The sequence below is a fragment of the Pelecanus crispus genome, chromosome 3 (genome assembly GCF_030463565.1).
Source record: "Pelecanus crispus isolate bPelCri1 chromosome 3, bPelCri1.pri, whole genome shotgun sequence".
Classification (NCBI taxonomy): domain Eukaryota; kingdom Metazoa; phylum Chordata; class Aves; order Pelecaniformes; family Pelecanidae; genus Pelecanus; species Pelecanus crispus.
In genome coordinates this window covers 82,611,028-82,755,206 of record NC_134645.1, presented here as the reverse complement: position 1 = coordinate 82,755,206, position 144,179 = coordinate 82,611,028, and the positions used below count along the sequence as shown (strand labels likewise).

At 42.5% G+C, this 144,179-nt stretch overlaps 1 protein-coding gene across 1 annotated transcript; it reads left to right on the top strand.

The window, feature by feature from the left end:
• Nucleotides 1–34,289: 34,289 nt before the first annotated feature.
• LIN28B (lin-28 RNA binding posttranscriptional regulator B) lies at nucleotides 34,290–123,797 on the top strand. The gene is made up of 4 exons (XM_075708180.1): nucleotides 34,290–34,323; nucleotides 41,148–41,335; nucleotides 83,302–83,486; nucleotides 123,428–123,797. Exons 1-4 carry the CDS (start codon nucleotides 34,290–34,292, stop codon nucleotides 123,795–123,797), a joined length of 777 nt encoding a protein of 258 aa, XP_075564295.1.
• Nucleotides 123,798–144,179: the final 20,382 nt, after the last annotated feature.

The window sequence follows — 144,179 nt, the reverse complement described above, 5'->3', positions numbered from 1 at the left end:
TATTTTTTGTCAGTTTTCTATTTATAGCAAGGGCATTGGATAATGAGCAGAATATACTTCCTTGTGAGTAAGGGAATCAGAATCCAGCCATAAAGGAATTAATATCTTTCTATTAACATATAAATTATACCCTTACATAAATATTTAAATAGAGCATTAGGGAGATATCTATCCCCATGCAAGGCCAGATTTGTATATGGGTATGTATGTTAAAAATTCTTTAATGTGTTATTAAGCAAAATCTGATTTCTGGATATGCTAACTTTGCAGCACTTGTGTACTCCAATGGTTTAATGCCTGTATCTAATCCTTAAACCAGAGGAAATCCTCCTCTCCCCTCTGCAATCACCTGATCTTGATTCCTGGATTACCTTATAAATACTTAATTGCTTATTAACATGAATCATCTCCTTCTTTAAATATATATCCTATATAAATAGGGCGTATCTTTCATTTTCTCAATCCTAAGCATTGCTCTCTTATGCTACTATGTCTCCTAGGTCTTCTAGATGTACTGTGTAAGGAAACAGCTGGACTCATCTAATTTCTGAACATTTTTCTCCTGCTCCAAATACAGAGCAAATACAATGTCACAGATCTGGGAGGACCTGCACCCATGCACACTGCTGTGCCGATATTACCCACCCCTGAGCTTCTGTCTGTATGAGTGAGTCAGTGCCTGGGACTGTTGCTGGGCACTGGAACTGAAGTGTCTGTACTGCTAAATTGCTGAAGGAGTCCTTGGAAGAGTTTTGCCCAGGCATGCCTCTCCCAAGCAATTTCCAGTCATAGCTTGGGAATTGGCCAAGGCCAGGGACCATTTCCAACAGGGCATGCATAAGAAACAAGGGCCAACATCAGCTGATTTTGTCAGCCCCAGAGAGCTACTAGTTTGTTTAATTAATTGACTAGTGAGCCCATTACTTCATGGATGAAATGTGAGTTCATCTTATTTTGAAGGCTGACGATGGCTCCTAAAAAAAGTCCCACACTAAGTCTGGTAGAAGGAATCCCAAGCCTCCCACAAGGCATGATCTCCACGCAGGCACCATCTCTTCCAAGGGCAGGCAGCAATGATGCTCCGTGGTATTTGCGTGGGAGAACGACCCATTATCATGGGGAAATCGACAGAGGAGAAAGAACAAATAGAAAACGTCACTGCACCACTGAATACTGTGGACAGTTCTGGCCCCTCACCCAGCTCAGAAAGGATATAAAAGGATGTCGGGGATGGTTGAAGTTATGAAACTCCTCCCATCTGACAAGTTTCTAAATACTCAAAGACAAAGCTGGGAGTGAGGAGGAAGTTATAATAGAGCTCTGTAAAGTCAGGAATAGCGCAGAAAAGGTGCACACAAACTGACTATGGAACATCAGGTGACATTTCCAGGCAGCAAGCTGAATATGAACAAAAGGAAGGATTATTTCATACAGCACATAGGAAACTGGAACTAATTGCCACGGGACATTGTGGTAGCCCAAAGTGTAGATGGGTTCAAAAAGCAACTAGAGAAGTTCCTAGAAGAAAGGGTATCAAAAGCTGTTAAACACAGCAGTCCTGGATAAAAACTCTGGCTCTAAAATGCCAGTGGGCAAGACCAGGAGAATATGCTGATCAGGAGAATATCACTACATGCTTTAACATGCTTTAATGAATCATCCTGCTCATTGCTGGAGATTAGAATATTGGGCTTTACGTTTAAATTAGTAAAATCATTCTTATTTTCTATTCCCCAACAGAGTTAGTTACTTAGTTAATTACAGAGTTAATTGTTAATTACTGCCAGGCCATAATTTGCATTGCCCATTTTTCCACTGGCAGTTTCATAAACTGTCGGTCTGGTTTAATGTGTGTTAATTAATGCAATTACAAATTATAGTGCAAACACTATTTACATATTTGTCCCATGATTCAAGCATTTGCTTCTTAAACATGGTTAATCAAAAATGTATGTGTCCGGTCTATAATATAATCATCTTAGTCAATGTTCATTAACTAGAGCTTAAACACAAATGAAAATTCATGTTGGCCTTGTCCAAAAAAAATCTTTGGTTTGGGTCTTTGCCTTATTTAAACTACTAGATAACTTTGAGGAAGAATGATAGCACCCCATCAGATACTAGCCTGTCAGATATCCAAGATGTGCAATTGAATACGTGCTAGGGACAGTTTTAAAAGAACAGAGTAAAGCTTCCATGCCTGTTGTTAAAGGGATATATCATCATTACTGTAGCTCAGAGCTGGATTAACTTTGGATATACAAAAGTAGCTTCAGCGGCTGTGTAAGGTGAGTTTTGACTTTGGAGATTAGTGTTTCACAGGAAGAAAAGATATTCTAACGAAGTCTCTACTCACAACCACGTCTCAGGAATTAATAGTTCTGAAGTCAACTAAGGCCAACTAAGCTGATGAATCACTTCAGTAACAACACTGAAAAAGCTTGACTTTATGTAGCTCTGGACCCTATTTCTGCTAAATTAGACCCTTAGTGAGCGAGTTACAGAAGAATGGGTATCAACGTAGCAAGTTCTGGGCAGTCACACAAAGTTTGTTTATTTAATATCCTGACAGACCTATAAGCTGAGCAATGGGAACAAGTTTGCCCTATTTCTTTCCATCTGTTCATCATACATATATTTTTCTTTTTTCATATTTTTCCTTCCTTCCTTCAAACTCTGGCAGATCCTATATGTTACTGAGTCTGACAGGAAAAGCACTACACTATCTAAAACTATACAAGGCAAAGGAGTTGTTTTTACTTTGTAACCACCTGAGAGCTTGGCCAATAAGCTTGAGCAGATCTGTACTTTTTAAGTATTTTCCCCTCTGTAGGATATAAGTTTAAAGTTTTTGAAGCTCTAAGTAATATTGCTGTCAGCACAACCTTGGACTTAGTTAAAGGTCTACACCAGCTCTCAGTCAGCTAGGCTTTACTGTCTCAACTTTCTTTTAAACAAATCTGTGCAATTACTGAATCCTCAGCCCACAGTGGAATAGCCCGGGATGTGTGCATAGAGTTGTTATAATGTGTATTAATGGAAGATACCTTGATGGAAGAAGTAATCTCCTGGTTAAAGGGAAAAAGAGCATCTTAAAAGTAGTCCTATAAGATTTTGGTTTCCAAATATGGCACTAAAAGAGTTCCTAGTAATGCTGTCCTAGAAATGAGTCCTACAGTTCATTCCATTCTGGAGCTCATTTGTATATTAATATCTTAAATAATCATATCACAAAAATATGTATTTGCCAAATTATGTGCCCACAGGTGCTGAGGGCAATGCAGTTTACCATCATTGAGGTGGAAATGCTGGCTAATTCAGAGGTGGAGGGAAAACAGTGGAACTGGCAGAATTGCCTGAGAGGGCAACTAGCATAGAATTACAGGAGGGTAGCAAGACAAGCACCGTGTCTTGTAAACATTTGCAGACCTCCAAGCATATTGCCTTGACATCCTAAAGGCATTAAGCTTTTAATTCCCCTGCATCTCCCTAGAGCGCATGCTGTTTTCTCCTCCATTCATGTTCCATGGGGCATAAATCAGTAGCCATCCCTAAGTGCTTATGTATTGGGTTTGCGTGGCAAGGTTTTGGTAGCAGGGTGTCTAAAGGGGTGGCTTCTGTGAGAAGCTGCCAGAAGCTTCTCCTGTGTCCGATAGAGGCCAATGCCAGCCGGCTCCAAGAGAGAGGGACCTGCTGCTGGCCAAGGCTGAGACAATCAGCAACAGTGGTAGCACCTCTGGGATAAAAAAAAAAAAAACAAAACACTGGGACACAAAGTGCAGCTGGAATGAGGAGTGAGAATATGTGAGAGGAATGACTCTGCAGACACCAAGGTCAGTGAAGAAGGAGGGGGAGGAGGTACTCCAGGCCCCGGAGCAGAGATTCCCCTGCAGCCCGTGGTGAAGACCATGGTGAGGCAGGCTGTCCCCCTGCAGCCCATGGAGGTCCATGGTGCAGCAGATATCCACCTGCAGCCCGGGGAGGACCCCACGCTGGAGCAGGTGGATGTGCCCGAAGGAGGCTGTGACCCTGTGGGAAGACCACGCTGGAGCAGGCTCCTGGGAGGAGCTGTGGACCCATGGAGAGAGGAGCCCAGGCTGGAGCAGGTTTGCTGGCAGGACTTGTGACCCCGTGGGGGACCCACGCTGGAGCAGTCTGCTCCTGAAGGACTGCACCCCATGGAAGGCACCCACATTGGAGCAGTTCATGAAGAACTGTAGCCCGTGGGAAGGACACACATTGGAGAAGTTCATGGAGGACTGTCTCCCGTGGGAAGGACCCCACAGTGGAGCAGGGGAAGAGGGTGAAGAGTCCCTCCCCCTGAAGAGGAAGGAGCGGCAGAGACAACATGTGATGAACTGACTGCAACCCCTATTCCCTGTCCCCCTGTACCACTGAGGGGGAGGAGGCAGAGAAAATCGGGAGTGAAGTTGAGCCTGGGAAGAAGGGAGGGATGGGGGGAAGGTGTTTTAAGATTTGGGTTTATTTCTCATTACTATGTTTTGATTGGTAATAAATTAAATTGATTTTCCCCAAGTTGAGTTTGTTTTGCCCGTGATGGTAATTGCTGAGTTATCTCTCCCTGTCCTTATCTCGACCCACGAGCTTTTCGTTATATTTTCTGTCCCCTGACCAATTGAGAAGGGGAGTGATAGAGCAGCTTTGGTGGGCACTTGGCATGCAGCCAGGGTCAGCCCACCACAGCTTGTGTGTACATGAGTCTGTGCAGGTGGTGTGCTCAACAGCACAACTGAATCTTCTCAAATATGCGGTCAGGGAAGAGCTGTCTGTGAATAATTTTTCATATCCTTTTTGTATATCAAAGGCCAAAGTAAGAAGCCTTCCAGGTGGCACCTTGTAGACATACGAGTTTCGTTGAGGGGACTGAGATGAGACACAGTTTAGCTGAGGAAGAAAACTCCTCCTACACTTAGTATTTAAGTTATATGTTTTTCAACACTTTCCCACCTAAGTCCAGATAATTGACAGGCTTAAGTGCAGACATAATACAAGTTGAAATATTTTTTGTTTTTCTGGCTGATTTTATGGGCTTACCTTTCAGCCAGGTCCATTAATGAAAGTTTCACTGGCTAACTGTACAAGCATAGACACTGGTGTAATGCAGAAGATGTAAGTAGGAAACTTAGGAGTTTTGCTAATGTGAATTTGAAAGTCACTTTCCACATAAAATTAAAGAAAAAGGAGAATTATCAGTAAATTTCACCAAACCCCCAACCTCATCTTGTAAGTTCAAAAAAATTTTGAGGAGGGGTTTTCTGTTTGTTTTTTATGAAGGAGAGCTGATGACCAGCTTCAAGAGCATGCAAAAATCTGACACTACAGAAAGGGCAAGAAAGCAATTTCGTAGTTATGAAACATATTACTGTTCACCAATTTCTTTCCTTTTGAAATTTGGTAGTTGGAAAACCTAATTCCTGTAGTATTTTATTGATAGGTGAAACAGTTATCAGGCAACAGCAGAACAAAAAGTTCTTTAACACTCCCTTTGTAGAAAAAAATAATTGAAGTTAGCATTGATCAGTGTCACAAACAATGGAAAGATGTCTTTAAAAGAGAAGGGTTGGTGGCATTTCCTACTCCGGATCGTCCTCTTCTCCAGAAGTTTGCTCTACTCTGTATCTCTTTGACAGAGAAAGTTTTGTCTCCAGCCCTTCCCTACTTCAACCAGAGCTTTGAATTGTCCAAGAGGAGCGCAGCTGTGGTGATACTTCAAAGGTCAGGACATAATCTGTAATGTAGGTCATATTTGATAGATGAATTGGCTCAGAAGTCAGCGATACAATGGCACTTTACTCCATGAAAGTTTGCCTCTAAGTACTTTGGTGACTTTCATACACAGAGCAAATTGTCCTGAGTTTCATTTACTTCATGCTCTGTTGTGGTTTTGTTTGAGGTTCCAAGAGGACAGGAGAGTAGGTCTGCCTGCTAAACCCCTCCTGGGTAGGTACAGTTTTCTGGACAAAAGTGAATTGATTAGCGACCATTACATAGTTTGCACATTGCTTGCGTGTTGGCCTGCTGGTTTTTCAAAGAACAGACTTACTTGGTGAGTACCAGTGAAAGTCAGTAGAAAGAGTGTCCAATTTCATTTAACACAAAATGTAAGTAGGAAAGGGATAAAAGATCATTTAATTTCTTCAAATGTATTGAAGAAAGGCTCTTCACTTGCCTTGCGAGTCCTGGGGTAGACATATTGGAAGGCTGAGACAATAGCAGCATTGTTCGATGGAGTCCCTGGAGGGAAGGGACAATTAGCTTTACACAAAATTTGGAGCATGTCAGGAGTGCCTTGGGGGAGGAAGGGGGAATGAGAGAGCAGCTTCATTTCAAAGAGTTTGATTTGCTCCCAGGCTCCTTTCTTCTGTGTCAGCAGGGATTCAGCAGGAGCGTTCATGCAGGAGAGAGCAGGTGACAGGACTGCTGGCTCTGGGAGAGGGCGGTACTGTCACATCGCTGACCGCCATTCCACATACTGCTCCCCACTGAACTCAATTTGTGGTGATGAGGCCATTTGTTAGTAAGATGCCAGTTCCCCTCTCAGGTCAGGCTCTACTTTGCCTATTTGTTAAAAAAAAAAAAAAAACCCCAAAAAAAAACCAAACCAAACTTTGTGATTCTTCCCATGCTGTTTCTTACACTCAGTAGGAGCTCCCTATTGCAAGGCCATTTCATTATCCTTTTTCAGATAGGCCCCTTACACTTATTCCGTAACACTTGCAGAAAATATGGTAACAGATTACTGTTGTGCCATGATCACCATTCTCATTGTCTCCTGATACCTTCTTATCAATCTTCATTCTTATTTTGAATTGTAAACTCTTTACTGAAGATACTGTCTTTTTTTCTCTCTATTTGCGTGAGCCCTTACACTAATAGACCTGACACTTAACATGTCAGGTAGGAAAAAACCAAACAAGAAAAAGAATTCACCCCACATAATCTAATTCACCTGTTCTCTGCCTGCTCCACTCACTTTTTAAGCTCTAGGTCCCCTTGAATAAAAGAAAGTTGTAGAAGACTTGCATGGCTACAGTTCAGTTTTCATGAACAGAGCCTGAAGGATGAATCAGGGCAGGAGGATGCAGGCTCAGTTGAAAATCTCTTCTGTTTCAAACAGACTCCTTTTTTTTTCCGACCGTAGAGATAATGAAGGGATAAAGCCCTTATCTCCCCCTTTCCGTATTTTTGCTATTTCCCTCTCATAGTTGCTGACTGGTTAGTTAAACAAAAGAAAAAAGGCATCCTTTTTTCTTCAGACTTCCAGCTGTGTTAGCATATGTATTATTTAGATGTTCCCAGGTCTGGCACAGCACAACAGGATGGCTCTGCAGAGCTCTGTGAGACTTGTCTCCCCTTATTAAGTGCCAGTTTATGGTTGAATGGCAGAGGAATTTATAAGCAGAGTTAGATATCCAGACCTGGGAAGGGCTGTATTGAAGGGTAGGAAGTGTTCTGTATCTATATCTATGAAGGAGTTACAGAAGACTCCTCATTGTGGTTTGGTTTCCATTTAATTTTCCTCTGAGTGTTCCACTATTAGCTGTTAAGCAGCATATGCAGCATGTCACCAAGCCGACGTATGTGAATCCCAGTATTTGTCACCTATACTAAGAAAACAGCGTGCTGAGGGAGACAGTTCTCTAGGCTTTCTTGACTCTTCCTCAGATTGGTAATTATTTTTTTAGAAAGGCAGTGGGAGTTGTGGCTAACAAACTTTGTGAAAAATTCTTTTCTCTTTCATTAAGGGATGTTTTTATTCTTGTGCTATAAAAAGGGAACAGTGAGGGAATCCAATTCCCATGGGAGAGAGAATTTTTAACAGGCAGAATGGATTCCCCAAATTCCATTTGGTTCTCCATTTAATATTGTCAGTGATTCACTGAGTGATACTGTAAAATTTATTCTTTTATGTCTTAATTTCTGTATCCCTAGAGTGAGGCTAATATCTTTTGTAAGTACCAAAAGTAACTCACTAGAAGGATGCTAAGTGTCAAGTAGCACTACCACATAGTGTAGCACATACAATTAGGAGAACACTGATCCTACCTGATTACCATCTTAGAGCAGTAACCAATAAATAAAAAAGAACTTTGTAAGCCATCAAAAAAATTCTTCAGTCACTCAAGGACTCTTGAACTACTCTCATGAGGCACTCCAAATGAACACTTACTCCAGTGAATTTACTTACTTTTAGTGAAGTAAGGTAGTGAATTTACTTACCTTTAGTAAGTAAAAGTAAGTGTATCTATTATGTTACACCTAATCTATAACTTTGGAATACTTTCGCTTTTTAAAATTGACATTTTTCTTCAACACTGGTCAAATATTCACCCCAATTTTCTTGATGTAGGATATTTATTTCATGTCATTACAGTGGTGTTCAGTCCTGTTCATTTAAGGCATCTTGTGTTCAGTATGTTTGTGTTTAGTGCACTGTAAATTTTACATTTTTTTAAATGTATATCATACTGTTGGGGGGTTTACCTCAAATCAGATAATAACCTGATGTTACAATATCCCTATAGAGAACCCAAAGAACTAGCATATGATGACTTAGTAAATCAGGGGTGTAGAAGTTATAACAAAATGTGTAAATGTATGTGCACGTATGTTTTTTTTTTAACTGAAAGGTGATGAAAGCTGCAGAAGCTTGGGCTTATTTTATCAGGTCAGATGTGCAAGTCCCCTTGGCTTAATGCAAAACTGAACACTTTCTTAAATGTAAAATTCTACACATGATGTGCTCAGATATTCTCTCAGAGCAGCATTCAAAACTGATGTTTTATTTATTCAGATCTCTGTGATCTATAGTAAATCTTTAAACGTCCAGTTGTTTCAGCTTTGCTAATGACCTAATTAACCTCTAAACTTGTATAATCAAATGTAATTTGCTTAACTTTTTAAGGATTTACGTTATAAGAAAGCCTAATGTATAGGCTACTAGGCTAAAAATTAAGTGATAGTAGTTCACTTTCCAGCTCAGGCATATAGCCATCAGCAACAAGAAGAAAACACTTTTTTTTTTTTTTTTTTTAGTTTATATCTCCTATCGTTAAAATTAGAAAAATACATCTTTTACTTTCATGGCTGTTGTAAGAAATAAAATCTATTAATGGCTATGAGGCATTCAGATGCTGTGATGAGGAACATATGGATACACATACAGTAGTAAACTAAACAGTGCCGAAAGATGGGTCTGAACACAGGAACTTACTCATCTACACAAACGCTGAACAAATTAGCTCCTTCCTCAGCAATTTTAGGGCATAGCTCAGGAGTTAGCGGGGAGGAGGGGGACACCATTCCCAATTATGAGGTTGTATCTGGCCACTGGTTGAAATCTAGAGAGTGTAATAATACAGACCCTTAGCTTGGCTACCCCAAGCCAAGGGGCAGAGAAAGGTGTTCATCCATGAGAAGACATGGAGCCTATTGGTCCTGACATTGTTTTCTCTGTTCCGATAGGGCTTAAATGATGAATATATTTCCTGGTGACAAAATTAGATCTACATACCACAATATATTGTATGTCACTGTTTCTGTGAGCAGATTTGAGGAAACAGTTTCCCATTCTATGACAATCAATTTTTTGAAAGCGCTCTGCTCTGCACTGTGCAGAAAACAAAGGACTTTCCAATTGTCCTTTATTTTTTTAATTGAAAGAGATAGCCACAGTGGTTGCCTCTGCTCCCAACAATATGTGGGCATGGTGGTGTTGGGTTGATGATTGGACTGATGATCTTAGAGGTCCTTTCCAATCGTAATGATTCCTAGTGTTTACTTTCATTATAAATAATCCAGCCACCAAGCCAGGAAACATGAAATTTGTACTATACCCTTAATTGGTTTAGTGGTGGACTTGGTAATGTTAGGTTAATGGTTGGACTGGATGATCTTAAAGGTCTTTTCCATCCTAAACAATTCTATGATTCTATGTTTGAGAGACCAGTTTAAAACCATGGTCTGAATTCAGCAGACAATTTCTTATTTACTTGATCAGCTCCAATTTGCACAATGCACTTTAACTGCAGTAACTCTATATCATATTCCACTATTACAAACTCTACTCGGACAGTGTGGAGTTACCCAAGTGACTTGGCCAGATGAGTTCTTAACCTAAGTTAAGGAGAACTTAAGTTTTCCTCACTTTTCTTAATTTTGACACAGCCTTACCTGAGCACTGACCTTTCAGGCTCTTCCACTGAGATGAGCCCATGCAGCTACATACAGCTCCAGCTAAGCTGCAGATATCTGCCCTCAGGGCAGAATTTGGGTTTATGTTTCATTTTTAATGTTGAATGATTTATACCATTTATGCTGGCTCTGATTATGTTTGTGCTTAGCTCCATTTTCTAGGTTGCAATTCACTCCTTGCTTATGTATTATTTCCAGGGCTAAAACCAGTCTGTAATAGAGCTTCCTTTAGCAAAATGCTCTGTTTCTGCATCAAGCCTCTTCCTTGCCAGCTGCGTGTTTATGCTTGGATTTTGTTTCTGTGAAAGTGCCTGGAGACCTGTGGAAGACAGGCACCATCTGTGTTAAGTACTTTTGTTACTATTTCATTATTATTAAACTCTTACCTTGTGTTGATTATTATGTATTTCTGGTTTTGTAACATACATTCTTCTGCTGTCCATCCTCTGCAGAACCCCTTTATTTAGTGTTTATTAAACCCCATGTCTGTTACAGAATGGTCTCATTTCTACTACATTGCCCCACTAGTTGTTTCCACCTTGATACATTTCCCTCTTTCCCTCCATTTGCTAACATTTTCCTTTCCTTTCTCTTTAACGTTAAATTAACCCATGAATCTTTTCAGAGTCAAACAGATTTCTTTTAAATCCTGTCTTTCACTTAGGCTAGCATTTTTACCGTAACTACTGTGATGTCTTGTACACAGCTTGCCTCATCTCATAGGTCACAGAATCACAGAATCACTGAGGTGGGAAGGGACCTCTGGAGATTATCTGGTCCAGCTCCTCTGCTCAAAACAAGGTCACCTGCAGCAGAGTGTTCAGGGCTGGGTCCAGTCAAAGTTTGATGATGGAGACTCCACAACCACGCTGGGCAACCTGTGCCAGCATTTGATCATCTTCAAAGTGCGTTTAAATGGAATTTCCAGTATTTCTGCTTGTGCCCATCACCTCTTGTCCTTTCACTGAGCACCACTGAAAAAAGCCTGTCTCGGTCTTCTCTCCTTCTCCCCATCAGGTATTTATACTCATTGATCAGATCTCCTTGAGCCTTCTCTTCTGCAGGCTGAACAGTCCCAGCTCTCTCAGCCTCTCCTCGTATGACAGATGCTCCAATCCCTTAATCGTCTTTGTGGCCCTTTGCTGGACTCACTCCAGCATGTCTCTCTTGTACTGGGAAGCCCAGAACTGGACTCAGCACTCCAGTTGCTCTTCCTAATGCAGCCCAGGATACTGTTGCCCCTCTTTGCCACAAGGGCACATTACTGACTCATGTTCAATGAGTCCACCAGGACCCCAGCTCATTTTCTGCCAAGCTGCTTTCCAGCTAGTCAGCCCCCAGCATGTGCTGGTGCATGGGGTTGTTCCTTCCCAGGTGCAGGACTTGTCACTTCTCTTTGTGGAACTTAGAGGGTGCCTCAGCCCATTTCTCCAGCCCGTCCTTTGAATGGCAGTGTAACTATCTGATCTATCAGCCGCTCCTCCCAGTTTTGCACTAAGAGCAAAAAAAAAGCTCTTATAACACTCTTGTATCTGAAATTCATCTTTTCAAAGCCTCTCATTTCTCTAAGACACTTTTTAGCCTTTGTGCAGGCTCTTTCTGGGGTTTATCTCATAGAAAGCATAGAGCAACCCATGTCGCTCCCTGTGAAAACCCGTATCAAAGCTAGCATGACTTTTAAGGAGAAAAGGGGTAGATGTTTTTGTTGTTTTTACTTTATATCTGTCCCTTTTTGTAGAATGCATCTCAAGTTTACAACTCAAGTCAATCCTGGGATACACTCCTAGAATGACCTGTTTTTCAAACAAGATTGTTGCAAGCTATAAATCTGCCTTAAAGGGTCTTTCATTGCACAGAGGAGCTAACTGATGCCAGGAAATAAAGTCTTTTCTCTTAGTAACTCTCCTTTCAAAAGTAAAACTGAGTCTTTGATAAAATCCTGCAGGTTCAAAGGAACTTGGTAGAGACCAAGATCTTGGAAGAGATATTTGCAGTGGTTTTTAGGTTTTCCTAGAAACAATCAGTGTTTGAAGAGAAGCTGGAAAAGGCAATACCCTAGTTAACTTCTATATATGGCAGGTTCTGAAGCAACAAAGGTTATCAGTACATTTGAAAAGGTAAGAAGTGCTCTGCAAGCTGCTAAACAATGTCACATATTTGAAGTATGCACTTAGACCAGGTGATTGTCACCTGGAGAAGTCATATGTTTCTAAGCAGTACTTGTCAGCTGTGACTGTTCACTGTGATGTTATAGTCCAGTATATCTATATAAGTTGAGCAGGTCCAGCAAAAGGTCACTAAGTCGATTAAGGGATTGTAGCACCTATCATACAGGGAGAGGCTGAGAGCTGGGGTTGTTTAGCTTGGAGAAGGCTCTTCTCAGTGGTATCCAGTGACAAGACAAGAAGCAATGAGTTTTTACTGTGAGGGTGGTTGAACACTGGCACAGGTTGCCTGGTGAGGCTGCAGAGTTTCCGTCCTTGGAGATATCAAAACCTGACTGGACATGGCCCTGGGCACCCTGCTCTAGGTGACCCTGCTTTGAGCAGAGGAGCTCAAAGGTGATCTCCAGAGGTCCCTTCCAAACTCAACCATTCTGTGATCCTGCTTGGGGACTGTTTTCTTGAATGAGCACTGAAGCATAGTTTTAAGGTATCCTAAAGGCCTCTTCTCTTTAAGTTACAGAGCTACACTGTCTTACTTGAAAGGGAAACTGAGTAGAAGCTGCACCATGACAGAATGAAGTAAGAGATCTGCGACACTCTCTCACCCAAGTCTTTGTCTCATCATGCCGTTGTCACAGCTCAGAGCCTACTATGTCCACAGCAGCCTTCGATAGTTCTGTTCCTGCCTTATGAACATGGCAAGTCAGGGACTAAATCAGACATGACAGGTGGGGTTGTTTTCCCCCTCTTCCCACCCAGCTCACTCTCGTTCACTTGCACAGTGAACCACAACCATGGGATTTATCTAGCTGAAAAAATCACCTCTCTGTAAAAAGCATCTAGCTGAAAAAAAAATTTACTTCAGCCATGCCCATTACTCAGGCCAGTTCCCAGTGAGGGAAGGCACCATTTGTGCCAGAATCAGCTTGAGGCAGAATACTTTTTTTAGTGGCCTTTCCAGCTTAGTGAATGGCTCAAACTATGATGCATGAAAAGGTATCCCTATGACAAGAGGCCAGGCCTGGAAAAAGAACAAAGACCAACCTCTGAGATGGGTATCATGTCATCTAGACTACACTCTCTTCCAAAATTGTACTCTTATTTGTGAAAACAGACCCTCTAGGTCAGGACCAAAAGATGTTGATGTCTTGCAAGAACCCAGCTACTTCCCATGTTGCAACTACTGTATATCTGATTATCTTTCAGGGGATTGTCAGTGTGTAATCTTTTATTGGTGTTACACTTGATTATGCAAGGAAAAAAAAACAAAGCAAGTACAAACACTATGTGTATCAGCAAATATCTTCTGTTTTTTCCAAGAATGTCTTACCCACTACTTGCTTTGTATCTCTTCACTGTTCCAGGCTGAAGAAAGTTCAGTTTTCATCTCTCATGAATGCTTTATCTCTTTACTTCTTTCCAGGCTTGTTTGTTAGCTTTTCCACTTTCTTCAGAAGAAAGCAAGCTTGATGATAGGTTTTTAATACTGACCAAATCATCTCCTCTACGCTAACTATAACACACGTATAATTAATGATGGAAGCAAAAGGTTGAGTAACCAAAGCCCATGGCAGTTGAGGCTGATTTCATCAGACAGTGTCAGTATGTTATTGTTCCCAATGCAGAAATCTAGGCTTAAAGGGAGATAATGCATTCATGAAACTGGGCCACAGGAAATGATCATTCTTCCATTACTTTTGGGTCACCTGCAACTATTACTTTAATTAGGGTCACAAGCAGCCACTGCTAATAAATAACCTGAAAATTATATATGAATAGAGCTAGGAATGTGCTTTCATCAAAATAATTCACAAATAATTAGATTCTTCCACACTTACTTATGGGGTAAAATTTCCCAGTACGAATAATCAATTGTATAAGGTAAGGGTGGAAAAGTGTCTCCACTGATTTGTGTCACTTCCATTTTCATCTCTTGGTAATAAGAGAGGAATGGGACACTCGTGTCCGTGTGTTTTGATAAATTAAGATAGAGCTAGGATTAGGAAGGGATACTTTCTCACATGAAAACTGAAGCATGGTACTTAAAGAAATACACAAAAAGAGCAGCTTTCAGCTCCTTAGATGAAGGATGTGTTGCTGAAGTACAGGCAAACTGCTTGGGGAAAAGGACAGGGTTTAAAGCTACAAGTTACACACTTGGCTACTTAAACACACATCAGTCTATATAAATTGCAGTACTGGTGGTATAGAATAATTTCTTTGATACTTCCATTGCCTGAAGTGGGGTTTTTCTAGCAATGGATTTAGCTCTGCACTTTAGTAGCCTGTATTACTAAGCCTAATAACTTCAGAGTATTGATCAGAGGATGCCAGTGCTCTGTTCCTGAGAGAGAAAAATGCCAGACACCTGGATGTTTTTTATATATTCACAGTTCATCACCCAGCTTTCCAGCTGTTGAGTGTCATCCCTGCCTCCCTTCCCCCATGTCCACCTGGCTCTGCAATGGAGTCTTCTCTTCAGTGGCTTCATTAACCAGCCAAATATTGCCAGTACTCACACTACGCGGTCCTTCAGTGACTGTCAGATTTTTGACGCTCCAGTTTCTCTGCCCTCCTTTTCATCATCAGTAATTGTCCTCTGATTGCACAGAGAATTTTTGCCTCCATCGCCATTCTGTAGCTAACTGACTTGTTCGCTTATTTTGAGCCTCAGACATGCCTTTGTTATTTATACTCCAGAATCTGTTGGAAAAAGTCCCAAGATCTTTCTGTTCCCACAGCAAGCTGATCCTCCACTTCCTAGCTCAGCTTTTACTTTGGCCAAGGAGCACCTCTTTTTCTCTTTTCATTCTGTGGTTTTTATTTCTGGCTGTTATCTGTCACTTTTTTGTATATCTAAAAGATTAAATAAGTAGGATTTGCTAAGATCTCCATTCTATGCTTCCTTCCCCACTCACATTTTAACTTGGACTCTGTCTGCCTAATTGTTTTCCAAATGAGTTCTGATAGCAAGTACAATGGGACTTAAACTATACTGACTTTTAAAGAAAGTCAGAAAATAACTCAAAAACTATTAAAACACCATGCTACTATTTCCGTTGTCTTTTTATTTATTTATTTAAAAAGGTATGGGAAATATGAAGGGAAGCTCTCCTGTATGAAAGCAGTCTCCATTTGAATCCACTTAGCCTTCAATCAGTTCACACTTTAGCAATGTGGTTTACTTCTGCAATTAATCTATGAGTGAATTCTGATTGACCCAAACTGAAGTGGCAGAGGTAAGCCAGGAGTAAACCAAAATCTTCTAAGACAATATTTTTGAGCACTTTAAGCCTTGCTTATCAATTAAGGTTTCACTCTTAAAATTCATGATTAACAATAAAAGTGCTGCTGAAAATGAGTGCTTGGAAATTATTATTCTAGTTGCATATTATTCTAGTCCGGTGGAGATGCATGATCCTTCTAAATCATGTTAACTTCTCTACCTGTTTTTTCAATATACAATAGAATAGAGGAATGCTGACCTAAATGACTGTAATTAGTTCTTGTGATTGGAGCAATGGTAGATGAAGAAACAAAGTAAATGTATAAACCAACTGTGGCTTACCACCCACAGACGCATGAGGCAGGCACTTTCTCACTCTACGCCCCCAACTCCAAGTAATCATTTCCTTTCTTCACCACTGTATACTTTAAAAAATGTTCTGTAATTTTTTCCTACCAGCTAACAATTCAATTTTTTGAGGCTGCAGTTCCCTGAGGAAACTAGTTCAAACTCCTTAAATCAAGCTGCTATAAGGAGCCAGACAGTTTGAGCTGATGAAAACTGCATACAGTGTAATGCAATACAACCCACAGACCAGTCTCGGTCATAACAAAATAAAATTTATTCCTAATGTTAAGCTAACATTTTCTTATAGTTGTTATTCTTAAGGGCTATACATATTGATTTTAAAAGCATTAAAATGTTAATGGCTAACCAAGTATATGTCACTAAAAGAGTATTTGAACATGACTGTGGTCCTTTTGAAATAATTGTTTAAGTCTGAAGATCTTGTGCACTAAGTCAGCTTTACCATAAATCCCTCATCCTGCACCAGACTCTTTGCTGTTGCTTTTGATGAGCACTAGATGAAAAGCTACATAATATTTTTCCTTTTAAAAAAGTGCCACAACCACCACTCTGATAATTCTTCTGTAGAAGAGCATGCTCAAATGTTTCTTTTTGAACTGGGCCGAACAGCAGTCAGCATCCTGGGATCAGAAGTAGAATAAACATTTAAAAACTTGGCCACAAACCACCACTTCGGGTAGTTGGCTGGACACAAGGAGACCTGAGCTCTTATTCCCTCCCTACTATCTTTTTTTTCTTCAGTGGTGGTGCAATGTAAAATATAGAAGCAATTCAGACCCGCAGCCACTCAATTATTAGTCTCTTTTTGGAGCTGGCTTTTACAAAAGGGGTCCTCTTAGTAGAGACCCCACCCTTCCTCTCCTCCCACCAACCTCATCATGGGGTCAAGACGCAAAGCTTATGTCTATACTGTTAAATAAAACAGTACAGGGCTCATTTTCTGACACTGTGGCCAGCTAGCCTGGCACATCTCACAACCATACAAGGGTTTAAACCAGTTATCCCTGCAACCAGGCCAAAAGCAATCTGCATATTAGGGCTTGGCTTTGGCCCATGCTAGTTCCCCAAGCACAGCCTGGCACCAATTGTTTTGGCGAGGCCTGGTTGGCACAGAACCACTTCATGGACTGTGCACAACCAGTGCTCTGGCGTTTGCCCTGGCCCTACTCATTTTGCTAATTCAGATGTGGGCAAAGAGACTTTATATCCCTGAACGAGCAAATCAGCGGTGAGGACCCAGGCACAGGGTTTTCCATCCACGAAACAAAACATGATGGGGGGAACAGACAGGTCGAAAGCAGGAGTCCAGTATACTCCATGTTGTCAGGAGCAAAATATTTGTCTTTTTCCTTGATGTAAAACTAATACCTGTGTGACACACACGTGGCGCACTCATTCACATTAATAGGAAAGCCCGAGCCAACAACACTTTTTCTGGAGTTGCGCGTGTGGCCTTGCTCTAGAATGCAGAAAGCAGGATCTGCGCTGACTGAGGGGGTCCACTTTGGTTTGGTTTTCTCTTTGGTTTGGTCTTCCTGATCAACCCGTCACCAGTTGATGCCATGGCAAGTTTCTAGACGCGCACAACTCAGTTTCTGCACCAGCTTAAACAAGAAGCATAACCTCAGCTTTCATTCGTATTAGCATATCTGAGCCACTGAACAAGGACAGAAATGATCACACACGCGAAGAAGGCAAAATAGCACTGGTTTGGAACTAAATGTTTAGAAAAGGTGTGGAGAAGTCAACAGGTGAGGCTTGGCAGAGTGCTTTTAGTGTGCCTGTAATAAAGGCTTAACTGAAATGCAATTGACTTGGCTGCAACTAAATAAATGTCTAAAAAGGCATTTGTGATAAAATGCTTTTCTCTGATTACCATATTGAAAGTTCATGTGCTTAGATATCTGTCTAGGCTTGCAAACGGAACGTTCTTGAGAATCTTACATTAATATGTAAAGCTTTATAACATGCTGCATGATTTTCACAAGGCCACAAAATAAAGCTGAACAGCATATTTATGCACAGCTTTTTCAAACTAACTTAAAAAAAAAATCACTTCCTTTCTTTGGCCCCACTGGCAAAGCAAATAAAATAGGAGGAAGACAGAAGAAAAATAGGAAACCTCTCTGTTACTAACATTTTCACTGGGTCATTAAAAAATTAGAACAATCCCAAAGGCAAAGGAGGCTGATGGCTAAAAGGAGAATAAAATAAAGTTCTATAACTGCATACAGCTAAGAAACAGAGCACAGTCTAGACCTTCATGAGGTATGAGCAGTTCTGGAGGAAAGAAAACAGGAAACAGAAAACAAGACCCTCACCAGGGTCCTTCTAAGGCACATTTTATATCAGTTTTGCTGCCAGCGTGCAGGGAACACTTAGCTTTGCAACTGCAGTAATTTTCCTTTTACAGTACACTTGATGTGCTTTTTAAAAAATAAATTAAAAGAGGGTTAAATGGATATATGGTAGTCATACAATTTATCACCAGGCTTGAGACCATTAGGGTATATACCTGGTATACACGTTCCACAGCTGTAGGAGCAATCCTGAACGTTACTGCTCCCGAGACCGCTGGTGGAAAGTGAAGCTGTAGGAGAAGGTCCACAGCAAGTCCGCAGTGCCGGGGGCAGCGAGGGGAGGCTGCTCCTCAGGGGAAGGGGAGCCGGGAGCCATGGGTGACGGCAGGGCCAGCGGGGCAGGGTCTCACTGACAAGGGTGCAGAGCAGGTCTGGGGGTGGCAACCAAGGCCAGCCAAGAGTGCAGACGGCCAGACAAGCCCACGGGTATGAGGGAGGTCCAAAGTCAACCCTGTCACCAGTCAGGGTCCAGATCAACAGGCATGGGCATGGCTGCAGTGCAGCTGCAATGGAGCTTAAGCCAGCAACAAGAGTAAGAGCCTCAGCTTAAAAACAGCTCCTCAGCAGGCCCTCACTGAGGTTTCTTCCAGCTCTTTCTTTCAAGGCTACCAGCTACACGATCTCTTATCTGGCCCTGAGCCCAGGCAGCCACACACCCAGAAGGGGGGGTGCACACAGGACCCCCACACACCAGCTGTGTGTACTGTTTCCACTCTCAAGTTTTTTCCATGTTTCTGTCCTGCCTTCACCTACCACAGTTCCTATCAAACCTATTTCCATACTCTTGTAATCCCCATTTTGCAAACAAGCATCTAAATACTTTTTTTCTTTCTCCACTGCATTCCCAGACCCTTTTTCTCTTCCTTCTTTCAGTGTATCCTACTCGCCCACTAACTTCCCACGCTTCCCTCATGGTTTTGTAGTCAGTCTCCCCCATGCACACTTCCGGTCCCTGCCCCTCACAAAAAATAGGAGAGATGCTGCTACTTCCCACAGATACATAGGGCAGGTCTTCCAGCCGACAGTAACCCTGTTGGTCTTCATTAACTCATACTTCACATACGGTGGATTACTCTGTGCTGGCAAATAAACACGCTGATATGAGGTGAAATGCTTTTGGGCAGCGAGTCTCTGCCTCCGCTCCCCAGTTTCTATACTTAGCTTTTTGCCCCTTGAACAGTCCTGATCTCAAGAGACTCTTCCTCTTAATCTATTTTGTTTTTCCTCATCCCGCCTGGCATTTGTCTTTTTTCCATTTGACTCAGACAGCTTCTTCCTTCATGCTTCCAGGGTGTTAGCAGTAGGGTCACTAAAAGGACAAGAGAGAGAAATTCCTTGTTCTTAGTTCCCAAACAAGAACCTGTTTGGGAAAAGGAGCAGCTAAAAGCATCCACGGAAGGTTCTCCCTGAGATTCTGTAGCCTGGGCAAGGAAGGGGAGTGTGTATGTGAACTGCACCTATTCGCTGTAGAAGGCCCGGTGCACAGAGGCTGCTCGGCGTTCAGTGTTGGAAGTGACTTGGGTTTTCGTTGGACCCAAGGCTTTGCAGATTTTAGCTGTTAAGAAACTCTCTCGGTGTGCGCAAACTGCGGCTTGGCAAGGGGTTACAGCTCATGCAGATCTGGACAGAGTACCCACACAAACAACAAAAGGCATTTTCCTGTCATCACACCAGATCTGAAGTGCCTGCTCCAAATGTTGGGACCGCTAGATCATTTTGAAGAAAAGAATACCTTAACGTGAACCAAATATATATTTTTTAATCTTCTTCCTGGAAATGACTGGGAAAAAATGTAAACAGCCTGTAACAGGAAGCATGAAACATTTCATACCAAAGAGCTAGCTTGCCAAAGATACAAGCAACTGGAAAACTGTCTTATAATGGGAAATTTTTAGACATTTTTAGTAATAACTGACACAAACACACCCACTTATAACAAATAACAGTTCATAGAAATATTGCAGATAAACCTATACACAATCTCCAGAAGTGCCTACTCAGACCCTGATTAAGCTGGCATAAAGCAAGACTAATGAAGGGGCTGGCATTTGGGAGCTGATACCGTCAGGAAAGAAAACATAGCATGATCAAAACAGAATGCCAAGAGGATAGATAAATGTGGAAGGATGGGAAACTTGAGGCAGCACAAAGCTGTGGGAGCAGAAGACTCTGCAGCATAAAATGAGTAAATGTACTCTCTGGTCTAAGTAGCAGTGGGGGTGGAATAGGAGCCACTGCTCTTGGTCTAAAACCTCTGGCTTTGGACTGGTTTCTGAAACCCAGGAATGTGGTGGAGAAGGTGCTACCTGGAACCTCAGGAATTCCCTCCCCACAATCAACATCTCAGCTCCTTCTTTTCAAAGGTTCAATGGATATTTCCCACAGTTGGAGACACCATTACAGAATGGAAAACAGTGCTATTTACTGAATGTTTTTCTTTTTTTTTTTTTTTTTGCTGAAGTGAAAAAACTTTAGTAGACCTCACTAGAAAAATATTCTATATAATGATTTTATGACGTACTTTCATGAACTATTCCAGAAACTATTTTTGATAGCAGCACAACACAAATAGACTACATGTTTTGTTTTGCTTTGGGTGGAACATATAGCATAAAAAATTAGAAGTGCTTTTTCAAGCACTATTTTTTTTGCAAAGTATCTTCAGTGCTTTTTCTTTTTCACCAGGGATGGCAGGTCACTTTAACAGGTCACCTTAGGAAAAAAATCTTGTACCTCACAAAAATGCCTAGAACTGTTTAATTTGCATAGGAAGAAACAAATTTTTCACCAAGTTCTCAGTGGAAACCCTAGGAACAAGCCCAGTGAAAAAAAGCTGAGAAATGGCAAGTAATAGAAAAGAATGTGCAGAGTTCACAGCCTTTCAAACTGTTCGCAGTTCAGTTATTTATTGGAAGAATTCAATTCTGCTTATGTTCTGTATATAACTTGTTTTATACAACTTTGTATATAAAATTAGATTATGTCATATGCTGAGGGTACAAAAACAAAGCAGGTGGGTAGGTTTCTTTTTCTGCAAAAATATCTCAGCACAAATACCAGGGACCAGGAGGGAACTCTTCCTCATCTGTTAGAAATAAATAAAAAAATTAAGTGAGAAATCAAGTTCTGACCGTGGTTTGGTTTTGTTTGTTTGTTTTTCAGAAAAGATCATGCATTCTCAAACTACTAGCAAAATATAGCTAGAGCTGTGTTAGGGTAATATATAGCTACATACTGGGCTAGATTTTTATATATATATATATATACACACACACAGAGTGCACGCTAAATTTTAGGTAAGAAGAGTGAAATATTAGGAGTACTAGCAAAATGTGGCTACTTAAATCTCATCTGGGAAACATGAACGAACCAACTTTCTAGGGCTGTGCCTAGATAAGTCTAAACAGAACAGTGTCATCTGGTGACTCGCTGCACAAGACTTTCTCCTGAACCTTGAAAGTATTTCTCTGCCCAATGCAAAATGTATCTCAGCTAAGTAAGGCACAGTATTTGAAGGCTCGAGAGGCTCCATAGCTTCTTTAATCACAGACTAAGATCACATAGCAAAACTCTGTGTAAAGCTTTTTTTGTGAAGAAGAAGTTACAAAGCTATGCACTGTAAGTATTTGAGCACTGACAGGTCCCTCAATTGCACTCAAAAAGTGCCGATAAATTCTTGAAAGTCTTACTGGAGCCTCAAAAATTAAATCCGCAAAGGAAAGCCCAAGAATGGGAAGTTGTGATTAAGGCAGGTATACTAATGCCTAATGATAGAAACCTACGTCAACTGGGCTCACTGCAGAGTAGAAATTGAGCGCTTAAAAAAGCCATCCTTTCCACATGCCACATTTTTATCTTGGTCTCTTAAGAAAATGCAATTGCATTCACTATCCATCTCTTTGCGCCCAAACAACTTTTGAACGCTTTTTACAATTTCAGCCAAATTCAACATAAAGGATCCAAAAATACTAAGTATCATGAAAATCAGAGGTCAGATAAAAGAGACTGCTCATCAGTGTGCCCACCAGAGGAAAGATGGTGTAACTTCCCCAGCTCCCTACCGCTTGACTTACCCGTTGGCTAATGCTGAGCGCAAGCGCCTGGTGAGCCGGTCAGCGTACACACTGCTGGCAACCATCTCCGTGTTGCTGGTGCACGTGGGAAGTGGGGCCTACTGGAGCCTGTGTAGAGGGGATGGGTAGAAAAAGGATGTGGAACGTTAATCCATAGGTAACCACGCTTTGTTAACCCTGCTATTTCTAGAAAAATATACTGTATATACTATATACGCTTGGGTGAAGTGTGTTCGTGGCGGTGTGCGAACTACCATTGGGGTATTCTTATTCCGTGGGTTAAGTCAGAAACAGCCAGAAAAGTTAAATTTTGGGATTACTAAGGTCTCATGTGCCAGGAAAAGAACCCCACCGTGGTGCAAGTCAACCGGGGACCGACAAGCTCTGGGCGAGCCAGTTGCAGAGCCAGCAAAGCCTGCTTTGGGGACGCGGATGGCGCACAGCGAGCCCCCCCAGCAGCAGGTGGCGGCGGGAGCGGGATAAGATGCTGCTGTGCAAGACCCCCCCACGCGAGAGCCAAGCCCCACCTGCCAGCGGCAGCGCTGGGGGCGGGCAGCGGCGCAAGTGGACCGGACGCCCCGCAGCCGGGGGGCCCCCGCTCCGCGGGGCGGTGGAGCCCGATTGCGATCGCAGGAGCCAAATGGCCTCGGCGATCCGCAGCCGTGAGGCGAGGAGGTGCCCTCGAGCGGCGGGGGGGTGCTGCGGGCGGGGCCCTGCGGGCTGGCTCCCGCAGGAAGAGGCCCTCTGCGAGCGGGAGGCCGAGGCGCCGCGGGGTGCCCCGGGCCCAGGCTGTACCGGCACGGCGGGAGGGGGTCGGGCAGAGGCCTGCGGAAAGACACAGCCCGGACAGCTCCGCCCGGGCCCGGCGGCACCGGCGGGGCGCGGCGGGCGGCTCCCCGGGGGGGGGGATCCGGTGCGGGCGGCCCCGCCCCGCCCGGCCCGCCGGCTCGCGCTGCCCTCGAGCGCCCCCGCGCGCAGCCGCCTGCCGCCCGCCCGCCCGCAGGGAGGGCGGCGGGCAGGTGCGCGGCGGCGGCGGCGGCGTGAGCCGGCGTTGGGGCCGTGTCTGCCCGCCACCGCCGCCCCTCCTCGCTGGCTGCCGCCGCCGCCTTCCCGGCGTCAGCACCGCTTCCCTCCTGCCGCTGCGGCTCGCTTCTTCCTCCTCCTCCTCCGTTCCGTCCTCCCAGCGGCTCGGGAAGGCAAAGCCCCCGGGGGTTGCCCGTCGGTGGGTGCGGTGCCCCCAGCCCCTGCGCTCGCCTCCCCACCGCGGCAGCCGCAGGCGCAGCCCCGCTTAGCCCGGCCACCATGGCGCGCGGGAGGTAAGCGAGCTCCCTTCACCTCTCCTTCGCGGCGGGGGCCGCCGCCGGCTCTCGCCCTCCCACCGGCGCCGCACCTGCCGGGGCGCAAGCGGGTCCGCCTCCCGCCCGGCGGCCCCGGGGAGGGGGGCGGCAAGGCGGGTTTTTCCGGTGCCGGAGGAAAAGTTGCGCTCGGCGGAGGCGAAGTGGCCCCGCATTGTTGCGTGTGGGCGCGGGTGTTTCCCTGCGGGCGGCGGCGTGGCGGGTGTACTTCCGGGTTCGCACCTTTTTTTCCCCTTCGCCGCCGCTCTGCGCCCCCTACTCCGCCGGCTGCCGCTGCCTTCGAGCGGAGCCGCGGCCGCCGCCGGCTCGGCTGCCGGCACCTGAGCCGCCGCTCCCCCCCGCCCCAGGACGGGGGGAAGGGGGCGCCGGGCCGCTCCGCCCGTCAAACACGAAGGACGAGAGCGGTCGTAGTAGAGGAAGGGCGAAGGGACGGAGCCTCCCCCCGCCGCCGAGCGGGGCGCGGGGCGCAGCGCCCCGCCGAGAGCCGCCGGCTCCGCGGCGGCGGCCGGGGCCGAGGTAACGGCCGGGCAGCGGCCGCGGGGACGGTGCGGCAGCCCGACGCCAGGGGGCGGCCCGCGCCCCGCCGGCGGATGGCGGTGAGCGCCCGGCGAGGCGCTGCGGCCGGGGGCGGGGGGGGGGGGCGGGGAGCGGAGCAGCCGGCGGCCCCGCCGGCCGGGGCGGAAGGGGAGGCCGGGGCGGAAAGTGGACGGGCGGCGCGTCCGCCGTGAGGCGGCCGGCTAGCGGAGGATGGGGGCCGCGGCGGTGCGCCCCGAAGGGCGCGGGGTTTGGCCGCCCTGCGGTCGCTACCGGCGGGGCGGGGGGGGGGGGTGTGGGGGTGTGAGGGGCCGGGGCGGGCGCCGCTGCCGGCTGTCACGCGCGGCGCCGTGCGCGCGGTGCGGGGGGTTTAAACGTGAGCGGCGGCGGCGGGGCCGCCATCTTGAATGGTTGCCTGCCGCGGCGCAGGGAGCGCGGGGTCGCAGCCGGCCGCTGCCCGCCCTCGGCGGCCGCCGCCCCGCGGGGCTGCGGGGAGAGGGCCGGGGCGGTGCGGGGGTGCGGGCGGGCTTTCCAGGGCACGGTCCCTTCGAGCCTCGGGGCTGGCTCTGCGGCGGAGTTGCCGGTGCCGACGGGACGCGGCGCGAAGGGAGAACAAATAAAGTGCAGAAGTGCCTCCAAAGCGCCTCGTTTCTCCTTGTCTGGTTTCACGCCCCGGGGTGGCGGGGGGGCAGAGGCGGCGGGGTCGTTTTGGGCGGGTAGGGAGGCGGCGGGGCCGGGGCCGGGGCCGCGGCCGCGCCTCCCGCGGGGGCTCCGCGGCGGGGGCGTCCGTGGCCGAGCGCCGGCGGCTTCGTTGGGCTGCAGCGATGAGACCGTAGTAAATGGTGCCGGCAGTCGGATAAACAGCTGGTAAATTAGTCAATGCATTTAAAAACAAGCCAGCGTCTCGACAGCGGCGCGTGTGTTTTGGCCAAGCCAGTACAAAGTAGAAAATCGGCGTCCCTCAATAAAGCTGAAAACGCTAGGTTCATTTTAAGTCTCTTTTTGCTTTAACGCGAGGGAATTACCCATTTTGATCTGATACACATATTACCCGAAGAGATTTGATTCATTTGTTTCTCGCTTACCAGTTGTTAGCTTGTTAGTGGTCGTGGGTAAATGATGTATGGCGTTCTTACAGTGATGGGACAAAATAGTAGTACGCTCTACCAATTTGCTTACAGATTTTATGCTTTTTCCTTACGTAACTGATCTTGTTCTTTTTAAATAGGCCGTACGCAGGGCTGGGGTGGGTTCGCCATCTATTAGTTTTGGAATTTCACGTGCTGCATGGAAATGTTATTGATAATTGCAAGTACAGAGAAATGTCCTGTCTTGAATGAGTCACCAGATACTAAGAAAATAATTACAGTTAAATTTGGTTGTAGTTCATTTAAATATGGTTGTGTATAGTTTCAGTGGTATACATCTGGATATAATGTTGTACTAGAATGCAATAGTGCGTGTTTACTGTTACACTGATGCCTTTATCCTTTGCTTTACAAAAGTACAGGTCATTTATTTTTTAAAACGTGCTAAAAAAACCCTTGAAACTTCAGAGACAACGCTGACAAGCTTGTTTGGAAGACTGTTTGTGAGATATGCAACTAAGCCGTAGTTCTTTAGAGGATGATGATGTTTTTTTCCCCTTGGTATAGAGTAGTAAGAATCAATATTGAATTAAATTATGCCCTTAATTATTAATACACCAGGAAGCCTAGTTTCCTTTGCTGTAGTGAAATGAATCGCGTATGTAATGGCAAAAGTAGTGATTACGGATCACGTAGCCCCGCGCAGTAGTTAGAAAAATGCAGCTGTAGTAAAAACTCTGCCTCCGTGTGTGCGTATGTCAAAAAGAGCTGTCTTCTCCTCTGTCTCTAAAATACATTTCCGTAAAGGGCATGTGCCGCCACGTCAGCTCTATCGAGACTTCTTTTTTAAATGGGAAGAGGTATTAGCTGGCACGTATTACGAATGTATGAAGAGGAGGGAAGCTGGTGGTAAGCGAGGGCGGGCGGAAGCCCCGCGCCCGCTGCCGCCCGGGCCTTGGCGGCTGGAGCCAGGTCGCAAGCAGCGCTCCCCATCGCGTCCCCAGGCGCAGCGAGGAATGCTGGAGCCCCGGCGCTCGGAACGCTGGTTCCTCCTCTGGTGTCTCCTCTTCCGTCACTCCGTGGTTCTGTGGGAAGGGCAGCTGCACGCCGCGCTGCGCGGCGCGGTGGCCGGGCCGGCCGGCCAGGCCCCGAGGGGCGCTCCCGGGGCGGGCGCTGCTCTCCGAAGGAACCATTTTTCCCTCGGTGAGGGGCCGGAGCGCCCCGCCTTGGCAGGCAGAGCGGCGGCGGCCTCGGCGGGGGCCCCCCCCGGTCGCCGAGCGCGGTGCCCCGCTGGGCGGGGGCCGGGCGCTGCCCCGGGGCGGGGCGGGGCGGGGCGGGGCGGGCGGCAGCCCCTCCCCCGCCCGCGCGCCGCTGGCCGCGGTGCTGAAGCGCGCGCCGCCAGCCATGTTGGCGCCGGCCGCCGCCGCGGGCGGGGCGGTGTCGCGGGCAGGGCCGCAGGCCGCGCGTTCGGCGTGTGTTCCCCTCCGGTGTGTTTGCGGCGTTGGCGAGGGGTCACGGCGGGGGAGCGCTTTCGCCGAAAGCCTCTCTGCAGGACGCTGGAGCACTCGGGTGTCGAGCGCTGGCAGGAGCGGCAGCGGCAGAAATAACTCCAGCGCGCTCTCGTGCAGAAAAGGAGCCCTTCCAGCAAGGAAGATTTGTTGTTTGGTTGGTTGGGTTTTTTTTGTCGACAACTTGCGAAGCATAATGTTACCTGTATAAAACGGAAGTGCAGCTCAAACCGACGGCTAGGCAGGAACTTGGCCGTTGGCTATTTTTAACCACAGGTTGGGTTTATGAAAGGACACTGGGAAAGCTAATATCGAAAGAGCGTGTCAGCGCTGAGAGCAAAATAACCCCTCGTACTATGGGGAAGGTCCAAGAAAAAACAGGTATCTGTTAGCAGCAACGCAAGCACAGACATGAGCTTTTTTCCCTTTCTTCCTCTCTTTAAGAAAAGACAGTTAAATTTCAAAAGGCGTGCAATCTAGAAGATATTCCCCCCCCCCCCCCCCCAAATTCACTTTAGTATGCTTCGGCATCTCTAGTACATTAAAAAAAATAAAAGAGCTTTTTTCACCACAGAGACAAGCGTTCATTTTCTGTAATTGCACACTGGGTGCTTCAAATGCAGTTGCACAATAAAAAGCAAATATGCCACTCTGGTTTGATGTGCAGAGGCTAAAAAAAGACAAAAACAACCTGACGTGTTTCATATGGGAGGATAACAGTTTTAAAAATGCACAGGCTTCTTAACATTCTGCTTCTAAAAATAGAATGAATTGATATGCAGGGTCTTCAAATTAAAGGTCAGAGGTGACAAACAGGGACAAAGGTCATGCAGCTCATTTTCAAGCAATCAGTTTCTAGTTTTTTCATGGTTGAACAAAAGCTTAATTATACAGAAAAGCGAGGACTGTAATATTTAACTGGTCAATTTTAACAGAGAAGTAGAGGTAGTTTTGCACAATTCCCGCTTTTCTTGAATGTGGCTGTAATACGGAATTGTTTGTGCTGCTGTTACTGTATAAAAACAGGTCTGTCTACATTTGAACATTTAAATACATTTCTTAATTTAACATTTAATAATCTACAATCTGTATTTAGTATTTGTACTTGAGAACTAAAATAAGAGTGTGTAGCCTTTTTCTGCTTTTCCAGGGATCTTAGCAAAAAAAAAGGGGTCTATCTTGATGATACTATGATTTCAATAAAGTTAAATTGCAGGTCCACGCATTTTGGCATTTGTGCACATACTTATTATTTCTAGCAAAGCATTTCCTTCCCAAAAGTCCTGCTTCCAGTCTGCAGTGTTCTGTATGTCACTGTGCAGTAATTACACAGACGTAAAACTGACTGCTTAACTAGTGTGTGCGTGTGATTATCATTTTATTACAGGCAGCGTAGTATTCTTTCACTAGTTAAGATTCAGGGTTCTTAACAATTTGAAGGAACTGTTTCAATGTTTATATTAATAATATCACATTTATACTAAAACATGTTTTCATAAATATTCTAAAGGTATTTAATAAATATTCCATAGGTAACATTTGATATATATTTAGACTACATGCAGTATTGCAACACCTAAAGATAATGCCCACAAATTATGCTCTTAAAATTTGTACGCTCGCTAGTACTTTTGTATCGCATAGTAGGTTTTTGCTTTTCTCTCACACCCTGTGTCTCCTGTACCTGCTTCAAATACTGATGTGTGCACCAATTTTAAAGATTTTCATCTTTGATTTTAGAGATCGTGAATTTTTAGTTATATATAACTGATGTTCCTGAGTACTTTTTTCTGGTTTGAATTAATGACCTACCTGCACTAAAGTTTATAGAAAGCTACTATTGCATTACATTATTTGTTCAGTTGTTTTAAAACAGTGACTCAGTCAGAAAGTATGACATGCAGGACTGCTGTCCACTCCAGTTAAAATGACAAAAATGTCATACACCCTGTACTATCCATCCTTCTAGAAAAGTGAATATTGGTGTTTAAAATACAGACACTCATCTGTTGTTTTACTTTTGTAGCCTTTGGTTTGATTGTTTTAATCCACAATATCCATAGCAGTTTTTGGTGAGCATGTTATCAAATATGAATGATAAAAAAATTTCCATCTTCATTAACGCTCTCAAGTAATAATTCAGTGATTTAAAAAAAAGCCCAAAACCAAGAAAGAAGATTCTGTGTTTTGTAAACGGCATGTACAAATCAAACAAAAATTCTGTGCAAAGGAAAGGATATGTGAAAGATGTGTAAATTCCATGAAAACAAACATTAATGTAAAACATCTCAGAAAGGAGGTCTGAACAAACCATACTAAAGTTGTTATAAAAATAAATAAAAAAACTATAGAATATATTTTTAAAAATAAAACTTCTTGTAGTGCCATCACTTCTGAAGGGATGATGTTATAGTCTTAATTGATTAGAGTGTTTTTAGAACCTAAACGAAAGTTCTAAGTTACACCGTTTGTTTATAGAACACATTTAATCTTGGCTTAATAATGGTTTTGCATTGAGGAAAAAGCATGTACATTTCTGGATTTAACATGTAACATCTCTACATTGAATGTGAACAATACACATTCATTTTAATGTAATCAGGGAGAATGGAAAAAAAACGCATTTTTCTTTAAACTAAAAAGTTAAATATTGAATTCACCTTGCTGCCATAATGGCTCTTTCTTAATTTGGCCTTCAACATGTATCTTTTCAGGGCTTCATTTGGCATTGTTTTGTTTGCAAATAGTTTTCAAGTGGGGAAATAAAATCTTACTCTCTCTATATATAGATTCTCATAGAAATAACTAACTACAAAATAAATCAGTGATCAAGCTCTGAAAAATATGTTGATCTATCTATGTATGATTTGAGAATTGTGGCTTTTAAAGGTTTTTTCTTTACAAAGTACTGATACTAATTAATTTAAAAAATACAAAGAAAAATCCGTCTGAAAACAAATGTAGTAAGATCACAAGGTAGTTTTCTCGTCGTTTCATTTGCTGTATAGCAAATCAATGTGTGGCAATTTCAATATGCCTGTGAGAACAGTAAACTGGGAACAAAATACTTCAAATATGAAGGAAGTAGAAAAACAGTAGTAGTAGAGGGTGATGTGTTTTATTTTTAAATTGTGTATTTAAAAAAAAATAATCTTTGAACCTTACAAAATATTGTTTGAAACATACTTATTTTACGCTGCTTTTTATTAAATAATTATCACAGTTGCTTAATGTATATACATTCAACTGCAGACTGTATGAAATTGCAGATTATACGAAATCAAATACACTAAATATGAGAATTCTGTATAGCTAATTTCACTACTTAAAACAAAAATAATAGTGTTCAGCGTGTTCCTTTAGTACCTATTACTAAGGTTTTAACCTAAATAAATCCTAAATAGTTTTTAATGATAAAATAATTGTCAATATTAATATAATAATGTTTTTTTCATTTGGAAGAGAAACTTTGATTCTGTTTAAATAGTTGGCAGGCTTTCATTGGCTCCAATTCTGACACGGTGGGTTTTATTATGCCTTTTTATTGCCCAAAAGAATCAGATCCGTAACAACGGTGGAAGCACATTTTACCTTTCTCTGTTCCTGTTCTCACTGTAGTCAAATGACATTCTTACAAGTAGTTAAAAGGTGCATAACTGGATGTTTGACCTTCACAAATGTGTACTTAATTTCTTAAAAACTAAGATATGCTTATCCTCTTTTTATATCTGAGAAAAGCATACCTGGACTATTGCCAAGCAGTTTTATTTACTTCAAACTGTAATTACCCTCCCCCAGATCACTGACAAAATTGGGTGAAATTAGTAAATAGAGACTAAATTTTAATTTGCTAGTTGTTCAATTAATTTTCTTGAATCAGCATTTTTTAAATGTTTCAGCATCTCATGTGCGCTTGCTTTTATCTTCACACACTAGAAAAATATTGTAATGCTGTAAGAAGAAAAGTATGGAAGAAAAGCAAAGAAAATTATGGCTAGACTAAAAATAAAAGTGTGAGAGCTTTCAACTTTTTTTCACCCCTCTAATTCCATAAGGACATTGACACTTGAGTGTACATTTTCAGAAAATTTTAATTTTTCTTGTTTAGGTATTTCAAACTAACTATATCTTACTGAATGAAACGAAAAGAAAAAGAGATTTAAGGCAATGGAAACATCTCAGGAGGAAATCCATTATTTAGAATTGTACCTTAAGGAATCTGTGTACACACTCTTAAAACAAGTTAATTCAGCGTATAAGACAACACTCATTTGTGATGTTTGAAATCAAAATACTGTGTGCATAAGTGCTTCTACCAGCAGTCAAGAACTGTAAATGAGAATAAAGTGTTAGTTAATTTTTACTGACTGGTTCAAAAGGTGCATGGCAAAGTTTGTTAATTACAAAATGCGTTTTCTAAGTTAATATATCTGACCAATGTCTGTCTCTCTGTGTGTGTATATATTTAAAAAGCTGATGTTCTATGCTTTTTCTATGCTTGGGTTCTGTACACAGAGTTTTAAAATTTTGTACATACTTTGCAGCATTCATCCATTTAAGTCTTCGCTCCTGATGAGTTAACTAAAAGAGCTCCTTTAACATCGGGATGTTTTTCCCTATTCCTTTGCATCCCTAGCATACTTGTTTGTTATAAAATAAACTATTGGTGGGTTTTGTTTTCTAGTTCTTCTGCACTCTGATCGTAGTTGTAGTATCCAGCATTCTTTCAAAAAAATACTGCTGGCTTTACTCTCTGGAAGAAAACTGTCCTCTGGCTACCAATGACTGTGAAAGAAACAGGTTTAACACCTGAATTTTTCTTTTCAACTAATTTTTGGAGGAAAGCATATAACTTATTTAAATGGGGTAACAATGTAAGTCAGCTTTACTTTCATCCAAGCAAATTACGTTTCTTGAATCTTTCGGCAGCAAACTTGCCTTAGCTAAGGAATTTAAAACAATGCTTATCAAAGACAATTCTTTTCTTTTTAAATAGGTATAAACTTACTATTATTTTCCACTGACCAGTAAGTTCTCCAAAAAAATAAACTATATAAGCTGTTAAGTAAGTTGAATTACAGAATGTGCTACCTGTAAGGAAAGGTGGATTTCCTTTGTTGGATGTCTGTCAGTGTGTCTTTAACTCTTTTCATTGTATTTCTTATCCTGCAATAATTCCATATGGTGTTCTGTTGCATTATTTTTTGTGCTTACTGTTACAGTATCCTTCCACATGCTGTGAGTGCATAGTTAAAACAAGGACTGCTTTCAAAAAAAAGAAAAAGTAACTTTTTTTCTATAAAACCATCTTGCTGTCAAGTACGTAATTCCTAAACAGCATTTACTTCGTTATTTGCAGTTACAAAGTTCATGTAAATGGCAAGATAGTTTCAGAACTAAAATGCCAAAGTATTTTTCTGTTTTGTACAGCATAAGGAGGCATAGGAGAATTCACCATGAGCCATTTCGGAGCTCAAACCTGCTTCCATTTAAGTCGGGGACTGATTTCTTACAGCTTTCAGTAGGATGCAGTAAAATACATGCTAATTAGTTTCTCATTTAAACTATCTGGTTCACTATCTGGTAAATTGGAATGCCCAGGCTTTTCTACACTCATGTCCCTCGTGCCAGGTTTTGTGTATTGTGTTGGGAAGCTTTTTATAATAACCACTTTATAAAAAAAAAATTACATCTCCTTTTTTCTACTTAATAATCTGATATGTTTATGTGACACTATAAATATGTGGTGCTTACAAATGTGTTACGAAATCGGAGATACTGGAAACAAGAATAACTTGAGCTTGTGCTGTTTTCTGCTACAATTTTTTAAGAACTGTACTTTTCACCTTTGAGTCCCAGCACCACTCCCCCAAATATTTATTTTTAATCCCTTCATAAGCTGAAGCAGACTACGTGCCAAAGCCAAGAACGGATCCTTTACTCTATCCTTGCATATTTCATCATCTTGCATAAATAATGCAAGTAAATCCGAAAGACACAAAAGCCACATAGCCACAGGTTGGCAGAACAAAGAAGCAGACACAAGAGATTGGGCTTCAGTGCTTGAAGGTGTAAAAGCAGAGCTAGGTTTAATACGAGGCAAAAGTCCACACAATTCCAGTGGAAAACGTAGTTACTACAAAAGAAGAGGAACTGAATCAGCTTGCCAGCATTGTTGCACTGAAAAGAAAGATTGTACCATCCCCTTTTCCAATTCCTGGTGTTGGAGAGGACTTGGGATAACTGACTGTAGGGGAAAAGAAGTTAGAGAAATTTGATTCTCATTTGTCTTTAGTCATTCTTCTTCTGGCTTTGCTTGTTCCTAGTGGAATATCCCATTTTTTAGTAAGAGAGCAGCAAAACTGTCAGGATGTGCTCTTACACTGGAAAAAGACAAATCGCGGATTTCTCTGAAAGAGAATTGGGCTTATATCTGAACAGGAGGATAATGCACTTCCTTGTTTGTTTTGGATGGGTTTTAGTTAAAGTAGATTATTCAAAAGACAGTAGAGGGTGGCAAGAGGACAGGCTTGTAGCAGGTGAGTTTGTGCATGCTCCTATCTATTCGTCTTTCATTTATTAAGCAAGCTGGACAGCCTAAGTGACAAGCTTACCCCAAAACCAAGGGCTTTTCCTTCATGCTTCCTACCATCCACGGTACTCGCTTTCTGCGTGATATTATTATTGGCATTATACAAAATTAGCCAGGCCTTGCTCAACTAGATAAAAAGTACACCTTTCACATCGTTTCAATCAAGTCACACATCTGTATTTTTATGACTAATTCGTTTTGTTCAGATCGAGACCTAGAATTTAATATCATTACATATTATGCTCTGCAATTTTATAACTGACATAATTGAAAGCATTTTTCTATTGGTACTCATAAATTGGCATCGAGTTGCAATTTTGACCACGAAAGAATCCCGAAGAATCATTTTTATTGTTTTTTTAAATCATACACAAGGTATGACTGATTGTTTAATTTGTACAATTTAAGTGCAGTAAAGACAACTCACTAGTTCTTAGGTTACCTATTGCAGTTAAATATTGATAAAGGAAACAAACACCGTCCAACATCCTGCAAATCTGTGTCTTTTCCCTCTGTTGTCATCAACTGGGTAGCTTTCCTAAGAGATCAATGAGAGGGGCAATGCCTAAAAAGCAGCGGCTGATTTTTATCTTACGCCTTGGTTATCTCATTGTGGTTCTGATGAGCTAGGTAAGTCTCAAACAGTTAATAAGTTTACAGGTCACTTCACAGAGTCAATGCCCTGGCATTTTATGGCCTTCTAATGAGCCGTTAAACTGGAGAAGAGGTAATTAAATATGGTACTCTGGTACAATGTACACAGTACTGACTCCAGCTCTCTGATTTTAGGTTCCTCAGAAGACGATGAGGTCATTCAAGAAGGTCTCCTCAGGCTCAGGTCAGTCTTCTCTATAGCGTCTTCCATGGCTGACTTTGCATCTATAGAACTGAGGTACCGCAGCACCTGTGCCCACTGACTCAGACGAACTTAACTCCTGGTGGGGGGAGCGCTCCTGAATTTCGTGCGCAAGCAAGAGTTCTTCCTTGATGCAGTCCGAGCGTTCCGTAAGACAAATAAACGGTTGTGTAAGGAAGGCTTATTCACGGTAACCCACCGCCAGGTACCTGCTGTAAACCGCAGGAGCCCGCGTGTCTGCAAGAAGGCTGCGGGACCGCCACCGCAGCGTACGTGCCGGCGGCCACCCACATCTCAACCGCTGGCGAAAATTTAACACCACCCCCCCCCCCCCGCGTTATTTCCACGCCGCTGCCACGCTGCCCCCTCCGACGGCGGCGCCGCCTCGACCGAGCGCAGCCCGGCCGGCAGCGCTGCCCGCCCGCCCCGGCCCGGCCCGGCCCGGCCCGGCCCTTCCCGAGCGCCCGCTGGCGGCGGCGGCGCATGCGCGGGGCGGCGGGCAGGGGGCGCGGGGCTCCCCCGCGGAGCGGCGCTGCGCGCCCGAGGCAGGGAGCCGGGCCCCGCTCCGCCCGCCCCACAGGCGCCTGGAAGCCGCCCCTGCCCCGGCTGCCGTGCGCGGGGAAGGGCTCGCTGCAGCCCGGCGCTGGCGCGGGCAGGGGTCAGGTTTTACCGGTGCGCTGGGACGGGGGGAGCTGCCCCTCTCGCCGCCGGGCTGCCGTGCGGCGGGCGAGAGCGCCCGGGCGGCTGCCTTGCCCCGCCGGGAGGATGCGCGCCCCGCCGGGACGCGCACAGCGAGCCCGGGCCGGCCCGGGCGAGGAGACGGGCTGGGGCGGGAGCGCCTGAGGCGCAGAGCCGCCCGCTCGCCGTCCTGCGCCGGCAGCGCGGGAGGTGAAGCGCTGAGAGCGGGCCGCCGGCGCGGTTCCGTGGGGCGGGCAGCGGCGTGCTGCCGCTGCCTCTGCAAGCGCCGGTCTTCCCCGCCGGCTCGTAGCCCCGTCGGACGGTCCCCCACGACGGCTGGCTAGAGCCTCCTTAAATCCGCCGGGGAAGCGGTCGCGATCGGTTGCGATCGGTTGCAAATCCACAGCTGGGAGACTGTTAATGTACGTGAGACCACATCCTGCAGCAGAGCTCTCCGAGTGGGTGCCTCCCGCGTCCTCCTGCCCTCGGATCCCGCGCGGGATTACAGCAATTGCCGGCATTTTACAACCCCCCCCCTCGCAAGCCGCCGGCGCTGCCGGCAATGACCCGCGGAAGGCAGGGTGGACGGCGCCGGAGGGCTGTGCGGCACCCACAGCCGCCGCGTTTCGTTTCGACAGCAAATGTCAGCAAAGCGCCTGTGTGAAACCACGCTCCGGCCGTCAATTAAAGCAGCGGCGCCCGCCAGCCGCGGCGCGATCCTTCGGCGAGGGCCGCCCCGTCTCGGTAACGGAGGCGGCGGCGGGGAGCCGTGCGGGGCTGAGGAGCGCCGGGGCGGGGGGGGGGAGGCTCCCAAAAGCGTGCTCCAGCGGCAAATGGCGGGCGGCGGGCGAGGGGGGAAAGGCGTGTGGTGCGCCTTCAAACGGCGTTTTCCCGAAAAGAGCCGTCGGTCGGGACGGGCGCGGTGCGAAGGCAGCGTTATAGAGCCGGCGGAGTTCGTAGCTCGCAGATGCACGTCGAGCAGATCCCGTCCCTCATCGTCCCTGGGCAGCGCGCAGCTGGGTCGGAGCGGGGCCAGCCCCGCCGCCTCAGCCGCCGGCGCTGACAGAGCGCGGCCGTTGGGCGACGAACGGCGGGCGAGGAGCGGTTGGAAACGGCCTTAACCGCCCTCCCCCCCCCCCACCTCCCCTCCCCTCGGCTGGCGCCGAGCGAGGCGGCCGCTGCCGAAGGGAAAGCCCGCCGGGCCGGTGGCAACCCCCGCCCTCGACCCGGGCGCTTCAGGGCGGCGGAAAGGGAAGGAGGTTTTTGGCGCCCAAACTGTAGGTGAGAGGGTTTTGGCGGGAAGAGCTTAGCACCGGCAGAGACCCTTGGCCTGGGGGTCGGTGCGGCCCCCTCAGGGGCCGCACCGACCCCCAGGCCAAGGGTCTCTGCCCTGAGGAAGCGTCCAGAAAGCCCCCCGCCCCGTCCCTCCGCGTGAGGAAGCGCCGGTTTCGATAGAAACCGTGTCGGAAACACGACGGGCGGCTTTATTCGGTCAAACATCAAGCGGGAGCGGCCCGCGTGGGCCGGCGCTGTCGTGCGTGGAGGAAGGAGGGGGGGGGCGGCCGCGGCTCAAAGCAACCAACCCCAACAAGTGAAGAAGAAGAAGAAGAAGAAAGGGGGGGGGGGGGGGGGGGGGCAGGAGCTCTCCGGCGCCGTTCCTGCTTTTCCTGCCTGCCCGTCGGCGAGAAATGTTGGCTGTGCTTTGAAATGGGAAGTCGTGACAGCACCCCGAGCTCTGCTTTCAAGTGTAAAACACGCGTTTTGTTTCAAATGCAGGCGGGTCGGTCGTTTGCCTTTTTTTTTTTTCTGTTTTGGTGGGGTTTGGGTTTTTTTTGAGGTGGGGGGGTGTCTTTTTGTTGTTGTTTTGGGGAATAGAAAAAAAAAACAAACCCAGAGTTAAGACTTTAAAAGTTTTAGGAAGGTGACAAAGTGGAAATCCAGCGCCGCTGGTTTTGGTTACGTAGTTTCAAGTGAGCTCTTACTGTGCATTTAGAAAGACAATGATTCCAGCTTCCTATAATTGTCTCTACCAAAATTAGCATCTATTTAGCGAAATGTAAGGATTTTTTTTTAATATGAATTATTTTTATATGTGAACTATTACCATTAAACTAATCTTTCCAGGGACTGGCTTGTTCTGTAGAGCTTTTCCCCCCTTTATCCTTCCCCCCTCCCCCCCAATTCTTTGCGAATGAATTTTGGAGGGGTGTTAGTGGGTTGGGATTCCACCCCCCCCCCCTTTTTTTTTTTTTTCCCGGAGAGTTCCCAGCTGGCAACAGCTCTCTACCTTCCACAAAACTTGAAAGGCTGATGTCCCTTGCAGGAAATGAATGAGTCGATAACATCTGACACCAGTGACCAGTCCAGTGACCCCAACCTTAATTCCACTAATACTGGAGGCCTGAAAATCTCACTAAAGACCCTTTGCAAATCCCCCCCTCCATTTTACAAAATCTGCATTTATTTTGCAATGTCAGAAATACTTTGCAACAAATATCTTTACGTTCGTTTATTTACGTGTTTTTGTAGTCTTTCACTTCTTCATCGAAGAACATATACTGAATTTTCTTTTATCTGAAATTTGCTAACAAGACATTTTTTTCCATTTAATGAACTCGATCAACTCGTTTGTGTCTGTTTAACCAATATTCTACCCTCTAAGGAATTTTTATACCAAATGTCGGTAGAATAAATCAATCTGAAAAAAACAAAGACCTTTAAAACGGTATTAAAGAGAAAACCTTCTGTCTTTTCGAAGGGAGGGACAGGGAGAACTCGTATTTTATAAATGTGCCGTTCTGCTACAAGAAATGTAGTCTCGGGCACTTCAAGTAAGTGGTGTAAGCATCTTTTTTTTTTCTTCCGGTAACCTTAATTTCTTGTTCATAGCTGGGGTTTCGCGTGTGTTAAATTCTCCTACATTTATTGTCTATTAGATACCGTCCCGGTCATAAGATCCAAGCATATAAAATTACTGGTGATTTAATATTGTAAAATAATCGCTATTGTAAAGGGGGAAGGGTGGTTACGAGCAAAAAGAAGTGCTACGTTGCACGAATGCGTAGGGCAGGTCAGTGTAGGAAGTCGACCTCCACTGTTGAAATAACCTATAGGAAATTTACGGTTGAAGACTGCAAAGGAATTTCAGGATTTAAAGCTTCTGCTCCACTTGCCCGGCTGCTTGTATTTGTACACTTTTGCCCACCCTCGCTTTCTTTCTAGCAAATGATCAAACTGAGCACCTTGGTATTTCACACAGAAATGAGGCGCTAGCAGGGGAATGTACGCTTTCCTGAAAGGCAACAAAAGGAGTAAACAGGCCCATCGGGGGCAAAGGCGTCCCCCTTAATTGGGCAGACTGATCGACGCCACTTCCAAAACAACAGCAAGTGCTTTGCAAATGCATAAACCCCTTGTATTCAGGTTCTGCACGGGTCGGTTTGGTGCTTTGGCTTTTGTTTGTGTGTGTCCTTGGGATAAGAGAGGATGCCGGGGGGGGCGGGGAGAGGAAGGGGTTTTAATAAGAAAGTAATTGAGCCCAGGTTTTAACAAGGTATGGGCAACGTTTAAAGGTGATATAACACTGGATGTAAAGTGAGGTTATATGTGAGTATACGTGGTGAGGACAGACAAGGCAAAATCTGCTGGTTTCATACCTTCATCTGTACCTTTGCGCTGAAGGAGATGGGACAGATGGAACAGAAAACGGACCCTCACCTAACGGGGGTGGGTCACGTTTCTAAAAGTACTTTTTAAACAAGCGTTTGGCCGTCAGCGCAGCAATGGCAGGGGCTTGCGAGCACGTTGATAGCTGCGTACCTGCGGGAGCCGAGGTACAGGGGTGCGCTCAGGCTGCTACCATGCCCGTTACACAGAGCACATTTCTTTGCCGAGTTGGATCCCCCCTCCCGCGGGCAGTGAAGGCTTAAACCAGCAGTCCCCGGGCAGCGTTATTCCTCCCCTCTTTGTCTTCTTCCTCCGGCTTTTTTTTTTTTTTTTTTTTTTCCGCCTTCCTCCTCTCCAGCGAATCCTTTTCGCTGTCAGTCCTAGCCCTCGTCCTCCTCTCCTTCTCCCTCTCCCCCGCGCTCCTGGGAAACAATCGCTGCTGATGGAGGTTCACTCCAATACTAGGCTTGAAAACTGGGCTCTTATTTAGGAAGTCATTAATCACATCCCCTCCCCCGGAAAGAGATGGCGGAGAAACCTGTGAAGTACAATTCCTCGCCCCATCCCCCTCCAGAAATGTTTTGAAACGCTAAACCTCCGCACATTGTGGGCCATATTAAGGTGATACCGCGTTTCCGGCGCGCTTTTAATTTGAATGCGAAATTAGTAATGTGCAGCAAAGGCATGAGCGGCGGCGGCCGCCCGGGAGCCGCGGCACACGCACACCCCCCCCACCACACACCACGAGCAGATCCCCCCCGCCCCGGGACCGCCGCTGCGCTGCGGGGGCTTTGGGCGGCTTTTCTTCAGGTGGAACCGGCGATCCGGTTAGACTTCCCCCCCCTTTTTCTTTTTTTGCGCAGCCGGTAACGCAGATGCCTCGCAACATACCTAGCGCATGTCTATACACATGTGTATACCACATCTGTAAGCGTCTGGCATTGGGGGGTGTACGCGTACCCCGCCTAGAGCGGGCACAGGCACCCTAACAATCTCATCTGCGCGTCCGCCTCTGCGTATATTTGTTGTTGTCTGGGCTGTATCTAGAAACACACGGATCTTCCTACGTATTTCTGCATGCACGGGAGTGCAGAAACCCCAGAATAATACGTCATCTCGATTTCCCGTAAAGACGCATGCAGATTAGCTGTCGAAAAAAAAAAAAAAAAAAAAAAAAGACGTGTTGGAAATTTCTTGTTCATTCATAAATTATTTTGGCGTGTCAGCCTAGTTGAAATGGCGATTGGCTACTCCTGCCTCCTGCCAACCCCTTAAGGATCCGATGTGAAATTAGTAGCAAGAAAGCATGTAATTGACCGAGTCACGTGTGCGCAGGGGGCCAGAAACGGAGCGAGAGAGAAGGGGAAAAATCAAAAGAGGGAAAGCACATTAGACCATGCGAGCTAAATTTGCGATCGTTCAAAATCAGGATGTTAGATTAATGCAGAAGACCACTTCGATCCACAGGGAAAGTTTTCATCTCACGAGTTTGGAGCAGAGGGCCCGTGGGGCAACATGGCCGAAGGTTAATTTTCTTTTTCTATTGTTTTACTATGATTTTCGCTCGCTCGCTCGCTCTCTCCCTCTCTCCCCCCCTCTCCCCCCACCCCCCTTTTAACCCAACTATGCATTACCCTTTTTTAGCAGCTCGCGCAAGGGGGCTTTCTCCCAAACCCATTGTTACCCAGCTCAGAAACTGTTCCGTACCGCCCACACCGATTCACAACTTGAAAAGCTTTCAGGGGGCTATTGTTTGAATTGTTCCTGTTTGATTAAGCACAGTTGCAGTGGTGGGATGAGAAAACGGCCGTACACCTGTCCCAACTTTAATCGGAAGTTTATTCCAAGGAGGGATGGATACATGTTGGAAAATAGTGGTTTCGGCGCTGCATGTGCAATAACCAGTTGTGCAATCTACCCAATTTTGCTTATTCTCTCTCCTCCACCCCTCCTCGGCCGGCCTCCCCCCTCGCCCACCGGTCCTGCGCCTTGCGAGGAGAGACTAATTGGGCTGAGAATTTCTCTTGAGAAATGGGATCGGTCTTAAACCAGCAATATTCAAGTAAAGTATCGCGTTCCGTGCTGTAATGTGGCTGAAAGAGTGAGTTAAATGGAAAACACACGTATGTACAGAAACGTGGGCTGCCCTGGGCAAGGAGAGAGGGAGAGCCTCTGTACGCAGTGTTTCCTCTCTGTAACCTCCGGTGATTTTATTTTTTTACGTATTTGGGGGAGAAGGTTGTTTATTTTAGGATTTAGGAAAAAATAAGCTCTTTTCGCCGTTTGCTTTTTGATTTTGTTTTGTTCGCCTTTTTTTTCCCGTTTCTTCTCTACTAACTCCTTTATACAGTGGCACAAGGATGTTACCAGAATTTAACTCTTTGCTTTGCATCTTGTCCCCCCCTTCCTTCTTTTTCTCCCCCCTTCCCCCACCCCCCCCCCCGCCTTGCCCTCTTCCTCAGCAGGGGCGAGTAAAGGTGGAGACGAGCCCGGGAAGTTGCCGGAGCAGGAAGAAGAGGAAGAATCCCAGGTTTTGCACGGAACCGGCCATTGCAAATGGTTCAATGTGAGAATGGGGTTCGGGTTCATCTCCATGAGCAACCGAGAGGGAAGCCCCTTGGAGTCTCCAGTTGATGTCTTTGTACACCAAGTAAGACCCATTTTTTGTCTGCCATCTCAGCCTGCCACATTTGGTTGAGCTCAGTGGGACTCCGGTTTCGTGTGAAGAGAAGTAACCTAGTTTTCCTAGCTATTTAGGTACATCTGGAATTAAAAAGTTGCCTTAGGTAGTAGTTTTGTTGGCAGCGTACTATTGGAGTAAATAAGGTCGTTAGATTGTGCTTAGTCTCTGTGGCCGGAGATTTGTGCAAAGGGATAACGTTGTTTCTTCGTATCTTCCTCCTTGGTTAGAAACTTCTCCTGTCCTTTTTATTTATTTTCAGATGCCACACTTTTGTCTTTAACAAGGTTTATCATCTGGCACCAGACTGATCAGGAGCAGATATGCCTTTCCTTGGAAAGTGATTAAAATTAAGCTCGGAAAAGGATAAATAAATGTTGGTTTTCATTCAGAAAACAGTTGAATACAATTTTAAACGCTTTTCTTGCAAACCTCGGATTGCTTTTTAAAAGCTCATCTGAGATTAGTTACTGAAATTAAGACATAATTACAGTGTTATTTTGCAGTAATTCAGACCTGAGAGCGTCCCTGTGGTGATACACTGAAGCATGCATGTGGCTTGGTTGGTTGATTTTTAAACATCCCTTCCTAGAAAAAAATGTAACGATTAAGGAATCAGACCAAAAGCAGCGTTTCTGTAAGGCTGTTCGGGAGAGAAGGGGTGTGTGGCCGTTGTTTTTATTTTTAAGCACAGCAGCATGAACGGTGTTCGTATTTTGAACGTGGAAGCTGGTAGGAATGCCTTCATGCAGAGGAGTTTCAGATGCAAGATACGTACTAAATGATAAAGTTAAGGGAACTTTTCCCAGGGTCTGTAGCGTGGTTTGTGAAGAAGGAGCGTGTGTAAACCCTCCCCAGTCCTTCTGTTAGTCTCCAGTTGCAACAACGCTATTTTGAATCTCACCCGTCTTCTCTGTGATCAGAGAACAGAAGAGCCGTATCAGGTAAAGAGACCATTTTGGGTTTGGCTAGGGCCATGTTAGGAAGGCCGAAAGGCATCTTAACTTTTTACGTGGTTGTCCATTTTCTATGACGTTTGCAATGACGGTGCAGAGGGGTGTTCCATGATAATACAGTGGTTCGCTTTTAATATTCTATTTGACGGCCCGGCCATATTTTGTGGTAATTTTCATCAGGCTTTTTTAAAGAATACACTTTTCATTAGGTTAATAAAAAGGTGACCGAAACTTAGAGTGCTGCTGCTGTGGCATGTTGCCTTGCTCCTTGCGGTGGCAAAGTGGATTTCTGATCTTGTTGTCTTACATGTACCTTACGCCTAAGGACCTGCACATCAGTATCAGCTGTTTGCATTTGGAATTATGTACAAAGTGTAGAATCCAATAGTGAACTTACTAAATACTTACACTTCCTGCTTTGTACTGGCATGTGAGGTGCCCCCCTCTTCACTGCTGCTTTTTCTTTTTAGAACTGAATGAATGAAATACTTATCAAAGGAGCAGTCTTCCTCCTGTTTTTCCCCCTTTCTTCCCTTCTTTGTACCCTTTTAAGTTCTGAAATTGCTCTTTACAGATCTATAAATTTACTTTATAGATAAAAACCCATTTTCTTCATCTAATTTTGTGTTAATACATGTCATTCTTTTAGCTTCTCAAATAGTAGAAGACAGACATTTGAAGCATAGCAGTGTTGTTAATAAAAAACTCATTTGGAAACAAAGATATTCTTAGAGCTGTGGAAATACAGAAGTGTTGAACTGCATGATAACGTGATACGTTTAAGTAATATTAGACAACGTGTGCTGTTCCATAATGGCAAATAATCATAGAAAATAATAAGAAAAGTATGTGGTAAATTTGGAAGTCACTATTCAGTTGTGTCCCCTAAGGGAGGGGACAAGAAGGAAATGTTAGATGTGTTTGTTTACACTTTAATAATCTACAATTTATTGATATCCTTAGGTTTCTAAAACATATCACAGTGTAAAATGCAGTGAAAAATAGCATGTTTCATTGCACATAAACTGTGCGCCTGAGTCATTTTGAGTATTAAATAAATGTCTTACTGTGTGAATTTATTAGTATTCTGCAATGGATTGCTCTTACAACAAAGAAAATACGTTTCTCACCTTTTTCTTTCTGATGAAATCGAGGATATATATAAACTTCATGGTGACCTGAATCTTCTTTCCATCAGTCAATAGCAGAATTTTTCTGTTTAATGTAATGATGAGAAGCAGTATCTATTTCATTTCACAGTACATTTTAGACAATTTGTATTGCTATGTAGAATGCTTTGTGTTAGCTGACTAGCTGACCAGTGGTAACAGTAGCAGCCAGAGCATAAAAATGTCTTTATATTAGTAATGTTATTTAACAGTACTGCTTGAACAACAGAGTCTGTTGCCTGAACAGCGATTGGACCCTATTCCTATTACTTTCATTAATTTGAAAAATGTAGTCATGTGAAAAGACCTTTTCAAGGCAAAGATGTTAGTTTATTAATCTGTTGAAACAAAATATTGCTGTTCAAAACTGCTTTGAAAACACTTCATTTGTGCACATACTGTTGTATGTGTTCACTTGTTCTGCAATGTTTGTAGCTGCTAGTATAATTTTATAGAATCAGTCTAAGCAGAAGAAAGAAGTTTCTGTCTTGTTTAGTTCAAGTCCTGTCAAAGCTAGCTTGAACCCTGCAACAATATTTTTACTGCCTTATCTTACCTTTTCTTGGTGAGGTTATGCCCAGTTTATGAGGTCTTGCTATGAGCAAAAACTTACTGGACGTCAAGTCAAAATTCCTGTTAATAGTTTAAGCTCATTATACATAGACTTTTGAGCTTGCAAGAAATAATTTTGCTTTCTTCTTGGAGGTCCCCCTTGGTTGTGTGTAGATTATAGTCATGTTTTTCTAAAGTCAGCACTTCACTAATTGTATATATTGATATATTTTTAAAGGATGATGCTTTTCTTTGGACTTCCCTTCCTCTTGACCCAATGAAAGTTCTGTTCATGAAACAGCTGCAGTATTGAGTTTTTAACTCTACCTTTTAAGTCCTTCCTTCAGCACTAATCATTCTGATTGATCTTCTCTGAACTACCTTCACGTTGTTGTTACCCTTCTGGTAATGAGGTACCTAGAGCTAGATGCATTATTTAAGATAGAAACACGTCAGCCATTATGTATGTTCATCTCTGTGTGTGTGTACAACGTAAATAGGGTACACTTACATCTACACTCTTGTCCTTTTTTAGCTTTATTCTGATACAGCTCATATCTTTGTCGTGTGTCTGAGTCATTTAGTGTCATATAAAAATTACAAGTCCTAAAAAGTATTTAATTTTACAAAGAGAAGCCATGTCCAATGCAGCCTAGTCTGCTCCATTTCTTTTACAAAAAAAATGAATAGTAGCAATGTTAGTCCTGTGCACCATACTGAATTTGGCTCAGTATTGTCATTTGGACTTTTAATAGGTTAGCATGGACTGAATAATGTAGCTTGCTTGGCTTTTATGATGTGAATTCTGCACATAGTTACGTGTGAACAGCTCTTGTTAAATTTTAGAAAAAGATCTATTTGTGAAAGGGTAAAACAGACTGGAGAGGTAAAGTGGGTGAAACCTTTTGTGGTGCCCATGAAAAAAGGTCTTCATTGCTAAGAAGAGCTCAAGCTTTCATAAAATCAGAGAAAAGGATGATGTTTGTTAAAATTTTTTTGCATGTTCAAAATTGTACGCACAACTTAGATATGTACAACTTTTTTGGATGTTGGCAGTAAGGCAAAAATGCTGCAGATTCTTCTTTGCACACATTTTGTATGGGCTATGTTAGAAACGTCTATTTTCCTTTGCTTACCATGAAGCCCAGATGTTAAAGATGGTAATGAAGGGTAGGGTGCCAGATGTAAATAGACAAAATTAAATACATGTTTGTTAGTATCAAGGTTTATAATTTTATGTTCTGTTTCTGAGTAATGTGGTCTTTCAGGATGAGATGGATTTTTCAGTTTAGATGATGTTTGTTGGGACTTGGCTCTGTAGTCCAAAATTCTTACCATGTTAAGGGATTGATACAGGATTTCTGAACTGGGACCTTAAACATGATCCTTCTTTGGGATCCTCTTTTATGAGATGGGGAGAGGAAGGAAGGGAGGAGCAGCATGCAGGAGTTGGTGTATTTTGTTTTCTCATTAAAAGGAACATGGTTGGTTTGAAATTTTTCACTTTCATCTGAACTTTCTTAGTGTTGCTTCAAGTTACTGTTATTACAAGATTTGATAAAAATGGAAGAGAGCCTTTTTTCTTTCATTGAGTCCTTCTGCACTGCACTATCATTTATATATTATACATTTTGCTTATTGTTGCAAGTACCTATAACAAAAGGAGAGAAAATTACTGAGACTATGCATTTATGAATGTAAACAGAAGAATAAATGGAAAATTAGACATGTAAGCAGCATGTGAAAAGTCTTCTCCCTTAATTTGACTGACCATCCTTTTTGATGATGAATCAGATGCCTATTCTTTAAATTCCTAGTATTTTAGCCGCAGTTGATCTACTTTTTCTAGGATGAAGTTGGGCATGGCATGATATGCTGAATGCTGACTTCGTAATATTGTGACATATGTGATCCTGTGCTTTTGCAAGGATGCATTCATTCATCTAGCATGTCTTTTCCATTTCTGCGTTATTAGGAGCCTGTAAAAAGCTACTTAATTGCTCAGGATAACTGGAAGTTCTGGGCAAGCAAGTGGGATCAATATTACATTGCTCCTTATTGTTGAATATGACATAGCAGTGCCCCTTTGAAGTACAGAAATCTCCATGCAGAGTATGCTGTTACAAACTTGTCATCTTTGACTTCTGCTGGGGACCAGGCAAGCCCAGTCCTAATCAAAACAAAAGTGGCTAGCAGGATTTAGAGAGGGAAGCTGAGGAAGGAAGCGAATGGGGAGTAAACGTGTGTCTGAAGTGAGCATGTGTATCAGAGATCCGGCAGAGATCAGACCTATGCTAAAGAAGTGGGTGTCAACGTCTGCTCAGCAGCCTCAGTGCGTGTAGAATCTGTAATGGGTAACTGTTGGAGATCTGGAGCCAAGCTTTGGCACTCGCCAGTTGTGTTGGAGCATACAGAGAAAATGGACTTTAAATTATGGGGACCGTGGATTTGTGGTGTGGAGCAGTACAGCCTTGTTTGGGATTTTTTTTTTTTTTTTAATTTATTTTGGCTACTAATTAGGCCCAGTCCTACAATTCAAGTCCTACCTATGGACGCATAGACAGATGGCAAAATACTTCACTGAGAGCTTGATGGTTTAAGATGGTTGTCTGAAGAAACTTATCATTTGGTATTTAAGTTATGGAGCTGCCATCTGTGGAAATGCCTTCCAGATTTCATCTATTTACATCTAAACCCAACATTACAGTGCATTTTTATCGATAGACATATGTAGTATTTAAGTGAATGGCAAGTCCCATTAAACCTAAATGGTGTCGAATCGGATCAGATTTTGCTGAAGAAGTTTAAACATTAAATGTTGACAAGCAAAAATCATAAGCGGCCCAGAGACAGAGGACTGCAATGGGACTATTTTGTCCTCAGAGAGAGTTCCCTCTTTGGCAGAGCAGTAAGTGCACCCTTTTCCAGAGCATGCTATCCTCCTTTTCTCCAAGACTGAGGAAGTTGTGCACAGGAGTTGGGATACTGGAAGGAAGAGGATATTTTGTCTGGGGCACAAACATAAGATATCAAAGCAGATACATGAACCGAAGCTAAAAGGAAATGAATTGTCAAATTGGGAAAAATGTTGTTATTGTTGCTTGTCCTGGTTTGCAACTACATTACTGAGGTAAGTATATCTAGACCCATCCAGAGTTTTGTTTTGGACTCTTTACAAAGTATACTCCCATGTAAATATTGTTTAATTCATCTTCCTTATGTAACCTATCTCATTAAAGGCCTGTCATGTAATTAATGTAATCAGTAATTATCAACAGAAGCAAAATTAGGCCCATCAGTTTCTACAAAGGTGTGTAAAAGTGACCGTAAAAGTATAGTTTAAGTAAGATCCTAGGAACCTAGAAACCGGAGGGTAAAGACCGTTTATGATGTTTCTTAAACAAACACAAAGAAATAAGGCCATACCATTTACATTTTTCATTCCCTGTATTTAAGGGTGCTTTTTTCCCCCCTTTTGTTAAATCAGCTGAAAGTTGTCATGACTGATAGAAAGGTATTATGTGATACTTAGCTCTTTCTAAGGGACAGTACTCAGGACAGGTCTGGACTAGCTTTTACTTGCTGGATATCACTGGTGAAAGCAGTGAATCCTTAAATTGCTTTTACATCAGCAGAGTATCAGTAAACACCTCTGCATGGAAGGTGGGGAAGTGCTTCTGATGGCTTGAGCATTTTTGGTTGGAGAAACTGGTGTCCAGGCCTTTCCTCAGATGGTTGTGGCTGGTCCTGACTTAAAATGGGGGGTTAGCTCCTTGGGAGATGGCTAGAGGGAATTCCAGATCCCCACTCCAGAGATGGCTCAGCTGCTTGCGAAGCAGCTGTGGAAACTGCTGCAAGTTTTACAGTCCGCTGTATTAAGGAAAACTGGCACTGATCTTAATTTTTTTTTCCTAACATGCAAAGCTGTAACATGCAGCAGGTCAGCAGCTGCTCTTCAAGCAGCTGAGTTGGCTTTGCAGTAGCAGTGTGGTGAACAGGTGGAGGTTGAAACTCGTACAGCCACCCTTCTTGGTGGGGGTCCTAGGGCCAAGATTTTACTTTTACATTTGGCAGCAGTGCTGCTGCTTAAGTAAGCTTCAAGAGCTTTTACAGCGCTCTCCCAGTTGGGCTAGCATAAGTGCTTGTGAAGCTGCATGGCAAACCCAGCTGGGGAAATTTTGGGTTTCATATCTGATTTTTATCATTTTTCATATCAGAGAAACCCCATGATCCCCACAAATAAGGGATGGCTGTGTTGGCACCATGGAGGGGCCGCCAGGGATGCAAATAAGCAGCTGCCAGGGTGAGGTGAAGGTATGGGAGGAAAGAGAGCTGGAAGCTACTGTCACAGAAATGTGAATGAAACTGCAGTCTCCTCTGGTGCAAAATAGAATACTGGTGTTAGATTCAGCTGGGGGTGGAGAGACAACGAAAGTGTTTTCATGAAAAGAAAGACTTGAGAGACTTTTCAAGAAAATGGGCACTTGCGGGTATTGGAATGAGGACAAGCATCTGAGCTCTCCTTGGAAGTGCATTGTTCCAGGAATCTTTTTTGGGTCACACTTCAGTCTTACACATTTCTATTTTCTTTTTTTTTTTCTTGTTTTATTGATTACGATTAAGCTGTGGCATTGAAATATATTGCTGTTTTCAAACAGCACTATTTATAAAACAAAACCAAAAAAATTAGGAGGAATTTTCAATTCATGACAATAATGTGTGTTTCTTACTTCTACAGAATAGAAGTAAGTGTATCTACAGGGCGTGTTAGTAATAATTTGGATATAACTTTTTAGCAGGTAAGTGAGAGCTTAGTGAAATTAGTTGATAATCTGAAAAGTATAGCCCCCTAATTATTCCCTATGTATAACCTTGAAAATTAAATACATCAGTACATTTGAGGAGTTATTTGTCTGAGCGTATGTAGAATATCCTTGTTCTATTATCAGTGCAGAAGCCAAGAAAATCACACAGATACTTTCTATTCCAAAACTCTAATCTAGTGATCAAATTACATTTTTTGGAAGGAGGGAGGCTGAAAGGTTTGATTTGGTTTTGTTAGCATCATAGGTTAGTATTTTCACCTTTTGAAGTTGTTTAATAGGTAAAATCTGAGTGAATGCACATATAATCAATATTTGGAGAGTATGAATTTGTCTACAAAATCAAAGTAATATTCCATGGCTACTACAGATCTTATGATGCTCTGTTAGAAAACACTAATATTGTTATTACAATGATAAGTGTGTACTTCTCATGAACATAGCTGATAGTGGCTTTCCCATCAAAGATAATCTGTTCCCAGAGAGGCCCTCTTCTAATTAGTCATGGTAATTTATAGGTACGCAGCATTGAGGGATTTTTTTTTTTTCTAGATTGCTTTTACTATAGTGCCACTTGAGGCTACTTTAACATTTGTGCTATAACTTTCTTTGTTTATGGTCATATAAATATATGCACCAAAATAATCCCTGGGCTGAAATTGAGAGTAAAAGTGATAGCCCTTATGTACTTTAGGTAGACTAGATTAAGCATGAACTTGTATTTTTTCAAAGTACAGGTGTCTTAAAATCGGTTAATACTGCACATGTGCTATAATTTTAAAAATGTTTTATTTCATTTTACAACTGTGTTTTGCAAGCTAGTAATCAAAATCCTGGTTGGTTTTACGGGCTATTTGTAATAATACAATCTTAGTGGAAATACGGGTTTTTAAAAAGCCTCTGCTGACCGTGTGTAGTAATTTCTGAATATTCTTAGACTCGTTATATTGGAAATACAAGAAATATAGAGAAGTTTTACTCTAGAATGTACCTAATAGACCCAAGATGATTCCCGCAGACTTTGGACTAGTTCCCCAACTACTGCCTGTATTTAACAGATATATGTTGCTATCTTACCCTGTTTAATTACCTGGCCTAAGACAGGTAGATGGAACATTGTGAGAATTAGCCATTGTTGACACTGCAGTGGAATAAGATCAAAGAATTATTCACAAACCTGTTTGCTACCCTCTCCCCCAGATATTAAAAACAACAGTACCTCAGGTGAATGGAAATTTGAGAATTATTTCAACAGCAAACAAAAACTTACCATTAACATAACGGAACCATGACATCCCTTCTTTTCTTGTGGATATTACAGACCTGATGCAGCAAATTCTGCTCAGTCTTCCCGTGTAAAGTGGTCCCACTGACCTGTGAAACTTGTTCAATAAAGTGGACAGCATTACGAGTGGATTTTAAGTCTCTTATATTGTTCTTACTGGAAGTATGTAGTTCACGTCCTTTTGTTTTTGTAAGTGCATAAGTGTGCTTTTTGTGCTCAAAAACTTGAAGGCCATATGATGATCTGATTTGTTCCGTGTACAGTACCTAAAATGTAGAGTAGTAGACTAGGGTTTGGGTCAGTGCTATTTAATTAGAAGTTAGCTTAAAATGATACAACTTAACATGATGTGTCTGCATGAACCTGACATTTATATAACTTGTATATACTTTTCACAATATGCTACTTTTTTTGTACTGTGAATGTATAATATTTAATGTCTTACCTAAATTCACCTGACCACTAATCTGCTAGGCTGCTGTGATGCAAAGCTCTTGGGCTGATAATCTTTTTTTTCATCTTACTGTTGAAAAATTACTCAGTCCCAAATCATTCCCTCACCGGAGGAAAGAGTGGTAGAAGTAGCATGTGAAATGGTCCCGAATGTGAAAAAGACTCCTCACCATAGGTGTGCAGGCAGGTTCTGTTGAAGGGGAACGAAGTTCACCCTTGCAGTGAACGCGCCTTGGGATCTTGAACAGCTATTCAGCAGTCTAGAGACAGTTGGGGCCACCTGTACGTTGCCTTTGATTTCTCGCAGGGGTAATAGGATGCGGTGGGTATTGGGAAAACTTCTGAAAAACTTTGTAACGACAGTATTGTGTATCTGCCTTCACAAGGGGAAGGATGGGAATCCTTCTGGCAGAGTTCTTCACGATCTGCCTTTTTCCCGGGCCCCTGTGTTAGGGAAGTAGAGATCCTACCCAGATATAAGGGCGAGCACTGACTTAAGGGGAGGCAGAAGTAGCTGAACCCTCTGTCCGGACAGGAGGAGGTGCACAGTTTGCAGATTTGGAGGCATAAAATGGTCCTCAGTTATTTGTAAATGCAGTTAGTCAAAAAGTTTCCATTTCGCCACAGTGCTTAATAGCTCTTTACTTCATTTAATCAGTGAATAAATTCTCATTTGGCTGTGCCAAGCCTGCTTTGTTTGTCTGCTTGATTGTTTAGTTCGGGGGGGTTTTGTGTGTGTGCGCTAATTAAAGCACGTTACATTTGTAATAGCTGTTTTATATGAATCAAAATCACATTTGTTTAAGGTTTTCATGTAACATGTTTTGCAAAAACTGTTTAATGGATGGGAAATGTAGGGTACAATTTAACCCTGTAAGTAATGCATGGTTTCTTGTATAGGGGTCTGTGTGGCTGTAGCGTGCACGTTGATTTTAACTAACAGGATATTCAGCAGGGCATCCTGTTCGTTGCGTGTGATTCTGGTTTAGAAACTAATGCCACCTAGAAACAAAGATAACAGTAAAATAATTTTTAAAGGGTTTTTGATTAGCTTCAGGAATTAGTGATAATTGTTACAGACAGACATTACTTGTAAGGTGATTGATCTGGGTGTGAAGCAGATGCATGAATATACAATGTCAGAAATTAAGTTTCTTTATAGAGAACTTTGCACGTCACCATTGACTTTAAAGGACCAGTCACAAGGAGAGGACTGTGGGATTGAACTGTAGATGATAAGAGAGCAAAAGATTTTAAAGGTGCATTGGCAAGACGAAAATCATATTCAAGATTTTCAGGCAGAAATATAGTACATCTAAAGATAAAATCTTTGCTTAGACTAATTGGAATAGGGTTTTGTTAGTGTTAATTCATGCATTTGTGAACACTTGATGCAGCAGTAAATACCACATCTTTCACTAAGGAGTCCTTCATTCTCCTGGACTATAGTCTATTATCTACACTAAGAAAGTAGGCTATCAGATTCTCCTCTTAGCAATGCCTTCTTTTCCTCAAGAATTTTAAAAAAAAATCTACTAAACATTCTAAAATCTGATCTGTCAGGTTTGAAAATGTTTAAGACTATTTAAATGCAAAACATTCTGGTTGAGAAGCTTCCTTAAAATTTGATCTATGCCTACATTGTCTTCAGTAGCAATTAGCAAAGACTTGTAAAAAATGCATTTTCCATTTTATATAATGTCTTCGCATTTAATGACTACATAACATTTTTGCAAGACAGCAAATACTTTTCAAAATTAATCTGCAGTCTGCTTTGAGCAACAAAATCTCTTTATGTTTAATAATGTAATTGGTGGATTTGGTTTCTCCGAAGATTTTTTACATTCATCTTCATTAATTTATTTTCATTAAGCAATTACTTTTTTTTTAAATGGCAGATTATTTTATTTTTGTAATATAGTAGTTTCTTTTTTACTGACAACTATTGACAGTTTATTGGAAAGTGATAAGCCCATTCCATGCTTATGTGGGTTAATTGTTCATCTTCTTTACACAGATAGCACTTCTTCCTTGGATGATCATTTCTTTAACTGGTGACAACTGTAAATGGACCAAGATCAGACTGTTAAAATGGCTGCAGCTGAAGCACTACACTTTTGCCAAAGACTGATTATATTTAGTGTTCGTTATTCAATAGCATAATCAATGTTTAGCATTTTCTATGACCTCCTACATATTAATATAGTTTTCTCATATGGGAATCAGTAATTAGTTTTAATAACATATAAAACAATACTATGCTTTTATAGTTATAATTTGTTTTCCTTGTATCCATATGTAATTTAGTATTTATTCTTTATTAATAGTACGTCCATTACAAGGGAGCTAAACTCTCTTGAGAAATATTGAGGTAATTGGCATAAAATGATTGATCTTGTTGTAATATTTCTGGTTTTAGGATGATGAATATAATCTATTTGTTACGTTCTTAAAAACTGATAAACCTTAGCTTAGTTTCTCTTTTCTCCCACCATTTGACATGCATTTTAAAAGTCCAGTATATTTTAGCTACACTTGAAGGACCAAATGTTACTAGGAGATGAAATGTTGAGCCAGGTGAAATCAGTGAAATAGTTGTCAAGAAGTTTCAATAGGTATGCACAATTCTCTCAAGGATTTTTTCCTGATAGTTTCATTTGGGAGCTTACATACTTAAAATAGACAAGTTTGATTAAATAAATGTAGGGGGGGGTTGTGTGTATAAACTATGTTTGTGAGTGCCTCACTACCATTAAAATGCCCCCAAAACTAATTACATAATAGTATTGTTTGTATTAATTTATCATATATGAATTTCCATCTAAATTTATTCCAGTGCGTTCAGCTGTACCATGTACCTTAAGAGAAATGTGACTCCTCTTTATTTACATCCTATGTGGCAGAAAATACTCCATTGGCTTCCTTTGTTCATTTTCACTAGGGTCTTCATTAGTTTAAGCACAGCTTTGCCATTTTGTGGACAAGTTTGAAATTCCTGGCATTTCAAGTCTGAAAGAGGACTAACTTGGCAGATAATTATTTACTGATCATATGTAACAGCATAAAACTGTGTACCCATCTATGGCTTTCTCCACTTAAGTTAACATGTAGAAAGTTTAGTATGGGGGTTTTTGTTGTTGTTTTAATTCCAACAGTTTAACAAAGTTAATCTGAATTTGTGTGTCTTGCTAGCACATTGTTCTTCTGGGCACGCTCGTATCTCATTGCCAATTATTTTAAGATGATGGACAAAAAAAGCAGATTATTTCCTTTTATTAAATCTGTGTGGAAGTAAATTATCAAAAAATAAGGGTACATGCTAAATATATATGAAAGATAGTAATCCTTGCTTCCTTTAAAAATTGGTTTGATTACATGATTTGAAAATAATTTTGACACATTTACTAGACAAAATATTTTCTTGCCAAGAAGATGTGGAGATTTTGAAATGTCTGATTTCCATGAATTTGACTAATTTTATAAAGAGCTTTCTGGTAACAATGTTGCTGTTAAAATGTTACCATTAAAAAGCTACAATCAAGCATTAAGAAATTAGCAAAATTAATTTAGATATTATGTAAAGCCCCCACAATTAAATATTAATTTTGAATTAATACAAGATCTCTTACATACTTGCATACAAGCCTTGTTTTCATCTTCTACAGTGTCCATGCCTATTTTCAGGAAGTAAGTTTCACAATGTAGGTCAGTTTGGATTCTGCTGCATAAAGGAATGGCAGAGACGGATGCTAATTGTCGCTGTGGTTTTTATATTCGTCAGTCCCCTTCTGGGTCAGTACATTGCAAATCCATATAGTTAGTATGTAGAAGGGGCCAAAAGTAAAGATTCTGGGTCTTAATTCTTTCACTTGCCGACAAGATTTGCCAGTCGTCCGTTGACTTCCCTGCTGCACTGCAGTTGGCATGGATGGAGGAAAACCTCTGGTTTTGCAAAGAATGAGCCATGATTTTTCTTGTATAAATGTTGTGTTTATTGTATGGCAATATCCAAGTAGTGCAGGCTGCTTGTAATGTAAAAGTTGTCTTGGACTGCTCTGGTAGTGGAGGCACTGTAGGATAAATGCTGTTAGTACCTCTCCATTTAAAACATGCATGAACGGAATCACTGCAGAATTTTTTTCTTGTTGTTCTTATGCCCGTTTTTATCTAAAATCATCGCTGCGAACATAAACAACAGCAAAACACTACCACTACAGCGAACAGAACAGCTGAAATCCTGTTCTCAGTTACAAGTTTATAAAACGCAGATTAATTGACTGGCTGATGTAAAGACAGATGATTCGATTCTGCTCTTTCTCGCGCCAGTGGCCAAACAGGCGGGAAGACTGTGGGGTTTTCCATTGTTAATGCGGCAGCATACACCCATAACCGGTTTCACGTTAAAGAATCGGGGCAGGTGGATGGAGGCGGCGGCGGTTCGGCGCTGGAGGCGAGGCGGATGGCTCTGGCGGCCTTGGGCTTTTCCGCAGGCCACGCACCTGGGCGCGCGGGAAGGCCGAGGGCCGCGCTGCGGGGCCGCCGCGCCGGCTGGAGCCTCCTTAAGGGCGGCCTCCCCCCGCGGCCGGCGCGGGAGGAATTTGCACCCTCCCGGCTCGGGTTGCAGGCCCTCCGATCAAGCCGGGGAAGCCAGGGTCAGGGCTATTCACTGCCTATCGCTTCCTTGGGCCATTTATAACCCCGTCCTCCCCTGGTAGTTAACTGTGGCCCAAGGAAGTGATTGATGTGCAAGATTCAAAGATGGTCGTTTTATTGCTCTCTTAATACGGTTTAAATTGGTTTTTAAAAGAAAAGTTCATTTAGCACGCAGTGCGGAACTGGAAATGCTGGTTAGTATCTGTGAGAGTCGAAGTAATGATAGATCAAAAATAGCTATCGGAGGGCCTGACTTGTTCGAGGGGGCAGCACTGCCCAAGCTCACGCATTTCATGCCGCGCCGTGTCTTTTCAGCAGTAAAACACGCACTTGCCAACCGCTGGAAGTGCTAGCGCGGGGCCGTGGGGATGATCACCCTCTCCCACGCTGAGGGGCCAATTTACCATCAGCCGCGGAGCAAATTAACCTACAGCAAACGCGAATTAAAGAACGGGCAAACAAACAGCAGCGCCGCTCATGCATACTTCCATTTTTCCTGGAGGTTTGCTGCTATTTGCGCCGGCGCTTAGCGCCATGGAAGCCTATGTTTACACGGGGGGCTGCTGAAGACGTAAACATTTTCAAACGGAGCCGCGGGTAAAGCGAGCACCCAACGCTTTGTTCTTCTCGCGGCATCCCACGCGGGGGGCCCGGCCCGGCCCGGGGCCCAGCCTTCGCCGCCCCAGGCCCCAGGCGGCGCGGCGGCTCCCACCAAGATGGCGGCGGGGTGGACGGCCCGACCCGGCGGAGGCGGCCCGCCTGCGGCCCCGGCGCCTTCAGCCGCAGGCATGGGCTCTCGTTACGATTAGCCGCGGCCCGGGGCCGCTTTTCGGCCCGCAGGCCCCACCCAGGGAGGGCGGCCAGTGCCACCCTTTGTTCTGCGGCCGCGGGGTCCTGCCCCTTCCTCCGCCCCGCAGGCGGAAAGCGCGGCGGCGGCGAGGGCGAGGGTGAGGGGCTGTCACACGTGGGCAGCCCGGGAGGCCTGCTGGCGGCAGCGGCTGTGCCTCGAAGCACGGTGGCTCGCTTGCGCCTTTCGTGGAGCTACTCCAGAGGGGATCTCCCTTCCCACCCCCGCGCTGACCCTCCGCGGCGCGGGGCTTGGCAGAGCCGCTGCCTCTCCCACCGGCTAGTCGGGCACCTCCGGGCTCCCGAGGAGGCCTGGGCAGCGGCCAGCCGCCCACCCAGCCCATTTCCCGGCCTGGGAGCCCGCCCCGCCGGGAACAACGGTGCACGCCTTACAATGGAGGGGTTGCGGAGCTTGGGGATGGGGGGTGGGGGTGTCTCCCCCCTCCCCCCGTCACATTAAAAACGACTTTGGAAACAAATGCAACTTCCTCTTAGGGAGCATATGAAACCCGAGTTAAGTTGCATTTGTTGTTTGCTTTGCTGATGCTTACAGGAGAAAGAATACTGGGTGGAGAATTAAATGTGGGTACGATAGAAAGTTAGACATTTAGTGATTTTCTTAGACCTCTTAGTAAATAGCTAGACTTCCCCTTCATCATCAAGCAAAACATGCTAAGTAACATGCTGTGTTGAAGTAGTCGTATTTACAGAAATATTTGAAATATTAAAGTGAAGGCATTTTTACTAACAATAATTTTTCTTAAACGTATTAGAACTTTTAAGCAGCATTTTACCTGGTGGCTTACAATTTCTTTTTAATTTAACTTCTGAGTGTTGTAATGTGACAACACAAAGAAAGGCTTTGCAAAATATTCAGCAGTTATCTGCTTTTGTTTGTTTTGAAGGAGAACATAGTTCTTCATGCTAACAAGTCATTCAAAAAGATTAATGAGTGTAGGATTCCAATCTTGCAAACACTTGTTCTTTAAAGTAAGAACTATTCATGTAAATAAAGGTTTAAAGATTAGGACCTTAAATATGCGACTTTTATAACTATCCACCCCTTAAAAATGGTCTTCTGCTTTAGTCTGGCCTTGGGCAAAGTTCCACATGGACTTGATGGGAATTATTTTTCCTTGTGTAAGAACTGTGGTTTCACTGCTTACAATATTTTTTTTAATTGAGGACACAATTGATAGTCTGGGTTTTTTTGTTTTCTTTTTAAAAATGAAAAAAAAAACCCAGCAAACTGTACTATATAAGAAATACATATATTTCTTCCACAACAACAGTTCTGCTGCAAAGGAAATGGCTGAATTCTGGCTATGCGGGTGAGTTGTATAAAACTGTCCTACAGGTTCTCTGATTGTAGCTTATAGCACATAATAGAAAATAGATTTTTTTTTTTTTTTTCATTTGAAAATACAAAATGTGCTTTTAGGCTGTGAGTGGTGTGTAACGATTCACTACCCTGGGACAGTCTCCTATGGGATGAGTTTGGCGTAATTCCATTGACTTGGATGCAGTTGTGTCAGTTGCCCCTTCCTCCCCCATCAGCATCCAGCTCACTGGAATCTCCTTGTTTTTTCTGATAACATTTTTACTTGCAAACGATTTTTTTTTATGCATATGTTGTGAAGGGAATTTGTACTAACAGAACCCTAAGCTTGCTTTGGTTGTTTCAAAATAAAATAATGAAGGGATTAAAGTCTACATTACTTACATTGTTAGCTTCAAATAGGTGACACATGCCTTTTTTAAAGTGTTTGTCAAGCAGAAGTATTTCACATTTCAAATACAGATAACTTTGTCTCAGGTTGATTAATTCACATGTGCTGTCTGGCTGTGGATTTTCAATTAAACATAGAATTGTTTATAGAAGGTACAGGTTTTTTACTGTACATGTCAGATAATTGGAAAATTTAGATAATGTTTCCATTGGGGTTGGCAACTTATTTTAACCTTCCTATGTAAAATTCTTTGTCTGTTTTTAAGGTTAATGTTAAATGTGTTTTTACAATCCCAAGTGGTGGTAGAAGTGCTTTTCAAATACCACAAATCTCTGCAAGCCCAAGCATTGTCACTCCCATACACCAGTGCTTTACTGACATTTTGGTTCATACATATCAAACTTTTCATTGCTGTTTTTGTGAGCCCCAGAATTATGCTGCATGGTTATTTTTAAATGAAGTAAGCATCTCTATTAATGTTGAAGAAAAAATTGTTTGCTGAAGATGTGGTACCACTCTCAGTTTCTTGTTTTTTTCTTTCTCTGGACAAAATCCTTGCTTGTTACAACCCTGCAGTTTCATTATTGCCTTAAGACACCCAACTCTAGACTTCTGCTACAAGAGGCAATCCCACCCACGCCTGCCTCCACCCTGGCCACATGTTCCCACCCAGACTCCCATGTCACTTCTGCTACCTTGTAGCTGCAGGAGGAATTACAGTCCCTTGCGGTCTGAGCTGAAAACTAGTCATTTTTTTTGCATGTTTGAATTTCATTTGTATCAGCAAGCTCATAGGACTTTGGTTTTGCTACATGAAAATTGGAGCTAACTTGAGGGAAGCAGTGGAAGCATGCAGCCTGAGGAAATGCAGACTACGACCATTCTGTTTGGTGTCAGGACAGTAGCAGAGTGTAATTTTCGAGGAACTGAGCTAAAATAAAATGGGAGGTCTTGTTCCCTGGACTTTTCTTTGGTCTCATTGATTTAACTTACTAGCTGGGAAAAAACGGCAGAGCGAGACTTTGCACAACTGCATCTCGTAGAACCTCTGTCTTTGTTGGCATATGCTCATCGTGACCGCACTAAAACCAGAAATATTAGGGACTGAGTTTCCCACTGCCATTGGCGACATTCAATTTGTGACTGCTCTGCTGGTTTGTAACTAGCAGGTATCATTGAGCTGTCTCCTTTGCCCAGCACACCTTTTACTTAATATTACAGGAGGATCAATTTAAGCCCCCTTGAAGAGTTCCATGATTTCAAGTTTCTTAGCAGACCCTATGTAATGTGTATTAGCTGAACACAGTGGCTACTGTGGCTAAGGTTCAGGGCCAACCTGTGCTACATCAAATAAGCCACAAATAGCTTCTCTCCTGGTGTCCAAGCTCTGCTTCAAAGCAGGCTGTAGTAGTAATTTTTGTTTCTCTTTTAAGGACACTTGAAAAATATTTTCACATAAATAAACCACTGAAGTGTCTTGAATGAACTGAGAGGTGCTTTTAAAGAAATACTTATTCTTATGCATGTGCATGTGTTTGTCATTCATGGTATTTGTTCAGTGCTGCAAAGCATGGGTTACCTGTGGCATACGTACAGAGTTAAGAAGTCACTTGGACTTTATTGGACTTGGCTGATGATGATCGAAGTCCCAAAAGGAGCTCTGTGCAGGACTCCCTTGCGCTGCAAGTTGGAGCATGGGCGCTTAATTTGTCTGAGAGCAGGTAGGACTGAAGTCCGTCTGTGCGGGGTCAATGAAATTATGCTGGGTGCTGCAATGGATAACCTGGGCAGATTTAGTAGATGCATTGCATATGTTGAGGTCTGGTTGCTGCTAATTTAACATAAAGTCAGAAGGATGCTGTAGTTAATAAAAAGCAGGAGTGATTATCTTGAAATTGTTTATTGACACAAGTTGTGCTGTGGCTGGCTAAGGTGCACCATACTACAGATACAGTATGTTGCTATTGTACATTAGAGTGCACCCCTCTCACCGAGGGGTGTTTGGTGAGGAGGTAATACGAATGTATGTATGAAGGAGCCTTTATTTTTATATTTGTATATATAAAAATATATGTATATATATAAAATTTCTGGTGGGGTGAGTAGCCTCAGGCAGCTGAGGATGGGCAGAGTAAGAGTGTAAGAGATCTGGCAGCTCTTCAGGGCACTGCTGACAGTCTGTGCTGGGCGAGGTCAGTGTGGTTTGGGGGAAGTGGCTGTGTGTGTCTGTTTTCAATTGAGAAAAAAGTACGTCCTGAAATTTTGGGAAATGCTTCTCTTGTACAGATAGATTGCCACCAATGAATGGAGCCTATCCAGTAGCAAAGCTCTGTGTTTAATAGCATTTGATCAGGATCCTCACATTAAAGTTGTCTTTCATATGTAAAATTATATATGGTTTGAATTTGTAGCTGCTTTTCTTGTAAATCCATCTAGGAATTTATTTTAGAAAGAAAACGTCCCAAATGCCACTAAAGAAATGGTGTTTGACTGCAACATGTAACTGTGAGGAAATCGTTACACTTTTCAGAAGACTTCATTTATTGCATAGATTAATGGTTGATTAAAGTAACTTGGTGCTTTCTCTTGCAAACAATAATTTGTGTGCCTTGTGCAGTGATACTATGTACATGCTCTAAGTGGATCATGACAGTACACAGTTGCCTTAATATAAGATGGACCAAAGTAGGTATGTCTCTTCCTGGCACGCAGATAAGAATAAGGAGGATATCAATATTGGGTATATTATAACAAATTGAATTATTTGGCACATTATTCTAGCAAAGACTGAGTTAAGTGAACAAAATACCATTTGTCTTTATTTGTTCTTTGGGTCATTATTGATTTCCAAATTTCAGGTAGTTATAATAAGTTACCACGGTGACATTAACAGTAAGCAATTCATCTTTTCTTCAGTGGTTGGGGGAGGGTATGTTGCAAACAAATGGAGAATTTAATGTAAGAAAGTACAAGCTGCATGTGAGAAAATGTTTTTAAAGGGAGTATTAGCTGTGAAAGTAATGTTTGAAAAACTTAGGACTATAAAATGTAAATTTAATTTCCATTTAAAAGTATTTGCATAGCACAGGATTTTCTTTATTTTACAAAATGAAACAATTTCTACCTTTTCTGAGCAAAAATATACAAATCTCTAACTTCACAAAGAGAAAACTTTATAAACTATTTTCTCTCCTATCAGCTTACCATTTGTGGGTCAGCATTTTATCATAAACTCTTGATTTCTTCACAAATAGGATACAACCTCTGTAGTAAATAAATAATTTCAGAATTGCCCCTGGAAATTTGGGGAGGTTGACCAAGGAAGAGTTTTTCTTTAACACCTTTTTTTAATTCTGAAATAGTGATAATGAAACACTACTTCGGTAGAGCTGAGCAAAATGCAGTGTATGCTGTAGACATTTCTGCTGGCTTTCCTTCATCTTCTGCGGGTGCCCCTCCTCCATTTTGTTTTCCTTTCACAGGTTTTCTGGTTGTGCTCTCTCTTGACCCCACTGTGTGAGCTTGTAGCCACACAGGACACTAGCAAGATCAGAGAATACCACTGTTGGATTAAAACGTGAGTGCACAAGTCAGGAAAAAGACTGCAAAGGCAGCAAAAGGAAAGTGAACATCTACTGTTTTATCTATAAAATAATGCACTAGACTTAAGCCAGAGCTTGAGGTTTTGTACAGATTTTCGACATTTAATATTGAAAGATAGCATGGCTATTTGTAAAAAAACCCTGAATAGATGTTGCTAAGATCTGTTTTTCTATTGTGATTTGTTATCACAATTCAGAAAAAATAAGAATAGTTAAAAGCACTCTCGATCTAAAAAGGCAAGCAAGCTCCAAATAGAATGATCGTTTCCTTTCCAGTTTTCTGTTTCAAACAAGTTTCCCTAAGATAAACCATTGAAAACCATGTGATGCAATTTAAGTATTAATCAGTCCATTTGTAAAATGAATGCCTACTACTTATATTAAGAAATTACATTTCTGATCTGTGCATAAATACACTTTTTCATTCAGAAGTTGACCTTAACTTAGTGTTTTGTAATAGTGACAGTTCAAAACTCTATATTAACATATTTAACATATTCCTTGGCCTTGGTATTCTGGGTTCAGTGTTCTGTAGAACAGTGCATTTGTTTACAGAATATAAGCAGAAAATACTTGTACTTTTGTGATAAAGTATGCTTATGCCTGGCTAGTTGAGTAGACGATGAAGCTATTTAAAAGTGTTTTAGAAAGTGCCTCTTTAGACAGACATAAGAAGCCTACATTTGTATTGTCCTTACGTCTCCAAAGTCACATCCATCTTTAGCTTGATTTTCATCTTCCCTTTGATAGGATTTTAGCGCTATCATTTGTTAACCATGGCATACACACCTGAACACCAGGGAACGTATTCTGCAGTCAGTATTACATTTCCATGTTTATCAGTCATGATTCTCCATGTACAACGAGGGGAGGCATTCACAGGTTTTGTGAAATAGGTGCAGTATCTGATTATAGAATCTCATGAATACTGTGTTCAGCAACTTTAAACAGTCTTTTACGAGAAAATATGTGTTGCATTAGTTTGCTATTTTTCTGTACCTGTGGGTCTGCTTTTTACACATCTGACTATGGATTCAGTTTCTTGGCAACTGCTTGTTGATTATATTAAAAAGTTGTGCAGAGATTTCTGTCAGGATCTAGAGATGAGAGAGCACGGCTGCTGAGCTGTGCTCACAAATACCAGGGTACAGGTTCTTGCTTAAATTACGGCATGGGCCAGCTAAATGTGATTGCTGCAAACACCTGCCTGATGAGGAGCAGAAAGTCTCCCTTATTAACTGAGCCAGTATTACACACTTTGTGGGCTTTAAAACTGCATCTAGTGATAAATAAACCAGGGTGAGGAGCAGGCTGAGGCAGTGGAGTGTGATTCCCCCGTGCTGTGTGAGAGGTCCGTGTCGTTTTTCTCTCCCCACAGCAACTGCTAGTGCATCTGGCACATCTGGCAGAAGGGTGCATGCTGGCTCTGGTCAGGAGTCTGAGCACAGCTACCCTGTCTTTTGAGAATGGGGTGGAGATGGGGAAGGAAAGAATTTTGCCAGATGGATGTTAAATTATGCTGTGCCACCTTGCTTCAGAGCCAGGGAACGATGCCCGAGCTGTTGAATTAGCAACGTGTATGTAGCCTGAGACACCGAGGGATGGAGAGGCAGGAGAGACTTTGAAATGGGTACATATGTGGCTGCCAGCAGCTGTAGTCAGGAGCCCATGAATCACAATGTTTGTGGTAATGGTAAAATTTTTGTAGCCCACACAGTTTTGTTGATTTTATTTATTATTACTCATTTTCTCCTCACCTTTCTGTTTAATAATAACAGATTGCAAGGACAGGTATTTTTGTTCCCTTTCCAAAAGGATTAGGACGTAGTAAATTTTAAAAGATGAGAGGCCGTTATAGTGGGTAGGTAAACCCACACAGGGTTTACCTGGTTAAGGACAGCTTTGCAATAGAACTACCCTGTGCAAGTGGGATAGAGGCATTTGGCAGCCGTGCGGTTTCATGTTGGCTTCAACCACAGGTGAAAGTGTCCTGAGCTGCGTACTATTTAATGTGATTGAGTGAAGTACTTGTGCCATGTGGGAGGTAACAGCAATTCACTAAGCACACGTGCAAATGCCATGTGTGGATGCACTGACTCATGTTAATGTAATTACCTCACTGTAATTGAGTTAAGTACAATTGATTTAACAGTAGTGAAGATGAGCCCACAGTTACAGTCTAAAATGGGAGTTCATATTTGATTGTCAGGGTTACTGATACTTGCAGGAGGCTGAAAATTTTCTTCATAATACAGTGAACAAAGAATGTGCTTAACTGCAGCCACATCCACAGTCCGAGTGGAACTTACCCAGGATGGTAGTTTTCATTTCCTTGCATGCATTTTCCAAATACTGGGTGAGCTATCAATAATACACCTTTTGCAGAGTGGGAGGAATCGGCACGTTGTGCACAGCACTGTTTTATTTGATTAGCTATTCTGTAGGCTGAGTTCCGATACTGAGGGAGAAATATCTTTGCTTAATTGCTTTTTGGGGGGATCTAGTGGCAATAATCTTTAAAGCCCTGTGGTTCACTGCTCCGCAAGCTTGATCTTTTCTCAGAAATGTTTTTCATTCGTGCTTTATATCAGTTCCCAGTTACTAAGAAGCTCAGCTGTTAACCCAGACTTACTCCAACAGTAGCTGCCATCTCTAATTCAGTATGTTAGCATTTACTAATCCATGATTTTGGAGGCAATAGATGTGTGAAGATGACATGAGAAAGGGGTTGAAAAAAAATTATCTTGATTGGCTCATCAGCTAATGAGCTTATCAGATATGAATGGTATAGATTTGGTGTATTTTGTTAATACAAACAGATTTACTTCCCAGTTAAGTGGTTTTTTTCACTTTGAAAATTTTTTCCTTTTTCTGTAGAGGTCTGCACTGGTCCTTGTAGTTATTGACAGAAAGGTTTTGTCACAAATTCCAAATTTTTCATGAAGAGTTCATCTGTGTCCCTCTGAGTTCTGACCATAGCATGTGACTAACGAAATTTCCCACAAAGAAAAATATTTTGAAATTATATTTACTAAACTTCATTTATCTTTTAAATGTTTAGGTGACTGGTACTCTGAGGGTCTGATCTGACATCACAGTGTAGCCAACTTAGGTTAGCTGCATCAGAAGGAGCAGTCTTACCTGCTCTGCTCTTTCTACGCTGGCCCAGGCTCCAGCAGGAGTCAGTGCAGCAAGCTAAACCTGTTCTAAAAACAAAACACACCACCACCCCAAACCCACCTATTTTTTGTACAATTAATTTTGCGCTGGCACTACTACCTAAACTAGTGGTGAATGCCAAACTTGGTACATGGGGTAGAGGAAGGAATCTGCAGCTGCAGCTGGGAAGAGCAGAAGGGAGCTGCTCCCTTTTCCTTAAAAGGCCATCACTTAAATTAAAAATTATGTTAATGACTTTATATGAGTAATTCTAACATTTTAGTTTTGTTGTCATTCCAGAAATACTCGGTTTCTGAAAATAGGATACTCTGTATGTATGTACATAGAGATATCCCTATCCCTGTCTTTGTCTACACATATCCTTCAGGATTTAGTAAGATACTGTATATTCAAGCTGCTCTTTAAAGAGCCAGCTATTTTTATTTCACAAACAGTTCATTTGTAATGTTTTGTTTTGGTTGGTTGGTTTGGTTTGGTTTGGTTTTAAGAAACCAAATGTCATATTTTGTTTAAGAAACAAAATGTCATATTTGGCCAAAAAACTTGCCTGGATAGCTTCTTACATTAACTGAAATGGAGCAGAAAACAACAGGGACAGAACCAAAATATTATATGCAATTGTGAGTCCAGGTTGTGACACAATTAGTATGTGTTATAAATCTAAGCACATTATTAAGCGTATTACCATTTCTTTACTAGAAATTCCAGTTAAGCCCTGAAGTTGAAGCATGATAAGGAAGCTAAAAATATTCCTGATGTTTAGGTCGCGTATGATTGAGTCAGAAGGTTTTCAAGACTTGGGGGCAGGCTGTATCAGAAACAATGCAGTGTTACTGTTTGATGTAGAAAAGGAACACAAAACAGATGCAACAAATGGTTTTATATATAGCAGGTCATTAATAATGCATCGTGGTGGGTGAGAGTTTTCCAAATTTCAGAAAAACACCATTGGTGGCCATCTATCTAGTAGTGATAGTTTAAACTCTGAGACTTGGTGAGTGAAGCTCCTGTTGGCTCAGCTGAGTTCTACCCTGGTTCGAAGCAAGGAGGCATTTTGACCAGCGAAAAAATTAGCTATTCCTATGGAGTCAGGGGATTGGACGCCTGCGGTTGTTCAGACATGTCTGAATCTTTGTATAGACAAAACCAGTGTTTCTGCCTTTATATCTTATTCTCAGGGAGGATGGGGCAGAAGATTCTCAGGGAGGGGGGAGAAAACCAAAGGGGCCAGTGCAAGGATGGGGACTCTGTCTGAAATAAGTGACATTGGCAGTGCAAGGAATCCAGACCTCCAGCAGGCAAGCTCTTTTAACAGTACTCGAAACTCTGTCGTCCTAGCAAAATTTTTGCTCCCAAAACAGGGAAGCATCACATGTTACAAGCACTGAGGCAAGCTGCCTTGCTAGCCTGGGCTGGCCTCTCCAGGGCTGAAGTTTCAACCTAGCTGCCTCCTGGCCCCAAGTCATCCTGTCTCTTGTGAGAGGGTCCTGCGATGCTCCTGCTCAGTGTCAATCCCAGCAAGTGCAACTGGGCTCATAAGCTGCTATTTTATTCCCTTAAGAGCAGTGATGTGGTAATCAGTGACCAGAAATGACCTTCAAACAGAACTATAATTTTTATAGAACAAAAAGCAACAGAGAGAAAAGGATCTTAAAATCCGTAAGGCGGAAAGCATGTGAATGAAGTGCTATGCTATGTAATTTCCTGGGCTAAGTAATGCCCAGTTTCTCTAGACGGCTGTGGTGGAGTCCCTTTGGGCCAGTCCGTGTTTCTAGTTTCTGAGTGGTGACCCTGCCCTTTCCATTGAGAAGGGCCTTTCTAACTCTTCAGTGTTTGTTTTTAATTTCCAAGCTGAGTGTCCATGTTACTTCATCCTGGATCCTAGCATTTGTCCAAGTTGTTGCTTGCTGCTTTGCTGGGCTGTTCTTATGTGGAGTGCTGCTGGAGAGCTTTCTGTCACTGCCCTGGCCATGTGCTTACTTGACTGATCATACATTGCCAGTTCTGTGTCCCTTTTACCAGACAACAAATGACTTTGCTGCTGGTTTTGATTTTATGTGTGATAGGCCTTCATTCTGTATCATATCAGGAAATGAAAAATGGATTGGATAGGTGTGTTACTTCCCGGGAGAGATACCTGTGGTTTAGGTGTCTTTGAGTACGTTCACAGTACATGTTTTCTTTGATGAGAAAGAAAAATTTTTAGATGCCCATTCTCCTTCTGCACCCTTTGGAAGACAGGGCAGACAGAGTGTTAGTTTTTAAAAGCTGCATCCATGGGACAGCAGTCAGCCCCCATTTTTACTCTCTAAAACAGCTTTTTGTTCACTTTAGGTTATGTCATTGGAGAAAAAAACAGGTCTTAAGCTGTGCTGGGTAACCTTTTGGTGGTTTATACTTCTTGAATTCTCTTCTAAATCAACAGCTGAACTGAAAATACAAACATTTTACTGATACAAGACTAGTTTTTGCAGCTGCAGCTGTTCCTAGTTTTAGTTGCTTACAGGAGAGAAGCCTGAGGTCTTGAGTCTGTGGAGAATCATGCATCTCCCAGCTCTGTATCTGTTTTTATGGTGTCTCTTTTCTATGCATTTAAATGTCCTAACTCTACCAGGAGCTGTCCCCTCCCTCTCTTAAGTTTCTCATGCTTGTTGTTAGCCTCGGGGGCTTAATTCTCTGGGAACACCGAGGGTGATTAATCAAGCTAGTTTGTGTTAACTTTAAAAAAACCAAACAATCTGACTTTAATTTTGTGTAGTCTTGACTTTCTATTTTTCTTGTTAACATTTTTTTTTAATTTCTTATCGCAAAAGTATCTTGCCTGTCTACATAACAGACATTTATGCACCTGATTACTCTGAAGACTATTCCTGTGTCTGCAGAACAAAGCCAGCTGTAAGAAATCCCATATGGTATATGAACTGCAGAAATTTCACAGGTGACTAATCATGAATATAATCTTATGCTTTCCTTGCATTCTTAAAATAACTATTCATGTGACATAGTCATGTCTGAGCGGTCTGGGAGGTGTAGAAGTCCTGTGTAGCTATAAAGAAACAAGCTGTTTTACTGATTTGTCCTTAAGATCCATTGAATTGAAGGGGTGTGTGTGTTTAAGAAAGTGAGATAGATTATGTAGGATTGGCCTCAAAATGATTTACATCCGTTCACCTGAACAGATGTAGGAAAGCCTTCTAAGTTCTGTGTTGGTGCTTTTTTCCCCCCAATGTCTCTGTCCACGAGCATGTTTTGCTTATGAGCAGAATGTTTACCGAGCCTAGGTGGTACTGTAGACAATGTTACTTATCTGTATCTTGGAAGAGGCGGTTGTTCATCTGTCTAACTGTCCTATGCAAGTTTTTCTCTGGGGTGTGGAAGCACATTCTGCATACTCTTCAAGCTCATGGTGTCCAGTCTCCTGACCAGCTGTGATCGTGTGGTGGTTCCTGCTGGGTACATTGTTGCACAGCCTGCCAAGTCTTCGTGCAGTACTTTATGCAGCCTCATATCCATACTTGGATAATCATTGTGTTCTCTGATGCTGAAAAGGTGGTGCAAAAGCTTTGCCATCTTCTCCCTGCTGCGTAAGGTGGTGACAGCTTCTGGAATTAGTGCACTACTTCTTTGTGGATAGAGCCATTAGCAGTGTATTTTTTTAACCTTTAGAATCCTAAACAATCAGGTTATATTTGCCAGCATAGCGAACAGAAATACAAGAGCTCTACCACAGAACATTTTCTTAGACTGTGCCTGTCTAATTAGAGACATATTTATTGCGTTATCCAAAATTGCTGGAACTTTTTTTCCGGAGGAGGTCTTAGCCTCGCTTGGGTATCAATACCTTCTTTGTCCTTCGGTCAATGAAATTCTTATCTGCTCATCTATTTATGCCTTTAATCCTACATGTGTTTTATAAGAGAAAATGAGACTCTCCACTGTTCATGTTCCCATCTGGCCAAGGCAGGCAGGTCTGCTCCCCAGCTCATCCCTGTGCCGCCCCCCCCACCCCCCGTACAACCCCAGAGCTCTCAGGCCTCCTCTCTCACAGCAGGAAGGGGGACCCAGATCAGTATTTCCTCCCTGTAATTGTATTGAGCCTGGATGACTCCTGACAACCGGTAGATCCTGCTCATCCCCTTTCTCAACTGTAGCAGTTTTGAGTCTCCACCTGAAGGTGGAGATAGTTTTTGACTGAGTGAGCAAAATCTGACTTGGCTTAAAAAGTAAGCATGTTCTCCAGCTACCCAAGCCTGGTGGAAATAGAGCACAGCGTCTACTCTGTGTTCTCCCCACTGGTACTTACATCTTTTCTAATTCTATGTTACAGTACTTTGAGGGGTCTAAGGTGGAACTGAATGGCCTTTCAGGTGGCACTGCCACTCGTGTTGATGACAGTCTACTTGCTACTACTATATTTTTGGGAAGTGGTGTGGTATTTTGGGGATTGCAGGGGACGGTAGTAACAAATCTTTCCTGAGGATTTACCATGTTCCTATTCAAGGTTTTCAAGTTATTTCACATAACAATTTAATCTACCATCTTCTAAAACCACATTTACCAAAAGCTGAGTCATTTTCACACATAGTTAGTTTTTCAGTTTTTCCTGGTAAGTTTACTTCACTGCATCTCCAACTTCACTGTATCTCCACACCTATTTGTAGCTATAACTGAGAGCCAAAGACTGCATAAATGGATGTTGACCCATGCTCAGGTGAATCTACTGGTAATCATTAGAGTTCATTTAACCAGAGCTTGAGCAATTGCTCAGTAGCCTTCCTTCTCCTGTGCCTTTTCTTGTGATTCAGCTCACTTCCTCTCCCCATGGGATACCTCCGTGGAAGCTGCTGGTGCAAGAACTGCTGGGCACATGCATCCAGTGTAGGTACTGCCTGGATTAAAAAAAGCTTTCGTGGTTAAATACTGCAACATACCTGTTCCCCCATAGCATAATATCTACAAGAGGCGTTTGCAGAACTCAAGTTACTGGCAAGTAATTTTTTCCGCCAGCAAGAGCTTTCTAGCTAACCTTTTATTATACTTTGTAATGGACACCTTGTGTGGCCTGGTGTTTAATTTGGCCTCTGTTTTATTTACCTGTTTGATCAAGCTAGGTTATGGAGTTGGCTTTAAATTACACATGTGTTTGCACGTGTACATACATGCACATACATGTATATAAACTGTGATAAGGTAAAACTAAGTTTGTACAGTCCGGGAGGAAAAAATTTAGAAAATACTGAAGCTGAAGTTGCACATACAGCTGCAAGTCAACCCCCTTTTTATTCCTCTCACTTTAATTTGTACTTGATTTTATGATAACCTGCTACCCCCCCACACACATAATGTGTCGTGCTTTCAGCTACAAATGGCTGCATCTTACATAGTAGCCAGAAGATAAATGTTGGTGTGAATATGATCATAAGATGCATCACTGAAAGGAGTCTAAATACAGAAATAGTACACAGAATTTATTTCCTACAGCTGTGTTTCTTGCGTCTTAGTTACTATGCAATGTACCTCTGATTTTAGCCTTTGGAGTTTTCTCTTTCAAACAGTCCAATAAAAACAGAGCCTGGAATTTGTTTACTTCTAGTATTAAAAGCAAACAGCTCAGGGAGCAGGCAACTTTTATTGGATCTGTAAAGGAGGTATAGATGGTAGAGATTTCAGGCTGTATTTTGTTTATTGTGAGTTTCAGTTTTTGGGGGGTACTGAGCTGTTGGTATGGGGAGGGTTGGCAGCTTTCACTAATGTTAGGCAGTCTGTGGGGCCAGGCCATTGCATTAATGCAGCAAAAAGATTGAGTGGAAACATAAATACGTTGCAGTGAAAAGACTTCAATTTTTGTACAGTTCTGTTTTTCCTTCCATATAAAGTGTAATGTTACAAGGAGGAAAAGTCTTTGGCCAGAACCAAGAGGAATAAAATCATTACGTGGAGAAGTGTTTTAATGTTATTACAGATGGGTACAATAGAAATAAACTTCTGAGAAGTTAAGAAAACATAACTACTGCAAAGCCAGTGTCCCTGGTCTTGCGATACCTTGGCTTGGAAAAGGTATTTGGAAGAGAAGATACTTCTTTGTTGTTCACTTTCCCTTTGTCAGCCAGGATCTGTACCTCCAACAGACAGTGGAAATCTGAGCGTGCCACGTATGCCACTGGTGCCCTACAAAACAATGTGCTTTTGGTATTGAAAGAAGGACGGGAGAGAGTCTACAGCTCAAATCATGATATTGAAAGGATGTTACTAGGTGATGCGGCTAAACCATAAATGTGTGTTTGGAAGGATTTCTCCTGTGAAATATTTGCCTTATAACTGCATCAGAACTTGTCACCTGCCTGTGTTTTGTAATGAGATGTGTCTGGCATGTCTGAGGTGTAACCAACCCACAAAAGTAAACAAATTCAGAGTTAACAGGCTGATACTTCTAGGTCTGCTCTCCCCCATGAGTGTTGATGGGAGCTGTGTCAGCAGATTGTAAGAGGAAGGACTTGTCCTTAAGGAACCCCTTTGTATCTTCCTGCTGCAGCTGGTCTGACCCTCTTTCAGGAGGCCTCGGAAAACATTTACATTCTTTGGCAGAGCATGCTAAAATTAGGGCATAAAAACGACAGATTCAATATTGGAGTCTTAAATAATATTTAAGTAGTCTTGCGTTGTGTAATCTGAGCAGAAGCCAACATTACTGTCAATTTATTAATGCAGTTGTACGCATGATATTCCAGTTTCACAATTACTTCCTCAATAAATATATCTATAGTAATAATATACTATTTTAAAAGTAAAGTTTTCCAAGCATTTCTGAGTATTTCCCCAATACCTATGCTAATAAATTTAAATAGTTTATCTTTTATAGTTAAAATCCATTGTCCTCTACCATAAAAATCACTTCAATCTGCCTTCCATTTACTTTAGAAGGGTTTTGCCTTAAATGCTGTTTTCTCATTTGTATCACTGTAAATTCAGAGGTGTTTCATTGAAACATGGGACGTGTCCTTTGTAACAGAATATAGCTTATGCTTTGATAACAGAAGTGGCTCCAAGCCAACCATTTCCGTGAGCTTTTAAAATGCAGCTGTTTAGAGAACTAGTTCACAGTAAAGTTACAAATTAAATAGTCTCCCAAATAGTAATTTAAAGGTACTGCTAAGTTCAAGTTACTTTTTGAATCATCACTATCTCCTCCTACTGCTGTGTATTTCTAAAAAATAATTTAATTTGAAGTCACCCACTCATTTCCTGTACTGTCCAGACCATTTTAGACATATATTACTAGTTTCACTGCTCTCTAGTACCTTAACTCATGTATTTAGATGATCTGCCACTCCCTTCCCTCAAAAAAGTGATAAAAGTTTGAAGTATAAAATAACCTCGTGCTCATTCTTCCTCCAAGACAATAGTGTTCTTTTACTCAAATATCTGAATATCTAATCAATATTTGTAATTCTGATAAAATTGTATCTAATTAAGGTATAACTGACCATGAGTTTAATTTGGTAGAACTGATGGGATACTAGATTATCTAGTGCTAGATTAAAAAAAAGGAAAAAAAATAGTAAATATATAGTCTGCTGCACAAGAATAGCTAAGGAGGATTAACCATAGTAAAAAAGCATAGAAATACTAAAGAACTTGAATCATAAGTCAGGAATTGTTAATACAGTATAAATGTTGCTGTTCAATTTTGCTTTTATAGTAAAGGAAAAAGTGTTTTCTTTTTACAATATAGATAATGTTGTGAAAATAACTACAGCTTAAAAATAAAGCAGCCCCAATAACAATTTCAGCCTACTTATCACTTCTTTGCTTTAGGAGCAATGACATTTGAACCCCATTAATTTTTTCAGATATTCTTGTCTAATTTTTGTGTGCAAGGTGACTTTGATTTTAGTAAACAAGTATTCTAACCAGTATTTCATTGCTGTTTCACTTATATATTGGCATTTTAAATAAACTGAATTAAAAAATAAATAGTAAATGTAGGTTCTGACCTCCAAATGATTTAGCAGTGTTGGTGTATTGCCTGTTGATTGACCATGCCTTCTTGTATCATTTGTGCAGGACCTTGCACAGTACAATGTGAGTCTTCGGTGGGAACCAAGGACACATGTACCATAAAAGTAAAAACAGTATTTGCCCAAAAGCATGAGAATAGTTTGAGAGAGGTTCCTGTTTACAAGATAATGGATTTTTATCTTGGGATTGCTTAGGGCATAGTTACACCCAGTTGGCTAAAATATCATCCGTGCTCACTCACTCTCTTGCTCCTTGGCTTGCAGTAGCTTTCAAGCAGACAGCTTTTTCTCTCTGAAGAATTACAAGAGGTCATTGAAGCATGGAGGGGCTTTGCGCTAATGCAGCTGATGGTAGTTTTCAGAAAGCATCCTCCACAGCAGGGATCTCGGGTTTCTGAGGCAAGGACCTGTGCAGTTGCAACTGTGGCACTGTGCTGGGCTGGCAGGCTCTGTTTCTCAGCCCGGGGCCTGGGAGAGGAGGAGGAGGTGGTGGTGGTGGTGTGAGGACAGTTCTTCAGGCTCCAGCATGTAGGGAGCTGGAACCAACCAGAGGAGAAGGAGAAAGAAAAGGAGGTAGTGGCAGGGGTGGACTGCTAGCACAATCTAAGTTAGGATTGGGCTGTAAACCCTCATTCTGCTTCCAGGACTTGAGCTGCTCCCGTACCTTCACATCCTGGGAAGGGAGGGGTGTTGGCTCTCCTGCAGCTTTGAGAAGCTGTAGTCACAGGAACTGTCAGCCACTTCTTTTCCACAGATCAGTTTTAGCTTGAATCGTCAGCCAGGCCTTTGCCCCAGCCCATTCCTTGTGGGCTGCCACCCCTGGTCTTCATGGCCCAGCCCTTCCACCACCCTGTACCCTGCCCCTTGAGAAAGTCAAGTTGCTGAGTTCCAGCACAATCCAACCACCATCCTCTCTCTTACCTCCATTCTTCCCATCCCAACAGTCTACCTCAACTTACTGCTCACAAGTAAGATCCTTTCTGTCCTGGGTATGGATTAGCCTATATCTAGCCTATATCTACCACCACAACCCAGCTACCCTCTCCCCAGCTGTTGATCTGCAGAGTTGGTAGCTACCTGTTATGCCATATTTCAGGAAGAAAGAGGCAGGTTGGTATAATCAGGATATATTCTGCCATGAGAACAGGGTGAGCTGAACTGTCTTAACAGGTTCAGGAACTCCCTTTGACCTGCTGACTTGCTGAATCATTTCTATGAAGTGCCTTTTTTCAGTGTCAGCCTGTGGCTTCTGTAGTTGCCCACAGTGTTAGCCATTCCACTGTTTACCGGTGAGACATAAACCGTTCAATTTTCTCATGCAAAGCTGGGATGCAAAAAGGTGGATGAACCGCTTTCTCAGTATTTTCCTGGTACTATTTTCCGCTACTGGTATCCAATTTAAAGGTTAAGGACAACTTCCCAGAGATGGATGTTAAGGGTCTGCAGGAAGAAAACATGACTCTTTCAGGCCACTTCTACACAGGTGAAGGGAAAGGTGCATGTGCAGAGAGAGATCCTGCTGTACCTCAATGAGCAAAACACAATCTGGGCCTAATTTCTTTTTAATTATACGCAGTCTCTTGGGATGGTAGGAGGTGGTGAGGGAGGTGGATAGGAAACCTTTATATAGCTAAAACATCTCCTGGCGTAGGGAGTTGTCATTCCTGTGGATGGGGGTGTGTAGAGGAGCACAGAAATGAAGCTTATAGACATCGTAGGGCAGGCGTGGAAAGTAGAGGTGCTGCAGTTGTTTCTGAAAATGTGGTTAACGACACCAGAAAGGTGTAGTAAATCTGGAGGAAATGGTGGTTTAGTTTTAGGTGAAATAACTCTTCCATTGAGTCTGTGCTTTCTACTGTAGTACACTTGCAGTACTTGAAAAAATGCAGCAAACTGTGTGGGTTGTACACTGCGCCTTCCTGTGCTTTTGCACTTGCACCTGTGTTTATGGGACAATCTACATTGAAATCGGCTGATTTTTAGATCTGTTAGAGGAGAACTGTGTTCCAGTATATTCAGTGTGCTTTTTAAAATGAGTGAATCATAGCCATACTGTGTTCTTCCTCACCATTGAACTCATAGGAGATGCCAGACAGGAGACAGCTCAGCCACATCCATCATGCAGGTTTCAGTGTATCTGTGTCCCTTGTGGAAGAATTGAGAACCGGACTTTGTGGCATTCATGGATTTTTCTGGTGGCCCACGCTCCCCCCCCCGCCCCCCGCCAAGGGGGTAAAAAAAGGTCTAGGACTCTGTGTGGCACCTCCCTTCTTCAGGTAATAGAAGACGAGCTGCAAGAATGGCTTGTTTTGACCTCTGCCTTGGAGGTTTGGGTTTTTAACGGAAAGGAGGCTTGAAAAACACTGTGTGAAATTATGCAGCTCACCATTGTCGTGAATTTTTCAGTGTACGGGATGTTGTCAGGGGAAGAGGTGCACTGTGCCCACAGTCTAGCCATGCTAGTTTTCTCCCCCGTCGGGAAGTTTTGCACTTGACAATGCACTAAAATGAACTGATTGGTGCCTTTGAGAGCCTGTTCATCTGGACCTCAGGCCCTAGTCTCATGAAAGAAGAAAAAACAGAAGGGAAAAAAGTGCCTCTTCCCAATGAAAACAGAAAGAGGATAATCTGCCCTATTTATTGATTACATAAAAGGTCATGTTCGTTTGTTTCTAATTTTTGTAGAAAGAACCTTCAGGTTTCTGCAAAGCTGCCTTACGGCAGATGAATATTTGGAACAGAAAATGAGGTGGTTTCAGTTGCATGAAGTGACTGCACTTCCCTGAGGGTGGAATAGCTCAGTGGCGAGTGAAAGAAGGGAAGGGCCTCCATCCTGGGGGGATCTATGGGGCTCCCAAAGGCGGTGTGGTCAGCCGGTAGCAAGGGAGCACTTGTGAGGAGGGAGACTGGAGGTGTTTGACCATTGGTAGACCGTCAAGAGAAGATGCTTCTCAATGAGTGGCCTTCAGAGGGTATTACAAACTGTCTGGGATTAATAGCGTGGTTTCAGATGATCCCTAAGGCAGTGTAAATTGGCAAGGTGCTGCACAGGACAGACTTACCTGCCATGGCTGCACACTTATGTGGCTTCTTTTGAGGTGTACTGGTTTTTGGTTTTTTTTGGTTTTTTGACTCTGCATAGAACTGATTCAGGGAGCAGAAACAGCAGAAAACCTGACATTACCAAGAAAAGGTAAACGGTTTTCTTTCTGAGTCAATGTGAGACTGAGGTGAGGGAAGAGGAACTGTCCTTTTGAATTGGCTGAACTGAGTCCTAAAACCCTATCTTGTGCCTAGCGTGACTGATGAGAAAATACTTAAACTAAGAAATGGGAGAAGAGGCTGGCTTGATTTTCATGTCTGGTATTAAGGCACAGAAGAAGGAAGATTGGGTAAATGAGAATTGCACGTGCACTAACACAAATGGTCTATGCAAAGGAGCAAAGGAAGGGTGAAAACTAGTAGTAGAAGACTAGTTGTGTACATGCTATACTAACAAAAAAATACACTTACTATAGTGAGAAAAGAGGGTAAGGTCAGGGAGGAAAAGCAAATGAGATGTTTATTATCCAGGCTCTTTTCATTAGTATACAAAACTGGAACAGCTGGTGCTGGATGTGTAACCAGATATAGAGGCAGCGGAAACACGGTCAAATTAGCATTCATGGCCTGAACACAAATACTGAAAATTATGCAGAAAATTAGTAAGGTGTCATGAATGAAGTGGCACCATGTAAAGAAACAAACAGTAGCGTGGACACAGTAGAATCTGTTTGGTCAAAATAACTTTGGCAAGGAATTATGAATGACCTGTTGTAAACCTCTAGCTTAGGATTTATATACAGTGTAATAACAATATTATGAGAGAGGAAGACTAGTAGGAATAGTAACATTATAGGTAGGATATGTAGTAGGCCAGATCTATATTTAAGCACAAATGATATTACAATGATGTGGTATTTCTGTACGTGACAGTCAACAGTTTTCTTAACAAAAGAGTAATTCAGGATAGAAGTTGTGTTATTTTGGACTTGGAAGGAATTGCTGACCTTATAGAAAACCTGACTGTTTAAAAAATGAAGAAAAAACATGAACTGGATTAATTTAGTTTAAGTTAAATGGGATGATAAAAAGTCAATAAATTTTTTTAAGGCAAACATTTGTTAAATTAGGAGAACCGGTTAGTGAACACAGGTGAGCTGAAGTACTGGAGTGTTAAATGGAGAAAAGGTTCAACTTGAATCCCAAGTAAAGGAGAAGGAGAATTGTGGGAAATTACCTAATCCTTCTAGCAGCGAACCTTCTCCTGGGAGGGATATTGTTAGAGAAAAGGTAATGCAAAAGGAAGGAGGAGTAGATTATCAAAGGAAGTCACTTCTTGGAAGTTGTGGTGGAAAAAGAACTGAAAGTATTAAGCTCAGTTAGAATTTACTTCAAGTTCTTAAGAGTTAAAATGGTTAGTAGAAGTTTCTTTAGACATAAAAATAAATTGAGAAGAAATTCTTCTGTTGCATAGGGAGGGTGGTTTTGAATTAGAGGGAGCCTTTTGTTCAAAAGCTAAATAAATACCTTTGCACACTTCTCAGTAAGAAGAGTAACAGTGTGGGGACAGCGACAATGATGAATGGGAACAAGGTTATGAACATGACTACGGTCGAGGTGGAAATTCAAGACAGAAACAAATTGCAAGTAAATAAGGATGTGAAATTGCAGTGTGCCAGCTGCATTGTGGTAACTGCCTACATACCAGTTCTTTCCCTACTGTAAAATTACTTGCAATAGTTTGCCCTATCTAATAAACATTGTATACATGTAGTGTACATGGCTCTCCATAGCCTGAGAGCTGAAGTGCAAATCTTTGAGAGAGTGGTTTATAGCTTTATTTTTAAAGTAAAGTTAATTTATATTATGTTGACCTTTTTAAAAAAAAAATTGTTATACTGTAGATTTTCCTTTCTTACGTAAAATATTAAGGAACACATTCTGATCTCAGAAGTTGCCGTTTCCACTGCATACGTCCTGGAGCTCGCTGAACCTTTCTGTGAACAAATTTAGCTCACTGGGAGGGTGGGGGGGAACCCAAACCTATCCCTGTTTCCTCTTCCTCTTATCCTCCCCCCCACTGTTTTAAACCGAGTTTGTTTCCTGTCAGATTAGTGAGTTAAATTGGCTTATGGCAAGGACCAAGAAGCGCCAGATTTGGTGCAAGATAAGCCTCTAGGAGCAGGAAAAAGCCATTGAGGTCAACAGGAGCAATGGCGAGTTGTCTTGTGGGTGCCTGGCCTTCAAATTTTGTGTTGGTGCAGTAGAGCTGCGTGTTGCTCTCCGAGGGGCTATTGTTCAATGTAGTGGATTTGTTTGTTTGTTTTAGCATTCTGTCTGCAAAAATACACGATCTTCACAAACCTCCTAAAATGAACTTCTGGTGGGCAACAAAAGTCCTTGCAGCAGGACTTGTATCATGCAACTGATACCATTTTGCAGCACTTCCCCTAACATTTGCAGTGTACAACAGTTAAATTCTGGTTTTGACCTAGTGCAGGTAAGAGCACTAACACAGATCCAGTATAAATTGTTTTACTTCTGTGTCCTCTTACTCTGTACTCTTGCTTTACTCAAAGTTTTCTAGCTCTTGACAGAACCGTGCCAGGTTGCTTTGGAGAGAATTTCTTACTATCTTCAGTGTAGCTGGGCTTCAGGATATGCTTTCCTTCATGTCTGGATTTAATTGTAGATAATTTTGGAGGGAAAGCCGTTTTCTTACTTTGGGAAACCCAGCATACTGGTGGCATCTGGTCATTGTACCGAGCAATCAATCAATCACTAGATAAAAAGCTGCAGAAATGAGAGATACAGAAAATAAACAATCTAAGCAGAATGCCACCAAATAACATTTTTTCCCCCCTCTAAAGAATTTAATGTCTGAGACAGCAGTTGTTCACAGCCCTGACTAGAAATGGCGAAGAAGTTGTGAGGAGGTGCTTACTGGGACCCTGTTCTTCCTTCCCTCCCCACACATTAATAAGAGTAATGCACACGTATCAGAGGCGAGTGGGCCCATGTAATGAGCCTTAATTCCAAACTTCCTTTCTTTTGTAGAGCCCAGTGAGAGTTGTAAGCACTCCCTGACACTGCCCAGGAAATGCTACTTTTCTTTGGGACCGTCTTGCTAATACATTTTATATCTGTTATGTTCTGATTTTTGTTTCATAGTAGGAAATGCTTTCCAAGAACTTGTGATCATGGATTTTTCCATTCTTATTTTTTGTTGTTGCTAAGACTCTTACGAAATTGTCAGCATTTTGGACCAAGCCATTGCTTGTGACAGAGGTGTGTGAGACTTTACAGTATAGGCTAAAATACCAAGAAATAATAGGATACCTGTTAAAAAAAAAAAAAAGAAATGGCACTGTCAAGTTAAAAAAGAAAAAGAAAAAAAAAGCTCTAGTCTGAAATCACTGTATTGACTGCTGGTAAAAATAACAGCAAAGCTTCTGACAGCTGAAAGAGAGAGAAAGGAGGAAAAGCATGTTGCTTTTAAGTTTTTCCCTTTGTTCACTGGCGGTGTGCCCATACACCCCATTCAGGGCTCTAGAAATGGTTCACTGACTTGAAACTCTGGCTGCTTTTAATTGTGTGGGTTTTGTTTAAGTCATGTGAGGAAAATACTGAGCTAGGACTCTCAACATTAAATTATCAACTTTACAGAGATTTTTGTCCAACTCTTCAGACAAGTTAAGAGGGATTCAGGTTTTAGATTTGTTTTGCTGGTTTCCAAATGCCATTTTTTCACTATGGCTTTGAATTGTTACTGCACCCTCAGAGAATCTCACCATGAGCTGGCTGACAGCATGGTAGTATACGTTACACAGTAAGTCAGACAGCACCAAATCCATCTATAACATTGGAAAGCTGTTGAGGTGTATTCAAGGAGAGTACTGTGCAAGTCATTTGGAGTGTTTTTTTTCAACATTTTCTGTTGTTAAAAGTGCTTGAAAAAACAAACATGCCAAAAAACATATACTTGTGTAAGATGTGGTTTCTGAAAGCATAACTGTTCCATTACTTTGGCTTTTAAATATATTTTAAAAATCCCTCTTGTAAATATAGTGCTTTGTTTGGAAATGAAAGTTCTGTTGCTAAAAGTGAAATGAGAAAAATAAAAAACATCTTAGACTACTAATAATGCCCTGGTTTAGGTTGCGTCTTAAATAAGTACTTATTTCTTTTGAAGTAAAGTAGAAGACGTAATGTTACGTGCATATCAGATGTCAACCTTTTGGCATTTGAGTGAAACTCAGAAAGGAAGAACACACAAATCTTGTTGAGATTTAACTGTATTTTCATTAAGTTGTAATTAAACAAAAAGACAAGAGCATCCATGCCATGTTTGGTAGTACTGAGAAGTAGCTTGAGGTTCCCCTTGCGATTAGCACCCATCTATGTTGGGTTGTTTGTATAGTTTTGGAACGTTTAACTGTGTGTTTTAGTTTGGGACAAAATACATGTTGTGCAGTTCTTTCCTTTTAACAAGATTTTCCCTGGTGCCTGCTGAAGACTGAAGAGGTGTGGACGGACCTAGGGATAGATTCACACCACAGGCAGAATCTGTTGGTTGATGAGTGGTGGTGTCTTCTTTGGGCATATGCTGAACTTCTATGTTTCTTCATTGTGCAAAGATTTCCTTATTGCTATACAGACATTTCGAAGTGGAGGGCTTGCTTGAAATAATACTGCCTTCCTGGGTGGTTTGTTTCATTGGTCTATGTAGAATTACTGTCTTCCAGTTGTATTAGTGAGAAAATTTGCATATTTCCTTTTTCATACCTTATATTTTCATTTCAAAAAACAGCCAAGCTTATGATTCAGGGAACAGGTATTATCTATTTCTTCTTTCATGGCCACCCCCCCTTTTAAATAGTGTTCAACCTCTCACCTAGAAAGTCAACTATTTGTCTTATGCTTCACAGTGTTACAACATTTAGTAGAAGAGCCACATGCAGTAGAGCTGCACAGCTGGATAAGCAAAAACGGCCTTTGTCCTAACCAGTGGAGCTGCGTTCTTGCTTGCTTTTGGCTGCTGGAAAAATTATAAGCAACCGAGTCCCTCTGTCAGACTGGCATCGGTAGTGTCTTGTTGCATTATGAATGGTTGCTGCTGGGTAGATTGCGAGAACTCAGCTGGTCCTGTGCTTGGGGTTTTTGGAAGCAAAGGTGCATGTGCTTTCATGTGGTTTCATTAAAATAAATATTCCCAATTATTTTGTAATTTTTAACTTGGTTTATTAGTGCTGTGGGAGAATGGGCTTTGCAGTTATGTCCCTCTTTAGACAAACAGGGAGAAGTTAAATGACACAGGTTCCCCGAGGTAGTTCTACTGCAGAACCAGGAACTGGAATCCTGTTTTCCAGTCTCACCGGGTGTGGTTCAGCTCTGGATTAAGATATCTGAATTGCAGAAAAGTCTGGGTTGGAAAGGACCTCTTGAGATAGTCTGGTTCAACCATTTGCTGAAAGCAGGGCCTTGGATTAGGTTATTCAGTGCCCTGTTAAGCTGAGTCTTAGCTATTTCCAGCAAAGGAATCTATACTACTTCTCTGGGCTTCTCTGTTTAATTCTTCTCATAGTGAGCAACTTCTCCTCATGTCTGGGTGGAGTTTCTCCTGAAGCAGCTCAGGCCTGTTGCCTCCTGTCCTGTTCCCTGTGCATCCTTGTGAAGAGACCAGCTCCCTCTTTGTGTATGAACTCTGTAGGTGTCAGTTCTTGTGCTCTGCTAAAATAGTGTCTTGGTACTGCAGACCTCCCATACCCATAACACGAATACAGGGAGCCCATGTCAGGGATTACCATCAGATTTGAACATGTTCACTAGTTGCACTTGTGGGGTAGTAGATACGACTTAGAGTCCAGTGTCATTCAGCTCTTTTTGACGTGACTGAGTGGGTGGTGTTTAAACCCAGCCAGCAACTAAGCACCATGCAGCCGCTCGCTCGATCCCTCTGCCCCGGTGGGATGGGGGAGAGAATCAGAGGAGTAGGAGTGAAAAAAATTCCTGGGGTGAGATAAGAACAGTTTAATAATTGAAATAAAGTAAAATGGTAATGATAATAATAACAACATAATAATAATAGTAATAATAATATACAAAGCAAGTGATGCACAGTGCAATTGCTCACCACCCAACCAATATCCAGACAGTTCCCAAGGAGCAATCGCTGCCCCCTGGCCAACTCCCCGCAGCTTGTATACTGAGCATGATGTCACATGGTGTGGAATAGCCCTTTGGTCAGTTTGGATCAACTATTCTGGCTGTGCCCCCTCCCAGTTTCTTGTGCACCTGGCAGAGCATGGGAAGCTGAAAAGTCCTTGACTAGCATAAGCAGAACTTGGCAACAACCAAAACGTCAGCGTGTTATCAACATTCTTCTCCTACTAAATCCAAACCACAGCACTATGCCAGCTGCTAGGAAGAAAATTAACTCTATCCCAGCTGAAACCAGAACAGTGGGATGCCACCCGCAGCAAAGATTCCCTTCTTGACTCCATGGTTCAGCCCAGTGAATGCTGGAGAACAGAGTAAGAATCAGTCAGGATACATTTTTCTCTTTGCTATGAAGAGTTCTTGAGCAAAGGAAGAAAACATGTTTCATAGCTCTCCTGCAAAAACTGCAAGTGTTTGGAAATTGACAATTTTGTAATATTCTCTGTGAATCCAACTGATCTCATTCATGTGATGTGTAACTTCTAAAATAAATGTTTAATGCAACCCATGTCTATCATTGTATCTTTTTCCCCCAAAAAAATTGTCTCACTTAACTTCATGATTATTTTACTTAAGAGTTTGATTAATCAGATTTGTCCTCGGATGTAGACTTACTATGTACATAATTTATTAGGAATTGTGATGAAAATTTTCATTGGATCAAAATCAGTGGTAAGCTCCTGTTGACTTCAGCTTGTCCAAGACTTTGCTGCTTCAGTGTAATATCAGAAGATTTATCAGTATTTATTTCTCTTGCCCTGATGATAATAATTTCCTTTTCTGTGAATAAAAATACAAATCCATACCTAAATCATGCTAACTAGATAAGATTTCTGGGGTAGTGAACAGAAATTTAGCAGCTCACTAGGGATATTTGAATTGCCCATTTCAGTGGACTTTATGTTCAGAGTGCCTTCCTCCTGCCTCTCATGCTCATTGTATCTTTGATTCATTTTCAGAGCAGCAGAGCCATGTCCCAGATACAAGGAATACAAATTATGATAATTTTGATCATAAATTAATTAGCTCAAAAGTGAACATTTGCTCTCTTTCCATTTTGTTAAAAAAAGCCTTCTCAGTTTCCAATACCTGTTAGACAGGGGTTTTAAGAATATGGCATTTTATCTGCTTCTTACATCCATAGCATTCATCACAGAAAAGGAAAATGTTATTTCAGTTTTGTTGATACTGAAAATAGGTTCTTGTCACTTGTTCAGTGTTGAACAGTGTTTTTGGTGTATCCAGGACTGTAATTTGTGGTATTGTCTGCTATAGCTCATACAGAGGAAACTGTTACTCAACCTGTATGTATTCTAGGATAGTAGATAGGATAATTTATCCTGCTGATTTTGAATGTAAATACTGTTTTTAAGGCAATGGTAACCAAGAGTATTTTTCCTATTTACAGAGCAAGCTTTACATGGAAGGATTTAGAAGCCTAAAAGAAGGAGAACCAGTGGAATTTACTTTTAAGAAATCTTCCAAAGGCCTTGAATCAATACGGGTAACAGGCCCTGGTGGGAGCCCCTGTTTAGGAAGTGAAAGACGACCCAAAGGGAAGACAGTACAAAAAAGAAAACCAAAGGGAGATAGGTAATTACCTTAACTTTGCTATTTCCCCCTTTTTTTTCTTTGCAAGTTTTTCTTGAAATTATGTTTTCAGCATTTACTCATTTGTGAAAGGAAACCCTGCTATGTAAATTTGGCTTTTACATGTAGCCTAGTAGTTTGATTAAACTTACTAAGCTGTATCTATACAACTACACAGATCACCCACTTGATCGGTGTTACTTGAGAAGGTTTTACTGAATTAGAGGGAGCATGCAAAGGAATGTAATATTATTCTGAAAATACTGCTATTAGACTGAGAAGAGAGGTCAGTCTGAATACAGGTGAAATAATGCCATGTTTTGGTGAGAATTGTGCATGCTAAAGAGACTATTGTGTGCAGTGGGGTTTTAAACTGTGCATCAGTAGTTTTATACAGAAGAAAGTGTAGGTGGTGCAGTCAGGGTTGAGATGTACATAATTTGATTAATTATATTTTTACTTAGTGAACAGAGTATCAGGTGTTTCCAAAAGTTTTAATGCCTGGTGGTTTGAAGAACTGTTGTAACAATATCTTACAAATTCCAGGTTAGTCTCGAGAGCTGCACTTCTTTATACACAAGTGCAGCAGTCTGACTTGCACTGTTTTACTTTACTTTCTGCCTTTGATGGCTTGAAGAAGTTCTGTAATCCTCTTCACTATGAAGCCACCGGCACCTAGCTCCCCAAGGACAGCCTTCCTGCCCAAAAGCTCTTGTATTTAGGTGAATGTCCCTTTTTTCCTCATGGTATTGCCCAGCCCAGTAGCTGTAATGACTGAGGTCAAGGGGAATATATAGTTTGTGAAGGATCCTAGTAAGAACATCCAAACAGCCAGGTTTTGCCTGCAGTATTTGATGTATGGCACGACTCAGAGGTGGCTCTCTTCCATTGCAAATTCTGAAGCAAAGAGTAGCTTGGGAAAGAGGGGGTCACCTGGAAAGGCAGTGTAGCCCAGCCTCGAGAAACAGGGGATCAGAAGCCTTTGCTGGCTACAGATGAACTCCACTTGTCCCCACCTCTGTTAAAAGGCTTCTTTTTTTTCCCCCCCCCCTCTTTTTTATTTTTTCCTTTTTTTTTTTTTAATTAAGGACTGGAGACAACATGATAGTTGTCCCTCTTTCACCTTCTTTGTAAAAGCTGAAGGCCATGAACAAAATTTATTGCTGCTGTAACAGATCAGAGTCCATAACCACAACAAGGAGAGACTTTGTAAGCCGGACAAAGCTTTCTTTTTGATTGCTCACCATATCTGGCCTTTCAGAGTCGTGTTGCATGCAATGGCTGTGAAAAATTGGGTGGATTTTTTTTTGGTTTGGTTTTTTTTTTGAGCTAGGCTTCCAATATAGTTCTTATTCAAACCATTGGTTTTCCATGGACTGTAATTACTAATCTGTTTAGGGTATTAGCATTACTATTGTTATTGATGTTTCATACTATGGAAGCAAGTAAAGACTAGTCACGCAGTCATGATACTGTTGTCCTGTTTGTTGCACATGTGTATGAAGGAAGACAGTCTTTGCTTCAAAAACCTTGAAATTTAAATGGACAGGTTGTAAGTAGACCAGGAAAAACTACTACTATTGAAAGAGACAGGGATCTGAACAAATGTAGGTATCTATAGTGCACAGTATAGTCAATGCAGAGGAAGCAGTACTTTCAGAGTGCAATTCATCTCACCCTAGGGAAGCATCTAAAATATTGGGGATGAATCTTGCCTTGTGGCTGTTTCTCTTCAGGGACTGAAAGGGAGTCTAGCTCCAGCGCTGTAGCTGCTTCCCTTGCAAGTCTCTAAAGTTAGGTGAGATGAACCCTACTTTCAGTGCTGTTTTTTCATAGCTAAAGCATAGAAAAAAAATAACAGATAGACCCTAAAAAACAGTGCAGAGGGGTGATCCATGAGACAATGTACTCTTTCATGTTCACTTGCCTTTAAAGAAACAAAAATTCAAAATTAAATTGAATCAATTTGAATATGAAAGTGTGGGCAAAAACATCTACCCACATCTGTCTCAAAATTCTTATGCTTAAATCATAAGACACCAGAAAAGTCTGAAATTTGAAACGTCTCAAGTAGCATTAACATTATCACTCAGTGAGGAGCAGTGTCTTTGCTTGAAAGAGAATTGGTTTGGTTGAATACCTAGCCAATTAAAAAAGTGCATCTCCAACATGTGTAGTGGAAAATTTCTTGAAGATTGCTGTTGTACTGTGAGAACTGCCTCCACTTATGAAAGCTAATTCCATGTTCTTGTGTTTATCTCATTTCTACGTTACCAGTGTAAAAGTGTGAGGGCCCAGCCTCACTGCATCTCTTTAAATTGATCACATTTGAATGGATCCCATGACTCTATTAACAGTGTAGGCAGGACTTAAGGCAGAAGGCAAGACTGACAGAAAAAGTTAGAGATAGCAAAGGTGGGAAAAAGAAAGGGAAAAGCAGCAATATGTGCAGAGAGGGAAAAAATAAAGTAACTGAAGTTACCAAATATTGGTGCTTTTTTGGTAGATTTTGTGGTGCTTCCACAATAGATTCAGACTCTCTGTAATTTGAAGAGTGTTGTTGCTGTGGGGACCTTGCTATGATAATATTTCCCCTTCAGCATTACTGTGGGCCATGTTAATTTTATAACATGGGTGGGAAGTCTTTGTAATTGCTGTCGGAGATACTGGCCACTTCTGCATCTTTCCCAGCCAGCATGCTAGCACATGCCAGTACAAGGAAGGGAAAGTCTTTTGTGGTCCATGTGAAATGAAACTGCAGCTATAAGCAGCCTGCAGGCTTTAATTTCCAAGACCTTTTTAAACTATTGTAATATCCATGTGTCTTATTTTTTTTGGTGTCTAGAGTAATCTGTGCTAGAGGGGAGGTTTCTAAATGAGACTCAGTTGGGATTTGCATCTGACAAGTTGCTGGGTTTAGAAGTGGTCTGTTATGGCAGAGATGCACAGTGGCACCTCTTGGGGCTGGTCTCTACCTGAGTAAGCCAGAGAATGAATTTGCAACGCTTTATACTGTAGCAGGTTGAGGCTCCCTTTGTATGAGTTCTTAACACATGCCAAATGCAGTGTGTTTTGCTCAACTTTGACAGTGAGCTGACACAGAAGCACTCAGTGCTGCTCTCTAGGAATGACCATGGGGAGCTGATGCAGAAAAGATAAAGTACTCTGAATTCACACCTTAATCAGCTGCTCAGTAACTTCTAGACTAGTCTGTGAAATCTTGATTTAGAGTAGAATAAATGAAGTCAGAACTTAGCCCACCATCTCAGAATAACGTTGGGAGAAAGGAAAAGGGAGGAAGGGGAAAAAAAAAACCCACAAAACCTAACACTCCCAGTGTTTGTATGTGCCCTAAAATGAAACCGGGTAAAGGACCATTTTATCAGTTGTAATTTTTTATTTAAGATTATTTTTATAAATTTATATAGCTGGGAAAATATTCTTTAGCGCAGTATATGTTTAAATAAATTTGACCCACAGACCTTTGGCACAATATTAACAAAGATGATGTATGATGCTCACAGGACTAGAAGCTGGAATTATCTTTGGGACCTAGAGGTATTATCCAGTATCTGCAAATATTCCTAGTAGGAGCTTGAAGTTGGATACTTTTTCAGCAGAATGTCTGTAGTGCTGTATTTGCTTGGCTTGGCACTTGCTTCAAGTGGAACATTTCGGGGGGATGGGGAGGATGACGACAACTTTTTTTCTTTTTTGGTTTTGAAGTATTTACACCAAAATGGAAACAATAAAATAAAGCAAGAAGGAAAGGACAAGGAAGAAATAGTTAAGGTTATAGCTCCATCTCCCAGTTCTAATTTATGACATTTCAGTCCTATGCTACCCTCAGCTAACATCACGCTTGTGGCAGGGAAGCTTTCTAGCACGGGTGACCTGTATCAGGAAGTGGTTTGGATTTAAACATGTAATAAGTAAGCAGTATGCTGTGAGATTCTGGGTTTGACATGAAACATTTCACTGATGTAGTTTGTAGCACAGCCCTCCAAGTCAGCTGTGAGGGAGGGAGTTGGGAGCTGCTGGAAATGAGGGAGCTTAACAAATCATTGCCACTGGATAAACAGTGATGCTGAATTATGTTGTGGGGAATATGGCTAGTGAAATAACTGTGTATTTCTAGCTCAGTTGGCTAAATAGTAATGAGCACTGCAGCATGACTGTAACACTTCAAAAACCTTTTTCCAACATAGACATCTATGAAGGAGAGACAACTAGAAAATAAGTGGTTTTGTGTTACGATGTAATAAATGGTGTTTGCCAGTAACTCTTGGAGATGACCAAAAGCGTAATTTTCAAATGAAGAAAAACATATTTCTAAACCACCACCACCACTTAGGGAAGGAGGGCTGTAATTAAATAATGTAATACTTCCCTGATGAATTGTCACTTAAAATTAGTTTGTGTCTGAGTCAGACAGAAAATGGATTTAATATCTGAAGACATTGTGGAGAGCTAGTTTAGGACAGCAAAGTTACATGATTCAAAGTCACTTCAAACTTGAGATTAGGTCAATTCCGTCTCTACTGGCTGAATCACGCTCAAGTGTATAGCTTAATTTTCATAGAAGAGCCTCCTATGGCTCGAGCCAAGCAGATTTTTGTGAAGGAGACGTGAATAATGGGAGTGGTACAGGCTGGGAAGGAGAGCCCTGAACTAGTACTGAAATGAGAGAAGCTCATAAAAACTGTGCTTAACAGACAGATGGGACTGAGGTGGATGGGGAAAGCCTGTCAGAGTCCCTTTGCCCGAGAGCTGGGAGGCGAGGCCAGGCTGGCGGTCACCGCACAGAGCTACGATGCAGGGGGCATGTCTGCTCCTGCCCTCGGCCAGCCCTGGGGACCTGCTTTCGGCAGGTCCTGAAGAGCACTGGGGCAAAATGGGGGGCAGACAAAGCAAGAGCGCCTAGCTGTCCAGAGAAGTGGATGAAAAGTTCAGGGAGTTGTAGCCCTTGGCACAAAATGGTGTCAGCACGTCACTGTCAAAGGGTTGAATTTTCCTGCTTCTCTCCAAGGTAGATCATGTTCACAGTTCTGCCATTTTCTAAAGAGGAAGCTGGCACAGAAGTAATGGAGAAGTTGCATGGCTTTTACAGATTTCTTAAAAATATAGCCTTGCAAAAGGACCTTACTCAAGGGTGGCGTTTCAGAAATTAAAACGTGAACACCTCCTCCGTGACTCTCTTTCATCTGGTTTTACGTCATAAGAATTCCTTCTTTCCAGTTTTCATTCTTGCTTTTCCCATTTTTCAAGCGTAGGTCATTTTCTTGGCTGTTTGCTTTTTCCCTGCTTTACAGTGATTCTGTTGGGTGTTTAGTTCCTCTTTCCAGTGATGTTTGAGATCCTTCTTAGGCTTACAGACTGCAAAGACCACTGTCGTTTTTGTTCTCTTACCTGAAAACTGCCATATGAAATGAGGTCCCTTTGGCCTACTGTCGTCTTTCCAACAGGAGCATGTATTTAAGGAGAGATTGTAAGAAATAGGGAGGTATAGCTTTCCATCTCTGGTAGTTAGTGGTTTAGGCATTTCTTCAGTATCAACACCTAATCCGCAAAAGACAATTAGATGATGTGTTAAGTACCGAAGTTGCTGGATGCAACTTCCTCTTCGATCCTCAAACAAAATTTGAGGTTATTTGTGCCGAGTTTTATATAGTTAATAATTTGCACACTTAGACAATAGGGCTAGAAAGGGGGATAAACACCAGTCTGAGATGTGCTTTCTTACATGATCTTATTATTCGTATTTGCTGACTGTGCCATAATACACCACTAAACTAGTATGAACTGCTCATAACATCAGTGGCAGAACTCTGCTAGATTTAAAAAAACAAAACAAAACCACAAACAAACAAAAAAACCTGCAAAAAACAAAAACCCTGAGAGCTTTGTGGTACTCCAGTATTAAGAAGGTTATATTTTTGCTGGACTGCAATCATTAGGGACAAAGTTTCCCATACTTGCTCTTTTTTTCAGGCTAACAACTTTTTGGAAGGTTTAGCAACAGTTCAGGTTTTTCTAAGAGTGGGATAAAACCAGAGGGCTTTAACCAGAGGGGTTAAAAAAGAGGTAACTTTTAAAAATAGCTGCTAATTGGTGCTGTGGATTGGAGGCGTGAAAGCTGGCTTGGAGATGGATCTCTAGGGCAGGAGGTTAATCTTCCCTTGTCTTTGTGCAGACCCATCCAAATCTAAGTTAGAAGCCTCTGAAAAGTGTTACTGCATATATTCATTAGGCAGCCCTTGTTAAAATCTCTACATCATCCATCTGTGTTTAAGGGAGCTCAGCAGCCACTACCTTCCTGCATACCAAACATATGGCATGCTTCCAGGACTTGGTCCGTCCAGCCTGATGAGAACAGAATCAGATCTCCAAGACCGGGTATTTTCTTTACCAAAAGATGAAAGGAGGGTGACTTAAGGGAGGAAAGACAAAACAACTGCCAGTGACTGTTGTGTATAGTGCCCGATATCTATGGACCATACACTATTTGGTATGATTTCATCTCCAACCTAGACTGTAGCTAAACTTCAGTCTTCTGGAAATGCCAGGTGTAGAGCTATGGTAGAGTAAGTGCCCCAGAGCGAGAGCACAAGCAGGAAAAGCCTTGCCCCTCAGAAGACAGCAAGCCATGGGTAGCCTAGCTTCTGCCCCCAGATCCAGCACACAGCACTGGGAGTTGCCTTCCTCAAATGATAATGGCTTTCCCTTCCTGCCTACTTCCATAGCTCAGTCAGGAGCCAGGATGCAGAGCCAAAAGATCAGTACTCGAATGTTGGAGCTAGGTGTAGGAATGGTTACAGTTCTGCATAACAATATGTGTACTATTAGAATGAAAGGTTTTGTCTTTCAGAAGACACGTAGGAAATCCCGTTCCAAATTTAAAATGTAGAGAACATTGTTTAATTTGCAAAGCCAAGTGCCCATAGTTAGATGCAGGCTACAAAGCTTAATTTGGTCCCTTACCATGCACTGCTTCTGAGACCAAGATCAGCTAAGGAGTTATCTTGGGCACACTGTAATATGCTGGGTGGTGATACAGGCATTTCCTCGTTCATTTGAAGAGCCATTCACTTGTTTCACATGCTTTTAACTACCAAATTCACCACAAGGCAACTCGAAAGCAAGGCCTTATTTCAGATACCACGTTGCTGGTGAACCTGCATGATGATGCAGTGTTTCAGCCTGCTCGCTTGGCTGTGGGTGGGAGTTGGGCTTTGCAGTTAGGTGCAGAAATCAACAAGACACATGAAAATACGTGCTTCCTTTCCATCAGATGTACCTTCTGATAGGGCTTTTGCGTACTTCAAGTGAATGCAAATTGCTGCACTAAAGCCAAGAGCTGGGAACCTGGTGGCAGTGATACCACTAAGTGATATCTAGGCCTAATTTTCTTCAGTGCAAGCTTATATTAAGAACAGAGTAAAGTCTGAATAAAGTTGTCTTTGGTATCTTTTGTATGAGTATACAGTTAAGAAGGGATAGGCCCCAAATTTTTCATAGTGTTTATAATAAGAAATCCAAATTTGATGCTAAAGTAAGTATATACAATTCTGAAAATGTACAAGGAACAGATGAAGTGAGTGGGAAGGTGTCGTTTTTATGCAGCCTCGTGTAGAGTAAAGCTGTCCCTGCACAGCAGATGGGTTTCTTAAGTACATACACTGTTTTCAGAATGCAGAATATTTTTCTTTAATCGGATGTCTTCTCAGGCCTCATGTTTTCTGAGTATTTCACCCCCTTTCATCAAGGGATGAGCTCTCTCTCATTTACAGTAAAGTACCAACATATATTTAGGCCTTTGCTATGGTGTGCTGATACATCTAATGATACACTGGCGTCTTACCTGTAGTAATGATTACCCATATCTGAAGCAAGAAGCAAGAAAGAGTTGAGAACTTTGCACAATTTAACAGATTATGTATAACTTCAGTAGAATGTATGTTAAAAGTGTTTCAGTAAATAATTTAAGAAACATTGTTTCTCTTTCTAAAAATCTTCCTAATGTAACTGGCATCTTCCTCAACTCAAATTTCTCTCTCACTGTTTAATTTCTTACTACTATATGAATATACTAATTTCAAGTAGACAAGAATAAACAAAAAAAGTGCATGTGTTTTAAGGGCCAAACCCAGTAAATACTTAAGCCTGTGCTTTGAAAGTAATTGGGAAGAGGGCATTATTTGAAAAGATTTCCTCAATTGTGGAAATTTCTTTTTAAGCTGATGTTGACCCTGAGTACAGACTGTGCTGATTTTTGCTCATGTGACACACTATAGCTATCAATGAACTGGGAACAGAACTGCTCGCAGGACAAATTGTCTTTTAAAAAAATGCACACAGCCTGTGCTATATTTTACTACAAAAAAGTTCACTGTAAATACTTAAACCCCAAATCCCTTTTATTTTAAGAAAACAGTTGCATTTCCTTGCTTTTCTTGATGTGTTGCACTCCAGCATCACCTAGTGAGCATACTCAAAGCATGTAATAAATGCACAACACAAAGGAAAGATTATAATGGTGATTCCAGATGATGGAAAAATTTGCCATATGTCTTGGCCTGTTGAAAAAGACACCAAGAACTTGAAAGTTGGAGAAAACTGAATTATAGCATAGCTGCTAAATCAGATATTCCCCAAAAGTCACCTTTGATTTACTGCTATTGATGAATCTGAAGCTCTTCAGAAGGAATAAAAGTTCTGGAGCCCTTTAACTTCAAATTAATAAAGTCTGTGCAGTAATATCATTCCAAATTGCTACAGCTGTTTCTGTTATTAGCTGTGGCTTCATGTTTCTGTCCTTGACACTTAAAGCTCAAACCTACTTAAATATGAATCATTTAAAAATGTGAATTTACTTCAGTATCTTATTTTGTCAAGAAGCTCAGCAGCTCATTATATAAGAGGAATGTGTCACGGAGGTAGTCATCTCTGTAGTGGTGGTGCAGGCATGCTACTGCTATTCCCACTGTGTATGCACACCCCGCCCAATTGCACCTACAGCATGCTAGAGCACTTGTCAAGCAGGTAATAAGACATAGGCTATGTACGGGAAGAAATAATGGGTTTAAGGGCATATTTCCACCAGGAAAGGTAGGTTTATCTGGGGGAAAAAAGTACTGGTTTAAGCCACCCCTGTACAGTAATGTGGCATCCTCCATCCAGAAGTAGCAGGACTGAGTGGGACTTTGCAGTTGCTTTTTCTGGTTATGGGAAGCTCTTCAGAGATGAGACAGTGGAGCTCAAATAGAAATGCTCCTGTGATGTCTATGATCCCTCAGACAGGGTGACAGGAACATATTTCAAGGGCGATGGATAGGGAGAAGATTAGGAAGGAGCAGGAATATGAAAACACAGATGCGGGGGAGATCGGGAAGGAGAAGGAAGAGAAGGGCTTGGGGAGGGCAGACCACTGAAAATGATGTCAATATGAGAAGCACAGAGTTTTTTCAGTCTCCAAATGATCACCTCAAAGCTGGCAGTTTGGGCACTCTTCAGGGAGTGTGGAGAATCCTGAATCTCCTCAGGCACAAACAGGGATTGAATTAAAATTTCCTCCATTTTGAAAGATTGCTGCAAGTCAAGAGCTAACATACAAGGAGCTGAAGCATTAAGTGGGAGCTAAGCTCCTGCTTTGCAGCCCTGCGAAGACTAAGGTGATTCCAGCGGATCTGGGAGGGTTGATCTGAAATGGGATTTTTTGCAGTAGTCTCCTTATTGTGTGTTCCTCGTTTACCGGGTGACAAATGTGACACATCTGGAGTTTGTTTTGCAGAACCACCAAATGCTCCCAGCTGTAACAGTTGCTCAGTTTGAGCTTTGTCCTAAACATATCAGGTGCTATAAAATAGTAAGTGCTCTGTGGGCTCTAATATTTCAAATTGGGCACCTAGAGTAAGGCTCCTCTGGAAAACAACTTTGGCTTTTTTCTTGTGCTCCAGAATCCTGTGCATTTCCTTGAGACCAATTAAACCACACAATTTCCTACAGCTATTTGCAAGGTAATTCATATTTGCAATGCATGACAATATCTTAGCGAGAGCCCCAAAGTCAGTACTTCTGTATTGTATTCAAGATTTAGTTGAATGATTTAGTGGTGAATCTAGGCATTGAACTGAGTAGGCTAAAGAAGTAGTATACAATAACTACCTTATATTTTGAGCAGCAAATGAGAAAAGGCAATGTAGGAGAACTTGCATGTCATCATACAGTTCATAGGCTGTTACTACAGTGTAAATTGTTTCCTTCTTTTTTGAATGCTGATTTTGTAGGTAATGGGTAGAAATTAGCCTGAATGCTTCTCTGACTGGCAGCCAGGCTTGGGGTTTTGGACTGTTTTTTCTTTGAAACCATACTGTGACGCTGTAGGACGAGGATGAAGGGACTGGTTTTGCAGAAGAAATTGCACATACATGTGCAAGAGAGAACAAAGGTGGCCAAGGCCAAGCTGGAGGAATAGTGAGCCGAGGCCAGTGTTATTGATGGAGCAGAGGGAGCTGGGTTTGCTCAGTAACAGACCTGTGGAACAGTTAAGGAGGAAAGAGTTGTGAAGGGTCACTATGAAATATGGGAGTGAGCTAAACAATTTCTTTTCTTTGATCTGCATTCATTTATAATCTTACTGGTGTTGAGTCTCCTGGCACTAGAGCTTTTACAATGAATAGCTGAAGGTACAAAAATTGATTTAAATTGTGCTGGTCTTGTGCTGAATGGCTTTCTTTAGCCTAGAAGTTACTTGGGAGTTTTACTCTTTTAGCTGTTGGACAGTTTAAATGCTAAGCATTTAATTTACTTCAGACAGCTCTGAAAACAATAGGAACCCACAGACTGCTCTTATTTCATTGTCTGCAATTAATGTTGCAACAGCCTTTGCATCAAAGTTTAACCAGAATGCTTTGATTTCCTCAATGATAAATGGATATCTTTTGGCCAATATAAAAAGCTGAAATAGTTCAGTGTTTCAAATTCAGCTTCAGATTTGCTAGTGTTTAAAATTAGTACCTCTGCCTTTTTGTTGTGCTAAACTAATAATGTAAAACAAAAGAGTGTGTGTGTGTCAGTCTGTGTCTGCATAATGAGACGAGTTGTTCTATAAAATTATGCAGTGTTACTCCCTCCGTCAATGGGAGGGAATAATCAGTAGTTGGCAGTAGGATCAGTAATTGTGTATAGCTCAGATGTAAGCCTATTTATTTACCTCTGTAAAGCTTTAATTTTATTTACTTTCTTTTTCCTGAGTTGTTGTAAATAACTTCTTTCTAGTAAGTATGTGAAAAATCTTTAATGTCCTGTTGATCAGACTCATTTTCTATGGTTTTGTGCGTTGATATATTTTTCGAGAATCATGGTTAGCTGCCCACATAATAATTGCTAGGAATAATGTGCCTACATCTCCTTTTAATAATTACTTAAAATGTGCTAAGCACTTTCGTTTTCTAAGTAAAAAAAGAATCCACAGAGTGTTTTAATTTACTTTTTGTTAAGTAGTTCAGTGGGATTTTATGTTATTAAATGTGGGAATATCATTAATCACTTCTAGAATTTTTGTCCTTATGTACATTGTGTAACATACAAATTTTACTTGGACCTCAGAAATAATTTTATCAAATGGTTCATTCTTGTTTTCCCTGTATTTCTAACTCACTGGAGCCTCATGAAGTTATCTTTCTCCTTTACAATCTATACATTTCATTTATGCATAGAAAAGAAACATCTGGCATTTTTTTAATGAGAGCTGTACGCTCATTGACCAAATAAGCAGCAAGGAATCTGTTGTATGGCTGATTATGGCAAGAAAATGAGGTAGTAGTCTCACTAATAATCAGTAAAATTTGTATAAACTAGTGGTGTTTCATTTTCTGAGTTAGCTAATCTCATACTTTCACCCTCACAAGAAAACAAATTGTGTTTAAAAATGCTTGGTGTGGAAAAATGCTACTTTCAAATGTAGAGATTAGAAACATTTAAAACATACATATCTGTGGTTAAAGATGCTGACTCTTAATTCTCTCCTGTCTAGAGCTTTCATTTTTTATCTTTGAAGTTAAGTCATTATTCCATGTCCATGCCATTGGTTTTATTTATTTTTGTATCCTACAGAAATTAATTCATGCTGTTTAGAGCCAATCTTTTTAGTATATTTACGAATGTAACATGTCAACAAGTTTATTTTTTATGCAGCCTGTGGAGCTGGATTTTGGAATTTGCTTTTTTAGTGGTTCTTTTGTGGAAGAGAAATCTTTCAGGCATGAATTGATAGTCCAGATCTTTTGAGGTCTGTCTGTGCTAACCTATGACCTCTGTTCTTAGGAGGTCAACATCTGAGGGCAGGAGATTAAGGCAGTTAAAAGATTGGAATGGGAACTGGAATGGAAAAATTAGCCAGCACATTTTGGGTGGAAAACATCAAAGTCATCAAACAATTTGCTTATTTTAAACTCAGTTTAAGGGTAACAAGCTAATTGTACTGTGTTTGTTGATGCAAGCAGTTTATATTATTTGAGCACATTAACACTGAAGAATTTTTTTTTTTTTTATTGCAGAAACATAATGCCTGTGCAGTATAAACACACTATGTATTTTGTATACTAAATGCTTTTGTGCAACATTTTTTAGGATAATTCAGGATCTGATCATACAGTCTGTATGCACTTAATTAGCTCTGTTTCTTATAAACAGCAGTAGCAAGTGTTGTGGAACCTGAATCTTGCTTGTGGTCTGCTGAAGACCCCTTGCTCTCACTGGAGAATACGAGTGCTCTCAGTACATGGGAAGAATTATTCCCGTATTAAAATTTCCTGACTGTGATGCTTAAAAACATTTGTAAGCATCTCTTTTTGTTACAGCTTTTCAAATGTGAATTCCTTTCCAATGCAAACTTGTCACCAAGGAATGTTCTTTCATAGATTATAAATTGATTTAAAAGAAAACAGCACTGTCTGTTTGTTCTTGTCTGTCATAGTTTGAAATTCATTAGTATGTGGTTTTAGAAGAATGAGGACTTCATCTTTCATCTGTACAATCAATTTCAAAGATTGTCTAGCAAAAGACACCTTTCCACATCTGAAAATTATGCAAGCTCAAGGATTTGTGTAAGCAATCACATTTTTGTCTTGTTTAAAGTGCAAATAGAAGTGGTTTCAGTATCACATGCAAAAGCCAGACTAGTGTTTCAGCATGCAGGAAGGAAAACAAAGTTATGGATATCTCACATCTCAGGCTCTGACTAACAGTGTATGGATTATGGTACTTCTCCTACAGGTATGGCTACTAATTAAACTGAAGTACTATAAAATACAGCTAAACTCAAGCAGACAGCCATGTAAGCTTCAGCCTAACCTCCACACGTTATTACTGTTCCTTCAGTAGTGAAGGATCAGATTTAAACCGCTGTGCAAGTTTATAACTTTACAAACTCTTCCTCTAAAGGCTAAAACCTTCCTTTTGGAGCTTTTAGCCCTGACTTGCACCTGAGGGGAAACTGAGCAAAATGATCACCATCATTTCTTCCTCCTTCATGGAAGGAAAAGAAGGGAAAGCAGGAGGAGCCGTTGCGGGCTGCAGCAGCCCCTGGACCCTTCCCACGGACGCAGCCACCGCTTTGTTTCCTTCCTGCCATTTCACTGGGGTGGCTGGAGAAGCTCTACCAGCTGCAAGGGCCACCGCGGCCGGGTGTGCCCTGCGACCCCGGCGGTGCCACCGTTGACTGGGTGTGCCCTGCGTCCCTGGGGGTACTGCCACAGCCAGCTGTGCCCTCCGTCCCCAGGGGTACCACAGGCATAGGGGAAACGGGGAGTGTTTGAAGGGGCAGGACCAACCCTGAAGGCTGTTTTATCTTGGAGATCTGTTCCCTGTTTGGATTCTTGGGATAAAATGGGGTAGCTTCTGATCAGCCATTTTGTGATTCTTGCTTGTCAGCTCTCTCTGTGGTTAAATAAATCGGTAGGATTGATGGATGGAGAGCTAATTCTGTTTTACAGAACGGCTTTGGTTACCCACTTGGGAAAACACGTGAATCATTGTGAAGGAACAGAGGACTTGTTAATTAATAAAGGAAAAAAGTTAAGCAACTACAAAGTTAGTGTGCCTGACATGACTTAGAGATAACTTTCTTGTTTGCCTAAGCCCTTTCTATACCTTCCCTCTGTTCTGTCTGTTTAGATAGTAAACTCTTCAGTGCAGAACTGGTTTCCTTCTTAGTCCATCTAATACTTAAAATCACTGCTGGTTTTAATTGCAATACTAATTGTGATTCTTGGGTATTTGAATTATTAGAGAGCAGTGATACACACAGACATTTTTTAACCTGGAAGACCTGCTCCCCAGGATTTTTGTTGGATGTGTGTATCCTCTCGTTTCATGATGTCTGATGATTCAAACATCCTGTCCACAAGTCTGCTTTTCTTAACTGTCTTTTGCCCACCCTTTAAAAGTAGTCTTATAGATACCTGAAATCTACAGATCGAAAACTGCTCCAGGGTGCTGGAGGTTTTTCATCCCTTAATTATTGTAGCATTAGTTCTAAATGTACTAAGAACTGCCTAAGTTTTGTGTGCAGTAGCTTGCAGGGCAAAGTAGACTGCTTGCTGAGTTTGAGGAAGGAGGAATTCAAAACTCAGAAGTGATAATACAATTTTTTAATGACTTAGAAATTATATTTGATTTTTTTATGATGAAATCCTGCTTTGTTTTTGCTTGATCTGTGTGAAAAATAGGTAGACAATATATCCTCAGTTCTCTCACATGTTCTTTTTCACATCAAAAAATTGCTGCAGAGCTAGACAAAACTGATCAGAATTACTGCAAATGGTATTTTCAGGCTTATGTGCTTGTGAAGGTTGAAATTTCTGGCAGTGCAGCTGCACCAGATTTCTGACTGCAGTTCCCAGTGCTCTTGGAATCAGTGTCTCCAAATGGGCTCTGTAATTTGCCTCAGCTGAGTCACTTCCTTAGCACGAACTGCCATAAAGAGATGATTTCTTCTGTTTTGCTTTCTAGGGTTTAGCCTGCACTGCCCCCCTTCTTTTCAAAATAAGAACTCATCAGAAAATACCTTTTGTACTAATGCAGTTGAGTTTAGAGGGTTTCAGAAATCTGGACTATTGGTGGCCTTTTTTGTTGAAGGAACTATTGGTTTTTGTGGTCCTCTGTTTCTAGCTGCTGATTTGAATGAGAAACCAGCAAAGAAGCTTGTTGGTTTTCTTTGTAAGCAGTGGTTATAGTTCCCAACTGCCAGGTGAACATGAATGCCTATGAGGTACTTTAGGTGATAGCTATCCATAAAATCTTTAGAAGTATATTGTAATATATCTAAGCTATTAGATCTCATTTTTCTTACTGGCCCACATTTCTTGCTTAATTCTTGCATAAAATACCAATGAGTCAAATTTGAAAGCTTCTGAATTTGGCAGAATAATAATAGTCTTTACACTAGTGTAATGTTACGATGCATTTTATAGAAGATTGACTTCAATTGTGAAGAGCCCAAAAATGTATTAAATCTGTTGTATACGTATGTGTTTTATACACATATATAGTATACGCATAAATGTATACACAATAGATTTAGGAAAGGTTGCCTCGGCTGCATTGAAGAAAGTGGGTATCAAAAGGAAGATGACTTAATAATAAGATCAGTTCAGAATGAGATGTACATGTTGATGAGCTCATCGATTTAAAAGAAGTTACAGGTGCAAGGTAAAGCGGACAGGAACTGATTAGTGCTTCTTTCTTATGCTGACAGTGATACTCCCTTTGTATTCCAAACTTCCACCAGGTGAGCTTGGTACAGATAGTCGTGTAATAAAGTGATGCTGTGGAACATGGTGAATCCTGGCTTTGTAACCCCGTTTAGTTTATTGCAGTTGCTGGTAGCTAAGACTCTCTGTGACTGGCTGCTTCTAAAATATGCTGCATGTGTTGCATTAGTAGGACATCTTCCTCTAACCAGCTGACAGTCCCCACTCTATGTCTGTGTAGTCAGCGGGGCCACAGCATGTGCTCCTTTCTCCCAGTTCTCTCTGCTGGTGCATCCTAGAGTGTGTTGTTTTACGTTATTCCCCTTTTGCAGTATGAGGTATTAGACAAAATGAAGCTATACCAATATAGCTGTGTTAGCTTGCTCTCATTGGGCCAGGTAACAACAGAAGTAACGATATCACAACATGCGCTTTTTCCATCTATGGTCTTGCCCGTCTAAGGTCAGTTGAGAGTTTTCACAAACCTGCCAAAAATTCTTCAATTACAGATTATGGTTGAGACTGTAAGTGAAAAAGTATATGAATTGTAAGATGGTATTAGTACTGGAAATTAATTGTGACACTGTATGCACACTAATCACTGTAGTGGAAACATCCGGCTGCTATAATGAGATGCTGTGTTGGGAACAGGATACCACCATGTTCCCTTTCTGTGGTAGCAGGTGGTAAATTTGCTTAAGCTTGCATATTTTGTTACACTGTAGAGGACTACAGTTTGTGTGTGGCATATAAATCCATTTTCATTTAACTTTGAATTGTTTTCTTAAAGCAGATTCTCATTTAGTTAAAGAAAAAATAAAAGATTCCACAGGGACAGGTTTATGGGTAAAGACTGGAAACAAATCTGTTTTGTTTTTTTTTTTAAAAAAAAGGCACTGCTTTATTAAACGATAGTTCATGTTTGTCAGTTTAAAAATCCTCATTTCCTTGAAGTAGCCAGCTGTGACCTCTGAAACGGTTTGTGCATATGAGTATGTAAAAGCTAAATGTGACAATTAGGAGCAGAATCAGGATGGAAGTGAAGGGGGGGGGGTTGAAGAACTGAAGATGGGAGGAAATGTGGTAAAAGGGATCGCTGGATATGAACTAGGTAGTTCGTGGGGCTGGGGCTGACTGGATTAAAGAGAAGTGGTGGGCGGACAGTGCTCACCTCCATGGCAGACGGAGGTAGGGCTGCTTCCAGACTGATGCTTTTTGTGGACTCTGATGACTTCCAGTGCCTGTAGACAGGTCTTCAGCATACTTCTGCCCTGAATCAGGCAGGCTGTAGTGCTCATCTTCCTTTTGCCCCTATTTTTCCCCCAGAAAAGGTGAGGAATAGTTAGAGAAGCTTCTTTAACGTGCATATTTCATATGATTCAGAAGAAGTGGAGCACCCAACATGGGTCAGCTGCAAGCTGACCAAGAGACAGAGAACAGCATTAAGTTGTAGCTGTGTGCCTTGCACTCATGGTCCAGGGTGCGTGGCTGGCCAGGGCTCTGCCTGGCTGGGATCCAGCTCTCTGCCAGGGCTCACCCCGTTGTAGCCGCCCAGGGGCCCCAGGTACTCTGTGTGCGTGCAGCGTGCGTTAGCTGTGAAAGCCAGCGCAGATGAAGACGTGTGCCACAGCTGTGGTTGTGCTGAAGTCTGGTGAGGGAATGGCTTGGCGCCAAGCGCCAGGCTCCCTGTAGGTGTGCTGTGGCTGGCGTGTAGCCCTGCGGAGCGGGAGGGCTGGTTTTCCCGGCTGTGCACGGACTCTTTGAGGAAGGAGGCCAAGTGCGTGGCCCGAAGGTAGGGGTTCTGCTGCTACCGTGTGGGACGTGGATGAGCACGCTCATGTGTCCCTTTCTGGGAGAGGATGGGCTGCACTGTGCTCGCTGTAAAAAGACAAGGCGCTTGTACAGTTCCCCTCTTGGTATTTCAGACAGGTAGCGCTCGTGACGCTGCCAAACGCACCCATAGGCTGAGACTACTGAAATGGTCAAGCAACATGGTCAGGAGAGTTCTCCTGAGGATGCTGTAATAGATGCAGCCCTAGAGACCTGTTTGGAAGAGCATGCCAATAACTTAATTCGGCATACAATGCAGTCTCTTTCTGCAGAGGAAAAGAGCCTCTCTGGAAGAAGGATGAACATGGGCAAGGTAGAGAGATGACCTTGGCCCAACCCCAGGCCATGCCCTTTCTCAAGGGGATTCAAGACAGATTCCTTCAGATTTGGGGGTTAACTTAAAATTTCTTGCATTAATACTGGTGTTCTCAAGCATGCAATAAATATGTACATTTAGGTTATTGTTGATGTAGTCACTGAACATCCTGAGATTTTTTTTCTCTCCTTTGTATGTGCTTGTAAATCATATATGCTCAATATCAAGAGCATAAATTTCCAACAGCTGGTTCTGTATCTCATGCCTGTGTCCATTAATATGTAGCCGGGTCTTGGGACTCTTCCTCGTCACACACTGACATCCCCTCGGGACACACAGCTAGTGTTCAGCTATGTCTGGTCCAGGCTTCCCAAAACTCTCCCCAGCAATCGCCCCAAAACTCTTCAGCCAAAGACTCAGACAGCTGTGCTTCAGAGTCCAACTGATTTTTTTTTTTTAATTTTTTTTTTGTTTTTTTTTTTGGTGGCTGACAAATGATGCCTGTCAGGGTGTTTTTCCTTGTTAGAGAGACACTAGTAAGTTTAAAATACTGTAAATTTCAGAAAGTGATACTGCACTAATTTTAAGTATAAAGCATACAAGGTTTTTTAGTTGTTAATTTTTCTGCACTGTGCTATACAAGCTGAAGAAATGAGAATCTCCCAGGTACTGGACAGCATTAACAAATTGAATTCCCATTCATTATTTTTTCTTGTAGGGGAACTGTGACTTTAAAAGAAATGGGTGCTGCCCCTGGCTGTGTAAGCCAGGTCGCTGCTCGGGTGCAGTTTCACATTACCGGGGGCCCCCCTGCACCCTCTGGCCCCCCTGTGCCCCTAGCCAGCGTTGTGGTCCTCTCCCAACAGGGTCACTGGGGTTGATCTAATCCTGCAGAGAGCCAGTTCAGGGAGCGTAACTGAGAGAAACTAATCCTGTAAAAAAAAACAGGTCCCGAGGAGCAAACAGATAGGGTGGTGGCAGAGCAGAGGATGCCTCTTGGTAACAGCTCTGCTTTTGGTGGATTTATCTGGAGTACGAAACCCTACAGGCAGCTGGGCATGAAACGTGTTGTGCTCTCTGGCGTGGCAGAGACGTTCCTGGCAACGTGGTGGTGGCTCTGTGGTCCCTGTAGTAGGAGCAATTAATTTAAGAGCCAGCGGGGTTCGCTGGAGGAAAGTGTCAGGAGCACAAAACCCAGCAGGGACTTAGGTTTGGTTTCCAAAAGGCTGAGGTGTAAATAGGCACTGGCAAGACCTCGCAGAGGGTTTGGGGAGCATCCCAGGCAAGGCCTTTTCTATTCAAGCTTCCCCTGTTGGACTGCCACACAGATCTGAAGTACCAGATCCCACTGCACACCAGTTCCCCGCAAGAACGATGGTCTGTGCTTTTAGCAGGGCTGCAGCTTGCTGCTTTCCTGGCCAGGGAAAGAAAACAGGATGAGAAAAGCAAATCCTACCTATTTTAGACATTTTGGTGTCACCACACCATTAACTTTTGTGTTAAACCGTACTGTACCAGGAAGTCAGCGACTGACTGGGAAGGTGAGCAGCATTCCTCAGCTCCGTGCCCGACATCCCTGTGCGGCTGAAGAGCAACCTTTAAAAGCTGCAGTCATCAGGCTTAATTCACTGTTAACTTCTAGTCTGGTGTTTAAGAATGGCAGAGCAGCGCATATGCAGCGGTCATTTCTGAATTCCCTTCCTGCCTTTCAGCAGCTGCTCCTCGAAATTTGCAAAATGCGAGCGGTAGGCTTGGAGAAGTGCAGTGTGTGGTGTAATCACAGCTCTTCCTTCCCCACCAGCTTCCTCTGAGCAATCTGTTTATTTTTTTTTCTGTTTCTGTTGCATTAGTTTGAACTGCTGTGAATGATGTGAAACAATTGGAGAAAACTAGCATTTCCTAGTGTAGTGTTCTGCTATTTCACATCGATCATATTATCTTAAGTTTGTTACAGTTTCAGAGTTTTACTTCGGAACTTGAATGTACTAAAATGATAACCTGCCTTCTTCACAACAAGGAAAAAAATAACATACATTTCACACACAGTAGCCGGAACCATATTCTTTCCATCTAATTTTACTATATGCATCAATTATAGAGTGTAATACACAAGAAGTTAATGTTTCAGATTTCTTAATGACAGTTCTTCAAAGGAAATTTTCTCACTGAAGGGAAAGGATTATATAAAATCAGCACTTAAAGCTGGTAGTACTGTAATGCTGAAAAGTACACGTGTGTCAGTAACCTTTTGAAACTCAGTATGTAATCCATTCAATGTTGTGTTTTCCAGGCTTCCAAAGAAGGAAAGTATATATTCCCTGATACTTCCAGACATGAATATTTTCTTAGTCTTTGCTAGGAATTTGTGAGGTTTTCAAAGCATTCATAAATACTGATAAAGTATAAAAGTATGTTATAAAATGTTAATGTACTATGTTGAGACAGCAAACTAGTTTTATTGCAAATCTTTCAATTACCATCAGTTACCAGGGAAGTGAAGCCAAGTACCTTAAAAACAAACAAACAAACAAAACCCCTAACCAGTGCCTTTTTAAAAAATAATTTATGATAAAGCTCTACAGTGATACTAATGTTATTCAGAGTTCCTTTTGTACAGTGTGATACTGGCAACTGAAGTCCGGATCTATTGATGACTTCCCTTTCTATAAGACAGCTTAAAGTTTTCTTGTCGTCATCATCATCATCAGAGGAAAGTTACCAGCTGAACTAATTCATTCTACAAGACTTCATAGGGAAAATAGTTTTGCAGCTGTTTTTTCTAACTGTTACACATGTGATTTTAACTCTGGTGGCAAGAGGCAGGGTAAGGTATGGAAATGCAGACAGCTGCCTCTGAAAGAAACAAAGCTTCAGGGAAGCTTAGCATGATGAAATGAAGGGGGGACATATAATCTCCATCCTAGGGTGCTAAAGTACCAAGCGTCACATCAGTCCAGGGTTATTAACAGCTTTTGCTTTGGGATATGGACTTAGGGCTAAAGCATGCTTATGAAAGACAGACATAAAACCTGCAGGCAATGGCAATCAAGCCAGTCTGATCTCAAAATGTGTATGACAGCCTTGCATCCAATAGAGAAGACCTGGCAAAATTAGAAAAAGTGGGTGGAGTGCAATGTTAGTTTATCAGTTGCAAATCATGCCTTACCTTTATTATCGTACCTTACCTAGCATTTGTATTTTGTTAACTAGATTATTTTCTTAGACAATGGAAATGTACAAAAGGTAATCTGGCATTCAAAAAGGATGTTACAGTGTGCAAAGGAAAATTACCAGTTAAAATAAGGTTTACCACATGAACTCTGAAATGGGTAAAAAATAGTTTACCGCGCCTGAGAGCTTCACTTGTTTTTGAACCTCGTGTGCTCCTCTGTGATTTATGATTTGGAATGAGAAATGTTTTTAACAACATAGTGAGTATAAAACTGCTGTGCCTTGTGCAGTGTATCCCACTAAGCCACCTCATAGCATCTAGGCAGCCTTTAAGGACATATTAAAGAAATATTCAAGTTAAAAATAACTTTCCTAAGTTGCACCCTACTATTTACGTAACAGATAAAGGGGTGAGGGACAGGATTTAAACTGACCTTCTTGCTGTGGGGAGAAAGTTGAGATTACCATGTCCTGCCTTTCCTGCCAGCGTGTCTTTCCTGTGGTTCCCCAGTTCATTGGTCTTCCCCTTTGGCAGCCAGCCATGGTTGCCCCAAAGCCTTCATGTCAGGTTATAGGAACTCCAGGAAGGAGTTTGGCTGCCATTTTTCTGCTTTTGGGGAGCAGGTAGGAAAGGGGAAGCTGCTCTTCCTGACGGTGTCTAGAGCAGCTTGGGGAAAGAAAAGAAATGATCAGGTCCTTGATTCCCTACTCCACACTACAGCGGGCTCAGTGCTGCTGAGCTTTGGGTGCCTCCTGGCTCCTCTTCCCAAAGGCACATAGGCCAGCTGGGAATGGCAGGAATATATTTCAACGAGTAGTGTGTCTCCTACACCAGATGAGGCACTGACCTGAGGATCTGGTTAGGGGGATTTCCTTCCTTCCTTCTACCGATGTAGTGCAAAAGCAAGTCACTTCAAACAGGTCAGGGAATTCGCTCTGAAGTATTGATTATGGTTTCTCAGCCCTTTTAATAACCTGATGAGCCCCAGTGTTGCAAAAGCATCTGTGTAGTTTCTGTAACAACAGATAATTGTTTGCAGCATCCCTCTAATACCATTCACAGGTTATGCTAACTGCATCGTCTTCAGAAGCCAGTATGTCAAAGTCCTCCCGCAAAGAGGCAGACACATTATTTGGTGCTCGGTGGTGCAATTTAGTTATTTCTGGCTGCAGTCTCCTTTTTGTGAGGTGCAGTTTGCTTTTCTGATGGTTTTGTGCTTTTCTCATCCCATTCAGAACAGCATGCACCACAGCTGGAGTAAACAGGGAGAACAGTACACCTCTCTCCCAACCTTTATGATATCTCGCACCACAGCTGGAAACATGTTAGGCAGCCAGCCATAGTCTTGTGGGTTTTTCACTACCTCTGTTACATCGTGTGTTGCAGCTTTTCACCAGCAAATGTCTGACGTTGCCGCATCATGGCACAGGCATTGCGAGATGTTATCTTCTACATCACAAGCACTGTAGAGATGGGTCTTGGCATGTAACAATTTGCAAGCTTTCCCTTATTTCTCAGACTGAGGAGTCAGCTGTGGGCTGTCTTTACTCAAAACTCCTCTTGCTTCCATTTTCATCTTAAAGGCACAAAAGCGGTCAAGACAGGGAAAATTAACCAAATTTTCAGAAGGCGATGATCAGTAACAAAAATTATGCAGGCACAGGTTACCTGGGTTTGGTACAAAGGAAATTACAACCTGACTGTTGATGAAGTCGGTGATCATTATTTGTGTGATTAAGAACCGCTGGGGCAGGGTCTGAGGCTGCAAGGGAGAGAAAATCTGAGACTTTTTGATGAATATTTGGGGGAGTGAACCTGAGGTAATGTATGATGTGCTGCATAGGACAGAGTTAGGGTTTGGTTTCATTCAAGAACCAACAGATCAGGATTTTAAGAAGGGCAGGGGGAGAATGGGGGAGTAGAATGGACCTGCTGCTGCTGCTAACAACCATTAAAAAAATACAAAGCCAGCTGCTCTCAGAGCCGAGCTTGATCCTTTCAGTGCCTTTAACAGCACAGTATATATTCAGAGGAGCGGAATTCATGAGGCCCTATGGACCTACACCATGGTATTACACAAAAATGCAAACCTGAACAATGGGTGGCCTCAGCAGTTCCATCTGGCTCACCATTAACAAGGTTAAAGTAAAGTGGGTTTCCTTGGCTCTGTCACACACAATTTACACTTCAGATGCTTTAACTTTGGAGCCAGACCGGAGGGAGCGCTGCTCTAAACGCACGTGGCAAGGGTCTCATAACGTGTGGTAAACGCATTTGGTATTGATGCTCTTTGAAAGATACAGAGTAGTAGCATTTAGATAATTTGTAAATACTATTTGGAAAGTGCAGATTTTTTGACTAAATCATTTACAAAAAAATTTCCTGTCAACAAATCAGAATTATAGTCAAATATTGTTCACTCAAAATAATTTAAGGACATTAAAGTGGCTGGATTCAGCCAACAGCAGAAATTATTGGAGGCCTGAGAAATGTTACCACCAGCATTCCTGGTATGGTAACCTGAAAACTCCAACCCACCTTTAAGCTAAAAGGGATATTGATACATGGAAATGTATGCTGTTGTAAAGCATTCTGCTTTCAGAGCCACCAAAATACTTCGCTAATAGCACAGTTAACCATGGCAAATAATGACCTTTAAAAAATGTTAGTTGTCAGTAGCCAGTGGTACATCAACAGGTTTGTTGGCCTGTTAGTTTCTATGCCACTGAGTGTAATAAAGCATTGGAAGTATCACAGCATTTTGCAGAAATCATGCTCTTTGTCTTTTGAGATGTTTTAAGGGAACCTGACTGTCCTAATAGGCTGTCCCATTCTTGAATAAAAATTCTGTTGTTACTGAATGAATATAAGTTGTTAATTCGATTGTGAAGCTGTTTTATGATCTTGTAAGACAAGAACTTGAGCAGTTAACTCTGTGGTAAAGATCTAAGGTAACTTCTAGAGACAGAATATATCTGTTGTTGCTGCAGAGGTGCTCAAGGCAATCCACAGAGCAGGGCGAGTGTTGCACTGAATAACAAATACAAGAAACCTAGTCATCTCATCTGCCTTCAACCCCAAATCATGAGTTCAGTAACAAAGCAGAACTTCATACTCCTCCTGAAGTTAGACAGTTAAACTTGTGTACCATAAAACCCACAGACGTTGTCGACTAACAGGTACCTTAGCGATGTCAGTAGTCTTGCATAGGAAGCAAGCAGTCTGCCACACTGTGCTTCCTCCTTGGTGAGCTGTGCAGTACCGCTGTGACAGGGCATGCTTCCTCTCGAGCGTGCTGCCGAAAGGTTGCCCTCAGCCTCACCAGCGTTGAACAGCCCTGCAGTTGCTTTGCACCTTCCAGGCTTTGCCAGCAGGTGAGCCAGTGTCACTGATAATGGCCTCCGTTACGTGCCATTAATAGAGGGGTTGGTGTGGTTAGCCCTGTGCTTGTTATCCCTCTCCCTCCTCTACTGTCCAACTCTTTGACCCACCCTCGTGGCCTCTCTGTGCTGCCCTTTCTCTTACAAAGACAGGAATATCCTTAAACGTTACACTTCAGTTTCTGACTGTATGCAGCAGTCCTGTAATCATAGCCATGGTTATTGTAAGATGCCATCTGACGGACATGTCAAAGTTGCCAAGCTCCTCTCAAAGGCTTCCTCCCCACTGCATTTGAGGTAACTACAGGCAAAATAATGGAGCTGAGACGTCGTCTCATCAATAATTGCTCACAAACCATTGACAATCCCTTCTCTTCTCCCTTTTTAGCTACCAGCTTTTGAGTCAAGCCCTATCTTCACAATAGCATCAGAAAGAAAATAGAGCACTATTCTTGCTGAGTCCTGACAGGTGCAACAACCAAGCATTGCAGTGGAAGGGAAATAGAGCAAGAATAATGCAGCAAGACAGAACCTGTGAAGCAGGTAGACGGGAAATTGTCCAGCTGCAAGTAGCACTTGTGTGCACCTAAGGTGGGAAATGCCCCAGCTATGCTAGGTGTGAGTAGAGGGAGAATTCACAAAAAAAAAAAAAAGTTAACCTGAAATCGGGAGGGTTGATTTTATGGGGAATATGTAAAAGAATGGTGTAACACCATATTTACTTAGAGGAAGGAAAATAGCATCTCTGTGTGCTGTATTTAGTGTGTATTTAACTCAAAGAACACTTTGCAGACAACTCAGCTACTTTTTTGTCAGTTAAGTTCTTTTCCGGCTCGTTGTCTCTAACTGAAAGGGAATTCAGCCACAGCCACCCTGTTTAAAACTAAGTTCAACACCTGCATCTTGTGTCTGGACTTCTGATGCATGATTCTTTCATCCATCTTTCACACACACACCCCTACTGATGCAGATTAGATAAATGAAATACTATGATCTACAACACGTAGAAATCCAGTACAGATTTGTGTAAAAGCTGTGCATGTGCTGTGACCAGGGGTAAGCACCCAGACAGGGTGTGGCTCTACGTTGCAGTTCTTGCTCTGGCAAGAGCATTTGAGAACGATGGGAATCTCACTGCTTGATCTACACCTTCCCACCTCCTGCCAGTGTTTATCACACCCACAGTTGTGCCAATGTAATGGTTTATGGTTTTGCCTCAAAACTGGAGGTGTGATGTGAACCAAGCTAAACAAACACTACAAACTGAAAAAAGTAGATGAATTAACTGAAAAGTTTTGCTGCTGAGAATTGGCGAGCAGTTTTAGTTACTGCACGGGTCATCCTCAGCAGTTTTTGAAAGCAAAGCGTGTGTCCTTGGAAGTATCCTTCTTGAAAAGGGGGCTGTTTACTGGATTATTATCTTCCATTTATTTTCACATTACCAAAGAAAAGCTATGAATGAAATGCAAAGTAGTTGAGCTGGAGTCCTGGTCACTGCTTACAGTTCTGGATAGGTTGCAGCACTCAAGCAGGATCCCTGGCAGTTCCCTGCATCCCGCCTGGCACAGCATACTGTTGCTGGCTTGTTTCACAGTACGGAGTGTGAAAACAGAAGGGCACCCCAGGAGCTCTTGCTGATACTGCCAAGACAGCAAGCAGCGGTGGCACTCGCTGTGCAAAGCTTTGCAGGAAACTGGGATGAAAGCTAAGCACAGCAGTTTGTTGAAGACATTCTGGTTCGGGCTTTTGTACCGTGTAGAAAGTGTGTGTTTTCTGCATCTGATTCTCATTTTTGTGCTTCCTGCCAACACAGAATGAAAAAGATGTGTGGAGGGTTTTTCTGCATTTGTGCAAAGCCCAATTAAGCTCTTGATAGCCCCCATTTTCTATGTAATGTTTGGGTTGTAGACTTAAGTGAAATGACTTTTCACAACTTGTCTATGATTTTTCATCTGAATAGTTGGACAGTAGTGAAACAGCCATAACAAAGACGACAGTTTCAAAATCAGGTATTTTATGCATTGTCCAGGATGTGCTTGATTCCTGTGCTAGTTCAGTGAATGCTAATTAATTTGTGGCCTGATCACAGTATGGTTGTACTCTGTTGTACTGTAACTTTTTTTTTCTTGCTTTACCAGATACAATCCCAAGGGGCACAGACTCAGCTCCTCAAAGCTATGAGGATCTTGCTTGCCTCTGAAGTTAGTGGGACTCAGGCGTTTAAATACCTGTAAACGTTTGATTATACATGACAGGGTCACGCAGCTGCTTGTGACAAAGAAAGAAGGTGATGCCACACTCTCCTTCACCAGCTGCTGAGCCTGGGAAGGATGAGAGTTTTCATGAGGAGAATTTGTGGGCTGTGCTTGAGGTCCAGAGTCCTGGGGCGGGGGGGACAGTCTCCCTCCACTCTGTCATTATTTGGAATTGGGTGTTTCCAGGTATTTTTGATATTTAGAATTAGAAGGTTTGTAAGGAGGGTGGCCAAAGGAATCTTGATTTAGGAGCAAGGCTTTCTGGCCTTCCGGGTTTTCAAGAGTGAAGCTGGTTTAATAAACAATGTGTTTGTTCCTGGAAGTATCTAGGAATAGTGTAGGAAGTGTCAGACTTTTAAAGGTCTGCTCCCTTGTCTTCTATGGCTGAAACTGTTCAGGTGTTACTATTTTCAACGACACAGAAGGCATTGGGTTCCTAGATTTAATGTTTGGCTGCTGCCAAGAGCCTCAAAACCCCAATTTACTTGCTGTGTCTTGTATCAGTTGGGGTTTCTACTGGGCAGCCAGAAACTCAGTGCTCTAGCTTACAGCTGAGCCCCACAAAATTATCAAGTTGGCTCCTGAGCCCTCCTCTTCTTCACCTGTATGGCCCAAGCCAGAGAGCACACTTTAACCTTACACAAAAGGTCCCCAGGATTCACCACATACCTCGCTCAGTGTGAAAGACATGTTTGAATACAAGTCTTTCCTCTGTCAGGAGGTTGCTGTGATCTCCAGATGGTCGTTGTTCAGCCTTTTGAAGAAGGATTAGTAGATTGTAGGTAAGAGACAGGGGCTTCTCATCTTCACTGTCTGGGGAACGGGGGTCACTGACCATTTCCAGGAGGACTACAGCCAGCGGTGGAAGCAGCACCACGAGGTGTGGGGGGAGACTGTGGAGGGGCAGTGATGGAGGCTCTGGGCAGTACAGGGTGAAGAGTTCAGCTACCAAGCCTATGGCAGCTCCTAAGACTGGTGTTGCGGTTTTTACAATGGTGCAGTAATACAGATACCCAACACTGACACCCGATACACTTTGTTATTGCACAGAGAGTTGTGGCACCCGTATGCCACCCCTTAGGAGTAGCTGTGAGGAGGAAGCGTTCACGCAAATGGAGGATGCTGACTGGGGGGCAAAGGTCCTGCTCCAGCCTGGTGCTGAGCAGCCAGGCTCCCTTGCTCTGCCTGCCAGCAAACTCCCTGCTCCTTCAACCAAGCAATGGGCATTTATCCAGAATGGAAAAAAATAGATCCAATTCTCTGTCTAGCTGTGAGTTCAAATCCCCTGCCCCAGCTGGTTCAGCTGTGGTATTTTAAGGTCTTGTGGGAGAAGGATACTCTCAGTTTTTTCTGTGGGAGATCTATCACTGGAATAATCTAACTGCTCAATGAATAGTAAGAGTTGTCTCCATAACCTCATAGCAGTATGGCCAATAATCACTAAAACAGGAAGAAACTGGATTTCAGTCAGGGCTAATGAAATCCTATGGATTGCTATGGATTTGACTGGTAATGGAGGAGAGCAGACAGGCTACCAGCATAACTGAGTAATCCTTTATTTTGCCAGAAGCTGGGATTTGCCCTCCAAAATGGAAGAACTTGTAACCATTCCCCCTACAGAAATTCAGTACCTTGCTGGCCTGTGCACACTTTGCGTAAGTGGTTGCAGAGCACATACATGCCTTCTTCCACCCCAACCAGAGGTCTCATTCATCACTAGCAACTTCAGGACCGGCATTAAAAATGTCTTGCCCTTTCTGCCTCCATGCGCTTCCAGTCTTAATGTACAGTTTTGCTGCCTTGCACAGTGAGTGCTGCTGGGTAACTGGAAGGTTGGTTGGTTTAGAGTATAGATGAATTGTTAAGGCACAGACACGATTCTGGCATTAATCACTTTTCTGTTTTGTGACTGCTTTCAAAATTGTAAATTCAGGGCTTCCATAATTGAAGTTGTGGCTTGGGTATGAATTTCTGATCAAAACTACAGATAAGTGGTTGTGCTGTTCTCGGTGAGCTATTGCGTTTTTCTTTGGCCAGTGCACTCGGTGTCCGACTTGTAATCTGCTGTCCCGTTGCATTGATCACAGCTGGGGTGCCCTTATCTGAATTGTTCTTTGCTTTCAAACATTTTAAGTCTAGGGTTCCTGTTTTATCTAAATCTCCTGATGCAGAGTTCATCAGTCATGCCAGAAAAATTGATCCTTGGCCTATAAACATTCTTACTTTTGAAATCGTTCATTCATTCTTTCTTAACCTGAAAGGCTGAGCATAAATGGGCAGAAGAATCAAAACACATCACTCCTCTACCGTGGCTATAATTCTTTGGTTTTGTTTTTTCAACTTTGTGATTTATGCTGCATTATGCTTTGAAGTGTTACATCAACCAGCAAACACAGATTTACAGGTGGAACTGAGGGGCTTCAGCCTGTATTGCTGCGTTCCCTTGCAGCTTGTGTCAGCCTGACCTCTGCAACCAGCCTTGGCTACTGCAGTGTGACTTTTCAGTATTCATACACAGTGGGAAATTCTTTTCTCAGTTGAGGAAGAATAAGCTCAGTGAAGTCATCAAAATTGCTCTGGATTTACAGCCACATGACTGAGAGCAGAATTAAGATCATTAAGTTGCTCTGTTTCCGGGAAGATGCAATCTTTTAAAAAAGTTTTTTATTAACCTCGCTGTTATCATTTTACTGGAGTGCTATCACTTAATCTACGTAATCCCAACCAAGAGGGATAAAGCGATCTAGTTTACCACATAGAGTGAAGTGCTTTCAGTTACGTTTCATTATTTTTAAGTGTACACAGAATTAACAGGATTCAGAGAAAGAAGTATTAAACTCAAACATGTTCATGAGATTTGCCATCCTGAGGCAAAACTAAGAAAAAGGAAACACCAAATTTTGAATTAATAATGTTGGTTTTATGTGCACAAATGTGGTTTTTATTTTTATGTACACAGTTATAGAGAGAATTAACAACAAAGATAAATCTGGTGGTGAGATAGAGTGGAATAGTAGAAAAAGGCATTATTTCACTTTTATTTCTCAGGGATCAGGCAGTGTGGGACAACAGAAATACCTGCCTCGGGTAGGAATTAAAAGCTTTACTATATGAGGCTTAATGCTGTTGCAGCCGAAATCCTCTTTTCACGCTTTACTGTTGCTTCAGCATTTTGATGTGAAAAGTTTCAAAATAAACTTTTTTCTTTAAGATGTTGAAAGCCTCTTAAAAATGTGTTATAGAAAATGCTGAACACAACCATTTAGTAATAATGTCAATATATGGAGCTAGTCCATTTTAGACATCTTAAGATGCAAGCTTGGAAAAGTGAATTAGGAACTGACTGCTTTCTTTCTCAGTCAGTGCTTCAGAGTGATACAGGTTTACCTTACCACTAGAATGTGGCTATAGAGCATCTGAATGGCTTAATTCTTCTTGCAGGTATTGAACACGTGAACTTACAGGTGCTATTTCAAGGAAAACTAATGACCATGTTTTATGTCCTTTTGTTACCCAACTGAGAAAGGAAGCCCTGTGTTTATTTCATGTGACATGACTTACTCGGTCAATTCCATGAGCTCTGGAAGAAGCCCGTGGCCTGCTTGTAGTGAGTGTGTCAGTAACCATCCCTTTATTTCTGAAGAATGAAATGAAGATGTGAGTTGCTGGTCAAATCCTGCAACCCTTAACACTTGCAAACCCTATATTCATGCAAGTCATCTAATTCAGTGAATGTAATAGGAGAATCCATTTGAAGGCTAGGATCTAAGTCAGTCCGTACTCTTGTCACCAGGTGTTTCTGAAACTTTGTGCACGATAGTGATTTATAAGGGATACCTAAAGTCATATGACTCTAAACTGGTATTTGGGGAAGAAGAATAGGTTATCAACTTCCAGAGCTGCCTTCCTCCTCCTCCTCTTCCTCTACCACTGCTTGTTTCAGTGTTCCAACCTACTGCCTACTGGATGTTACTTGCTTTTTCCTGCTGTTGTGAGGAGTTGGCGTTACTTGTATTTGCTGCTAACGTTAGTGATAAAATAAGGAACAAAAGGGAAATGGCAATTTTAAACAACTAATTCCCAGTTACCTACTACCTTTTTATCTCATCTCTGGATTAGCTGATCAGTGCATGTAGAAACCCTGGAAGCGGCTCTGTGGAGAGGCAGATAAGGTCAGGCATGCCTCTTAGCTCATGAACAGCACCTCACTGACCCAGAAAGAGTTGAGCCGGTTTTAGGCAGCATGCATTCTTATCCACATGGCCAGGAGGCTCAAGCCACCTCTGTGAAGACTTCTGGTGTTACTGAGCTATGCTTCTGTAAACAGGCATGCCCTGTGGCGGAGGGGCTTTCAAACACAGCCAGCCAAGGTCTGCTTAGTTCTGGCCACCCCGACGCCTGCCCAGCACCGCACCCCAGCTAACTTTGGCAATAGGCTGCAAATGTGGGAACACACGGCAGCAATACCCAGAGCAAACCTGTATGGCAGCCTTTCCACCAACATGAACTATGGAAAATACTTACTGTTTTTAGAAGTACTGCATACCGAACTGTTTTCATTTAAAACCCCCTTTTTTATTATTATTCCCACAGAAATTAAGGCTTACAAGGGAAATTTGTGGTTGAGGATATTTGTGTGTGTGGTTTCCTAAGGCAAAAAGAGTAAGAGTAGCAGACTTACTTGAAATCACGGCATAACATTTCATGTGTGATATGTGTGATATACGACTGTTTAAAACATAACTTACTTAAACCATCACTGATCTTGTATCTGCTTTATCTAGATGGGTTAAAGCCATTAAAATATACACATTCTTTCCATGCTATATTGATACTATTGGAGCAAAACCATCTTTCATGTTATTTAGAAAAAAGACCTCACTTTGTAAATTGTTATTTCAGGACTTCTTAACTCTCAATATAAAGAAAACCCTTTTGTTGTAACAAATGAAAGTACATCCAAAGCATTCCTCTGTGAGGATGCATTTCATAAGGATTTTTATGTGATTATGTGAAAAATAATTTTCTTCCATGCCTGTAAAGGAGGCTGAGTGGATAGCAGAGATAAGGTTTCATGGAAAGGAAGAAAAAACGGAAACATCATTGATGTTATTTTTTAAGAGCTGCTGTCTGTGTAGTGCTTTCTATTTTTGTGGAGAAAAAGACTGCATGTTGTGCATTTTGAACCACCTTTCTGTTTCATTGTTGTTCTTGGTTCTGCCCCCTCCGCCCCCCCCCCCCCCCCCAAAAAACCCCACCTTCCAGTAAAATAGTATTAGCAGATTTTAAACAAATTCATTTCCTCACGAACTTAAGCTGAATTGTATCCCGACAGGCCTGATTTATCAGGCAAATGCCCCACGTTGTTTGTCAGCTTCTTTGTTGGGGGGTGAGGGGGAGGGGAAACCCAAGCAACAAAAGACCATAACCTATTGATACTGCTTCTGCGATACACCGGGGAAAATAGATTGATTTAGAACTAACCACAGAAAACTAGTCGATCTGATGAGTTTACAATGGAGCATTTTTATTTATTTATTTGTAACAAGAGTAAACATCATCAATATTCGACCCTGTGTTATTGGAAGCCTGGCAGACAGCAGGTTTGTGTCCGCGCGCTGGGGCTATCTGTAAGATGAAAGAAGGCAAGCTTAAAAAAATGGAGGGACCTTGTTTTTCTCACGAAATTGAAAGTCTCCAATTTCTGATACATTATCGTGTTGTAGGATTTGGAGGAGAACTAGATAAATGAGCATTTTTTGTTTATTTCATCTTTATTTCTTTAGGGTGTTATCTTTTTTTTTTTTAGACAATATTTCTGTTAATCTCAAAAAGCTAGTAAAGCACAAGAAATTTTCAAACTGAATTTTATTGAAGAACAACAGCCTGCAATTAACTTTCCCAGCATGTCGCCTCTGCACACTCTTTTGCATGAACGAGGGGTTTAGGGTAGCAAATACTGACAGGATCCGCACAAATCTAAATGTGGCCCCAACATGCCACTTTCTGAATTGGTAATACGCCATTTTCCAACATAACTTGGCTAAAAATAATTACAGTTTTAAAATTAAACTGATTTTTTTTTTCCATGGATTGATAAATGGCAGTGCTGGTAAAGTTTTCTGCCTTAGTGTGACCCTGCTTGCTGGACACACTATAAATGCTCTGTTGAAGATGCTAAATGCTCCAATCTCTAGTTTATTTAACAAGATAATATCACTTGACCTTAAATTATTTTTTCAGTATTATTTCAGTATTCAGTATTTTGAACACTAATATCTTATTAGAGTAGTTTCAAAGTTACCTGTATTCTCTCCTGCATTCAGCTACAGCCTAAGAATTAAAGGTTGATAAACAAAATGGCATAAAACCCAGCAATGTGCATGTGAGCAGAAACACTCCAGCAATTTCCCTCTTGGAGGGCATGGCCAGACTGTGTACGTTCAGTGCATCTTGCATGTGTGTGTGTGTTGTTGACTCACCAGTGGGTTTTCATCCTTTAAAAACAAAAAGCTGGGCCACATTTCTGCATGTTAATTCCCCGCTGGGTGCAGGGCGCGGGGAAGCTGCGGGGCACGGTCAGCAGCAAGGGAGCACAGCCAAGCACCCGGGTGAGGCTCCCTCCTGCGCCCCATGTTTTTTTAAAAAACACAGGCCAGTTTTATGTCTCCTGGGATTTAATGCTGCTTAAAAGGTTTGGGGGTGGGGGGTGGGGAAATCTCCTGAAACAGTGCCTGCAAGGGAATCCCCCTGTAAAAGCAGCAGAGGAAGGAGTGAAATGCCAGAGGAGCTGGTGCCCAGTGTGGGGCTGCCAGCAGGCACCGGCTGCTGCTCGGGGTGCACGGGGGTCCCCACCACCTCCCACTCCTCCCCTGCCACACACTGTTCCTGCTGCTCCTGCAGCTTGTTGCCCTGTCAGCTGACCAAACTTTTTTATTTTCCAGGGACAGTTGCCACCGTTTTTTAAGTTGCAGTGACTGCAGCCTCATATTTAGTTTCAGCATCTCTTGCTCTAAAAGGATGAGGTCTGCATGTGCTCTTTTAAGGCATAAGGGCAATGCCCTGTTTCAAAAAATACTCAAACTGTTTTTTCACTTTTAACTGTAGGCCTCTGAGCAAGGATTTTCGTATTATGCCTGTATTAAGTAAAAGTGATTAGTCCTTTTATAATAGAGTAACATATGAGAGGTGCCCGTTTAGCAGCAATCACCTGTGATCCTGTCAGTCTTTGGAGTGATGCTGTGACAGATTTGATATCCAGGATTCGGTCACTGGAATATTCAAGTAATCCATTAAAATATACTTGTATGTATCTCCAAGACCATTTGAAATTAGCAGATCCTCAACAGTCCAGAAGACTCAGTCCCGTGGAGGTGCTGGAGGTGTTTCCTACTTGTCCCAGGTGGTGCCTGAGCAAGCATACACCTCCCTGAACTTTTCAAAGTGTTCACATCCACCAGTGAGGAGTGTCCCCTTGCATTGCCCCATGATCCAATTTTCAGGACAAGTCACTGAAGCCCTTGCAGATTGAAACATATTTGTTTTGTGTAAGATCCATATTTCTGTTAGATCATGGATAATTTAACCTCCCTTTACAACAAAATAGGGTAGTTCAAGTGATCTGCTGTGTGTTCTGCCTGCAAGAACTGGCCTTTCTATAGGTATGCTGTGAAAGTTATTACTAAAAAAAGACAGCACACTTAAGTACAATTTTAAACATTTCCTTTATGCTTTAACTGCTTAGTTGGCATTCGGTGCATTGTAAAAACATCTCACTTGCGCATGCTGTTAGAATACTATGTCATTTTTCAAAGTATTAATATTGCTAGATGGAGCATTGTTAGCCAAGATGCAGTTTTTTGTTGTCTGATAGCATTCAAAAAGGAAAAACAGAAGAGGAGTTGGTGTAGGGAATATCCTGGTGAATTATTTTAGTCTTCCTATGACTATTTCCCCTTTGTGCCTGTTAGATGTTAATCCCTCCCTTTTGCCCCCCGCCCCCACTCCCCCCTCCCGAAAAAGTCAGTCGTTGGGGTAATTTTAAAGCTTTTTCTCTCAACAGATAATAGTGTGGACCCACACGAATGATTCTCTCTCTACTTGTCATATATATTGGATTATCATCTAAATCATATTATAAAGCAGCATGAAGAAGCAAGCAGTTGTGCTTACCCTCCTTACTGCTTAGCTCAGCTGAGCTGGCTATTTGCTGTTATTGTGGCGAACGTATTTGCAAGGCAGGGGTATTGTCATTTTAAAAGGGAGAGGGCTAGAATGTGCTTCATAAGTAGGAGTTGGCTGTTGGGACAAGGAAAAAAGCTGAAGACTAGAGAGTATTTTATTTTGCATTTGCATTTGGTAGTGAAATTGAATACTTTTAATGAATTTTACTCATGAGCTTATTGCAATTCATACATCATAGTTTATGTTGGAATCTGTACACTTTTTGCTTGTTCATGTTTCCTTTAATATGTATAGTTCTGTGCAATCACAAATCCATAGTGAAGGAGAATTTAGAAGTGTTTTTTAACCTTGCTATATGCTCTTTTCTTTCTTCGTTAGAAGGTATTAATGTTACTGTTTTCTTGATAATATTGAAATACAATGCTAGACGAGTTTCTCAAGGAGTTCCTTTATTAAAATGTTCGTCTTTTTTATATAAAAAAAAAATCACCCTGATTCACCTTCCTGCCAGTGCTGTAGTGAAGAAAGGATTCCCTGTTAGGATAATTGCCATCTCTTTATTTACGCTGTTGCATTATTTTTTGAGCCTGAAGCTACCTAGTAAATCATGGGAGCCTACTGTGAGAAAGACAGTACTATTTTAACAAATCCTTCTTGCTGTTGCTTTTTTGTAAGGGATACTTCTACTATAATTGCACTTTTAAGGGCTTTTTGTGGTTTATTCATCTCATGATTTAATTTACGTATAAACTTTCATGTTGTGTTTAAACTAACATACATTATTTCCATGGTGCTTCTGAAGTGAAGAAATACTTGTTATGGTTGTTAATCTAGAGTTTCTGAGAACATACGCAAATGAGAATTTGCTAATTTTCTTAGCAGGAGCCAGCTTGTATATTGTTCTATATATTTATGTATATAAAGATAAGGATGTATAAGCTTGTGTGCGCATATCATATGCTATCAGGTTTCATTATGTTGTAACATAAGTATATACAGCAGAGAGGAGCAAAGAGTTGAAGCATTTTGGACAAAAGAGTTAATACCATACCTTAATGCGCGTGGATGATGCCATGTGGTATCATTTGTGAGCTCTGAGGTGGCTGACCATTTCCATTTTGGTGTAAATCCCTTGAGAGGGAAGGCATTTCAGAGCGGGGTGTGATCTGTTCTCCTGGTAAGAGTGATTGACAAGGAATGAATAAATAGTTAAAAGAACTGAATAAATGCCACCCTCCTGTTTAAGTCCAGGCACACCCCAGTGTCGTGGTTTAACCCCAGCTGGCAACTAAGCCCCACACAGCCGCTCACTCGCTCCCTCCCCGGTGGGATGGGGGAGAGAATCAGTAGAGTAAAAGTGAGAAAACTAGTGGGTTGAGATGAAGACAGTTTAATAGGTAAAGCAGAAGCTGCACACACAAGCAAAACAAGTTCACTACTTCCCATCGGCAGGCGGGTGTTCAGCCACCTCCAGGAACGCAGGGCTCCATCACACGTAACGTGATTGGGAAGACAAAACACCATCACTCTGAACGTCCCCCCCTTCCTCCTTCTTCCCTGAGGTTTATATGCTGAGCATGACATCCTATGGTATGGACTCTCCCTTTGGTCAGTTGGGGTCAGCTGTCCCAGCTGTGTCCCCTCCCAACTCCTTGTGCCCCCCCAGCCTGCTCGCTGGCGGGGCGGTGTGAGAGGCAGAAAAGGCCTTGACTCTGTGTAAGCACTGCTCAGCAACAGGAAACTTCTCTGTATTATCAACACTGTTTTCAGCACAAATCCAAAACATAGCCACATACTAGCTACTGTGAAGAAAATTAACCCTATCCCAGCCAAAACCAGCACACCCGGCTGGCACGTGCATGTTCTAATGCAACACTTTAGCCAGATGCTTGAATTGGTTGGTAACAAAAAACATTCCTGAAAAGCCAAATCGTAGTTTAATCACAGCTGCTTCTGATAGAGTTTTCTTTTATGGTGACATTTTAGCAGGGATTTGAATAAATACAGGGAATTACAATATTTTTCAAGTAGGATGTATTGATAAATATATATGCAAAAGGTGACAGAGGCCTCTTGAGTGGAAGCAGGGGCCCTGACAGCAGGTTCTTGGTCAATTGGTGAGGTGAAATGGTTCACTGGGTTGGATAACACAGTGCATACCATAGTGACTGATTAAATTGATTTGTCCATGGCTACCGCCTACCCTGCTACTGAGGCCCTTTAACCTATTTGCAAACTTTTTTCTTTTTTAAACTACTCTAAATACATGTGATATTAAGGGAAGGAAGCAAGTGCAAATGCATTCACAGCTATAAAATTCTGTATTCTGAATTAAGATAAAATGCACTTCGAGAATGTCTGCACACTCCCATGTTATACTGTATTACACTATACTTCGCCCAGGAGCAAGTGCTCTGCTAGAAACTCATGAAGATAATAATAAACATAATTTGTTAATACAACCTAAATTATAATAAATACCACATTTGTGGATTCTAAGGCGTATTTATTGGAGGAGGAAAAAGTAAAACACTTGAGGGTTTTTGTTGTTGCTGTTCTTTTGCTTTTCTGATTGCAAGTTTTACTTCTGTATTATTTTATCCGGAAGGTGTTTAGAAAGTTTGTTGGGGAAATATAGGTGAATGCCAGTTAAGAAGACTGAATGTTACTGTTAAGTGGGGGTCACTAATTTGAAAATATCTGCAATGATTTGGGGAAAAGTAGTCAGATGGATATTGTTTAATAACTTAAAACTTTTGGTTTTAAATTATGGGAGAAAGAAGCTTGATGTTTTGGTCTTAGGTCAGGATGTTTCTATTTTACAACATACTTAGTATGTCCTTGCTAGGGCAATCAATGCTCAATGGCAGTGGGGCTTGTACATGTTACTTTCTGCTTGATTCAAGGGAAGCTTTATATTCTGTGTCTCTTCATGGGTTATTTTGTAGTACATGCAGACAGACTAGTGTAAGCATATTCTTCAAATTCCGCTGAAAAATCACATAAAACTTCTGTGCACTGGTGATGTAAAAATGGAACCAGTTCACCTAAAATATGTTATTGCAGTTGTCATAGAAGTGCAGAGTTCAATGTAATGGGTTTGGTTTCTTGTTTCTTATTACTTTTTATGGAAGATACGACAATTTAATTACAATGTTTTCTGAAAGGATAACAAAGTTCTAACTTCAGTCTCATTTAACTTCTCTAAATTATAGGTCAGTCTTGTAGGACATGACAACATGCCATGGGCAACTTACGCTGTTTTTTCATTTGTCTGTTAAAATAAAGATACGGTCAGAGAGATGAAGAGGGAGGTGCTGAGGGATTGTTTCTTGGAACGGATTTGCAGATGTTAACAACCATTTTGCAGTCTTTTTAAAAATTACTCAGGTTTTATCAGTAGCATTTCTTTGGAAGGTGAAGTATATTCTGTAGGTAAGACTCCAGCTGTACATACAGCTTCGCATGGACTAAACTTCTTGGTTTTGCATAGACTAGTAGTGACCACTAAATGCTAGCTGAAACAGTGCCTCGTTACTTTCCAGGAATCTGAAAATTTAGAATACTTTGATGTGAGCTTGAGCCAGAACATGTTGCACTATTTTGTACGTGAAGTTACTTACGGTCTTTTTTAATCATTCAGTTGACTCCGCCAGGCCTAAGTATTTGTGCAGTTGTTTTTTAAGTTAGTTGGTGGTTAATGGAATGCAAAAAAACCCCATCACTATTGGTTTAGTTCTCTCCAGTAGCGTGTTAGATTGTAATAAATTAAATTTCTATGCATTCAGTGCAAGTTTTATAAAACAAAGAAACAGAAACCATAGAAAAATAGCCAAAATAGAAAGCTCAGTGGTGAGCATGACCGGCATAGGGTCACCATGCCAAAGGCGTATAACTATTTCTTCGTATCATGTGTTAGAATAATGTAATCCAAGGACTGGCGTCTTACAAAGGGAGAGGATTCAGTAAGGAATTGCTGGAGATTTCTTCAGGACTCCTGTGCCTAACACGGTCGATAGAAGAGTATTTAGTGGATTTTAGGCGTTTTTGAGAACTGGGGAGGAGGCCTTGCCCGTGCGGCGCGGAGGAGGCACTGTGCGCCCATGGGCTCCTGGGCAGCCGTGTCCTGTTGAAGGGGGCACCCCGGGGCACCGCCACTTGCACGCAGCTTGGGAATTTCGAGAGAAAGCCAACAAACCCTGGTTTATGACTCTTGCCGGGTCCACATTTATTTTCTTCGAAATTGGAACCCTAAGTGCCATTACAGACCCTCCCCAACATAAGCACGGCAGAAGCTTGGCCCCCACCCCTGCTCGCCGCGCACTTGGCTGAGCCGGAGGCAAGGTGCCCGGCCCTGGGCAAGAGGTGGGCTAGTGACGGGGCACCGCGTCCCTCCTCCACCTTCGCGCTTCCCCGGCTGAAAGCAGCACGTCCCTCGGGACCCGCTCGCACCTGAGGCTGGCTAGCTCCTCTCTGCACCTTTCTGGCCCCGACCGGCGACCCGCGCACGCAGAGTGAAGCCGCCTCAGGGTGAGGAGGCCGGTGCTGGCGACTGCCTCGCCTCCTCTCCTCGCCCCGCTTTGCCACGTTCGCCCTGGCAGGCGTTGAAACGCGAGCACTGGCCGGCGTTCGGTGCGGTAGATACCGGGGCAGGCGGCGGCGGCGGCGGATGCTCGAGCGTCTGGTGCCCTCTAGCGGGGCCGGGGGCCGGGGGCCGGGGGCCGGGGGCCGGGGCCCTGCCCGGGAGGCGGCGGCCGCGCCCCGGCGGCGGCCCAGTGGGCAGGGCTGAGCCGGCGGGCCGGGATCCCCGCTAAAAGGTTCCCGCTCCCAAGCACAGGGTGGCTTTTGGCACCGGTGCGACAAAGGGACACCTCCCGAGTGACTTAGAAAGCAACGCTTAAAGGTACCTCGCCCTGCGGCAGGGGGATATCGGCGCGGAAGGCCCCGCTGTTTCCCCGGCAGACCTTGTGCACGCTCACACTGAGCTTACCTGACGTAGCAAATCTTACCGTTTGACCCTGCGTTTTATAACTAGCTGTCTCTCTTTGGTTTTAGATGCTACAACTGTGGTGGCCTCGACCACCACGCTAAAGAATGTAGTCTACCTCCGCAGCCAAAGAAGTGCCATTACTGTCAGAGCATCATGCACATGGTGGCTAACTGCCCCCATAAAACTGTCTCGCAGCAGCCCACTAGTTCTCAGGGAAGACACGAAGCTGAACCGCAGCCTTCCACTTCTGCTTTCCCGAGAGAAGGGGGAGGAACGCACGGCTACTCGTCTCCATCGTACTCTCAGGAGGGCAGGTTGGAGACCTCGGAGCGCTCAGGCAGGTCACCGCAGGAGGCTTCGTCGAGTAAGTTGTCTGCGTCGCCCGAAGAACCAAGCAGAAAGGGGCCTTCTGTTCAGAAAAGGAAAAAAACTTAAAGCGTTTGTCATAACTTTCCGTTTTCTTTACCCTCTTGGGATGTCTACCTCATGCAAGTACAGGGGAAATAATTTCATTATCAGTAGCTGACCTGGAATTTTAACTACTGTTGAGGAACTGTGAATTTTTTTTTTTTTAATAGACAAATCACTCCAAGCAAAATACATTTGAGCAGGGTGCATTACGTTTTACCTTCTGTATGTGTGTGTATGAGTGTGCACGCGCGTGTGTGTATGTGTACATATCTATAAATATTTTTTTCCATCAGACCACTCTCCAGCTCTCACAAGACATTACTGTGAAGCAATAGGCACAGTATCCACAAACGTTCCTGAACGCATTCCTAGAACCTATTTCCAAACATGTTCAAAAAAAAACCACCACCCAAACAAGAAAACCCAAGAAATCTCACTCAAAACCAAACCAAACCTGAAAAACCACACACAGAACTGAGATCAAGACTGTTACTTCTCTTGTGAACCAAAGGATACTTTCATACTTTAAAGCTGCCATATGGTACTAAAGATACTAAGACATCCCCCATGCCATCAATTTGAGTTATTTTCTTTCTCATCTCCACAAAGTATCAAAACCCCTCCCCGTGCCCATGTAGGGCAGTGTCATGACTCAACACGGCTCTCATTGCCACCATCCTTTGTTGGTGAGGAGTTTAAAGCTCCAGAAAAGACAATGAATGTGTAGTTTCTGTGCTGGTTTCTCAAAATGTTTTGTTAAATTAATATGGTTGTAACTGTAATTTAGATGACTGTTGTGTAGGGGGGAATGTGTAAGTTGTTACCAAACAGACCCTTTTGAGTGGTAGCAGGATACCATCCTGTTTAACCCTTTGTATTCTGTGAACGTTTAGGGGACCTTGGTGGCAGTGGTAGCAGCAGCAGCAGCAACTTCTCTTGGTCCCGAGTAGTGCTCCTCAATTTGAAGGGACTTCCCCCTTGTTTTCTGTTGAAATGCCACGGAGAGAACTCCCTAGGGGTTTTTGTTGTTGTTGTCTGTTTTGGTTTTAAAGAAAACAAAATGCAAAGCTAATGAGATCCTGGGATAAATGGTTGCTTAAGAATAAAGGTAGATGGGTACTTGGGGTTGCTCAGCCAGCCTCCCTTGCTGATGATACAGCATGTGTATAGTCAAGGACAGGTGCCTGCTGCAGACAAGCCTGAGTGAAGGAACCTGCAAATTTGTCAGAAGCCCTGGGCATCATCTGCTTCTTGTGAACTGGAGACTGTTGCTGACCAGCCTTGGTCCAGAGCGCTCTGGGACCACACACTTCTGCATTAAAGAGGAGAAAGATTGGTGGCCTCAGAGTGAGACTCCCTGGGCTGCAGCCCTTGCTCGGGGTTAATAGAGTTGGAGCCTATCAAAACTTGAAGTCGCTTTCTATTTGTAACTTCTGAATTACCAAGTCATACGTAAGATAACGTACTTTGACAAATCCCATTGCGGATGTAAGTTAATTAGAGAAACCTGTATAATCCTTAACATTGGCAATAAACACAGGCTGTTAAAGCTTGAAAGAGTCAGGTAGGTTTAAGCTCGGATAATCAAACTGAAGAAACAGCATGCTTGAAAGGCTGCGGCGAGCCAAAGTCCTACCCATGGTAACTCTTTTGCAGCCGATAGTTACAACAGGTATGCAGCTGGCTCATTATGTGGCTTTCCCCTTCCCACTCATCCTGCCAGATGAGACTTTTACTGTTGCTGCTGCTGCTGCTTCAGTAAACAGGTAGTAATCAAATGCCTCAGTGAAGGGCACAATTTCAAGAAAATTATTTTGTGTGAATTCCTTGCCAGTGTTTGCGAGAATCTCGATGGTTTATACTGAAGTTCTCAGTATGCTAATGCAAAGCTTACTTTTGACGATATTGAATGTGATATATCTATAGAGAACTTCCTTGCCTTACGTAAGGATAGTAAACTTATTTAAATTATGTAGACAAATCAAAGTGGCATTGCTTAACCTTCTAGCCGGTGTAAAAACCAGGTTAAACTGCAAAGATGCAAAACTTAGGTCACTTTGAAAATTTAAACCAAAGTTCCTTATAGAAATAGGCAATTGTGGATTTGAAAACTGGTCATTCCCTGTTTATACGTAAGAAGTTCAGAGCTGAGATAAGGAAATATTTTCAACATGCAGATTTTTATTGGTGCTGTTTGAAATCACTGTGCGCACCAAAGTCAGACTGAACTGCAAAGAGCACATACCAAACCCTATCTTATTGTTGAAAGCTTAAGGTTTTATTTTTATATATTAGAATGTTATCACTATTACATAACATACTCAGGACAAAGAACTTTGCTCAGGGAATATACCATGTAATGTTGTTTTTTCTTTACAGAATAGTCTACAGACCTGCTTACTCAGAACAAATCAAATAGTCTTAGACCTTTTTATCTCTATATAAGTATTATGTACTGATATTAGTAACTACCTCTGAGTTGACTTAGACCTACATTTCTGATAATCAGATCTCAGCATTTTGTATTATAAGTTCCTGTGAAATGATAAAGTGGTATTCTGTACTGGTTGCTTATGTGAGCATTTGTGTCTTTACAGTCACAGGGTCTGAGTTTTCAGAGATGCTGGGCAACCACAGCTCCCACTGACTTGCAGTCGGAGTTACTGGTGTTTAGCTTTTCTAAGAGGGGAGGGATAGGGGACGGGGGGTGGAGCGGGAAGAATAAAAACACAAAAGCATCAAGCCCACTTTGTTTACATAGGTGACAATAAAATTATTATTCTGTTTACAGCAAAAGGCTACCTCATATTTACTGCATAAACACACCTTTGTGCTGCTCTAGCCTTAAAGGTGGCTGTTGATCTATGGTACATACTTTTTATCTGTACTGAAAATGTAACTGATAGTTCATCACTGCATAGATTATGGCAAATACTTGTTTAAGATGAAGCATCCATTTGAAATTATGAGACGTTTTCAAACATTTCTTTGAAGTTTTTATTTTTCTGTCTAAAGGATTATGGGCACTGTTCACGAAAATAAATACATCCCCAGACGAGACAAAAATGTACATGCTTAAGTTAAACATATAGCAGCGCAAGCTGCAGCAGGTAACTAATTAGCACTGGGCTGCAGTAGAAAAAAAAAAATCTAGTTAGTTATACTCCTTCAACAGGCTGCTCCAAATAAGCAAAGAACTCTTTAAAGGAGGAGGCACGGACTGAGTTTGGGATTCTTCCTTCGTGTCTGAGGACAAAATTAATATTCTGCAGCATTGGCTCAGCCTAGATTTCCCCTATTCACCAGCCTGTCCTTGGCAGAATGCTTCACAATAAAACTCGTTTGAGTAGAAATAGTTCAAATATCTGCTCAGAGAGATGTATTTTTCTCCTAACAATAGTGGAGATAAGGTTAAACCTGGAACAAGAATATCTCTCCCTCCCATTCCCCTTCCCCCACCCCAAAATACTCAATTTAATCATAAGGGACATTGTGAGGTATTTTTCACTCTCCCCCAAGGAGAGGTCATGGTATTTATTTACATGCTACAAAAGTTAGGCCATGAGGAAGACTTGTATTTGGAGGAAGAGCCAAATAACTTTTTGCTGCAGTTGATGGTAAATCTGGTGGTGTAATACCATTGGCAATATTTTGCTTTTAGACAGCTTTCAGGGAGTGCCAAACACCACATTTGGATCCTACCTCTTCCCTTTGCAGGCCACCTGTTTCAGCCCAGTTTTACTCTGCACCAGTGTTATCCTGAAGTTCCTGCTTAGTCATTCTTAGTTTTGTGAATAGAGCCCCATAAAAAGTGTTTATAGATCTTGTAACATTCTTTGTAAGAAGAATTATAAAAGAACATGGGAAATCTCATTGAGTCTTAAATTTAATTTAATTAATTTATCTGTAAGAAATGTTTATCATAAAAAAATATATATGTATTCCCCCGTGCTAGATATAAAAGTAATTGGGAAGATATGTACATGTGCAGATGCACTGATTTTAATTTTCTAGAAGTCTTAATGAGATTTGAGTATTGTTTTAGAAACAAGCAGAGCCTTGTTAAATGCATCGATCTTATTTTGCTTAGTATATCAACAGCCTCTCCTTTAAGATCCATTGGTTGTGTTACCCCTGTTACAACTGCTGACTGATAACAAGAGGTTGATCTATGAACACACGCTTCTTTTTTTATACTAAACCGGAGCTGTATAGTAGCAGCTTCGGGAGTGTTTTTATGAGAATGTTGAAAAGTACCAAGGTATTTGCTACCATTGTCATTGAACCAAATGTAAGAGCAACCATCTTTACAAAGGATAATGGTTTTGACTACCTCTTGGATTACTAAGTTAAGCAACAACTGGCTGACAAACATCACCAGACTGGCTTAAACTAGTATGTGTTGCTTGTGGTAATAGTAACAATAACCATACTAGAGACCAAAGTGAACACTGATTTCTATATGTCTTTAATACTGTGTCTTATCTAGTGTTTTTAAATTATCTTCTGTAGTATAGATTACCTCATTGTCCATTTTGACTTGTATGTTGTTTACAAGGTGAAATAAAAGAAAAAAAATCACTTGAATTTTATGTTTTAAGAAAAAGACAGTGAGTTGAAGTTTTGAAGGTCATTTCACCTGCTTACTGTCTTGAGGGACTAAAGCACTGATTGCCTTTCTACATATCATGTATTTTATATTCTCATTTCACGCCTAATGTCTTTTTTTCCTGTCAGTCATGGATATTGTGAGGTTTGAAAGAATTACTTGATTAAAAATAAAACATATAACATTGGCATTTACTAAAAGCTTTTGAGATTTTCTTCATTTGCGTGATAAAAAAAGCACCGCACAGTCACCGGGCAGACTTTTCACATGCACCTGTGTTCACTTAGTTTTAGGATATTATCTTCAGAAAAGATAATTTTAGTTACATAAACTGTTGTTGGGGGAAGGGAGAAATAAATGATTAATGCATACCTGGATCATACTAGCAATGCTGCAGAAATTGCACCCCAAACCCTATTCAGCTATCAAAATTAAACTGCAAGATTATAGCTTTTGGGTACTTACTCTCTGTGAGAATACGCTGGTCATTAAAGTTATCAGACATTTGGGTTATTCTCTGGAATAAAAAGCTTTTGGTATTTAAGTCTCATCCCATCATTATTACTTCTTCCATAATGTGTAAGCTTGTACACTGTTAATTTTAAATTATTTGAAGAGTTGTTTCTTTTTTAGAAATGAAAGTGCTGTCATCTACCATTACCTGGAAATTCCATCTCTAAATTACATAAAGTGCATTAGTGAATTGGATAGCTTTACCTCATCATTCTATTAAAATGTTTGAGGGCTTGTGTATGCTAGCTCCCGGGCCTCTGTTTCAATACAGGGCTCTACATATAGGTGATTAATAGCAAAATTTGACAAGCTCTACTAAATAAGAGACAGAAAAGGTTTTGGGTTGGTTTTTTTTTTTTTTTTTTTTTCTATTTGTACAAATGTCTGCATGAAGGGTTACCATCTACTCCATCATCTACTCTTCTGGTCACATAAACCCTTACCTCCCACCCCCACACCTCTAATTCATGGCCTCAAAAAAGAGCGAGCTACAAACACGTGTCCCACCACGTCCAGTCCTGTCCCCACCCCATGCCCAATCTGCAGCCAAATGGTTTCATCACTTCCCTGGAAAGGGGATGAGGTGATTGAATCCCCTTGGCTAAGATCTCCCACATGTCCCACTTCTTGGGTCAGTCATGAGGAGGAAGGCTTTCTTTAAAACATCTTAGGAGTGTTCTTCAAAGAGCGTAGTTCACACCAGACTATTACACGTGCTCCTGGCCTGCCAGACCTCACTGTTTTGGGGAACAGGAGGGAGTACTTTGGGCATGCCACCATCTAGCTTCTGCACCATCCCGCAAGATGACACAGGCAGGAGCAAGCCACCTTGGGGAGCTGTGAGCAGCTCTGGATGTGCACAGCTGTAAGAAGCCCTTCAAGTAAAAGGGAGAAACCTCCCCTCCAGCAGTGCTTAATAGTGGCTGAAACCAAAGTGCCTGGAAGAGCAGCAACACCTAATTCCTCCCATCTATGATACATGCACGCCTCCCTCCCAGGACCTCTAGAAGTCAGTGGTCTTTAGCCTTTCAGCAGCTCCCCCAGACAGTTAAGAACTACTATAGTCATGTTAAAGGCAGGAAGTCGTGTCTTGTGCACTAGGCGAAGACAGATCATCAGGAGTACCTAAATCTGCTGCTGCAAGCCAAGCCCCGCTCCTAACCTGGTGGAGGAGGTAATTGCCATGTGATAGTAACAACAGCATTGAGTCATGCCAGCAAGAAGAAGTTCTTGGGTTGAAACTTCCTGATTAGTCAACAGAGCAACATCAAAATCACAGCAGCCATTTGAAATAATTACAAAAGCAGCATGTTCGGTTGCATCCCTGTTCTGCAGGGCTTAGGACGCACGCTTCCAAGCTATTTCCAGCCTTTCTGTAACCCTAAGTGCCAAAATAAATTTAGCCTTTTTTTAAAGAACTGCATTTTTCCTGCAATCTGCTGGGACCAAGAGCTGTTTGCACCAGCCAGTCATTTCAAAATTACTCTTAATTCATGAAAGGCTCCATACCTATTTCCTTCCTTCCCATTCATCTTTTCCCTAATAATAAAAATATCCCAGATGCAAATAATTTCATGTACTTTCAAGTTGCTTACATACTTAATACTCTCCCCTACACTTGCACAGGAAGAAACTCTGTGGTGGAGAGGAGAGAGTTCATTCATGGCTCTCCTGTTCATTAGTATCATTTAGGTGATGCCCTGATTAATTAATTTAAAGACCTTTCTAGCAAAGTGCTCTGCTGTGCCCAGTGGCATCTGCTGCCTGCAACACTGTTGACCTCCAGGACCACCGGTCCCCTCAAGAGCACATTACTCAGCAGCCATTATTTATTTGCAAGCATTGCCCACTGCATGATGGCAGAGTAGTTGCCATCGAGCCCCGGGCACATTTTCAGGCTGCTGATGCTCAGTTAACATGCAGCCGGTCAAGTTTTGTCTCCTGGCCATTCAATATTTGGCCCCAGGCATGACTTGCTGCGCAGCACTTAGCCCAGATATTCAGGGCTGGAGCAGCCAAACAGTCCATAAACCAACACAGATGAACTTGTGTCTAGGTGGTGGACTAGGCAGAAAGAGTAATGAGTACTAAGCTTAGGTATTCATGCAGCTTTAGATACTTACAACCCAATTTTTTCCAAATAATCCAAAATTCCAGGCCAAAAAGTATCAGTAGTTTTAGCTAGTTTGACCTGCTGCATGACACAGGCTATTAAATACAGGGCAGTTACTGTTGCATTGAGTTTCAGCACTCAGCTTTAAATGTTGCCTTGTTTGCTTGGGTGCTTTAAAGCATATTTCCCAGCTGGCCTTCAGATCAGGCCTGAATGCTCTTGAGAAAAAAAGAGGTGCTCAGCTCTGTGGCAGCTTGTTTTAATCACCTGCTGCTAATAAGTAGTGCCTCATTTCCAGTTCCTCTGGCCTCGACTTCCAGCTCTTTGTCCACTAGACTAAAAAGTCCCTTTGTGCACCAGTAAGAAAATGCAAAACCCTTTTTTTCTTTTTTAAAATGATAGACAAGACCAAATATCTTTAAAAAAAAAAAAAAAAAGAAAAAAAAAGAAAAAAAAAAAAAGAGGAGTTGCCTCCTCCTGTATCATCATTTTGAGAAATTTGCTACTCTCCTCCAGAGTCCTGCAGCTTTGATGCTGGAATAGCGTATCCAACTCAGGAGGCTGGTTTTAAAGCCAGTCTTCAGAGGACTGTGGTTCAAAGGCCGCATTACCAAAAAACAGACACTAGCCAAACAACATAGTCCTGCTAGCCATGGCGATACAGCATTTACTGGGCCGCTGCTGGAAGTTGAACACTGCCTTCCTCCCTGCAGGAGAACAGGCAAAAAGCCTGGGCCAGAAGTACATGGACATTTCCATTAGTGAAGATAATTAACCAGCAGAACAATCCCCCAGCCAAGGCATAGAATTGAACTGTGATTTCTTTCCTTTGACATCTTCAAGACTAAATGTCAAGATTGTTTGTAGCTGGAAAAGAACTGATGGACTCATCTTGGCCATTGCTGAGTAAATGTGTTACTGGCAGTACTACAGGAAAGTCAGTTTTTTCAGTCGTTCTGGCTTACTGCACAGAATTATAAGGCTGGTGGTTGCACTGCCACACTCTTGGTCTTCAATATTCTAGAAAACTAGTTCTTTTGTCTTCTTTCCCTTTTAGAAATGTGCTGAATTATCATGCCCTGGGTTCTTTAAAGCAACTAGCTAAAAAAAAAAAAAACCAAACCAACAAACAAACACAAACCACCAAAAACAAACAAAACAAAATTTAAAAACCCGTTAGTTGGAGCATCCAAAATATTTGAGGCAATCAGACTAACAAGACATTTTGGGAAATACTGTCTGAAAGTTACTGGAGTAACTTAAAATAAGTTCAATTTGGAGGTATTTTGGAAGCTGCCTGTGAAAGAAAGCAGAAATGCTCCTTCTCCCTCAAGGCAGCACAGCAAGGGTGGGGGCTCAAAGTGTGGCAAGTTCCTTTCCATCCAGCCCCCATTTCTTTCATCTCTCCTCAACCTACATTGACAGCTGGGACAAAAAGTCACAGTCAAGCCTGCTGAACCGTAACTTCTGTGAAGTTTCAAGGCTGGGAGTTTCTGAAAAGCAGTTGTCTCGCACAAAGCTGCGCAGAGAGGAGCCGAGGCTCCCCTCACAGAGACCCTCTGCTTGGCAGCGGCAGCAGGGGAGGGTGAAGGGGCAGGCACAAGTGCCACCCCAGTGTTCCCTGAGCCCTAGGATTTGTTGCTGTGCTAGCAAAAGCCAAAGGGAATTAAAGCAAAAGAACTGCAGGAACAGGCATATGGTTCCAGCATCAGGTGATGTAAAAAAGAAAAAAAACCAAAAAGGTAAGGTTTTCTAGCCCTTCTGACCAAAGAATCTGGAAAAAAAATGGGATTACTGGCAGTTCCTGGGGTTTAGAGACAGCCTATGAGGGGGGTTCAAGGAGCAGCTCCCCTTACACCTGTTGCAGTAAAGCTCCATTTCTAGACCACGGATTGGGGTTGCTTTTCCCAATAACTCATGAAGAAGTGATGACCCTGAATTGGCCCCTCTGCTAAAAGCTGCAGCCTTGTTCCCCTAGAGTCATTTTGGTTGAGTTCTTAGTCATTCTCAGCCAACACCAGAGCGTGCCATCAGCCATATTAGCATACTTGGAGGTGATTTAACATAGACACTCACATGCTAAAGAGAGCACATATGTCAGGAGGTGCATTCAGAGCATCTCCCTGAGGCATTCCATCCCGGTCTCCTGAAACCCCTGGACAGGACAGTTAGACTGCAGGACTCTGCTGTGGGCAGGTACAGCTTCCAACGTGACACAAATGTTTTGGCTAATGCATTTGGGAGGGGGAAGGCTAAGATTCTCCTTTCTACCAGCTTGGCTGTGCACTCCCTTGGGGTTTTTTTGGAGTTGTTTTTTTGTTTCAGGTGGTTGGTTTTGGGTTGGGTTTTTTTTTTGCTAGCATTTCTCAGCATTGCACTGTTTGATGAAACAACAACGAAAAAACCTGAAATGAACAACAAATTTGAAGAAGAATTTGTCGCACAAGAAAATTGCATACAGATGTTAAAGCAAGCTACAAACTACATTAGAAGCATCAGGTACATCATTACCAGAGGAATCTCACTGTTATTATTAAACGAGTCACCTCACTGTTCGGAGTGCTGACAAGACATAGACACTGAGGGCTGAAAATGTTTTTCCTGGCTGGGGCTAGCCCTAGGGATTCAGGCCAACCCCATGCCAGGCTGCAGCACGAATGAAGCAGAACACATCCTGCTGTTTCTCTCAACAGCTCAGCTCCAGGACAACCACTCCCTTCAGTGGACATTTAAGTACTACAGATTCCCCCATGTGCAATTTCCTTCCCCGCTGCCCTGTATTCTGTTTAACTATTTCCTTGGGTGCTTGAATGCTTTTCGCATCATGCCTGCCCTGGAGCACACGCTGTAGCTGTTCCCTAGAGCACTTCACATGGCCAGGTTTTATTTTGCACCTTTGATGTCTACATATGTGTTGGACCCATACCACAAGTATGCGCACTGCCACAGTGAGGGCACGTGTCCCTTCTGTACTGTACTGCAGACCATTAACTAGAGTGGTTCCCAACCCGGGGAACATCTTTGCCCAGATTTTCTCCTGCAGTGCTGTGCAATCACTACAAGGACAGGAGGGTGCCTATAGCTGAACTTAGACCGGACTAACCCTCCTTGGCACAAAGAACAAACCCCATCATCTCCTCTGTGAAGCTCTGCTGCGGTGTCGTGGTTTAGCCCCAGCTAGCAACTCAGTACCACGCAGCCGCTCGCTCACTCCCCCTACCCCGATGGGATGGGGGAGAGAATCGGAGGAGTAAGAGTGAGAAACACTCCTGGGTTGAGATAAGAACAGTTTAATAATTGAAATAAAGTAAAATAGTAATGCTAATAGTAACAGTATAATAATGATAATAATAATAATGATACACGAAGCAAGTGATGCACAATGCAATTGCTCACCACCCGCCGACCGATACCCAGACAGTTCCCGAGCAGCGATCGCTGCTCCCCGGCCACCCCCCACCAGTTTATATACTGAGCATGACGTCATATGGTATGGAATAGCCCTTTGGGCAGTTTGGATCAACTATTCTGGCTGTGCCCCCTCCCAGTTTCTTGTGCGCCTGGCAGAGCATGGGAAGCTGAAAAAGTCCTTGACTAGCATAAGCAGTACTCAGCAACAACTAAAAGCATCAGCATGTTATCAACATTCTTCTCCTACTAAATCCAAAACACAGCACTATGCCTGCTGCTAGGAAGAAAATTAACTCTATCCCAGCCGAAACCAGGACAGTATCCACCCCTTATTCTATACCATCTACGTCATGCACAGGCCCTCCCCTTTCCAATGTGTTCCAATTAATCACCACCGCTTTCCCTATCTTGATATACACACAGATATCATTCCCTTCGTCTATGGCCCATCCCTCTAAAATGTCCATTGAGTTCATTTAGCCCATGACTTTGGGTTCCATCTGTTATCACAGTCTTTCAGAGCAGGAGAGGTGGTGTGCAGTGTTGGACTGTTGCATGCTGAAGTCAGTTCTCATTCCAACATGGTTTCATCAAAGTTCATTTTCATTAAGCTGGGCAATTCTTACTGCAATACCATTGATGCGGCATATAGCAATCATAATATATAGTATTATATACTTAATATTAACCTACTATATTATTATATTAACATGCAGTTAAGAGATAACATATAGTTAAGAGATAACATACAGTATTATAAAGCAATTAATATTATACAATTCAGTTCATTGACTATTTTCACCCAAAATCAAATTCCCTTGAGGTACACATTGGGCTTCCCCATCCTTTCGCATCACCCACCAAGTGCACCCAGGTCCTTGAGCAAAAGCAATCCCACGAATGGGTTTGCCTTTGCCAGAGGGGGAAGTAACCCAGACTGTCTTCCCCAGCATATTTTTCATGTGCACTACAGGAACTTTATCTCCTTCTACAGTACGTAAAAGTTTTGATTGGGCAGGGCCAGCTCGATTGGCAGATCCCCTGGTGTTGACTAACCAGGTGGCTTTTGCTAAATGCGTATCCCAATGTTTAAACGTCCCACCACCCATTGCTCTCAGGGTAGTCTTTAACAATCCATTGTATCGCTCAATTTTCCCGGAGGCTGGTGCATGGTAAGGGATGTGATACACCCACTCAATGCCGTGCTCTTTGGCCCAGGTGTCTATGAGGTTGTTTCGGAAATGAGTCCCGTTGTCTGACTCAATTCTTTCTGGGGTGCCATGTCGCCACAGGACTTGCTTTTCAAGGCCCAGGATGGTGTTCCGGGCGGTGGCATGGGGCACGGGATATGTTTCCAACCACCCAGTGGTTGCTTCCACCATGGTGAGCACATAGCGCTTGCCTTGGCGGGTCTGTGGGAGCGTGATGTAATCAATCTGCCAGGCCTCCCCATATTTATATTTCAGCCATCGTTCACTATACCCAAGGGGCTTGAACTGCTTGGCTTGCTTGATTGCAGCACATGTTTCACACTCATGAATAACCTGTGCAATACTGTCCATAGTTAAGTCCACCCCTCGATCACGAGCCCATTTATACGTTGCATCCCTTCCTTGATGGCCTGAGGCGTCATGGGCCCACCGAGCTATAAATAATTCACCCTTATGTTGCCAGTCCAAATCCACCTGAGCCACTTCAATCTTAGCAGCCTGATCTACTTGCTGGTTGTTTTGATGTTCTTCAGTGGCCCGACTCTTAGGTGCATGAGCATCTACATGACGAACTTTTACAACCACGTTCTCTATCCGGGCAGCAATATCTTGCCACAATGCGGCAGCCCAGATTGGTTCTCTGGTTTAGCCACAGTGTCTGTCACTGGGGTTTGAGTAGCCGCAGTGCTCATGGCTGTGGCTGGAGTAGCCACAGTGCCTGGGGCAGGGGTTTGAGTAGCCACAGTGCTTGTTGTTTTGTCATCAGATCCAGAGACCTTCTCTTTCTTTTGAGGGTACTGATTAGCGTTGACCACGGCTCGATAGGCATGGGCCAGTCCCCAGCATGTTGCAATGATTTGTGTCTCTCTGGAGCTACCAGGGTGACAACATACTTCTTCCAAATACTTTACTAATTCTTCAGGATTCTGCACTTGTTCAGGGGTGAAGTTCCAAAACACTGGAGGTCCCCACTGCCCTAGGTACTTGCGCATACGTTCCCACACACCCTGCCACTCATAACTATCCAGTCTTGGGGTAGATCTCTGGATGGTATTTTTAAACTGCTTACTGACCTTTATCAAAACGGAAACAACATTCCCAAGAATTATCAATAGAAGTATCTTAACTGCCCAGGGGTGTTCAAGATACAGGAAAGTTGTTGTAATGAAGGAGGAAACATCATAGAAGAAAGCAGCAAAGGTGCCATTCTGTATTTCCTCCACAACAAGCCTCTCAGAGTAAGAAGTATAATTGCTAACTCTCTCTATGAGGTAGTACCCGAAGTACAGTAGTGACTTCTGTATGAAACCCAAATACCAAAGAATGCTCAAGGTCAGGGTTTTGATAAGGAGCCTCCCAAGCAAAAGATCATGAATCACTGCAGAGCATAGCACACTACACAAACTGACAGCAAGCTTTAACGCGTGCTGCAAAAAAAAGAACATGGTGCAGATCAGAACTAATATCGTGACCGGCAACTGTTAACAGACTCCTTAATACACTCTGGTTAATCTGTTGTTATCTCAAACCCTTCGTGCCCCACGTTGGGCGCCAAAAAGGACTGTCGTGGTTTAGCCCCAGCTAGCAACTCAGTACCACGCAGCCGCTCGCTCACTCCCCCTACCCCGATGGGATGGGGGAGAGAATCGGAGGAGTAAGAGTGAGAAACACTCCTGGGTTGAGATAAGAACAGTTTAATAATTGAAATAAAGTAAAATAGTAATGCTAATAGTAACAGTATAATAATGATAATAATAATAATGATACACGAAGCAAGTGATGCACAATGCAATTGCTCACCACCCGCCGACCGATACCCAGACAGTTCCCGAGCAGCGATCGCTGCTCCCCGGCCACCCCCCACCAGTTTATATACTGAGCATGACGTCATATGGTATGGAATAGCCCTTTGGGCAGTTTGGATCAACTATTCTGGCTGTGCCCCCTCCCAGTTTCTTGTGCGCCTGGCAGAGCATGGGAAGCTGAAAAAGTCCTTGACTAGCATAAGCAGTACTCAGCAACAACTAAAAGCATCAGCATGTTATCAACATTCTTCTCCTACTAAATCCAAAACACAGCACTATGCCTGCTGCTAGGAAGAAAATTAACTCTATCCCAGCCGAAACCAGGACATGCGGTCATGAGAGCATCAAACCCATGAAAGTCTCCCTCCCTTCCCAGCATCTCTTCCTGACTTCAGGCTTTGGTGAGAACACCCAAGACAAGAGCATCTGTAAGATGCATCTTTGGTAAGAGCAGCTGTGTCAGATTCCTGTTTGGGGCTACGGGGAAGCTGAAAGACAGCTTAAATCTATGAGCTTTTAGCGCCAAAGCAGCAGGTGGGTTCTGTGCACCATCTGGTTTTGTTTCAAAAGTTTCCCCAGCACATGCGGCTTCCAAATGTGTGAACACGGCATCACATGCCAGTTGGTACCACGTGCTTTAGCATCAATAACTGATCCATGCCCAAAATCAAGAAAGGCTAAGAATATTTCACCTTTGGCCCTTGCCAGTACCACTGAGCAGCAGCCACCTCTGCAGAAAATCCTTCCTCTGGGTGCTACACTCCGCATCAGAGCTCACTGCTATCCCAGATGGATAAAGGCCATGCATTGCAAAGAGGAAGATAAAAACCTGTTCCTAGAAACCTCTGCTGATTCACAGATGCTCCCACGGATCCTGGAAAGCAGCAAGGGTGGGGCTGAAGTTCCAGCTCCCACCTCCAGCTGTTAGACCAGCATTTCTACAGGCAATGACATAAAACCTCCTGTATTTTGTCTACTCACAATTTCCTGCTGTTCATCTTGACAAGGTGGCAAAGCTGGGCCTAGGGTTCTTCCCAATAAGTCTGTAAGGTAAACATTTTCTGAGCACTCCAGCAACTGCTAAGTTCTCGGGGCTGGGGATGACAATAGGCTGATCTGTCTCGGAGGTTTGAACAGGTATTTTTCTCTACAAGCACAAGAAGTTCCTCAAATCAGCAGCATTGACAGTGCTTTCCACAAAGCAGGGATTAGGACTGATTTCCACGTGAAATATTCCAGACAAAAAAGCCTACCTGCCTCTTTTTACATGGGTACATGGATATGAGGAGCTACAGCTGGACAAGGAGACACAACAGGTACAGGGAAGGTAATGGAAGAAAATACACTGATCAGCACAGATCTTGAGCCCCTAAGCAACACAAGGTATTTATTAGCTTGCAGATAACAGCCACAAGTAGTTACCAGAAAGACCTTGTCACCCCTGTGAGTCACACAGGGACATGCTGTACTCATTCAAAATAAAAACAAAATCATCCATTTCCTGGAACACGACCACCACAAAGCATAAGAGAGAAAGTGAAGTGACAGGATGCAAGAAGAAGGGGCTGGTGGGAGAATAAAGAAGGTCAAGAGTCTCTTTCAGTTGGTTTCTTCTGGCTGCAGAGAGGTGCCAGCAGGTCCCAAGGGCCACGGGGCTCCTGGGGGCACCCGGAGCCCACACCAGAGCTTCCCAGCCCCGTGCTGGCACCACCAGGATCCACCTGCATTCATCACCCAGCGCCTCTTAAGTGTCCATCTAACCTATCCCAGAGGGGCTTCTGAGCCTGGTTTTGTCCCCACTGAGTCAAAAGGGGAAGGATTTGGGTCACTGTGAGCTTTTGTCGGAAGGGTTCCCTAAATTAGCTCCTCTATTTGAGATAAAAGAAAGAAAGAGGTCCAGCTTTATTTTCCCCATTCACCTGCTGTAATTACCCTGTCTCATCGCTGTCTGCTATTCACTGGCTCTCAGCAAGGCCCCAGCAGCCAGGTCACAGGCCAGCGCAGAGGACAAGCCTCTGCTTCCCTGAAAAGGATTGAAATGTCTTAAATGCAGTTTCAGCAGCTTGTAGGAAGTGCCCATCCCTTCTGCAAAAGCGGGCCTGGTGAACCGCACCAGCAGTGACACAGCAAGGAGACCCGGGGCCTGGAAATCACTGCTTCTGCATTTCATTCTCTGGACATCACTTGGTTTGTTCAGAGTCTCAGGACAGTTAAGGTACCCCAGATCTCCTTACTGTATGCTGCTTTATTCCTCCAGATTATATAGCAAGGTATTTGCCTTGTGAATTTTCAGATCTAATCATCTGCCTCCTCTGTAGCTTTAATTATTTTTACTTCAGTGCATAATTTTGCCATTATTGTTATTAACAGTCACTGAGCAATTGCCCTTTTCCTCTAAGGCCTGAGAGAAGATTTTACCTCTACATTTCATATGAGAGCTAATGCTGGACATGCGTACAGAGGTCTAACAGCTTCTCTAACTTCTTACAATATGTGCTTTTCTTTTTTGGAGTCTTTCACGCAGAAAGCATTTCCTGAAACAACTAACTTTAACAATTATAAAAATACTTGGTCTTGAATTCATATATAGTACTAGCTGCACAAAAAGCCAAATCCCCAGATTACACTCATCCAGCCAACAGGAACATGTTTTACTGCACTGAGTCACCGCCTCCTGGTTTGGATACCTGCTATGAAAAAACAGGAACACCAGACTATCCGCAGAAAGTATTTGTGACAAACTTTTGGAGGTAGCCAATGAATTTGGACACATCAAAGTCAGGCTACCAGGTGGTCCACAAATAACAGAGGTAGCGTGTGAATCAACAGCTGAGAGTTACTAACCCAGCTGTTCTTGGGATATGAGAAACTATGGGAAATGCGAGGTTATCCCCGCGCCAGAGGTGCGGGCTCTGGTGGCTAGAGGTGCCAATGTCATGGCTGCTCATCACCACCTCCAGGTAAGGACCCTCCTCTCCTTGCGCCAGTGGTGGGCCAGTGTCGCAGTGAGAGCTTCTGCAAACCAAAAGCAGAACAGACTTCTCAAACTGTTAAGCCACCTCTGCTCTTTGAACACCCACCTTGTCCCTTCCTGAACACAACAGCTGCCCCCCTCGGGACATGGCGGTGCAGGCAGGGAATGCTCTGCCTTCCCCCTCTGCCCACAGCAAGAGCGCTCAACTCTTCAGTGGCAGCTGTAAACCTAAGCCTCACACAGCTGGTCCAGCTGCCGGTAGCAGCTAACTTTTCCCTTGGTTGTCCTCACCTCTGCTGCCACCACCCTCGCTATTTCCAAACATCAGCTTTCACATGTGCTGACTTAATTTTGGAGACCCAGGACCTGGTCTGCAGGGGTGCCAGGTGTTCAGAGCAGCGCTTAGTGCTGCCGGCCATCCCCAGGACGATCACTCATGGGACGGGCACCACACAACTGTACTGCATTCACAGACATTTACAGGTAATGGAGTTAGAAGGTCCCACTTGATGTTAATGCACCCATATCATCCGAAAACCTGCCTCGCATACACCAAAAGTATGAGAGTATATCAGGTAACCAAAAGAAAATGGCAATGTGGCTTTCCAAGTATAACATATTGCCCTTCAGCTGTAAGGCTTGAGCCAGAATTCACTAAAGCAAAGAAAGCTCCTGGCAGCATCAGGTCACAGCATGGATAGGGCCATATGAGAAAAGTATGATTTTGAACCATACATGACTGAAGCCCTCAAAAGTACCTGGGTGTATTCATGTCCTGGGGTTTTTTTCCATTAAAAAAAAAAAAAAAATATTAAGTAGGTAAAGAAAGCAGTGACATGATTCTTGCTCAGACAGGAACAGGCTGCAGTCCTAACACAAGGCCATCTGCTCGAGGGAAATGTCTTTTATTCATAGTTTGAGCTCAAAGCAAGAAGAGAATGTCACACTACCCAACCCCTGGCACACACTTAACCTCATGCAGGATTTTGTGAGGCTCTGTTGAATTTATTCTACATAAAAGCTGTTTGCTGCCCTGTGCAAAGACGCTTATTTCAGAGGTGTGCCTCTAGGTACGCATCTAGATCCACCTCGCAGGATCTCATGAGTGCAGGATGCCCACATACATTACACAGCCCATTCAAAAGGAATCTGAGGACGCACAGCTGCAGGGTCACTGCAAGAGCATTATTAACACAGAGCAGGAGCCCGTACAAGTACATGTTGCTTACATGAAGAATTGTCCCCAAAAAGAAGCATAACCCCCTATATCCAAAGGATGTTCCTGGGAAACTATAAAGGCTCGTAACTTTTAGCTCAAGTAGAAGTGGGACCATAGAGGTTATATGTTGCAAAATAACATCCCATCTATGATTTTGAACAGCTCCTCCCCAGTCTGTGAGCTGATCTTATGATTCCCAGGGGCCCAAGTCAATTTTTGTCTGCCAGCACCAGCAGCATTATCCTCCTCCTTCACGCGCTCAGCTCGCTCCTGCCAGACAGAAGGAACTGTGTCTGACACCCTGAAACCTCTGCTGTTATTCTCATTGCTAGTGAGACAAGAAAAGCCCAGCTGCCTCAAGGCACAGCTCTATGAAAAGGTGTATGGGTACGTACATATATATATATATATATGTATATATAAAAAAAAAAGCAACTTTCCCAGCTACCCCTGGCTGACGTTGCGTTACTTTGGTGCCAGAGCAAGTGCCCAGCCACTGCTCTCAGCCCTGTGCTCGCCAAAGCACCGCAGAGTCGCAGCTGATGTTCCTGTAAGATAAGCTCTGATTTTTCACTCCCACAGTTTACCTACATGCCAACACCAGCAGTGTATTATTTCTCTCTTCTTTCTACAGTGCTGTCAGCCTTACGTCTGCTGGAAATCAACAATAGATGAAAGAGGAAAACTGGTGTTTCCCCTCATGTTTTCATGTAATTACTAATATTACAAGACCCGTATATTTTTGTATCGCTCTTCCAGGTAGCTCCTCTCTTGAACCATGGCCAGACAGATCTTAGAATCATAGAATCATAGCATGCTTTGGGTTGGAAGGGACCTTGAGAGATCATCGAGCCCAACCCCCCTGCAGTAAGCAGGGATTGAACCTGTGAACTTGGCGTATCTTCTCCACTTCAGCTGAAGTTCAGGATGGGGTTTGCATTCAGCAGTGAAAATGCCCTAACAGGGCTGAGTCTCACGTGCAGTAGTTACACTGGTGACCTTCCTCCTCTGAAAGGGAATCTAAAGCACCGGTCAAGGGTCCAGCTGTGTTCAGTGCTCTCAGCACCGATGAGGGGGGATGGAAAGTACCCTCAGATGGCATGAAGCTAAAAGGGATGACTGCAGAGGACACAGTGTATCTGTGGATTATTTGGCAGCACTGGAAGAAAAAAAAAAAACAAAACAAAACCAAAAACCCACACTACAAACTAGGAAAATTGATGGGCCAGCTACTGAATGTGTATCAACAACATGTAATTGTTGCCGAAAGAAGTTTGTTTGAGAAGACACACATCAAAACATCACATAAGCAAACATCTGAGGGAAATTCGCTCTGTTCTGGCATCAGTGCCAAGGACCCAGCTGGAGCAGCTTTTCTAGTTGAAGGTACCACAGCATAAAGTGACAGCTTCTGGTACAAGCAATAAATGCAAAAAAATGCCAGCTATGAGGGTAGGCTGAAAGAAGCAGATGTCGTCTCTCTTAGCAGCCTCCTTTTGCAGGGAAGGCTGGCTCAAAGGGACTAGCAGTTGTTCTCCAAGTCCAAAGTAGAGGGAGGGGAAAAAACCCCACTTAACCCAGTTTCCTTTTGTGGCAGTTTTAAACAGGTCAGCAGCAGGCAAGCACTGAACACCCACCTATCTGACCTTACGAGGGAGGGATTCCCAGGCCAGGCCAGACAAGCCCAGGAGATGAGGGTTCATCTTTCCTCTCCTGGCCCCATTCTGAAGGGGTAGGGGCCATCGGGGAAGAGGCAGAGTAGCTAGCTGGGGTCTTGAATGCCTTAGGACTGCCACAGCATTAGCTGCCAAAATTAATCTGCTGCTTCCCTGCTATGCTGCACAATGTCCCAAAATCGTAACAAGGCAGGCTTTGATCAGAAATGTCCCATTTACCTGGCCATGAGGACAACACTCACTCTGCAAGAGCCATACTGCAGATGCCAAAAATTCCTTTAATAACATCTCAGTAGCTGTTATATTTTTCTCTTCATTGTATGAGCCAGAACTGGGCTTGGATATTAGTGCATTAACGCTAATATATATAAGCTGGCAAGGAAGACAAAAAGAGTGTAAGAAAGTATGTCAGAGGGTTTGATTTTCAAAACTGAAGCTTAATTTAGAGCTGGGAAGTGCCAGATGACAGTGGAAATTCTCTAGAAACACTTCCCCCTTTGGAAAATAATTTTTTTTTTTTCCCCCCACTTCGGAAACCATTAAAGTGTTTCCTGTACTGTTTACATAGGTCGTCTCCTTTTTCATCCTGACTCTGTTGGGAATTTCCATTACTTTCAGCAGTCAGCGCTTTTTAGTACTTCTAAATGCACTGTATAGCACGATAAATATGATGCTGGACAAGAGCAGAACTCCAATCAACTGCTTCAAGACACAAATAGCTTAGTGATCATTCTTTCCATGACATGATTCAAGTTACTTACTGCACAATTGATTTTTCCCTTGTCTTTCTTCACTAGGCTCTCTTGCCTCTAACTCAGAGAGGTGAGGAAAGCATCTCTAAGAGGAAGACAGGAATCGGGAAGAGAGATGCGAGA

Excerpts from the sequence above, each read along its gene's own strand:
- LIN28B (XM_075708180.1), top strand. The coding sequence starts at position 34,290 with ATGAGGTCATTCAAGAAGGTCTCCTCAGGCTCAG. Across the intron at positions 41,336-83,301 it reads TTGATGTCTTTGTACACCAA|AGCAAGCTTTACATGGAAGG; the intron begins GTAAGACCCATT and ends TCCTATTTACAG. Across the intron at positions 83,487-123,427 it reads AGAAAACCAAAGGGAGATAG|ATGCTACAACTGTGGTGGCC; the intron begins GTAATTACCTTA and ends CTTTGGTTTTAG.